This window comes from Clarias gariepinus, chromosome 7 (assembly GCF_024256425.1).
Source record: "Clarias gariepinus isolate MV-2021 ecotype Netherlands chromosome 7, CGAR_prim_01v2, whole genome shotgun sequence".
Taxonomy (NCBI): domain Eukaryota; kingdom Metazoa; phylum Chordata; class Actinopteri; order Siluriformes; family Clariidae; genus Clarias; species Clarias gariepinus.
Genome location: NC_071106.1, coordinates 16,398,904 through 16,539,232, shown reverse-complemented (window position 1 = coordinate 16,539,232; position 140,329 = coordinate 16,398,904). Strand labels below are relative to the sequence as shown.

Here is a 140,329-nt window from a genome sequence, read left to right as displayed (position 1 = left end):
AGGGCTTCTGGGAAACACTGTACATGTGTGCTGCTTGAACACTTTTACTGTTTCAAAATCATATGCTTGTATGCTTGTTTTTTGTTCAAACTTGATTTAACCTTGATCTGTATCTGCACGGTCCTTCATAATGCTTTGATCGCACAAAACTGGCTGTATTACATATAACATATTACATATTGGCCATATTACAACATCCTTTTTCAGGTTGTAGTCTCTGATAAGCTATATGTCACCATAAAGCATTGAAAAGCTGAAGTTACGATTCTAATGAATCCATAACGCTCAGGGAGCAACTGGCTTGGAAGTTGACACCCCACCACCATCACCGCACATCTTGTGCAGTTTTTACATATTGGTCCTTTGATGTAATATTTTTCTGGCACCACACCATGTTGGTGGTTCCTGGGAGCCTTTTATTTTTAATAATTGATACATACTGTACATTTGCAAAATATTGCTTTGTTGCAAAAGAAATCTTAATGATGAGAAAGCTTCATCAACTGAATGCACATTATAAACCTCAAGAAGCACGATTCTGTTCCTGAGCTTTCTGACATTGCTCCAAGATTTTTTAGACATGTTATTGTGAACCTCGTACAGATTAAGCTGTACCATTTTTAAGAAGCTAATTATTTGAACTAACAGCCAAAATAGTTTGCTGTTAGGCTAGTAAGGTTTGGTTTGATAGAAACAGTTTAGAAAAAAATATATTTTAAGTATTAATGGTGACATATATAAAAACACCTGTTTAAAAAAAGATATACAGTACAAAATTGTAAGAGTCTAATAGCCTTACTTTATGTTTTTTGTTTAATTCAGTGTACTGACATACCAAGGTTTTAATCTGATAAAAAGATAATGCAGCGTGACTGCAGTTTATCATTGTTTTCTGTAACAGCTTTATCAGTATTTTATTAAATACATTGTGCAAACTATTGTAATTGAACCACCTAGACTAGTATTTAAAGGTCCTATTCCATTTCCACTGTAAGGCCACATGGCCACTGTGTGGTGGCATTCTACTGCATTGTCAAGGAGAACAGATATGACTGCTTGTCTCTTTCCATTAGACTTTTTTATTCATTGACAGTGAAAATATCAACGAACAACTTTGCTTTAACCTGCGACGCAGTATTTATTGGAATATGGAGGCTTGCTTTGATGACCAGTGAAGGTTTGGTTTGGTCAGTTGGGGCCTTAAGCACAGGACAGCTGTTCTCTCGAATCACGCGAACAAACAGTAAGCTGTGACAGATGTGCCATACATGAGCGGCAAAAAAAGTAACTCTTCTTTGAGTTGCTGTTTTTAGTAGTATCTATGTACTGTATGTATCACCCCCTAGCATAGGGTTACTGTCTTTCGGTGTGAATTTGTGCTGTTTGTACTGGCACTAAGCAAAAAAAAAAAAAAAAAAAGGGAGCACGGTATTTAATTTAGAACAATAGCCGTTACACCTTTTACTATTTCAGTCCACTAGTTTGAATTATAGTAAACTAGCCTGCATAGAAATATGCTCGATATATGTTGCTGGTCTGCTAGTTGTATTCATGCATGCTGGCCTTTTTGTGTAATTGTTCAGTTGTTGTTGTTTTTTTTTTAACTTTTTTTCATCTTGGATAAAGGTAATATTTGGCCTTACGTACCCATGTACTCAAAAGTTTGTCATTTTAATGTTTTCCCCTTATTTGTGTCTTGTAAAATGGTGATTAGTTCACTGAAGACTGTTCCACTGGGGACACATGTAGTTCTTCCAGTTCCTCCTTCCATGAAATGCTTGGCAGCAGAATGTGGTTGAACATTGGATATGCGTCACTGCGTCTCTGTACAAGCATCTGAAAAAGTCACCAAGAAGCTGTTGTGATGGAAAAGGATTTCATCGATAACGCGTTCAAATCATTGTCTTTTTCTGCCCTTGTTTTCTAAGACACTTGAGTGTTTTGATGCCATGGCTGCTGCTGTGAACAGGCCTGGTTCTTGACAGAGAACGTGTCTCTATCGAGGCTGTCCTGTACAAAATGACTCTTAAATAAATATTAGTTTAATTTATGTTTGAATCATTTTTCCCATGGAATTCATTTATTACTTCATTTATTCATCTACTATACCGCTTATCCTGTATAGAGAGTCACAGGGGGCCTGCTGGAGTCTGTCCCAGGAGACTTGGAGTGCAAGGCAGGGTACACCTTGGACAGGGTAACAATCTACTGTATCTGTCAGGACACTTTAACTAATACACATTCACTATAGGCACCTATAGTACCAGTCATAAGTTTGGACACACCTTCTGAATCAATGTTTTTCTGATTAGTGATTTATTCCCTACATTCTGGAACGAAACTGGAGATTTCAAAACTATATGACACATATGGTATTAGGTCATTTAATTGGGTAAGAACAACAACAATATAACAGGCAGGTATTATTTTAAGGCATGTACGTCAGCTGTTCTGGAATAGTTCTTGCACAAACAGTACTATCCAGTGCATTTGCAAAACCCGTCAAACACCATGATGCAACTGGCTCTCATAAAGACCTTCCCAGGAAAGTGAGATCACAATTTACCTCTGCTGCAGAGGAGAAGTTCCTTTAGAGTCACCAGCCTTAAAAATCAGCAATTTATAAACAGCACCTCAGATTAGAGCCGTTATGAAGCTTTATAAGGGAAAGGTTGAATGCACATTTCAATATCAGCTGTTCAAATGAGATTGTTGCATATTTGGACGCCTTCAGCATTGCTTTGAAATGTAGAAAGAAAATTAAAAAAAAATCAGGACCATGCAAATAGCAGGTGTATCCAAACTTTTTACTGGTCATATAGATCAGTAAGTGCACGATCAATTCAATTACTAAAGTGGTTTTGGACATTTAAAAAAAAAAAACTGCAGATCCCAGAGAAAATCTACACTGTCATGATGAGAACAAAATACTCTACATGGACAGTTACATGTATTTAGGACTGAGCTAGAAACACTAAAGATTTGAAGCAGCACTGTATTTTGAAATGCATTTTTCTTTTTGTGTCACCTGCCTGTTAAGCACATGCGGGATCATTATGCATGTCGTGACACTTTTCCACTATCTGCATCTCCTCCTACACGATTCAGAGGAATTTAAACTGTAATTAAGAAGCAGAGATTACTATTAATAGCATAGTAGTATTTTCAGCGGCCAGGCAACACATCTTTCTCGAACGAATTGTGCATCTTGTTTTTATATTTCTCATTTTACGTATTTTATTTCAGGTTAAATCCTTTCTGGAAATCAGTTGAAAAATTTAGTCTTGCACAGGTTCGAGTAAATTGGTTGAAGATTGTCAGAAAAATGCTGTCTGGTTAAATTACATACTACTGTACCTCAGATTAAAAAACATTTGACTCATGTATATACTGTACATAAAATGAGATATATAGTTCTATTTATTGGACCTAAATGCCACAAAGCTGTTCGTTTATGATGAGATGAAGACATGGTTTGCCAATTATTGAGTGTTATAGCTTAGGACTAGTCCTTCTAGTCCCAACAGCACTTACACTGCTGTGGCCGAATGGGGGAAGATCTAGAAAGAGTAAATGTGATCATCAGAAAAACAAACAATCAGAACTAGATTAGTGTGATAAGAACAAAATACTCTACGTCCATTTATCCATCTATCCATCTAGAAACCTCTGTAGTCCAACTAGGTACCATGGAGGCCAAGAAGGACCATTGTGTTTATTCCCATTTGTACAACTGTGGTAGGATTTCCAGTTAACACACTCACTCATTCACACATTATGGGCAATTTGGAAACTCCAATTAGTCTAATCTGCATTGGTCTGCACAGTCTTTGAACTGTGGGAGGAAACTGAAGAAACCCAGAGAAAACCCATCATGCAAACTCCATTCACACAGACCCAAGGCAGAAATTGAACCCAGGACCTGAAGGTGCAATGCTAACCACTAAACCACCATGCTGCCAATTCTGCCCATACATATGATAAATCCCCAAGATAAATGGTAAACACTAATATTTATCATAACCTTATGAATTATTTCTTAATGTAGTTCTGGAAAGGTGTTGAGGTAAGTGTCACTACTTTAACACCCCACAGTCCAATCACAGTTTACATGCCCTTAAATAGAGCTGCTTTTGAGGTAATTACATTTAAGTGCCCCCCAACCTGCTTGTGCCCTCTGCTAAGAGATTACTTATGCCTTATTTCATGAGTGCAGGAGGGCAGAGTGATTAAGCTTGAGAGACGTAAGCTGGGCTTTGGTATATAAACAAGTTTGTGGTTGAGGTAGCTGATAGTGGAGCACAATCCAAAATGGGACAGGCGGCGACTTTACCCTGCAGAAGTGGAGGCACCTATGCAACAGAACTTTATGAGTGGTTTAGGTGAGGCTGAGATTTTATCAGATGCTGACATTGTAGATTTACAGTATACGAAACCATAGGGTGGGGATTTGAAGCTACTCTCTAACACACAGTTATTTGGTATTAATTCATAAGAAGTCTTAATTGAGCCTATTGACAGAAATTTCAGGATGCTAAAAATATTAAATAAATTTTTTTCATTTTGAGCAAAGTAAACTACAGCCACAAATTTGTACTATCATGTTGTTTTGTCTGACAGGAAGTTTTTAATCGAGTGTCCGAGTGGCCTGATCACCCTGCATGAGTTCAGACGCCACTTCTGCGATGGAACTGTGGGAACGGAGTCTGCCGAATATGCTGAGCAGATCTTCCGTACAATAGACAACAACGGGGTATGACAACAGACGCATCCTCATATTGACTTGGATCTGAGTGGCTTAATAGTTAGCATTCTCATCTCGCATCTCCAGGGTTGGGGCTTTGAAACTTCCCAGTGCTCTGCATCGATGTCCAAAAACATGTTGTAAAGTTTGAGACAATGCATGGGATAAGTACTGTAGTATAGGTGCTGGGTAGACAGCAATACAAGAATTATTTACTTAACTGTATATATATTATATATAAAAATATATATAATATATATATATATATATATATATATATATATATATTATAAATATATATTAAATATTTATTGTGGTATTTTTTAAATGATTTTCCATTTAAATTTAGTCATTTGAGAGACACCCTTCTCCAGAGCAACTTACATTTTTATCTCATTATACATCAGAGCAGTCAAGGGTTAAAGGCCTTGCTCAAGGGCCCAACAGGGACAACTTGGTGGTCAAGGGATATGAACCCATGACCTTTTAAACTGTAGTCCAACGCCTTAACCACTGAGCTACACCTGACACCAGTCTCTCTTGCCTTCTCTTGAAAATAACAAGACAAAGTAAAGAAGCTATATCATTGGCCTTAGATTATATGTAGCTTCTGCCCTACAAGTCCCTTGAAAAGCTATAATGAAAACATGCTCTAGATTTTGGATCAAGGTTGTGGTGATTTCTCTCCATTCAGCCATAAGGGCTTTACTAAGGTCAGGTACAGTACTGATATCCCCCCTGAGAGGTCAGGGCTTTAATTCATCCCAAATATGTTCGGAGGAGTTGAAATCCCCACTGGGCAAACCATGTCCTCATGGACTGATTTTGTGTTTTCAACTTGCGAAAGTCTTAGAAAAGATTACATATAGGTATAGCGGTCAAGTGTCCACAAACTTTATACCCAAAACAACCCCCATTTCTTTTCAATTCAAATTCATTTATGTAACAGGATGGATTCATTGACTTCCGGGAATATGTGCTGGCCATTAGCATGCTGTTAGAAGGCTCATCAGTGGAGAAGCTTCGGTGGTCATTTAAACTTTATGACAAGGACAAGGATGGAGCCATTACACGGTCAGAGATGCTAGACATCATGCAGGTGGGTTCCCTAGATGGTTTTGCGTCCCTACAGTACAGAGATTGGCCTTGATAAGATAAACATCACTTAATGAATGACAAGTATTAAATAATAAAATCAAACCTAGTTCTGACTCAGCATGATGATTTCTTTTTGTGAAAAGGATGTCAGGATTACTATTCTATTCTGTTAGAGGGCAATAGTGACTTTGTGAGCATTTCTTGATCGTTGGCAGGCTGTGTATAAGATGAGTGTTGCAGCATCTCTGACCGAACCTAATCCGCTGACTGCTGAGGAATGCACCAACAGGATATTCATTCAGCTTGACAAAGACAACAATGGTAAGATGGTAAAGACTGCTTTCTTGAAGCAAAACTGAATATCTTGTTTTTTTAATCTTTGGCATTAAAATGCAATGTTCAAGAGCATCCCAAATTTTTGTAATGTATAAAGGGCTCAAATTTTTGCAAATGAAGATATAAAATTGACATTTACCGTAGACTTAAAGCACAGAATACTGATGAGACATCTGAATGATGCAAACATTTTAAAGAAATCCCTACATCCATGAATGACTATCCCGGCTCGGAGCCCACTGCAATTCACAAATAACTTGTGGAAGAGATGGGAACTGTACACACAATCCTTTACAAACACCATTTGCTCATTACAGGCCCTCAGCTGGCAGTTTGTGCCATATCCCCCGAACAGTCCCGTCCTCACTCCAACCAATTTTCACATGTTTGGGCTATTATAGGAGTTCCTGGGAGGCCAGTGTTTCAGACATGAAGCCGGCATTCTGATCATGGCTCCAGGATACTAGGAAAACGTTCTACCTCGATGGTATCCAAGCATTAGTAAAAGGCTGGGATAAGTGTATTAGTGTAACAGAAGAACATATAGAGGGATTAAGGGACTTTTTAAAACTCATAACTGTGTTCTGTTATTCTGCAAAATCAAAAGTCCAGCTTTCAACTTGAATGCACCTTTGCAAATTTTAACCTTCCTTTCGTGACATGTTGGTCTCAGTTTCCTACATTATCTAATATGTTGTTTGACAACCTGTTGATAGCTGCACCAAAAAAAAAAAAAAAAAACTTACCTAATGAGAGTGATACACCAGCTATTTAGTGTTTTGGTCTGTTCATTCCTCTTATATAGTTTCTGTAATCTTTAGATGCTTCCTTAAACAACTGTCACATGAGTCCAGTGTGTTTCATTTCCATTCTATGATTCTACCAGAATCGAGCTAATTTCCTGAAATTTGTTTTAACTTATTTATTATTTTGTGAATAAAATCCATATATTCCTCTTACTTAACTTTATGTCAAGTCATCCAGTGTCAGCATGTAATGTAACAGGGATACTTTTCCTTTTCACAGCCATCATCACTCTGGAGGAATTCATTGAGGGGGCAATGGATGATGACTGGATAAGACAGATGTTGGCATGTGACCCCAACACTGTAAAAGTAGAGCGACCTTTTAAAGTTTCCTCTGGATCTAACGTACTGGGTTCATCCGAACCTTCAGAATAAAGGTTGTCTTATATTCTGGAACAGTAGAATAGTATTTTCTGACAGTCCAACTACACCACAAATCTATGTTGTTCCTCATGTAGTTTACTTAGGGCATGTTTAAAAAATAATAATAATAAATACAGCAAAGGCAGCATTTTCCCAGATGTGTAATGTGCAATTTAAAGTAAAAGTATTGCATTGTTAAATGTGTACGACTCTGTCAAAGTGCTCAGTGAAACCTTTGTGATGCATCATAAAGTTCAATTATTGATATTTAATATTTGATATAAAACAATGTAGAAACATCAAGACAATTCAGCCTTAAAATAAGAGTGATCATTGGGAATAAATATCAAAAAAGCATTTTTACTTGTTTCATGCATGTCAATATGAACATTAAAAAAAATGACGAAATTTGCTGCCTAGACAAAAAGTCACCATTTAAGAAGGATCAAATTGTTGGGCTGCATCAAACAAAGAAAACAACTAAGGAGATTTGTAATTAAAGGATGCACATGAAGCGATGCACGCATCATTGATAGTGGCCGTGTTAATGTTATGATCCAGAAGGAATTAATTTTTTTTTTTTTTGACAGTGTATGTTTAATGTGATCATTTCATACAGGCATTTAAAATTACTACATGCCATCTGTAGCTCTCACAAGAATCTAGCACAAAAATCTGTCTCTCGCTGCTTAAAATTTGTTACAACACTTCCCATGAATAATGAGTTGTACATTAAGAAGATATCCCTTTTTTCTATAATAATTCTTTTTATAATAATGTTTTCTGCATCAAAGGTGATCAACACGGCAAATTAGTTAAAGTTTCATCAAACACCTTTATTTTAATAGCTTCCCTGTTACAGACAAGACATGTCTCCTTTAGAAGGTCCTATTCAGCAAGCTTGCTTCTAAAGCCTGAAAGCCTGTCTCTGTCTTTGAGTAAGTGCTTTGGTTTTTTAAGGGTTGTGGTGATGCTGGAGCCAGTTCCAGGAACAATGGTTGCGAAGCAGAAACACTCTTCGAATGGGAGACCAGTTGACTGCAAGGCACGCTTACACATGTAGGTTTGCCAGATTAAATTCCAGGATTTTTTAGGGAGGTAGGACGAAGCCAAAGAACCTGGAGGACAACCATGTGGACATGAGGAGAACATGTGAAACTCCACATGTGTATTAACTTGAATTTAGAATTGAATTGGGAATGTTGGAGCTGTGAGACAGGAAATAAATCATGATCTGGAAAACAAGATCACAGAACGAAGACCACAAGCTCACAGAACCAAGATCACAAGATCAGAGGCAGATATGTTGTAAACTTGTGGGAAAGAGTGAAGGCCTCTGTAGATTTCTGTATTAATGCGAGCTGTGTTTTAATTTAAAAATTAGACCCTTTGTTGCCTCTTTTTTGCTATGGTGTCAGATAGTTTTACAGTGATAAGCTGAATTGTACACAGACACACAATAAATAAATAAATTCTCCGAGATTTGTGATAAAATGTATGCATGAACATTTTTGAGCAAATATGTTATAGCTGTTAAATTATTAATACTTTGCTGACTTTCTTTTTCAAGAACAACATCTAGCCTATGCATAAAATAAGAGGCTCTTCCCAACAGATTTTCAAAACAGCACGAAGATGTCTTTCAGCAGGCTCAGGTCAACCAGGTCAAGATGTTGTTAATGTTTTACCTTTTTTGAAGTATAATTCTGTTAATGGTAGAAAGGGGAAGATCAGTTTTAGATTCCAAACTCTTTGTCTCTGTGACAGTCTATACTAAGACTGACTAACAGCCCAGGATCTTTAGGAATCAGAAATTTCTTTGGAATTTTAACTTCTATGCATGATTATTGACAAGTGTATTCCAGTATGAAATGGAGAGGCATATGAAAAATTAGTCATAATATTAATTCATCCTATCCTGTGAGCAGGGTTGCAGGGGGGCTGGAGCCTATCCTAGGAGAGCTAGGCGTCCTTTATTAATCCCAACGGGAAATTGCATAGGGTGCAACCTGAACAGGATGCCAATCGCAGGATACACTCACACACTACAGGCAATGTGGGAACGCCAATTAGCCTAATCTTTGCATTGCGGCAGGAAACTGGAGTACCTGAAGGAAACCCACCAAGCATATGGAGAACATGCACAAAGACCTAAGTTGGGAATCGAACCCTCATTCCTAGAGCTGCTAGGTCACTGTGCTGGCTGGGGTGGGAATTGAACCGTAAGTTAGAACCTATATGGGCAGCCACCAATTTCCCATGCACAAAAGTTAAGATAAAATAGGATAAGATAAGATATACCTTTACTAGTCCCACACTGAGGAAATTTCTATGTTACAGTGACAAAATGTGCAAATTAAAAAAGTCAGCCAGTACAGTATATGAATACAAAAGAAAAGAACCATACAATACAATAGTTACACTTTCAAACAAATTGCCCTAGGTAATATTGCAAAGTTGAAGTTGATGTTATTGCACAAAAATTTAAGTTCGTTCCCTTAAACCACCTGTGTGAAGCTATGAACTATGGAATCACTTGAGTCGAATCCGTCTCATCATACTCTAAAGAGGAGTTCGAAAGAATCGATTCGTTTAATAAGTGAATCGTTTTTCCTCGCTCGCGCTCCGGGGCGGGATGAGTCCTGGTCGTGACGTCACCGCCTTCCCGATTCATTGTCGACATGGCGCAGGCGGAGCGGCAGCGCGGACGCAGCACGGCGCAGCGAAGCTCGTGAAATAAACGACAACAGCCAGGACGACGCAGAAAGTTCCAGTCTCACGGGATAATTTCGCTTCATACGGTTTAAACTTCAGTGCGGCTTTCGGTAAGTCGTCCCGACTCTCAGCTGAACGCCGTGTACAGATTCCTTCTCTCCGAAAACTTGTTGAGTCTGAGATGCGAACTGCAGACTAACATCGGATGTCGCGCGGGTTTGTTTGTACAAGATGGCAGAGTTAAAGTTTGGCCTAATTGATCGAATTATTTGTTACAGTATAAAAAAGAAGAACGAGTTAAAGTTGTGAGATATTCAAGCTGCTTGGCTCGGAGTTATTTCCGTAGCCCGAGGGGACTGAATACAGAAAACACACCAATTCACACCCAAACTCGACATTAATCCCATGATCCTGAGATCTGACTCAGTGTTCTCTCTCTCTCTCTCTCTCTCTCTCTATAGCATGTTCATGTTTATAACGGTGTAATACTCCAGGATTTACTGGCTCTCTGCTGGCTGAGCTGGGCTGTGATTCACTTCCACGTAATCAGAGGAACAAGGCACGCTTTCTGCAGCTTTTCCATCATTTACAGAGGAAAAAGTGTGTAAAGTGTGTGTAACAGCTGTGCACAGGGCTGAACACGACTTACTAGACTCTAGACTCTGTGAAACTTTTACTTAGATATGTGCCTTCATCATTAATACAGATGAAAGACATGAGGGTAGATCTGTGCATCTAAACATACAGATGTTTTTATGCAAAAGGACTCTTTCAGTACAGATTTCTTTCATAAATGTTATCCAACTATTGCAATTTGTTTGCAATAAGTTAATTAAAAATGACCTGAACTTTTCACAAATAAAATACATTTATAAAACGTTTATAAACTTTTTTATATGTAAAAGGTTTTTTTTTTTGTAATAGTAATTAATGTGTGTATAAAGCCAATTCAGTTTAAACAGGTTAACAACTATAAGAAGCCAATAATATATATAATACATGGTGTGAGCTCCATCATTGTAACATAAATACCACTTTGAGAGCCACTGATTTGAACACATTTAGATAGATAGAACTTTGTCATTGTATAGCACAAGCACCCGGCAAAGAAAAGCAGTTTAACATCTGCCAATGCAAATAGTAGTGTGTGTGTGTGTGTGTGTGTGTGTGTTTGAAATTACAGAAATATGTCAACTTTTCAATGATATTCCAATTAGATGAAAATGATGATATTTCAATTAAAAGTTGACTTATTTCGGTAATCCAGTTCAAAAAGTGAAACACGTATATGCATTCTTTACATACAACCAATATATTTCAAGTGTTTATTTCTTGTAATTTTGATGAGTATGGCTTACAGCTAAGGAAAACCCAAAAAGTAGAATATTGTGAAAAAGTTGAAAGAGACACCTGGTTTCACACTATAATCAGCTAATTAACTGCAAAGGTTTCCTGGGCCTGGTTCAGTCGGCTGGCTGCTTACATTTTCTTTATATAATGCAACCTAAAGGTGCAGGTTAAATAATTATATTTACATATATACAATGAATGCAGTAGATATTATATCATACAGCTATGCAGTAAATTTGTGCCATAGCTATATAATAAATAATGTGGAAAACGGATATGAACGAGAATATAAGCAGGCAATATCCATAAAATTGAGGATATGTGTGTATGTTTTATATATAAACACATGGTGGCGTAGTGGTAAGTACTGTGGCCTTGCGTTTCCAGGGTCCAGGGTTTGATTCCTGCCTTGGGTCTGTGTGTGTTTGGAGTTTGCATGTTCTTTCTGTACAGTGTATATAAAGGTAACATGTATATATTAAGGGAGTCTAGGGATATATCTACAGTTATGTACACACAAACAAATGTATTTGTGTGGTGTGTGTGTAAAATAGGAAGAAAGAAAATAAATTTTGCCTGCAGATTTAAGTCTAAAGTCTCTGAATGATTACATTTTTAGCAACAGTCACATCTGTCATCAAAACATCTGTATCTGTCTTCACTTTGTATTTCATAGGACTTTATGTATAGATTATATAATATCAGCCTTCAGTAGTTGTTGCAGTTCTGCTCTCTCGTGGTGATGGTAGTCCTGCTTCATGCCTGTGTTTCTGTAAAGAATTTAATGAGTTTTATTTTGCAGTGTGCTATAGATAGAAAAGCAGTCCATCTTCCTACAGTTGCAGTTCTGTGAGGCTGAAATAACTCGTATTCCTCTGTCTGGAAACACGATAGGCTACTGATTTACTGCTTTTTAAATAACAGCAATAGTATCGAGTAATTGAGTAACAGTAAATGATATAGTGCAATCATAGAGTCTTAAGAAATATATTTTACATAGATATTATTAGTTTTTCAAAATATTTTCCACTCTTTTTCACCTCAGCAGCATAAATCTTGAAATCCTATAAATATAGTATAGTGGTGGAAACAGCATTGCTTAAGTACTGGCGTTTGCTGCTTTTGATAGAACAAATAGTCATGGATGATTGGTCTTTGGTTTACTTTGCAAGTCCCGTCAGAGGAAACTCTGCCAAGGATCAAAACCGGAAATCACACCAGTTTATGTTTCACCCCCCGTAAAGTGTGGCGCCAGGTCCAAACCAAAATAACACTGTGGGTTATAATTAAAAACTACACATGTAAGCACAGATCACATGACACATTTGGGAATATGGTGATCAAGATTCCTTCATACTTAAATGTTTCTGAAATCTACTAAAACAAACAGAGTTAGCAATGCTGCTGTTCTGATATTTGATTTTTACAATGGTATGAAACAGCATTTCTGCTCTGGCATGCGTGACTTATGAAACCTGCCTGCAATTTTGTGTTTGCGTGTGTGTGTGTTTTTTATCCTTTTTCTTTTTTTCCGGTCACCGAGTCTGATAGCTTCCGAGGAGGAGGAGTTTATACAGTATGTACAAAGTGTAGTGTAGCCTAGAGCTGCTTGGATTGATGCAGCTCCAAAACCATTAAGATTTTAAGGAAAATATTTTCTCATAGGAAATTTTTGGAGGAGACAGAGAAGATGATGCAAGGAACGTTTCCTGCTGATTTGTCATGATACAACTACAATAATATTAAAACTGATGTGTCAAGAAAACTCCACCTTTGAAACATGTTAAATATGCCGGTGCTAATTTGTTGGTTGGTACTGGATTTTTGGGATTCCACTGAGAGTTTTTTTTATTTTTGTTTTTCAAACATAAGTGAAAAGGGTCCGGTCTTACACATTTTTGCAAGAAATCAGCACACTGACTCCAAAATCAATTTTTAAAAATGATTATTTTTTAATTTGTAGTTATTCACGTTAAAGATGGTAGTAATCTAAGCGGAAATCGAACCCGGACCCGGGGAGGTCAAGGCCACAGTGCTAACCTCTAGCCTACTGTGCCGCCTTAAATTACTATTATTATTATTATTTCCCCCGGTTTTCTTCCTAATGTGTTTCCTCCGAACCACGTAAATCCGGCCGACTGCATCTTTTCAAACTGCTTGCTTACGCACTGTTGGGGGCGGAGTAACATCTTCAAAGAACAGCGTTATCCACTCCTTCTGCTTGCGTGGCGCACAGAGGCCCCTGATTGGCTGTAGAGCTGTGATTAATGTGGGACCGCCAAGTACCTCTCATCCCTCCCCTCTGAGAAAGCTTGGCCAATCAGCTTCCTCTAGGCCTCCGGCTGCAAAAGGTTACAGTATCACCCGGGAATCGAACAATCTTCGGATAGAACAAAAAAAATTAACAAAACCTATAAAAATAAAAATAATACTAACAGAATCGCACTACAAATCGAGTCAGCATCTTGGTATCACCTTAATATCGTATTGGGTGGTCCCTGATGATTCCCATCCCTAACGAGCAGGTACATGATTAGCAATGTGGTAAGCATTTAACTGAAATGAAAAACAGACCAACATTATAGAAACTTTTTTTTTTCATGAAAAAATAAATCTTTGAAGTATTGAGATTATTATTCAGGGTGAATTGTAGCTTCAAAGAGCAGAATAATTTTTGTGATTATTTTTAACACCCCAGTGCCCACAGAACCCACAAGAACACTGTGGTATGTAGAGTGTTTGTTTGCATACAGACTGGTATTGTAGTAAACATAGCCGAAGTAATGTGTAGCTGTAGCGGTGTGTGACTTTAAATTTTTGTCTGATGTTTATATTGGAAAGAAGTACAGAGAAAATCATGATTATTAAATTAAATTCTCTTTGAGAATTAAAAATAAACCAAAGTATATATTTGAATGCTTTCTGATTAGTAGGGAGCTCTTGTTCTTCACATCAAATTTCTTTTTTTTCAATCAGTTTTCTTCTTTTCTGTTGTTCCTGCGGGTTCGTTTTTTTGATGTAAAATTCCTGTGACCACATGAAGCTGGAATGCACAATATCCCTGCATGCTGTGGTCCAAGAATCTGATAGAGTACTATGCAGTGCCATGTGATCGTGATGGCCAACACAAAGAACTTGTTATTATCATTGTGTTATCGCCATCCATGCCTTGGAACCATTGTGTTCCTGCCACGAGAGGAAATTCCACCCAAGAAAGAATCTGCAATGCAAAGTGATAGTAGAAGTCTGAATGTGTGTTTGTGAAACAGAAAACTCATAAAACATCTCTCTAAGCAGTGAAGTTCAGAGAGCACCTCATCTTTGGACAGAAACAAAACTAGCCTGCTTGGCACAAAGGAATGCAGGCAGTGTTTGCATGTTGACACGCGTAGCTAAGCTGTGAGCTTCACTTGTAGGGTCGTTCAAAGACGTCTTTTACATGATCTACTTGTGAGGCTAGAGGAACACTGTTGTTCTTTCATATACTACACAAGTCTTATTTGTCATGCATTTCTTTTTCAGTTAACGTAAATTTATACGTGTGTATTTCTTCTTAATCATGCAAGCAAAGGGAGGCAATGCTTATTTTCCTGCTTCACTGACCTTGTAGACAGCAGTTTAGTATCTCATATAGTTTTTCACCGAGAAACAACTAATCTTTTAACCAGTTTTTGACCTGGCCTTGAAGTTTTCCCATCCGCTGAACACTATATTTTCAAGAGCAGCTCACAGTTTGCTGAGAACACACATCATCATCAAACACCATCTTTTCGCTGGAGTTGATTTTATTTATCAAAATGATGAGCGTTTTGGGTGTAACACTGCCGTAGCAATGCAATCTAATCTATTTCCTGTGTTATGAAATGGCTGAATATACAGTACTCATGCTTAAATTCTTGTTGGCATGCTGCACTTGCTTACGGCGAGTGATGTTGAATTCTCAGTTCTGATTGGTCAAAAGGACTTGTTGAGTTTTCTGTAACAGAAGCTCTGACAGTAGTTCTATTCACTCATTTCTATTAATGCATTCCTTCTAATATTGTTCCTATAGCAATAGCCTATTCACAGGGAACCTCAGTGGTGAACACTCCATATAGTAGAAAACTAATAATAAATTGATTAAAGAACATTTTGTTATTTAGCAAAGTTAAATTAGTTGGTTATTTGCTGTTCAGTGACAGTGCATCATTCTGTGCAACAAACATTTATTAATCTTATTAACTTTAACGGAAGATAAGGGGGACTTGCATTGTATGAGCGGAGGTAGGGGAGATCAACTGACTCCATTAATTTTTGTTTTCATTTAGGAGATAAGATGTTACCCTTTCTTTATAATCCTGCAGGTGACATGCTCTAAACTACATTTATCAGATACCTTTATCCAGAGTGGTTACATTTTTATCTTATTATACATTTGGAGGTTAAGGGCCTTGCAACCTGGTGATTATGGGGTTTGAACCTGGGACCTTCTGAACTGTAGTCCAATGGCTTAACCACTCAGTTACCCCTCACTAATCACACAATGCGAACTAATTACATGCTATGATTGTGAAGATTGTTAAAAATCTGAAAAAATATTACTTTAAATCACAATATTTATAAAATCATGATGCGTCGCTATACAAATCCAATCGGCACCTCTGTATGGTCATAATATCTTTTTGGGTGATCACTGGTGATTCTCATCCTACTTTTTTATAAGGGTAGCAGTAGCTCAGTGATTAAGGCATTGGCCTATGGTACGAAAAGTCCCAGGATCAAACCCCACCACCACTCATCGTCAAGTAGTGCTGGGTAAGGGTAGCCAACCTAATTTAAGAGATAAGTTGTTTCATGGATATTCTATCACATTCAATATAACTACAAAGAGTTAAATAGTGCAACAGCTTGTTTTTTTGGTTCATTTCTTACTTAGAAGTTATTTAGAACATGACCATGTAATTGGGATTAATCGACTGAGGTAGCAAAAATTGTCTTAAATCACTGGGAAAACTCCTAATGTCAAGCCTACAAACTTACCACCCACCGTACCCCAACAAAACGTCTAATCATACCTAATGATGCATGTTTTATAAATTAAAGTTGTGATCTATGTCAGACTGCTATGGTATAAGAGGAATAAAACATGTGATCAGTTTTGGTGTGGTAACATTAACTCCACTTAGTGTCATTATTTATGCCTCACATAATCATTGCTTGTGTTTATTATATACCTTTTGAGCAAATTACAGTGAATACGTTCACAGTATAGATTTAATTTTGTCTCCATGACAACATAAAATCTTTAAAGGAAAGAATTTTTCAGAAGCTGGGATTTTCTTATCATTATCTCTTTTTAAATGTTTCTCTGAGTTGCTGGATGACAGACTTGAAAGTCTCCACATTCAGGGACAGAGTGCACGAACCTCACTTTAACACCTCACCAGATGTGGTATATTTTTGTATTCTGGTTCAAGACTTTTCGAGGTAAATTCTGATATTGATAGTTTCTTGAGTTCCACATGAAGAGCTGTATTTATGGGATTTTGCTGTAATAAAGTACAGTAAAGGGACTGCGGGTCATTGTTGTATTTTCTAGTCGTTAAAGATGAGTATGTATTTAAGAGTTAAGTAATAAACAATGTTAAAACTTTTCCCCCAGAAAGTAATAAACAAGCAAGACCAATACATCTTTAGATTCATTTTCAGTACATTGCTTTGGATTGCTCCTGTTACTTTGCCCCTTATTACCGGACAGATTTTATTAGAACATTTGCTTAGCTATAACATTTAGCTATGTACTGTATGTAGCTCTCTTTTTGACTACATGATGCAGTTTATAAAATTCTAAACACAGATTCGGAATCATTGACTGTTAAAAGGTTTTACATCTCGAGGCGTGTACCATTTTATTTGTGGTCCAGACAGACGTCTGGACGTCTCCTTTTTGTTACAGGCAGGCAGTTTAAAAACTTTCAAGATCTTGCTGTGACTTTTTTTTTTTCTCTTATTTGAAGATGTTTTCAAGTTTAATATAAACAACGATTTCTGAGGAACCCTCTAGACCAGATAGGCTACCAGGCCTGACAGAATTTTGCCTCAGCTTAACTTTTCTTTGTTTTGAAGAATGTCAGTAAAATACCAGTTTACTCCACACAGTGTTTCCTGTGTAATTTTGAGAGGTGCATAAAGACTGCACTCTGAGCGCTCGTGAAGCCATTTCAGTGCTTTTACTTAAAGAATTACCTCAGTCTCAAAAAGCGCTGATCTGTTTGGGCATTTTGAGCCACTGGAATGAGCAAAACTAGTAGGTTAAAGTGGGGGGTTAGGTTGGATACTCTTTACGTGGATTTATTTCCGTTTGATGTGGTGCGTGTTTGTGGGTGGTTTCTATGAAACATCAAAAGTGAAAACCATGAGCTGAATGCTGGGTGTCACCAGTGTGTTGGAGTGTGTTGGACCAGCTGTTTAAATACTGGGTGGCAGAATATTTCCCCCCTAACCTGGAAAATCACAAGCTGTCCTGTGAGGAATAATATTTCTTATGCACACAGGAAAATGAGCATGAATATTGCAGCTGTCCAACACTTGGTAAATAAGCAAACTCTCTTGCCTTTAATTTGAGCTAGTTTGCTATAGGGTGTGTGTACCGTGCAGGGCATCGGCTAACTCTCCTGTCTTCAAAACGGACTTATGTTTTTGCTAGCCAGCACACAGTTCAGCTCACAGAGCCAGAAGTAGTAAGCTTGACTGTTAACATTAGCAAGCAGGCTAAACACACACACACACTGCTGAGGTTTGTTTTTCCTGAAAGATTTAAATGTTCCCTGATATTTATACTGACTGTTGACCAACTGTTAGGATCATGAAGGTTGGCGGTTTGCATCCACTACCTAATTTCTGCCTCGACTTTCTTCCTGTTGCTATAAAATTAAACAGAATTCTTGGAAAGTTTAGAAAAAGCTCTATCTCAACCCTGCATTTTAACTTATAATTATATTTTATGCCTTTTCCCCCTGAAGCAGCACATATTTAAACCCAGAATGCAGTGGTGGAGGAATGTGGAGCTCTCAAGAATTTTGGCACCCATCAATAAGAAGAAAAACAAAAGATTGCATAAAATGAACATTACACACAATGATTTCCCAGGGGCGTTTGAATCAAATCAAGATTTTTTGATGACGCTTCTTGTAAATGAAGGTGACAACTTCAAGCACAGTACGATGATGAGACTTTCTGTCCGCAGTAAAACATTTGAATGGTGCAAACATTTTAAAGAAACCTATACGTGTGTGAATGATGGTCGGGTCGCTCAAAGTCCACTGCAGTCATTCAAACATTCAGAATGTTTGATCTTTAAAAATCGCCAGATTACTTGTCACAGAAGAGACATATCTGTTTGTGGCAACTGTACACACAATCATTCACAAAACACCCCTGTACAGACCTGACCTCGCTTCAAGCCATTTTTACATGTTTGGGCTATTAAAGGAATTTTAGGCAGGCCAGCATTTCAGGCGTGAAGCTGGAGGTTTGATCATGGCTCTGGCGTACCTTGCTGGTATCCAAGCACCAGTGAAATGTTGGGATAAGGGCATTGGTGTATAGTGCATTAGTGTATAATTGTGTTCTGTTTTTCTGCATGATTAAAAGTTCGACTTGAATATATCATGGTTAATCATGCTGTTACTGCTTCTTAAATGTGTTCCTGCTTGCTTCATGTACAGAAATTTGCCACAGAAGTTGAATGAATCCAATAAATCCCATCTTGTTACTGAATGTGACTGCACATATTACTGAGCGCTGGGGAAGGAAACCCATCGCTCTCGCGTTTGACCGAAAGCGCACCGGCTTTGCTTTGAATATAGCGATTTGCACTGTTTATTGTGCAACTGGCAACCCGTGTTGTGTAAAAAAGTGCTGCATTCCGATCTGTAAGTAGTTCCTGAGAAGTAGACTGTACAGGGTGCAGGAAGGGCACACTTTAAAGTATACTGTGGATCAGAACTCACAATTGGCAATCCATTGCTTTTCCTGTTGATATCCCGAATGTGAAGACCTGAAATTTTTTCTACCTGAATCTTGTCAACCTGAATTTGTGAGGTTGAAAAATATTGTATTTGTAACACTTTAAAATATTTTTGAACAGCAATTTAGTAACTTGAAATTTTTACATTTTCATTTCAAATATACAACCACAATAAACTGCAGTGCCAAGCATTGTAAATTCTGTAAGTATTTTTTCAATTTAGATGAAAATAATTTTTTACTGCAACAATGTTTTGGGGAATTTTGCCACTGTTATACTATATACTGTTTATATTATTCCATATGATTACTCCTCTTTATGAGAACCTTATAAAAAACTATTTAGGTCATAACAAAAAAGTATTTTCATAGAATAATAGGTATAAATAAATCATATTTTCCTTAAGTATAGATACAGATGATTGTTGATTTGTAGGAATCAGTTCATGGATATAAAAGTCAAAAAGCAGTTAATAATAATATTATTAAGGACGTTTAGGGATGCAAGAAAATTTTTAAAACAGTTTAAAAAATTTGTTATAAATAGTTTTAAAATAAACTGTTAAATGCTACTTTAACAGCTCCCCCAAAAAAACATCAAGCATGTGTTAACATGTGTTAATATAGCAGATTAGCCCAAAGTCCAACTTTTTGCATAGACCTTCATGAGTTTTGGCAACAAAAGTGAACTGTATGCAAGTATAAGCACCTGATACCCTGCTATACATCATGGCGGTGCATTACGTATGCCCTGGGGCTGTTTTTGTGACAGGCGGTTTTAGGACAATTCTGCTAGTGTGAATTCTGCTCAAAGGCTATTTGGGGCTAACACCTGGTTGCCTCTGACAGGAGGTTTCAAAAAATATGATGAGCTAAACATACTACATCAAAGCCAATAGAAATAGTTACAGATACACAAAATCATTATTTTTGCATTGACTTGTGTCGTGTCCAGATTAGAACCCTACTGAGATCCAAAGAAAGGAGCCAGCATGCACGAATGTAATGAAATAAAGGAGGCGTAAATGTTTAGCGGAGTGGAACAAGCTTGCTTTATAAGTCTCTGCCATCTTATTAGACAGGAAGGGACTCAGTGGTGTTATTCTCTCCAGGACAAGGGCACTACCTGTCGTTAAAAAGAAAAATTAAATCTTTAGAGAATGGTACTTCTGTGTTCTTGGGCTATGTGCCAAAAGAACCTCCCAGACTGCACCCAGTAGTCTTTCAACAGAGTGCCCTGTGTCCCGGTGCAGCAGCCTGAATGCTGTGCCAATAATTTAGGTAAATGACCCAATTATTCTTTACAATCCCTGGCCAATAGTCGTGTCCTGACTCCGTAGCCTAGGGAACAGCGGACGAGTGAAGAATCATCCCACTTCCCCCTCTCCAAAGATTGCCTGTGTTCCTGGGCACTAGAAAAGTCTCTCAGTAAGCCTGTGTGGGCCACTATAAACATTTTATTGAGCAAGGTTAGGTTTAAGAGCTGTTTTAGAAGATAATGCTAACCTCATGATACCCAGCCTTTTATTTTTGTCAACTTGATGATGGCAAATGCCACTCTGTACTGTCACATCATGGTTTAAAAGAAATTTTATACACTGCTTGGCCAAAAAAAGAGTCGCCACTTAAGAGCGGTCAAGAAATTAATTAAGGGGATTTGAAATTGAGTTAAGAAGCCTACATCACATTATTAAAACCTGTAAGCATAGTGGTGAAATGTCAACTTTGCATAAGAAATGTGGTCGCACATGAAAAAAAAATATGAATGGAGATCATTTAAACATTTGGTTAAGTTGCATTATAAAAAAAACAGTCAGTCAATAAACACAACAATGTTAAATAATTGAACTAAGAACATTAAAACATGCACAGTACTACAAGAATATTCAGGACTTGGACTAAAAATCTGTGTGGCCATCAGAAAATCACTCTTTTCCAGAAAAAAAATTCAGTTCACTAGGGAGCTTTAAGATTTACTTCAGAGCATTAGAAAAAGATCATGCAGTCTGATGAGTACTGGCGGACCCTATTCTAAAGTGATTGGTGACTTCAGGTAAGATCGGAAGCACAGGAAGCGATCTACCCATCATGCATCTGGATGCAGTGTTATGATGTAGGGTTGTTTCAGTTGGTCAGGTCTAGGTTCAGCAATGTTGGGTGGCAAAAATGAAGTCAGCTGTTATCACATCTAGGGATTTTTTTCTGACAGCAGGGACATTATTCCTGGGCTTTGACTGTGCAAGAGCACATGAGGAATCATTGACTCATGAATTGGCAATCACATTGCAAGCTATAATCACAGCTAAAGGCTGTCATGCAAAGTATTAGTATATGTGACTTTTTTTATTGTTTTTTTGACCAGGCAGTGTAGGTGTACAAAATCATGTCAATTTGTAAGTACATAATAGGCATCCATTCATTTTAGAGGAAAAAAAACAAAATTGTTTTCCAAATTACTTTTGCATTTAATTAGGAATTTTAAGATGAACTCATATATTTGAACATGCTGGGGGTTTTTGTCGCCACAAGCTGGCCAAATTTGTAGGAAAGAGAGAAAGCCCTCAGGAGCAGAGAATTTCGCTGAGGCAGCTTTTGGCAGGTGAGAAAGATCCAAATATAGTCTGTGGCTGTCATGTAAGGCCAGATGTGATCTCTAATGTGAATACACGTCTGGACGCTGAAAAGGTGCAAACAGGGCTACACCCACAGGCTTTCCCTATAAAACCAACCTCAGTTTCCTGTAGTTTATGCACTTTTAATGGCTGCTGGACAAATGCATCATTCTTCAGCATGGATGCTTAACTTGGGCTTGGCTTTCAACAAGATTATGAGCTTGATATACTTTCAAACAAACAAAAAATATATAAATGATTTTTTTTCCAAACAACTTTTAATAACTCGAATGTAAACATTACAGGTATTATAAAGTAACTCTCTTTGACTAATATGTTAATTAATTATGTTTCAGTAAAATCACAGTACAATTACTCTGATACTGTTCTAACTAAATTGCTGATTAAGTTAGGGCTTTGCAATTAATCAAATTTCGATTTCGGGTCTCAACGATCACAAAAATGGTGTAATTGAAAAAAAATAACGATTATTCACTTTTTTAAAAAGTTTTTTTGACCTGTGTTCTGACGTGCGCACATCCGCACTTTCCCCCTTCCAGAAGCCCGAACTCTCTCACTCTATACTGTCAGCGAAGAAGTTGCGTATGTGGTATCTGATCGCATTTAAAAATCAGCGCGAGTGAAAATGGTAGAATATGAGCAGCCACAGAAGTCTTTGGTCAACAAAAGAGGTAGAAGCAATTCTGTTGTTTGGGAACAGTTTGGATTCGAAGAAGCGGACGTGGATCAAAAACATTGGGTGCAAGACTTGCTACGCGGTTGTGTCGGCCCCGGTTAGTAACACCAGAAATCTTTTTAGCTATTTAAAATTTAAACACAGACCGACATATGACCAACTAATAAAGAAACAGAAAGAACGACGAACAACCCCCACAACATCCTCGGCAACACAGTCATCCATTAAAGACACGCTCTTCAGTGCAACTCCGTTTCCATCCAGCTCAGAAAGGCACTACATTGTTGACCTTGTTTGCCTTTACCTGCTTTATCTGTCTTAATCTGTTTTAAGGAGAATTCACTGTTCTGTTCAATAAATGCAACATATTTCCAAAGTCAATAAGTAATCGTATTAAATAATCGTGATTTCAATCATGACCAAAATAATCGTGATTATGATTTTTTCCATAATCGAGCAGCCCTAGATTAAGTGGTTAAATACTGTATATTCATTCTAAGGACGGGAATCACTGGAGCAGTACCTTTGTACCGATTTAATTTGTATTGAGATTCTGTAAGTATTATGATTTTATAAAATATTCATATATATATATATATATATATATATATATATATATACACAAAGGAATCGCAATACAATACATCTCTCATACATTCTCACAGTCGGTTTTAGCTGATTTTCTTTGATTTTTCTTTTTATGGAAAAAAAACATGTATGTGTAGACTTTAACAAAAATATTATGGCAGCTATAGCTCACAGTTTTATTTCCTGTTGTTTGCTAGCAAGTATTATAGAAAATATTTTGCCCTAGAGTGAACCCGTATGTGGAAGTCCATGTCATGTAAAGAGGTTGCTTCAGATGAAGTCATCACTGATTTATATACGGCAGAGACAGAGCAAAAGCAAGAGCTGCCTTCTAACACCCACTTCTACACTCGTTTCTGTCCAGGACTGGCTCCACATAAACAAACCCATGGTCCATTTTTCTAGTCGATGTTTAGTTTGTAAGCATGTATCAAGGAACTCCAAGCCATCAGGGCTTAACATGTTAGTTCTTGCAAGTGAAAATGTTACAGTGCTGTACTTTGAGGTTTACTAAAAGTCAACATCTTTATTTATACTAAAGCACATGGTATAAAATCATAAACTATTTTGCCAGTTGGGGGCAGCGCCAGAGATGATCTCAGACAGCTACGGCAGTTTATAACTTTTGGATGCCATGCTGGCTGAAGTCTTTGAAGGACATGGCACACTACATGTGTTTACATGGTCCTAATTGTCCACTAATAATAGAAGTAATAGCCCAGTTTGATCATGTAGACGCCTCAGTTGGACCCAATTTGGTGCGATCGGATTACATTTTCAATCTGAATGAGAGAGGAGGTGTAAACCTTCGATAATCAATTCAATAAGTAAATATTAGCCATGCGAACACTTGATCCAAGTAATTTTTCTCTTGATGAAATAAGTATTTTTTCTCTGCATTTTTGCTATATGTGAGAGTAACATAAAGAAGGAAATTCCTCAGTAAATTCTGAGAGAACAACTCTCTCTCTCACATGAACCTTTTCTTCTGTTTTCTATCCACTTGGTCTCTTGCTCTCTGGAGGAACAATAACTGGCTTACCTTTTTATATGTAATGAAGCATATCACCAGTAACAGATGAGACAGATTTCTTGTAATCAATAAGCTAACTTTAAAGTTGGGAAAGGACTTAGGTTCTAAAATTCCTTAATATAATGCTTTGTGCATGTAAATGCATATCAGAATAGCATCCATTCCAACTGTTAAGGTGGAAAGTCAGACGTATTTCAGGCAGATTGAGGACATATTCTATATGTAAATGTAGCTACTGATGGAAAATTAGCTGTCATGAGCTTGCAGTAACCAAACCAAATGGTTGAGCAACAAACTAGTAGCTATAGCTTTCACTGTCTATAAACCTATAAACTATAGTGTACTGTAGTTTGTTTTTCTCTTATGACAGATCATCATACGACAATATACAATCATATAACATATCAATATAACAGTAGTGAAAAAATGTATGTGATTTATTTTTAATGATCTTTTTCTTTCCATGGTTCCAGGGTTAACTAAACAGACTAAAGATGATGTCTGATGCCAGCGATATGTTGGCAGCTGCTTTGGAGCAAATGGATGGCATCATAGCAGGTAATATTTACTGTATATACACACACTTAAAGACGACACCTTGTGTGGACACCTGGACCTCACATGCATATGCTTTACTGTTTTAATGACCTCCACTTTTCTTAGAAGGCTTTCCACTAAATTTTAAAGCATGGCTGTGGGGATTTGGGCTCATTCAGTCACCAGAGCATTAGTGAGGTTAGACTCCTGCATTAGTGATGTCTGAAACGAAGACCTGGGGTGCAGTCGGCATTCCAGTTTATCCCAAAGGTTTTCAGGGCTCTGTGTAGGCTACTTGAGTTCTTCTACACTAACTTTGACAAATCACGTCTTTGGACTTTGCAGCATATACAGTGGTGTGAAAAACTATTTGCCCCCTTCCTGATTTCTTATTCTTTTGCATGTTTGTCACACTTAAATGTTTCTGATCATCAAAAACCGTTAACTATTAGTCAAAGATAACATAATTGAACACAAAATGCAGTTTTTAAATGAAGATTATGTTATTAAGGGAGAAAAAAAACTCCAAATCTACATGGCCCTGTGTGAAAAAGTAATTGCCCTCCCTTGTTAAAAAATAACTTAACTGTGGTTTATCACAGTTAAAAGTTCAATTTCTGTAGTCACCCCCAGGCCTGATTACTGCCACACCTGTTTCAATCAAAAAATCACTTAAATAGGAGCTACCTGACACAGAGAAGTAGACCAAAAGCACCTCAAAAGCTAGACATTATGCCAAGATCCAAAGAAATTCAGAAAAAAATGAGAACAAAAGTAATTGAGATCTATCAGGCTGGTAAAGGTTATAAAGCCATTTCCAAAGCCTTGGGACTCCAGCGAACCACAGTGAGAGCCATCATCCACAAATGGCAAAAACATGGAACAGTGGTGAACCTTCCCAGGAGTGGCCGACCGACCAAAATTACCCCAAGAGCACAGAGACAACTCATCCGAGACGCCACAAAAGACCCCAGGACAACAACTAAAGAACTGCAGGCCTCACTTGCCTCAATTAAGGTCAGTGTTCACGACTCCACCAAAAGAAAGAGACTGGGCAAAAACGGCCTGCATGGCAGATTTCCAAGGCGCAAACCACTTAAGCAAAAAGAACATCAAGGCTCGTCTCAATTTTGCTAAAAAAACATCTCAATGATTGCCAAGACTTTTGGGAAAATACCTTGTGGACCGACGAGACAAAAGTTTAACTTTTTGGAAGGTGCGTGTCCCGTTACATCTGGCGTAAAAGTAACACAGCATTTCAGAAAAAGAACACCATACCAACAGTAAAATATGGGGGTGGTAGTGTGATGGTCTGGGGTTGTTTTGCTGCTTCAGGACCTGGAAGGCTTGCTGTGATAGATGGAACCATGAATTCTACTGTCTACCAAAAAATCCTGAAGGAGAATGTCCGGCCATCTGTTCGTCAACTCAAGCTGAAGCGATCTTGGGTGCTGCAGCAGGACAATGACCCAAAACACACCAGCAAATCCACCTCTGAATGGCTGAAGAAAAACAAAATGAAGACTTTGGAGTGGCCCAGTCAAAGTCCTGACCTGAATCCTATTGAGATGTTGTGGCATGACCTTAAAAAGGCGGTTCATGCTAGAAAACTCTCAAATAAAGCTGAATTACAACAATTCTGCAAAGATGAGTGGGCCAAAATTCCTCCAGAGCTCTGTAAAAGACTCGTTGCAAGTTATCGCAAACACTTGATTGCAGTTATTGCTGCTAAGGGTGGCCCAATCAGTTATTAGGTTCAGGGGGCAATTACTTTTTCACACAGGGCCATGTAAGTTTGGATTTTTTTTCTCCCTAAATAATAAAAACCATCATTTAAAAACTGCATTTTGTGTTTACTTGTGTTATCTTTGACTAATAGTTAAATGTGTTTGATGATCAGAAACATTTAAGTGTGACAAACATGCAAAAGAATAAGAAATCAGGAAGGGGGCAAATAGTTTTTCACACCACTGTATATTGTGTGCTTGGAACATTGTGGCAGTTTGGTCAGGTGTCCACAAACTTTTGGCATCAGAGTGTATAAGTTTTATTATTACGGTTGACGTACATTGCATTACTTACAGTCAAGTTCAAATATAGTTCAACAAAACTAACAAAAAGATTTCAGTTCTCTCCAAGAATTTTTTCTTCCCCTAAACCCTTAGTTTTGTTTATGTGAACAACTGTAGTACAGTATCCACACTGGATTTAAAAAAAAACAACTTTAACTATCATTATAGTGACATTTGCGAGTCCTTGATGAGTGTGAACCGGCGTATGAAGTAATGTAGGTTTTTATCCCAAGTTAATTATATGGTTGGTGTTTCAGGTCAAAGCCTGTTATATTATATGACGCCCTGAGGCCATCGTAACTGTAACCTTTATCTGACCTGGACCAGAAATATAGTCTTTATATCCCAGTGGATGGATGGGCATGTCGTTTTCGTTTCAGTTTTAGACAATTGTACCTGACTGATATCCTAACAAGGCGGCACGGTGGCACTGCAGGTAGTGTTGCTAGGTAGTCATGGCTCCAGGGTCCACAGTTTAATCGAGCTCAGGTTACTGTTTGTGTGGAGTTTCACATGCTCTTCCTGTGCCTGCATGAGTTACCTTCCATTTCCCGAAGCATGCTTGTTGATAGCGTGGCCACAATTTAATTGCCCCTAGTTGCCTCTATGTGCGTTGTGTACTTGCCTTGCACCTAGTGTTTGCCTGTATAGCTTCATTAAAGATCAACAAAGTGTGGACATGATAACAGTATAATGCCTGACCTGACCATTCATGTTTCATGATTCATATTGAAAATATTAAACTTTGCAAATGAACTTATGAACACATGTTGGGAATTTTTATTGACAAACTATCATCTTGTAGTGAGTGACGCTGTCATATTTGTTAATTGTCTCACAGGCTCCAAATCGATTGACTATTCCAATGGGATCTTTGACTGCCAGTCTCCGACCTCACCGTTCATGGGAAACCTGCGGGCGCTGCACCTAATCGAGGATCTGAGGGGAGTTCTGGACCTCATGGACACGGAGGAGAGAGAGGGACTGCGCTGCCAGATACCCGACTCGACAGCACAGAGTCTGGTGGAGTGGCTACAGGGACACCTAGTATGTGTTCTGATTTCATAACAGTATCACATTACTGCTGTTTCCTTTCGCATGTAGCAGAGTAATAATAATAGCACAATGTTGCCGTGTCGTAAATGGCATTACTCTTTTGTTATTTATACGTATGAAACATACTTTTGAATTATGTAGCAATGTTTATAGATTTACCACCAATAGATAAACATGTATTAGGTTGATTAGAACAGCGAAGGCAACATTTTTTATGATATTACGTCTCCGTGTATGATGATGCTTATTATATGTTTATCCAGAAACTGGTTTTTAGTACTGTATGTTGAGAAAGAGGTTGGTAGACTTCCAAACAAATGCCAGAGTCAGCGTGTAATACCACAGCTCTGTTTACGCTTGTGTTAGTCTATTCACCATTTAAGGTGGTGCTAGATGAACAAAGAGTTCATGAGAAGTACTTGTCTTGCAAACTCAGTTTCAAATGCTATATATATATATATATCCCTTTTTCTTTACATTTCATTTTCCTAATTTTTGGTTAGGACTAGTTCATCATGAACTGCTAAAGTTTTTGTACATTAATTAAACATGTTTGTTTGTTACAGTCAAATGGGCACATTTCAGTGACTGGTGATATTTACCAAGACAGACTTAACCGCCTTGAAACTGACAAGGAATCCCTCGTGCTTCAGGTATATATAATAATCTATAACATAATCTGTGTACATACTCATTGTTGATAAATTTATTGCATCTTTTTTATAATCATCTTTTATGTTCTAACATATTATACAGCTCAGTTTTATGTCTGGTCTTTAAGCAGAGTCATTAATAGAGAGAGAGGGTGCAGAACAGTATCAGCGAGCAGGGACAATAAATGAGTGCACGGTATCTTGAACTGCATCTTGTCTTGCGTAGACCCTGGAGCTAAACTTGTCTCAGTGCTCATCGCTCACAGGACTAAAGTGCTATCTCTCTCATATCTGACTGGTTCTCTGCATGGCAACATACACACAAATACCTTTGTGTATTTGCAAGGGCTGGAAGACTTGATCAAAATCATATTTGTAAAAATATTAATGTGTCATTTTGTAGAGATGCGGAAAAATTGACATCACGTTCATGCCATACAAATTCATGAATTCATAATTGATCCACAATTCATTTTTTTAATTTTTTTTTTTTATGTATATGTTTGGGTTGAGGTGGTAAAATATTGCCGGTTCTCTATAATTGTATTGATGGTGCACACTAAACTATTCACACATCTGCAGGAAGCACAATATTATAGGAGCTAATAATTTACTTATTTTGTAATTTAAATAATTTATTTATGTACTAATTATTATCTATTTACTGTAAGTTTGTTTAAAAAAATTATATTGAATCAGGATATTTATAAAATCATTAAACTAACAGGAAAACACGGTGGTGTAATGGTTAGCACTGTGGCCGGGGTCATGGGTTCGATTCCTGCCTCATGTACATGGAGTGCTTGGTGGGTTTTCCTCCGGGTACACTGGTTTCCTCCTACAGTCCGAAGACATGCAGATTAGGCGTTCCCATATTGCCTGTAGTGTGTGCCCTGCGATGTATTGGCACCCAGTCCTGGGCATACCCAGCTTATGCCCTAAAGTTTCCTAGGATAGGCTCCAGAAGACCTTGCTCCCCCAAAATGAATGATATTAACAGAATCTGCAGCTAGGTATCTCGGAGTTGTGTATCGGGTGGTCCCTGGTGATTCTCATCCCTATTATTTAATATTCAGTTGTATTTACTGTATCTTGGAACATAATGGCACAAAATCATCACATTTGCGAGGATGTTTGTCAGTATTTATTTACCCCTTCAAAATGTTTTCGTTATTATTGTTATTATTATTGATTCTAAGCTTACACCACGTAACATAATTATTTAATGTTGAATGGAAGTACAACTAAACAGGCATGCTCTTTCAGACCAGAGTCCGCTTTTAACAGTTAAAATGATTTCTTGCAGGTGAGTGTCTTGACAGACCAGGTGGAAGTCCAAGGTGAAAAGATCAGAGATTTAGACCTGTGCCTTGAGGAACACCGTGAAAAACTCAACTCCACAGAGGAAATGCTACAACAGGTGCGTTGCTAGATGGTTGTTCACATTTATGCAGCCTGCCCCGTGACCATATCAAGAGGCACATTTTGTGATGAAACAGGAATTGGGACATCACAATGCTGGAATATATTTGACATAATTAAGTCCAGTTTCATCAGCCGTATATATCACAGCCAAGTGTTGCCACAAAGAAATGTTAAGAAATACATTTGCATGCTATGGCATTACAGTTTAAATTTTACTGGAACTAAAAGACCCAAACCTGTTCCAGCACAACATTAGTCCTGTGTACAAAACAAGCTCCATGACGACATGGTTTGGCAAGGTTGGAGTTGAAGAAGTTAAGCGGGCTGAAAAGTGCTCTGATCTCAACCTTACAGAACACCTTTTGACTGAGCTGGAATGCTGAACATCTTATTTAAAGCCTTCTGAGATTAGGGAATGGGTTATGACAGCGAATTTGAAAAAAAGAAATCTGGAACTGAATAATTCAAATCATTTTATGGTTCTTAAGTGCCTTTTAAAAAATATTGGGTTCATTTGCACAGCCTCAAGGCTGACAACATCTTACTACAGAACCCGATGCCTTATCAGCTTTAATATATATCCATTAATCCTGTATTTTCACTGGTTCTCTTTTGTACTTCAGGAGCTTATCTGTAGATCAACGCTTGAGACCCAGAAGATGGAGCTGATGGCAGAGATTTCCAATTTAAAGCTCAAGCTGACTGCCATGGAGAAGGAGAAAATAAACTTCGATGAACAATTTAGAGATAGTGAGGTTGTATATTACACATTTAATTTATAATGCCAATTACAGCTACATTACCAGTGAAAAGTTTGGACACACCTTCTAATTGCATGGACCCTCCTGAGTTTTGCTGAAGACATCCAAAATATGCAAAAATCTATTTAAAACAGTTGATATTGAGATGTGTCTGCTACTTAGGCTCTGTAAAGCCTTCATAATCTGGAGTTCATTAATCAGTCATTTCCGAGGCTGGTAACGATAAATGATTAAGTTTTGGTCTTGCCTTTTTTGAGATAGTTTTTACGAGAGCCAGTTTCATCATGGCGCTTGATGGATTTTGCAAAAGCACTTGACAAAACTGTTCCAGAACAGCTGATCATCGTGTCTGAAAATAACAACTGACTGTTGTTGATGATGTGTTACTTAATTATCTAATGTCATGTGTGTTGTTTCATAATTTGGACAAAATAAAGTGGTGTTCTGTAAAATGTAAAAAGAAATAATTCAGAACTTTTACTGACACCATAAATTACTTTAATCAAATTCAAATTCATTTAGATTTAATGTGTCACATACACAGAACAATATGCAGTGAAATGCTTATACGACCACCCGTGACTTTAATAAAGATTATCAATAAAAATAAATATGGAATAAAATAAGTAATTAAATTTAGAAAAACTTTAGCTATAATATAAAATATATACATAGCTATAGAGGATAAGAACAAGCTATAAAATATAAGAAAAACGTAGATGTACAAATAGAATTTCTTTTGCTGTACAAATATAGAAAATATGAAAATCTTAAGTTGTGAAGTGATAAAGAATTTAAGTAGAAATGTATACATTAATTATAAAATTATATACAATATTATACAATATATGCATTTAATTTGTTAAATGCTAAAAACGATGCAAAGACTAATGCGGTTTTCTCTCTAAAAGGTGGCTTTGCGTTTCGCTGGTAAATAGTTTGTACCACAGGAACTCCGTTCCGTCTATGGACATGCATGTCTTAGAATGAGTGTGGGTGTCAAGCAGAGGTCTATGTGAAGGTTTTGTGCTAGTGTTGTGTAGAGACACATGTGGTAGCTTTTTTGTATCAAGAACGATTTGCTGGAAACAGATGGATGCCTCATGTTCCCTGTATGGGGGTGGAAGGAAAAGAGGTTATCCAAAATCACACACATGCTGAGTTTATCTTTCCAGGGTGTTTTTCCTTTTTGTTTTGTTTCCTGTCTGTGGATTTGTTTACTGTCTCTGACTACAGTACAAAGTAAAGGTGTAAGAAGCAGACAGAAATTATTGAACAGGATATGATCCCATCAACTCATATGAACCAGATCAGACAGAATCAGTCTATTCCCTTTTCTGAATTTTGCAAGAAACCGTGACAGAATTTTGAGTGTGTTTGGTCTAGGATGGTCAGCGATGTGTTTTAGGGAAAAGGAGATCAGGCATTTTTTCCCTTCATCATTCTTTTAGCTCCTCAAGTTTATTACCGTACCAAACCTGTTCATTTTGATGACAGTGTTGAGCTCTCTGCTCACTAGAAGATTCAAATGCAATTGTGTTAAAGCTTAAGGGCCCATAAAACTGTTGACGGACAGATAACGCGTACGTTTTTTTTGTAAAGAAAGCCTATATTTCTTTAACTGTTTATTTAATTGTATATGTTTACTTTCACACTGTTGAATCTTTTCAGTGGTCCAATCTGTTTACGACCTCAGGCTGTTCGCTTGTATTATTGAATCATAAATTTCTCACTAAAGGCTGCTTGACACCCATACAAAGAGCTTATCACCCCACGGCCCCAGTGCTGAATGGAGGTATCCGTCACTGGATTCTTGTTTCTGGACAATGGTGAAGATTGACTATCTGGACATTTCTATCGAGCTTTTATGATACTTGAGCATATTGTATGGAGAATTGCATTCAATTAATCACCATGGAATAATAGTTGAACGAGAATTCCTTGAATTTGTGTGGGATTGTTGTTAATAGGGGCTTCTTTCTTCTTTTCAGGGTTTGATCCTGGAGATTAACGAGCTGAGGTATCGCATTACTGAGATGGAGAACGAACGGTTGCAGTATGAGAAGAAACTGAAGTCGACCAAGGTGAGCCCGATGACGGACAGTTATCTCAGTCTTTTACTATTTTCACTGCTTTATCCTTTTCCTCACTTTTTCCTCGAATATATTCATTCTTGACTTTCTTGACTGGGTCGACTTGAAACTATATTATTCCTTCTTCAAGTGTCTGTTTTTTCCTTTCTGCTCAGTTTCTTTCTCTCTTCTTTCCTGGCTAACATGTGCACTGCTAGTCGCTAATGGCAAGGCTGTCTAGCCTGAAAATCAAAATGGGCCAGATGCAGTATGAAAAACAGAGGACGGAGCACAAAATCCAGGCACTCGAGGTTGGCCTAGCTTGCTGCTGTTGTCATTTTATTATCTGCTTGCCTTTAAGCATGTTTTTTATAGATTAGGAATGTTCAAATATTCATCCCTTTTCCAGTTAATATTATATAATCTAATATTATAGTCAACAATTAGTATAAAATTAGACATATTCACATATGTGTTTTGCATTTTCAGATAATCGTCCTGTGTTCCCTTGTTGTAAAAAAACAAAAACAAAAAACCCAAAACAAAAAAAAAATGCTTGGTTTTAATGCATAACTTACTTTTCATTACCATTCATGTGTCAGGAAGTCTGCAGCAAAGCTGTTGTATATTAACTTAGGGTTTCACCTGGAATTAATGACTCAAAGTAAGCTTCTGCAAAGTTAATTTCTTCCATAACCCTGGCTTATTGATGCAGCAGATGGGTTCATTAAAGACAGAAACCTGGCAGGACTTTTTAACTAGAACAACCCACATTTGGGTGTGTGTGGAAGAGTGCATTGTTTCATAAAACACAGTCCACAGGATGCATCCAGATCAGATTTATTACTTGAAGGGGTGTAGTGTCAAATCAAAAACGTTCCTTTAAACATGGTTTATTGCTCTGCTCACTTACTGAAACTTTCCTACTTGTTTTTTATTTTATTTTTGAAGAAAAGTCATCTAATTGGAAATTATTACGCCTGAATTTTCCTTTGGCGATATATAGTTTAATATGGTGACGACAGTGTTATTTATTAACCATGCCGTGTTTTTTCATGGTAGTGTTTGAGCCACAATGAAAGACTTCAGTATGCTTTGCTAACCACAGCTATGCTCTAATTTAAGACACAATAGCGTTGGGAAGCTTTTGGGTGAGGCAGCTAATTGCTAAATGCTCCATAGTTGCACCTTTTCAAAACATCTGTCGTCTGTGCAATGAAACAGAAAAGAAAAGAAGCATGTTTTGTTGCTAGTCTGATACTCGTCATGGTGGTGTTTCACACTCTTAGCACTCCTTTCATGATCGGTGTTTTGCGTGTGTGGATTTTTTTAGGATGAGCTGGCTATTCTAAGAAGGCAGCTGGATGGTAAAGATGGAGAACTAAGAAGACTACAGGATGAGACAGGGTCGAGATCGCCCACACCTGCAGGCTTAGAAACCACCGAGAGAGGTGAGTCAATATCAACCTGCTCCGACACGCTGTGATAAATTACCCTAATGCAGAGCCGGGTCCTGACATGTCACTGTGACATGTCAGGACCCGGTCCTGTGGATTGATTAAAGAAACCGCTCTGTAATAGAATTTATTTATTTTCTTCCTTTAAATACTTACTGCATATCCAATTAACCAGAAGTGTAACGACAGATATTGTATTTCATGACTCTGTCTCCCATGCAGAGGATACTTTTAAGCAGAGGCTGAAAGAGAAACGTAAGAGAGGTTTTTACCTTCTCTGTAATCATTCACGCCTGTTGTCTTGCTCACTTCCGTTCTTCCTTCACAGTCTGCATGTATGTACTCATTGTGCTCGCATTTCTATCAAATGACAAATTGGAACACAATTATTATAGGGTTGTCGGTAAAGGAGGGAAATACTAAGCAGAATACACCAGTGTTTTTGTCCAGCCTAGTCACAATCCACCACATCTGTAATCTTTCACCTTGTATTTGAACACGTTTCCCTGTATTGAGAAAAGAACCGAAAAACCTGTTTATGCAAAACTTGGACATAATGGAAATCTAAGGGCAGGTGTCGGGGAAGTTTACAACAATTGCGATCACGTATTTATGTTCAGTGTATTCATAAATTCTTAAGTCAGGGTTATTTGTACAGTAAATCTTTGTACATCCATCCACTCCAAGATGGTACTACTGTTCTGTAGTGCCGGTTTCTCCGTCCTCTGGATTGAGACACATGGGATCTAGAGTGTGTTCCTGCCTGCAGCCAAAGTTCCTGGAATAGTCTCCGAGCTCATCGCAACCCAGACAGGGATAACGCGGTTGCTAAACGTGAATAAGTCAATGCAAAGTTTGTTAGATCTTCTCACTTCTTTTTCCTCTGATGTCTTTTATCTTTAGAGTGTGACAGTTGTAGTTTTCCCCTTTAAACCTTCATTATAATTGATAATGAACTTCAAAGAAATGGGTTCACCTTCTTTTCTCAGCCCAAGGAAACTTGTCTAATTACTTGTTTGTGCTGATTACAGACACGTTAGCTTGGATTAGATTAGATTAGAAAAATCAATTGCAGTCTTCTTTATTTTAAATGAACACTAAAAGGATCTCAACCCGCTTTGCAAGCACCAGGCCAGTATTTAGCAGCCGTTCAGCATGTCGTATGTGTCCTTGTTTACACAACAAGCTCTCTGTTTGTTCTCGCCTGTGTCCATTAACAGTAACACCTCTTCTACACTCCAGCTCCTGTCAACGCGTTTGTCAGCCCTTTCCATCCTTTCTTTTCCTCCTTTCCCTACATCATTCTTCCTAGGACGTTTCTGATGCTGGAGGTCTCTGCACCCCACTCACACAGTACACTGTATGGAGCTCATCTACTGTATATGCGACTCCGTCACTGCCGGACCTTAGCAGCCTTTGTAACACTGGAACTGACGTGCCGTTGTCCGCTTTGCAATCGTGTCGCTGTCATTCTTTATCTCTCGTTTTACATCCTGGCCTGTGTGTTGCAGATTTGGAAGTGCAAAGAATGAAGAAGGCAGTTGAGTCACTTCTGGCAGCCAATGAAGAAAAGGTACTGTCTCCGATATTCCTGACTTTTTCTTTATTTGTGTGTGTTTTTTTGTGTGTATGGATGATTTTTACACCCTGATCATTTTTCATGCCTCTGCCATAGGATCGCAAGATCGAGGAGCTTCGACAGTCACTCACACGTTACAAAAAGGTGCAAGACATGGTCATGTCTGTGCAGGGAAGGAAAGGTGAGCAAACTTCACATGTGCGCCAAACGATAAACACGATTATGAAACCAGTTGTTTCATACACGTTTATTTCTTCCAGATAAATTGGAAGAAGAAAGCGACGAGAGCCACAGCGACAGCTCTCTCTCCATGTCGACGGCAATGTCGGTTTCCATGGATCCTGACAAGTCCGTCCTGTCATGTACTGAGGACGTAAAGAGTCAAGATGAGGTACGGCATCTAAATCCGACAGTAGCTCAATGCCAGACAGTCTTGCGTGCAGTTGTAGGATTCTGGAGCGTTTGTTAGTTTTGGTTTCTCTTCTTTGGCATCGGATTTTCTATTGTTTCTGTTTTAGCATGCTGATTTAATTTCTAAGACCCTTGAAATGAGTTTATTTTTGAACTTTGCAAGACTTCAGCCGACACGAGCACATGACATTCCAAGCCCTGCTCTGAGTCTACAGATGATACGTATTAGAGTTTGCACAGAATGCAGAACCGATTTCAGTTGCAGCATTGACGGCTTTCATTTTAATGGATAACAAACCAGAAGTAAGCAGCCCTTTCGGCCAAGTTTATCTAAATCAACTCAAACTCAAAGAAATTTGAGGATCTAATTGATAGCAGTTTCTGAGCTCAGTACTTTATTTCTCGTCATCCTGTTTACATTTAAATACACATGGCCCATGTGTGCAACTTTTACTTCTTGCCTTTTGTGGAATCCCGGTCCTGTTGCACAGTTTGAACCTTGCAACGCTCCCCGTCCCCTCTGGCCAATCTGTCCTCTAAGCTCCCGCCTGTAAAATCAAACTCCAAATTTCTGAATTTTAGGATGAATGCATTTATGTTACATTACTTGCCATGTTTGTCCTCATGGTCCTTTGAAAGGGTGTTGGGAATAAGCTATTTATAACACGTGACGTCCTTCTAATCTACGTTTCTCCTTTCTGTTTATTGTTTCTGTGCTTAGTCGAAGACCTTTGTCAGCATGCTGCAGGTGTCTTCACTTTCATCCACATCACAACCCAAACTAGACACTGATGTAGATCTGGAGCCAGTCCAGTCACACAGGTGAGCGCCTCCTTACTGGCAATATACATATTTCAGCGCCTGACAGATGTGCAGGCTGGCGTGACTGCATCAAAGCAATAGAGGAATAATCTGACAACCTGATAAACTTATCACTAGATACTTCCTTAACCCTTTCATTGCATTTAGGCTCCAATCTAATTCATTTTGTATTGCCTTTAACTCTGTTTGCATCCCCTCTATAAATATGTTAGTCTAATACCTTTTAATATTAGCTGCTCTTGCTTGTCAATACATATTATAACCCCCCAAGATTAATCCTACCCAGCATCTCCATGCTTTTTTTTCTTTTTCTTATTTACTTTTCATTCCATTGTATACTTTTTCAACACTGACTATGTTTACATCTCCACCTTGCTTGTCCATCACCCCTTTCCCTCCATGCTTGCATTCCAATACATGTGTGTTTATCCTGTGTAGTGATGCAGTGCATCAGGAGCCAAGTCAGTCACAGGAGCCGGTGATTAGTACCAGTCTGGAGTGAGTATGTTCGAATTGCAAAAAGAGGAGGTTTCAGTGGTTTATCAGAAATCATCCCCTGGTTTGCAACCTGTCCGGAGTTTTTGTTTTAATATAAGAAATTATGGTCTGCTGATAAGCAAAAGGTGTTTTTGCTTGACCATAATGTAAAAGAGATGAATCTGTTTTGTTTTCGTTTTTGGTTCGTGTTAAGTAGCTCATCTTGTCAGGAATGGAAAAATAAATACAAATGACTATTTTCTGACGAATTGCTTAAATATGTAATGCCCTTGCCGTTTGGTGATAGGGAGCACTTACACCTCCAGGGTCTGGGTTCGATTCCCACCTCTTTGTACATGGAGGTTGCATGTGAGCCCTGTGCTTGGTGGGTTTCCTCTGGGTACTAAGGTTTCCTTCCACAGTCCAAAGACGTGCAGAGTAGGCTAACTGGCTAACTGTCCAGGGTGTACCCCGCCTTGTGCGGATACGGGATAGGCTCCAGGCCCCTGTGACGTATACACGGTTAAGCGGTAAAGACGATAAGTGAGAAATTTGGCGATAACTTGTTGATTTCAAAGACCAGTCAACAGTAGGCAAGTTTTCATGTAATTGACCTCTTTGATGTTTCCTGTTTCAATGTACAGTATGTTCCCAGGATCACGTGCATTAGATGAAAAAAAAGAAATGGTAGCTTGTCTGTTTTTATAGCTGTAACAGTTGTAACTCTGGTGTGGTTATAAGTAAACTCGGTAAGGCCATGTTGTCGAGAGTTACACTGTACGTACATCCTTTCTTTAATTTTTCAGTCTGTGGTAATTTGGACATTTTGCGATCATACTTAAAAAAAAAAAACTTTTGGCTGTGAGACACTGATTCAAATGGACTTTTTCTTGCAGAAATGTGGACGTCCCTAAATCTAGCAGCCTGAGCAAACTTGACAGCAGCACAAGTGAAAAGGTGGTGTTTGGTTCATTTTTCTAAAGATTTTAATTTTAGCTTTACAGTTAGGACTATATATTCATTAAACTGTATGTGTCTCAGTAAAGCGTAATAGTTAAATATCAATATTTATTAAATCCTTTTTTTTTTTGTTAATTTCCAGAGGCCTTTGGCAGTTGGAAAGAGTCCAGCAGAAGTGGGTTTTGCTCATCACCATTTTCTCACCTTTAATAACTGTTATTTTGTAAGACCCTTCTGAAATAATGTGTCTTGTCACTGTAGAGTCGTGCTTTTGATGAGTTCAACAAGATCACAACCTTACCCCCCAAGTCCACAAGCGGCACCCGTGCTGTCGAATATGACGCTTTTGGCACAAAGAAGGCGAGATCGTCATTTGGTCGAGGTTTCTTTAAGCTCAGAGGAGGCAAGAGGACAGCCAGTGCTCCAAATCTTGGTAAGCCTGCCGAGTTTTTGAGGAATACAGTGTAACCTCGGATTACGAGCTTAATTCGTTCCGGAAGCTCGTATTCCAAAACACTCGTAAACCAAATTTAATTTTCCCATAGGAAATAATGGAAACTTAAATTATTTGTTCTACAGCCCAAAAAAAAACCACATAAATATAATGAATACAAAATATAAAGTAAAAATAAAACAAATTAACCTGTACTTTACCTTAAAAAAATGTAAAAATAAATCCCGACAGATAAGGGATTTCATTTGTGCATGCAGGGTGTATGTGTGTAAAATGTGCGCGCGCACACACACACACATTAACGGATAGACCGTTTTTAAAACCGTTTAAAAATTAGCAAGGAACATTCCTAGTCACACTCACGTGAGCGCATAGTAACAGGATCACTGCTGTAAGTAAAACAACAACCGCTGTGTGTGCGTGTGTGTGTGTGTGTGTGTGTGTATTCACCCAGCAGGAGAGACGATTACCTACAATTCCGCTGCAAGAGAGAGAAAAACCGTTGTCTCACTTGTGATGACGTAATGCTCGTTGTTAAAACAAGAAGCGCATGCGTGAAACATGATACTCGGTGCTCGTAAACTAAGACAATGCTCGTTTTTCAAGTCTTGCGAAACACTCCGCGTTACTCGTAATCCGAGGTTCCACTGTATTGTGTACCTGAGAAATTCCTCATCAGCAACACTTTCAAAGGTCCTAAGGCACTGAGTTACTGATCGGAAGATTGGCGGTTTGATCCCCAGCTCCACAAAGGTTTCCACTGTTGGGCCCTGGTGCAAGGCCGTTAACCCTAACTGCTCCAGGGGCGCCGTATCATGGCTGACCCTGCGTTCTGACCCCAGTTACGCTGGGATATGCGAAGAAGGAATTTCACTGTGCTATGATGTATATTTGACAAATAAAGGCTTAACTTAACTATACTTAATTGCCTACCTTTGCCCGTTTCTCCCTTTATTTTGCTGATGTGTTGTGTGAAAGCTATAGTCGCTCTAGCGCTAGATACAGTAAAGCCCCGGCACTGGGCATGATGCTCTGCTCGAGGCACACAGCAAATTCCAACCTCAAGGAAAACTGAAACACAATAAATGTGTTTGTATTGTAATGTTTCTGTTGTTGTTTTTTAATTTGTTGATTGTTTGTTATAGTTGCATATATTTACATACCTGCGAGAAACTAGTGATGGTGTGTCGCTCTGACACCACTGAGAGACATTGCAACTCCTAGTGTTTGTAATAAGGGAAGAATTGTAACCATCTCAGACATCAGTGACAGCAGTTAACTGTTAACTGTTAACTGTTAATTTTGATGTACAGTTTTTTCATGCTGGTATTTGCATGTCTTTATGATTTGTCAAAATGCAACACAAAGATGCATGCAGTTAAAGTATCATACACATCTTAATATAGCACATTATTGAAATCACCCAAACTTTGTATCTTACAATCCATCTCGTCATGCATGCTTTTTCTTCCACAATTCTGAGCAAACACAGCAGAGGAATACTGGTAAATTAAGTTCTCTGCTCAATTTTCTGACGTTTTTGGTGTATTTAATCATTCCACTCATGCTAATCCACCAGAAGGACCCAGCGGCATTCCTGGACTTATCCAGTCTCACCACATTTGCGCAACTGTGATCCCATGCATGTGAACCCGACCAGGGCTGGTTTATGCAGCAGAACTGGCTTTGAAGTCGAACTATCACCTAATAAATATGTGCTTTTTAAAAAAAAAAACTTTCCTTATGTGTTCATCCTTTTCAAATCATATCCGTCAGCTTTTATTGTTCTTTATTTCTGGCCAGATGTTATTTCCATTCACTGCCCTGTAGCAGTGTTTCTAGTATTTCCCTATTGTTGATTTTTCACTTGGCTTTGTGAATGCATTTGCGTTTTCACTCTGAATTAGCATCAAGTTTGGAAATATGTTTGTTAGTTTGCAGCACAACGTGACTTGGTTATGTGTGTGTTTGAACAGCTGAGACAGAGCGTGACGGTATGGATCACCTGGATCTTGCAGGGATGCCACAGAAATCTAGCACCAGTGACAGCACAAATACTCTCTCCAGCTGTTTAGAGGGCAAGAAGAAGTCTAAGGGAATCAAAGCCTTCATAGGAAAGTGAGTAGACATGTTTTTATATATATATATATATATATATATATATATATATATATATATTTATATATATATATTTATACACACATTTATATACTTCTGCTATATTTAGCAGAATAATTCCCTAACTGTAACCAAACCACTGTACACTACTTATCACTATCAGGCTTACAAGAAGTCAGTCAACCACATTCACCTTGGATGACAACATATCAGAGAACGAGTTCAAGCGGGGAGGAGTCAGAGCCACAGCTGGTCCAAGGCTGGGATGGTCACGTGATCTACACAATACTAGCAGGTCAGTCAGGGTTCATATGCACGAGTGGGCTGCACTTGTAGATGGAGTAAACATTGTTACAGTAACCTATGTGAAAAGCGCACCCCCTGGTGGTGATCCAAAGCTTTCACATGACAACCACAAACTTGCTGAGGGTTTTAGATTAATGTGTAGTTGCCCAAGTTTTGGCATGGATGAAAAAGTTGAGTTTTCTGTCAGTAATATACTTTGACACCTGAACATTGCTTCCTTACTATCAAAGCTCATTTGGGTAGAACACCAGTTTAATAAACACAGTGGTAATAAAAAAACAACCTAATGTTTTCCAAAACCTTGCTAGCTTGCATGATTTCCTCACAGCAGTTGGATACAGCCATAGCTAAACTCATTTGACTTTATGGGATGGTGAAAGCTCAGAAGGTTAATGCGCTAAGGTACCGATCAAAAGGTCAGTGGTTCAAGCCCCAGCTCCACCAGGTTGCCATTATTGGGTTTTTGAGCAAGGCACTGGGACATGTGAAGAAAAAAGAATCACTGTGCAGTAATGTAAAGGGTGGGCCATAGGTTTCCATACATAGGAAAAAATTAAATAAAAAATTGTAAGAAACAACTTTTTCATATAATATGCTTTACATGGTTACCATTGTTTTAAAAACGCGTTGTAATACGTTTCACCCACTGTTGATGAACAGGCATCAGCACATCTGGAGATACGTGTGCAATGGTGGTGTTGGTGATCATCAGTATCATTTTAATTTGTTGTTCATTTGTCAAACACATTTTTTTCAAGGTATATGAAACATAAAAAAACTATTTTAAATTATTTTATTTTTAAATGTTTTTTTTCCTATGTATGAAAACTTTTGGCCCCACCCTGTATATGTTAGAAATAAAGACTTAACCAGTTCAGTTTGTAATCAGAAACTGGCTGTGAAAATGTGCATAATACTCCCGTGCTGCACTCCAGATGGAAACTGATATTGTCTTACCTTTTTCTCTTGTGTGTTTTAAAAATGCTATAATTGTACTTGTGATTGAGTTGCATACAAAAGAGCAGCTTTTATGCATTTAATTTTCAGAGCTTAGTGAGATGAAAAATCCCCTAAAGGGGGGGGGGGGGGGGGGGGCATTTATTTTTTATTAAAGAGGGAAAAGAATAAAAATGTTGGTTCAGTTGCTCGACACCAAAGTGTTAAATCTAACAAAAAACTGAGGAAAATGTCAGCTATGTGTCACAGTTTCTACAACTGATGTTAGACTAATAATTGTGTAAGACAGCTCTATGTGTGTTGTTTATCCTTTTTAATTTTTTTCCTGTTTATCGCATTTTTACTTTTACATCTGTTAGAGGTTGGCAGTTCTGGAAAGACATTTCAGGTCAGGAGAGTCTGCATAACTGTCTGTACAATATAATAGAAATATCACACTGTTAAAGTGTTTTCGCAGACCAACACACCACACAACGGGCTTCAGTATTCAAATTTCAGACTTTGCTTAGACTTGCCTGACTTGGATGAAATTGTGTGCGGTTCTGTGTGTCAGTGAGGTGGATGCTCCGTTTGCACGCTGGTCCCGGGAGCAGGTGTGTGACTGGATGCAGGAACAAGGACTGGGTCTGTACGTAAATCATGCCAAACAGTGGATTTCCTCAGGACAGACTCTCTTGCAGGCTTCTCCACAGAACTTAGAAAAGGTAGGTATTACTATAGAGCACCAACTAATGATGATTTCAATAACAAAATAATCATATTATGAATTGTGCAATTACTTAATAGCTCTTACTTGGCTTAAATTTTTTTAGCTTTTAAAATGAGCTTTAGTTCGATATGTACTAACATACTAACTAACATCAAAGACAATTAAGATGAATGCTTCATTCAAAAATGTGTTTTAAAGAAACGTCTTGCTGATGCAAAAGATAAAATTATGCAAAAGTTCCAACAGAGTAATCTGATTGGATGAGAGACATTCCACGCGTGGTGATATAGAGCATAACAGCACTGGGACATTTAACTATAGGTGTCACTCCACATTCAAGGTGTTGTAACAGTCATTACTTACACTAACTGTTGGTCTGTAAATAAAAAAAAAATGATGAAAGAATTATTGAAAAAGTGCAGTCGGATACACTTAGCCAAAAAAACAAAATGCACACCACATGCATAAAGCACACAGAAACACACAGCAAAAGCCAAATTCTTATATCTTTGGCCAAACGCCTAAACATTTGTTAGATCAAAGAACATAAACCATTTTAACATGTCTTGATGAGTTCCAAGAGATCAAAGAGTGGATGTTGTATAGATGTCTGTCCGGAGACGAACCAGGAAGTGCTAGCTCAAAGAAGGGGATTGTTTTATAGACATATGACAGAGAACAAAGAGATAGGCAAGGGATAGAGGCAGAGGAAAGTTTGCAAGTCAGAATAATACAGGAAAAGTTAATCCGATCAAAGCGGTACTAAAAAGAGGAGAGAGCAGCTGCCTGCCAAAACCCACGTATTAGTTTTCTATTTAATGCTATTTGAGATTCAACCCCAGAACCATGGCAGTTAGCTCATATTTTAAAGCAGTCTTTTTGTCTGGAAATATAAAGAGAAACTTGTGATGTTTATGAGACTCTCCACCCCCTCTATTGTTTATTCTCCTAATGCTTATTACCAGTAAGAATTTAAAACTACTTTTACCCCTGTTAAGTGCCAGTTGCAGATAGTTAGTTCCACCAGGTGCGGAAGGATATGTGTAACTGTGTAAAATAACTGGATAAAGAAAAAAAAACAAATCATATGTTTATAATAAATGTTTTTTTGTGAACCTGGTATATAAAAGCAATATTACACACAGGATTGTGCTGTTGTGCTGGATATCAGCACAGCTGTGCACAACTTTTGCGGATGCACTGAGTAAAATGTAGTCAGGATTCTTCTTGCAGACAAAACGTTCTCCATACATTCTTGGGCTGCGCCCTCGTGCCTACAACTGCATCACAGCCATGCTGATATCCAGCATAACAGTACTCCAACTAGTGTGATATTGCTTGAATACAACCAGTGTTCAATCCTTAATTTTCAATTCAATTTTATTTGTATAGCGCTTTTAGCAATTTTCATTGCCGCAAAGCAGCTTTACATAGTCAAAAGAATTATTTAAGTTTGTATGAAATGTGAATTTGTATGAATCAAAATGGTCAGTTTGTCCCTGGTGAGCAAGCCGAGGGCGACAGTGGCAAGGAAAAACTCCCTGAGATTGTAATAGGAAGAAACCTTGAGAGGAACCAGACTCAACAGGGAACCCATCCTCATTTGGGTGAAACAGAAAGAGTAAATGATCTGCATTATTACAGTGTGTAGGGTGGGAGGCAGTTCAGCTATAATAGCTGATGTTAATTGATGTTAATATGGAGTCCAGGTAGTTATTGAAGACCCAGGTAGACTTGTAAGAAGTTCCAGTCATGAACTATCGAACTGTCAAGTCCCCAGAGAAACAGTTGCCAACACCAGTCAAGGCCAGAACCATTTTCTAGGTGGAGAGAATCATTCCCAGACACCAGACGCATCCCAGAGAGACACACGGGGCATCCATGTGACGAGATCTTCAGCCAGAAGCGGGGCACCAGGATGGGTCAGACAGGTCCGGAGGGTGTAGCTCGACAGAGAGAGAGAGAAAGAGTGAAAGGGGGGGACAGGAGGAGAGAGGAAAAAGAAAGAGGGGGGGAAAGAGAAGAAGAGGAGAGATGGCAGTTAGGTATGGTCACAGTCACACAATGTATAATGTGAATGTATATTAACTGTAGAGTGCAAGCAGAGACTCCGGCAGGACTAACTATGACAGCATAACTAAAAGGGAGAGCCAGAAGGAAACACAAACATGAGGGCTTCCTGACATGTAAAGCAAACAATCACCTCACCGTCAGCAAACCTGAGTGATCAATGAGAGTGAGGAAGACAGCATCCAAACATACCAGTTCACCATAATACTCTACGTCCATGAGTCCCCCAGATCTGCTCCTTTACCTATGGCAAATCTATTTATAAAAATGCTTGGCTAAATAAATAGGTTTTTAGCCTGGACTTAAACACTGAGACTGTGTCTGAGTCCCGAACACTATTTGGAAGACTATTCCATAACTTTGGGGCTTTATAAGAAAAAGCTCTGCCCCCAGCTGTATTTTTCATAATACGCGGTACTGACAAGCAGCCTGCATCCTTTGATCGAAGTAGGCGTGGCGGATCGTAAGACACTAGCATTTCGCTCAGGTACTGCGGCGCGAGACCATTTAATGCTTTATATGTCAAGAGTAGTATTTTAAAATCAATGCGAAATTTCACAGGGAGCCAATGGAGTGAAGATAAGATAGGGGTGATGTGCTCATATCTTCTGGTTCTGGTGAGGACTCTCGCTGCTGCATTCTGGACTAGCTGAAGCTTATTTATGCATCTAGCTGAACAACCAGACAGTAAGGCATTACAATAGTCCAACCTAGAGGTGATAAAAGCATGAACTAGTTTTTCTGCGTCGTTTGGCGACAATAAATTTCTTATTCTGGCAATATTTCTGAGGTGAAAGAATGCTATCCTGGTAATATTATCTACATGTGCTTCAAATGAAAGGCTGGAATCAATAATCACACCAAGGTCTTTCACTGTTGCATTTGATGGAACAGAAAGGCCATCTAAAGTTACGGTGTGATCTAAAATTTTACTCCTAGCTGTATGCGGTCCTATGACTAGAACTTCTGTCTTATCCGGATTTAGCAGAAGGAAGTTAATTAGCATCCAATTTCTTATGTCCTGCACACATTGCTCAATTTTAGTAAGCTGTTTTTTCTCATCAGGTTTTGCTGAGACATATAACTGTGTATCGTCAGCATAACAATGAAAACTAATACCATGCTTACGGATTATGTTGCCCAGAGGAAGCATGTAAAGGGAAAAAAGCAGTGGACCTAAAACTGAACCCTGCGGAACGCCAAACTCCACTAGAGAACATGCAGAATAATCACCATTTAAGTCTACATACTGATAACGATGGGTCAGATAGGATCTGAGCCAGGAGAGGGCTGTACCCTTAATTCCCACTACATTTTCTAATCTGTGAAGAAGAATAGCGTGATCAACAGTGTCAAAAGTGAGGTCAAGTAATACAAGCATAGTTACACAACCCTGATCAGAGGCCAATAGAATGTCATTTACTACTTTAACGAGCGCTGTCTCTGTACTGTGATGAGGCCTAAATCCTGACTGATACAGTTCATGTATGCCATTTCTATGTATATATGAGCGTAGCTGCTCCGCTACTATCTTTTCCAGGATCTTAGAGATAAAGGGGAGGTTTGATATTGGTCTGTAACTGGACAGCTGACAGGGGTCGAGGTCAGGTTTCTTAATTATTGGTTTGATAACTGCTAATTTAAAAGATTTTGGAACATATCCAATGCTGAGTGAAGAATTAATTATTCTCAACAGGGGTTCTATTATTGCTGGTACTATCTGTTTAAGAAAATGTGTCGGTACAGGATCTAATATACAGGTTGATGAATTTGAAGAAGAGATGAGTGAAATTAGTTCATTCTCTTCAAGGGGAGTAAAGTATTCTAGGTTCTGGTCTGACATGGCTAGATTAACATCTGCATCAATTACATTGTTCGGTTTCAAAACCTCAATTTTATGCCTAATATTTACAATTTTATTATTAAAAAAGTTCATGAAGTCCTCACTATTGCATGATGTTGTTGTGGAGATTTCTGCAAATTAATGGAATGCCTAACTTTTAAAACTATCAGCATTAACGGTAAAAGGTTTGCTTTACTGTATAAAGTTGTTAACATTCTGTGATCTTCACATAACCTTTGTGGTTTTGAAATTAAACGCTGTGATGTATTTTATATTTTAAACAGCACATTAAGATGTGATAGTATTTAAAGTGTGTGTGTGTGTGTGTGTGTGTGTGTGTGTGTGTGTGTGTGTGTGTGTGTGTGTGAAGGAGCTGGGTATCAAGCATCCTCTCCACAGGAAGAAACTGCAACTGGCTCTACAAGCACTGGGATCTGAGGAGGATGACAACAAGGGCAAGCTCGACTACCAGTGGGTGACAAGTAAGAAATGGCTTTTCTAATTTCTTTTATACAGTTTTACTGATTTTTTTTTTTAAAGCTTTATTAGGTAATTTTACGTTTTTTCATATTTATTTCCGGTCACTTTGCCTAGGATGGCTTGATGATATTGGACTTCCTCAGTACAAAACTCAGTTTGATGAGGCAAGAGTGGACGGGCGAATGCTACACTACATGACCGTGGTGAGTTTTCTGTCTGTCACAGCTTTTACACCTGTTGTGCTTTGTAAATGTGCACATTTCCTGCACGGATGTTACCATAAATATACATTACAAAGTTGACAAACCCAGTAGCCTGAATGCACCTCACAAGTAGATTTCATGTTTGGGATTTTAAAAATCAGAAAAATAAAAATGCAGGGATCTTTATTGCCTTACAGCTCAAGCTTCTTGTTCTCAAGTCCATTCTCTATTGCTCTACGCATGTGAGTTAAGGTGTTCTTTTCATAATCTTAGAATTCTGTTGCATACTACATGCAGTTAAACCTCCAGAGCGAAAATGAAAATGCTAGCCAGACTTGAATTCTTGCAAAGATGGAATTCTGCATTTATAGCGCAAATGTTGATTGACGACTTACTGACTTCTTGTCAAGGGCACAAAAAACAGCATGCTTAAAAAATTATGTAGGGAGGTATATGTTAATTATAAACTTTCCTCAGTCAGTGTTCATGCATTTGTCTATTATTTTAATTAGAATACACCTAGTTTATAAATAATAGCAAATTATACTGCCTGGCCAAAAAAAAAAAGGAATGTAGCACACTCTAAGGTTTCATTCATTCACACAGTGCGTTGAGGGGGGGGGGGGGGGGTGTTCATGTGAGAAAATGATTTCTCGTGCTTCCAAAACCACTCTTTCACAATTTGAATCCTGTAATATGCCCATGTCCTCAGGGAAGAAAAACGTCCATTGATGTGATAACCTGGTCATTCAGTACATTCAGGTCATCAACTGATTTAATTTTACTGCTAAATAACGGTGTTGAGCCGGGACCTGACCAACCGAAGCAAACCATCTGAACAAACCACCTGAAGCAGATCATAACACTGTCTCCAGGGGCTTGTACAGTGGACAATATGCATGATGTCTGCATGGCTTTATTGCCTTCTTACCCTTCATCATTCTGGAATCGAGTCAATCTGGATTAAACAGACCACATGACCATTTTTCCATTGCTCAAAACTTATTCGTTTTTTTTTTCTTGATTATTTTCACTAACAAATGATTTTCTTATGGCTACATCACTCTTGAGTTCTCATCACATTGTGTTTATATGGAAATGGCCTTACTTTCACTCTTTAATATACTCTTTAATGACTTCCAGTTAAAGTTTTTTACCATGCAATTCTTTTTACAAACTTGATGGTTCAGCACTATACTTACTGGTTTTAAAGTGCTGGATGGTTAATAGATTTCAGATATTCTTAACTGTTTTCAGTAATCGATTTCAATCCTTTTAATACTGACCTCTGTTGTACTGGTCAGGATGATCTGCTGTCCCTGAAAGTGGGCAGTGTGCTGCATCACCTCAGCATTAAGCGAGCAATCCAAGTGCTCCGTCTCAGCAATTACGAGCCCAACTGTCTCCGCCGTAGACCTTCAGATGAGGTATGTGTACTGCCAAAACTTCCCATACAATTATATCCCATTACTGCTTCATAAGTATAAGTAGTGACATTCTTATCGTCTGTCTGTCGTGATAGAACAACATCACTCCGGCTGAGATCTCTCAATGGACCAATCACCGTGTGATGGAGTGGCTGCGTTCTGTAGATCTGGCAGAATATGCGCCCAATCTAAGGGGCAGTGGTGTCCATGGAGGACTGATGGTAAGCTATACGGACAAGGACAACTGTCCCACATGTGTTTGAGATTTGAGCCTTAAATGGACGTGCATCTGTGTGTTTAGGTTCTGGAGCCTCGCTTTAATGTGGAGACAATGGCACTCCTTCTGAACATTCCTCCCAACAAGACCTTGCTCCGAAGACACCTGGCTACACATTTTAACCTGCTGGTGGGTTCAGAGGCCCAGCAGACAAAGCAGGAGTGTATGGAGAATCCTGACTACACTTTACTCACTGCAACTGCAAAAGTCAAGGTACAGCAAAGTACAACATCCATACTACAAGACTTAATAAGGTTTAAGCATTGTCTTTCATTTTTCTCTTGGTATGTTTAATCGGACTTGACTCTCATTTTGTGTTGCATTTAGCCAAGAAAGCTGGCATTCGGAAGCTTTGGGACTTTGAAGAAGAAGAGGCAGGAGGAAAACGAGGAGTATGTGTGTCCCATGGATGTGGAAATGCCAAAAGGTCACAGTTTCCAGAAGAACTTCCGGGGCATGGAGCTGCACATTTATGAGGACGACCTGGACCGACTAGAACAGGTGGAGTTATTAGAACCCAAGGACACCACAAGGCAACATTGTCCTTGACTATTTCCATTTTCTTTTTTTTCTCATTTGTACTTTTGGCTCGCATGTTTTGCTTCTATTATTTACAATTGTTTGAACCTGTTGGCCGAATTTGTTTGTTTTTTGCATGTTGTGGAGAAGCTTCAGACCCAAATCCAGGATTTCTCCTAGACTTCTATGGTCTACGGCATCAGTTTGATTGCTCATATTGCTCTGGTTATGTTTGAGGCAGCTCGGCCCGCTGTGCCAAAATGTGCCCGTGCTTTTGTTGTGCAGTGTTGGTGCATTGAGATCAGTAGTGCCAGCCTTGGCAGCCACCATGAGTGGGACTGTGCCATTGAAACGGGCCATTGAAAGTTTTTGGATGTAATGTTTTGTTCCTTTTTGTACTTTTCATGAGATTGTAACTTGTCCCTGAGTGTGAGAAACGTTTTATTACATTTCATTTCTTATCTAATTTAGATGTTTTTATTGATTTCTTTTTGTGTGTGTGTGTGTTTTCACAGATGGAGGACTCTGAGGGAACTGTGCGACAAATCGGAGCTTTCTCAGAGGGCATCAACAACTTGACGGTAAAAAAAAAAATAAAATACAACAGTTTCATTAAAACATTTTTATTAAACATTTTAGAATGTGTAATGAGTGTGAATACTGTGTGATTCAGAGTATGCTGAAAGATGACGAGTTCTTTAAGGAGATTGTAACATCGTCCCCGAACCCCAGCGTGACTGATGACGACTCCAATATTTGAGGATGTTTTTTATGGGCGTAACTGCCCATAGTGGTGCTGCTGTGATCAGAACTGACTGTGCCAACCTCTCTGCACATCTCTCTCTCTGTCTCAGTCTGTCAGTGATCGCTACACTTTTAGTGTATTCACTTACCTTACATAAACTCTATATAACAGTGTTTGCCACAGTACAGTGCAGAGTAGGTGTCACTTTTTAAGCTAAAGTATCTCAAGTATGTCAAGGTTGTAATTACGTCTCCCTGGAGCAGATGTAAGTGCATATTGAATACCCGGTCTCGTTTTTGCTTGGACATGTATGATTATAACGTAGTTACACTTTAGTGATGTATTTTTAAAGAGAGTTTTTAAGGGAAAAAAATGGCAGCCCTACTGTAGTTTGCCTCCCAACTGGGGACTGGAGATTTCATGCACAGTTTATTTGTCGACTGGCCTTCCACTCCCATCTGTTGTGTCCATTATGGCAAACAGAGCACAATGACACTTTTAGCCTCAAAATAATAGAATTTATTTTAGGAAGTGATGGCCATTTTTTACAGTGATTAAAAAAAAAAAAAAAAAAAAAAAAAAGGACAGTCCTGTTACACACTCCTAGTAAGAATTGCCAAATTCCACAATGACCACAAGAATTCTGCCATATTTACATTTTTCTTAAGAACTTTTCAGTATTTGATATATTTATATGAGGTCAATTTGACCCTGAACTCTGTGTATGCTAATTGATGCCTGTGTTTGCATGCAATACCCTTAACACTCATGAAACTCAGTGTGTGCCTTGTTTTCCTTCCTACCTTGTGTCCACCGTTTTAACCAGGATAAAGAGATTATTGAAGATGAAATGCAATAAATACTCAGTACAGTGTATTGGATTCCCTATTTGTACAGTTGCATGTTATTTAAGCTTTTCTCATTTTTTATTATTGTGCATCAATTAACATATCGAAACTGTTTGTATTACTTATCAAAGCAGTGATCTTCTGGCAGCCATACTTGTGTGTCATTTTATTATTATGCTCATTTGTAAAAGATTAATAAATTGTAAAAGTGTACCACATACTCCTTTATTGATACCTTGTAGTGTTTTTTTTTCACAAGTTCACATAGAGAATTATTTTAATTTTCTACTACTTTACGACTTTTTTTTTTTTTAGGTACTGCTTCTTTCTCAGATCTATCATTGATTGACTTGGATTAAGCCATAGTTTAATCCAAATCAGAGTAAAGCAGAAAATATTCTCTAAAAAGGATTAAACATCAATTTATTCTAATCTGTGCCCAGGTTTGCTTCTTTAATTTTGGTAAAGTAACATTAACATGCACTCAAAAAGAAGCTCTAACACTGAAATAGGCCACAAGTTGCATACACACTACCTGGCTGAAACAGTTATCACAAACTTTAAGATTTCATTTAGCCACCTTTAGCTTTGATTACAGTACACTATGTGGTGGGCAGTTCATGTGTGAAAATGATTCCTCATGCTCCCAGAACCACCATTTGCCATCAGGGTTATAAAACTCCATTGATGTGATAACCTGGTCATTCAGTACATTAGCTTACTTTTTTTTTTTTTTTTTTTAACTGCCATATAACGATGCTGAGCCTAGAAGCAACCCCAGATTATAACACTGCCTCCAGAGGCTTGTACAGTGGGCACTATGCATGATGGGTGGCTTCGCTTCATTTGCTTCCCTTCTACCCTGATGCACCCATCACTCTGGAATAGACTCAATCTGGACTCATCAGACCACATGACCTTTTTACATGACCTTTTTCCAATTTTTATGATCACTACCAAATTGAGGACTTTTCTAAATATTCTCACCAACAAGTAATTTTATCATGGACAGCTGTTCCAATCCTGTGTGTTCTGATCACCTAGTGTAAAATTAAAATAGCGTGCAAAAGTTCATTTATTTTAGTAATGCAACTTAAAAGGTAAATCTAATATATGAGATAGACTCATTACATGCAAAGCAAGATAGTTTAAGCTGTGATTTGTCATAATTTAGATGTTTATGGCTTACAGCTCATGAAAATCCCAAATCCACCATCTCTGAAAATTAGAATATTGTGAAAAGGTTAAATATTCTAGGCTCAAAGTGTCCCACTCTAATCAGCTAGTTAAGCCATAACACCTGCAAAGGGTTCCTGAACCTTTAAATGGTCTCTCAGTTTGGTTCAGTAGGAAGAACAATAATGGGAAAGGCTGCTGACCTGACAGTTGTGCAGAAAACCATCATTGACATCCTCCATAAGGAGGGAAAGCCTCAAAAGGTAATTGCAAAAGAAGTTGGATGTTCCCAAAGTGCTGTATTAAAGAACATTAATAGAAAGGTATGTGGAAAGAAAAAGTGTGGAAGAAAAAGGTGCACAAGCAGTAGGGATGACCAGAGCCTGGAGAGGATTCTAAGAAAAAGGACATTTAAAAGTATTGGGGACTTTCACAAGGACTGAAGCTGGAGTCAGTGCATCAAGAGCCACCACACACAGACAGATCCTGGACATGGACTTCCAATGTCATATTCCTCTTGTCAAGCCACTTCTAAACAACAAACAACATTAGAAGCGCCTTACCTGGGCTGAAGAAAAAAATAACTGGTCTGTTGCTCAGTGGTCGAAAGTCCTCTTTTCTGATGAGAGCAGCTTTTACATCTCATTTGGAAACAAAGGACCCAGATTCTGGAGGAAGAATTGAGAGGCACACACTGCAAGATGCAATATGCAGTGTGATGTTTCCACAGTCTGTGTTGATTTGGAGAGCCATGCCATCTGCTGGTATTGGTCCACTGTGCTTCATTAAGTCCAGGGGCAACGTAGCCGTCTACCAGAAGATTTGGAGCACTACATGCTTCCTTCTGCAGATGAAATTTATGGGGATGCTGACTTCATTTTTCAGCAGGACTTGGCACCTGCCCACACTGCCAAAAGCATCAAAACCTGGTTCGATGACCGTGGGATTACTGTGCTTGATTTGCCAGCAAACTTGCCTGACTTGCACCCCATAGAGAATCTATCATTGCCAAGAGAAACATGATAGACATGAGGCCGAACAGTGCAGAAGAGCTGAAGGCTGCTATTGAAGCATCCTGGTCTTATCAGCAGTGCCACAGGCTGATAGCTTCCATGCCATGCCACATTGAGGGGCAAAAGGGGCCCAAATGTGTGTGTGTGTAAAGCTAAAGTAATAGGAGACTCTTACTTTCAGGAGACTCCCATCTCCACCTTTCTCATCTTACACAGTAAACCTTTCTCCTCTCTTATTTGAATTTCACACTAACACGCACACATACATTAACGGAAAAATTAGCAAGGAACATCGCTAATAACAATCGTGTGTTCCATACTAATGGAATCACTGCTGTAAGGTAAAACAAACAAATGAACCTGCACAAGAATCGCGACAGAGCAGTGTTTGTGTAGAGAGCAGAGTGTGTGTGTGTGTGTGTGTGAAGCAGAGAGGGGGTGCTTCACACACACACAAACACACACTAATAAAGGCAAGAGAGAGTGTGTGTGTGTGTATGAACCAGCACGGTGTCAAATTACGTGCGACAGGCTGAGGGAGAAAATGGATTTTTAATGGATTTTCACACACGTGTTTTAAGAAACAGTACATGCGCGCTGTACACACATGCTTGCAAACAAAATAAAATTTGTTTTACACACACATAGGCACAGAGTTATAGTAAACAGTACATGCATGCACGAATGTTGATTATACCAGTAAGAGACGAGCACTAAGACCTAGCAGGGGAGACGATTACCCACAATTCCGCAGTACAAGAGAGAGAAAAACTGTTGGCTCAGTTGTAATAATGTGACTCTCAGTGCCAAAACAAGAAGCGCATGCATGGTACATGATACTCAGTACTCGTAAACCAAGACCTGCTCGTTTTTCAAGCCAAAATTTATTTTAAAAAATCTTTGCTCGTCTTAGGGGACACTCGCAAACCGTGTTACTCGCAATCCGAGGTTTCACTGTAGTTCTATTACTACTAGTTATATTACTGTCATTTTTAAGTGATCTATATTCATGATTTTTTTTTCCACCACATTTCCTCCACAAAGTTGCCATGTGTTGAAATGTTATTTACACAGTTCCAGTAATTTCAAGTATCCTTGGTTGTTTTCTTTGGCCCTTCTGAAATGTTACCTTGTTTTTTGATAGTCAATGTATATATAAATAGGTACATTGTCATCCTTTAATACATCCAGGCATGTCTCAGTGTGGACTTATCTCATGATAGATGCCTGCTTAGGAAGAAGAGATCACCATAGGCATCTCTTGCTTGCTGGAGAACAGTGTGCATACATAGAGGCACAGCGACCATGTGGAGTGCTGCCATGAGACTAGTATATCTAAATGGTCAAAAATACCTCTATACCAAATGTGTAGTACTGTATGTGTACCGTATATGTCAGAGATTGTAGTGGTTCGCGATGGCATCTTGCTTGGAGATTATAAACTTGTAATTGTCTCACTTAAGACTGTGGCTTCTACTGGATTTAAGGCCACTAGGGTTAGTAACATCACTATAACTAATTGTAAAATTCTAACTGTTCATTTCAGTGTAAACAGGCAGCTACATTTATAAGGATATAAATAAGTACTAGTCAGGTTTATGGTTAACGTCACCATTAAATAATTAGACTTCCGTGTTTAGCTACCTTAACATACCTTTATATATTACTGTACATAGAGCAAATAGGAAATTTACTGGCTATTTAATTTAATATAATGCTACAGGTATACATATTCAAATTATATTTGGACAAGACCCACCTACCAGATAGTAGGATATACAGTATATTTACCTTATATACCCTTTAGATTTACCCTACTAGAACTGGACAGAATTTTTAATCATTCGAACATAAAAAACATCAAACTTCAGTCATGAAACAGTGATAAGTATACAGTCGTGGAGATGATGAATGCTGATTGGTTGGAACTAATGAGAGAAGAAATAAGGGTGTTACTGAAGATGTTCCAAAAAAAAAAATGTCACAGTAAAACATTTGTTCCCTTTTTAATTTAATCCAGATACTTTAATTTAATATGAAGAAATGAGGTGTTTCTCAAGACTTTTGCAGTACTATGCATCTGTGGTCCCTTAAGTGAAAAATAGTTCAAAAACTATTTTTCACTTGGGAACAGGATGAATGCAAGAGCTATACACACACATGTACATGTGTATTCCCTGGCCATTATACACTGTTCGCAGTTATATTGTTATTTCTCTGTTAAGTTAAACACAAAAACATAAAACTAGTGCTTATAATAGAAAAAGCAAGAGGTAATTAAACAAAATGAAAGTGGAAATTAGGGAGTGATACTGCTCTTGATTTAGGTTCATATAACTTTGCTAAAAATCTGCACTACTGCATTGCAATATGGTGTTTGTCCAACATCCAAACTGCTTAATGACTCTTAACAAATCAATGCTAAGCTTTTTCCTTTTCCATCCATCCATTCATCTAGAAACTTCTTTAGTATAAACAGGGACTGTGGATGCCAATGGTGACCATGTGAGCCCAACAGTGATTATTGTATTAATTCCCACTGGCATGATTGCAATTTGGCAATTTGGAAACGCCAATTAGATAAATGATTATTAGATTAATCATGCATGTCTTCAGACTGTTGGAGGAACCTGGAGGAAAGCCACCAAGCACTGGGAAAACATGCAAACTCCATGCACACAGACCCAACGTGGGAAACAAACCCATACCCTCGAGCTGCAAGGCGACAGTGCTAACCACTAAGCCATCTGTTGTTTAGTATTTTGGATTTAAAGGAGTTATTTGTGGTGCACACCATTTGCAAAAGCAATACATATACATTTACTGTACTAGCATCAGGAACACCTGTGGATAGTGCTCAGCTCTCTTATTGGAAAGACCAGTGTTCCAGACATCTTTCTGGAACTAGTGCAGAAAGAAAAAAAAACTACCAATACTTATATAACCATTTTAAGGACATGTTTCAATCAAGGCATAAACATAATTTCTATTTATGAATGGTGTTTTGAAGTCATATTTGTAGCATTTTGGTCAGGTCATTTGTTCATTGTTGTATCATTATTCACCAAAATAGATTTAAACTTTTAAAAGCAATCTAATACCAAGGTACACAACATTGCCTTATAAACATTGTAGTTTACTGTTTAGACATCGACAGTAATCCACATTAATGCTCTTGTACTAAGTTCTAAAAGAAGGACAATCCATATTGTGCTTTTCAGTCAGCTGACTTGCTCTCTTAAATGAGTCATTCTACAAAAAAAAAAAAAAAACCTTACCCACCCTTTTTGGATTTGGGGCGTATTATGTAAGTAAGTGCTGTGGGTGTTTAGATTGTGAGCAGCAGTCTGTGTTTCAGCCGAGGAAGAGAAACTGTAACTTCATTTCTGCTGCACAGGGAAACAAAGAGCAATGTCTATCCGGTAAGATACAGTATGTATGCTTTTTTTATTCTGTTCATCATTCTTGTCTATAACTGATTTATGTTGATACACTACTGTATAAGCTATGTGCTTGGAATTCTTTCATAGGCACTGGAGCAGGACTGTATCTCGAATAGACAGCAAAGAAGTTTAATAGTGTTGCTCATACATTATACTGTATGTGTCTATTTATTTGCATCCACTTTCAGGCAACTACAGGGATGTCTTGTGGTCTTGGCCATCTTTGGACATTTTAATGAAGCAGCGTAAGATTATCTTTTTCTCTAAATACTTGTTTCACATAGTATATAAAATTTTAATAAACACGTTGCTGAAATTCTTTTAAATTCCACAGGAAAACTGTAAACGAGGAGCTGTCTAACATAATCGGTGAGCTCTGGAAGTTGGACAACAATCGCTTAAATCCAGGGACAGACTACAAGATCTCACTGCAGGTATGGTGTCATATTTGTTTGTTGTTGTTTTTTTTTTAAATATATGAAAAATGATGACAGAGATGAGACATTAGAGATAAGCATTTTCTTCACTGTCAGAGATTTCTCTTATTTTATTGCTGTTTTATAGTGCCCTAAGAAATAATATATAAAAGTCTATTTTCTATGAATTTTATAGTATTATAAACCTTCAGTCATTGTCTACATGCTTTTTTTTTTTTAAACAAACAATAAAGGGTCGAGCCGGGTTCATACCTAAAGGAAGCAAAGTTGCAGTCGATTATGCTTCATCTCCTCTCTTCTCCCATGTGAACGAGGACAAACTGAAATCCATCACTACATATGCAAGTAAGAGAAAAGCCAATTTGGAATAGGTTTGGAATTTGTCAGCTGTGTTTCTCAAAAATGTTCTACTTCCTAAAATGCATGGTGTAAAAATCTGCTTAGGTTGCACAAAAGCTTACATTTTCCCAGGAACGGATCTGGACATGCCTTTCTCACAGGGCGTGCCAGGAATCTTTGTCCAACTGTAAAGCTTCCATTTTACATGCTTGGCTCCAAAAACCCTTAATGCAGTGTGAAGGATTTACTTACTGCAGCAACTGCACCGGAATAGAAACATAAATGCAATGAGAGTTTTTTTTTTTTTTTCATTTCTGTTCTAAAATCATGATACAATGCTATAAATTATGCTATAATCACATAATCAGATGTCTTCAGATCAAATTATTTGTTCGAAAAGCATTAATTTCATTAATTGTTTGGTCAACATACTGTAAGACTTACTTTCTTCTAGGGTTCATGAAGCTGCTGGATAACTATGAAAGGTCCACTGGTGTAGCTGAGAAGGTGACTACTGATGAGATAGCTGAGAATAATGCTTTTCTGGATGCCATCCTAGAGACAGCTGTAATGAAGGTATAAGCACCACTGTGCAATGTGTATAATTGTTCTAATTGTTAAAAAATTCATCAGTCAATTGCAATTTTTTGTACACCATAACAATAAAACTACACATGTAGTTTAGCGTGTATGTTTTGTCAGATGTTTCTCCATTATAAACAGTGTATGTTAATATGATAATATGGAGAGCCAAATCTTTTTTTTTCCAATATACATTTACAGTCACATAAATAATCGCCAAAATAATCATGTGGGCCCATTCTTCTTTACATTACTTTACTTCATAGAGATTTTCGGGTGTTTACTTATGAACAGTTCTGTTAAGAGCAATAGGCCATTCCAAAATCTTGATTAATTTACTTCTTAGCCATTCTCATGTAGATTCACTTGTGTGCTTTGGTTCATTGTTCTGTTGCATAACCCAATTTCGACCAAGCTTTATCTGTCGGACAGATGGCCTCACATTTGCCTCTAGAATACTTTTATAGTTTAATAGTACTATACTAGTTTCCTAGTATAGTTAACTAGGTTTACAGAGGAGTTCATCGCTCATTCACTCCAAGGTGCCCAGGTTGTGTGGTTGCAAAATAAGCCTAAATCATCACTCCTCCACCACATGCTTGACAGTGAGCATAAGGTATTTCTGCAGAGATTCTTTTTTTTTTTTTTTTTCAAAGCATGGCACTGAGCTTTAAGGTTAAACAACTTTATTTTGGTTCCATCTGTCCATAGGACATGATTTGTTCAGATGTAGTTTTACGAACCTCACTCGTGCTTCAATATTCTTTTTAGACAAAGGAGGCTTTCTCCTGGCAAACTGTACTTGTTTAGTCTTCTTCTAGTTGTGCTATCATGAACTTTAGCAATTAACATGCTCAATGAACTCCGTAGGGTCCAGAATATAGGTCTTGGGGCTTCTTTAGCCATTGCACAGTCTGACTTTGGGGTGAAATTGTTTGTAAAAGCTCCAAATTGTTTGGAAATGATTTTATAATCCTTCCTAGATTTATATGCAGCAACAATTGCTTCTCTAAGACCTTTGCCTATGTTTTTCCCTCTTGGCATTGTGTTAACACATACCTGAATGCTCCAAACCAGCAAACCATCTGCACACCTGATAATGATTAATTAATCAAGGGCTGATTATTATCAGCACCTGGATGCAACTTACCCTCTTAAATCCAGTGGAAGCAGTAAGAGGGTATTTAGCATTCTCTGCAAGTTATTTTATTTTTTTCTTTGACTTAATTTTTGTTAAATAAATAATGGCACAGGTTTTCTATATTGAGGTTCATGTAACGACGTATGTTTGTAACGACGCGGGTCGCGTGCGGGGCAGAAGTATAATCTGTTCAGAAGTGGCAGATCGCCAGGCTGCTACCACACGTTCTGAACCGGCAAAGGCTCGGCCATTTATACACGCGGTTGCCAGGCAACCCCGCTGTCAGGCAATCAGCCTGAACGAGCCGCACCTGGCGGGGTGTTTACATAAGGGTCCCGATACCTCGGCCACTTCGTGTCATTATTTAGGTAGCACAAAGGTAAAGGTATCAGGACCACAAACAAACAAACAAACAAATAAATAAAGAAATAAAGAAATAAAAGATATAGGGGTGTAAAGCACAAATTAAGAAACTTTTTCTCTCTCCAATAAATCCTTTGGTAAGATCATAGGCCCCAAGAGGATATAAGTTTTTGTTTCAGTTTTCAGAATCCCGTCCGTTCTCGCGTAGCTGGCGAACCTCTGTTTATTTTGTGTTTTCAGTTTCCTTCTATTTCATTTTAAGTTTCTTAATTAATAATCCCACGCCATCTCCAAACGGAAATGTCTTCCCGTGCCTGTCATAAGCTCTGTCACAAACTCCTATTTCACTGACCTCCTCTCAAGCCCTGCGTCAGGGCTCTTATAATCAGTTAAAACATCTCCTGGTGCGGCTCTTCATACTATGACTTGATTTACTGTGATATGAGTTTTTTTGTTTGTTGTTATTATTGTCAGTTTCCCCGTCACTGGGATTTAAGTCCTTTAAACAGAGAAAATTAAAGGGCATGTCATGTTGTTAACAGTCATATAATATAATGTACAATTCAACATGTAATGGCTAATGTACTGTGAAGTGCACAACCCTGACATCTGCCCAATTCATTTGCAGAAAGCTCACCAGTATTTGGTAAAAAAGGGAAAATCGAACTCGGAACTGAGACTGTTTAAGACTCAGCTTTATAACATGTGGTTCCGACTTTACCACAGAGAGAGAAAAGGAGGGTGAGTCTCTCTCTTTATATTGTCTGTAAGCATTTATGTTGAAATATAGACCCATATCTAACAAGTCCAGTGGGGTACAAGTGAATTTGTGACTTGCACATCTAGTAATAGGATGCATTTAGTTTTTTCCTTTCTTTCTTTTTTATGTATTTATGTATTTATTTGGCGGCACGGTGGTGTAATGTTCGCCTTGCACCTCCAGGGTCCAGATTCAATGACCTCATCGGGGCCTGTGGGCATAGAGTTTGCATGTTTTCTGCCTATATTCTGCTTGGTGGCATTCCTCTGGGTACTCCGCTTTCCTCCTGCATAGACATGCAGATTTGGCGGCTAATTGGCCTTTCCAAATTGCCTGTAGTGTGTGAAAATTTGTGAATGTTGACTGAAGGTCCCACCACAGTCATAAAATGGGAATAAATACAATGGTAATCCCCTCTAATTGGACTATAGAGGTTCCTACATTGATGGATGGAGATGTATTTATTTACAGCGGCAACACAGTGGTTAGCAATGTGGCCTCATGTCTCCTGGGTCAGGGGTTCAATTCCCATCCCAGGTCTGTTTATGTGGAGGTTGCATGTTGTCCCTGGTGGGTTTCCTCCAGATATTCCAGTTTCCTTCCACAATCCAAAGACATGCAGATTAATCTATCTGGCATTTCCAAATTGTGCATGCTTGTGATGAATAGAGATGGAAGTTCCCAGGGATAGGCTTCATACCTCTGACGGCCCTTTACAGAATAAGCTATATAGAGAATGAGTTGGGAGTAAGATGTATCATTGTATTTAAGTATTTTTTTTTTGTATTCACCTGACCAGAGAGGACTCCAGTGGATTTGAACATGTCTTTGTTGGTGAAACAAAATCTGGCAGTGATATTATGGGTCTCCACAACTGGGTCCAGTTTTACCTCCAGGAAAAGCAGAACCATCTTGATTATAAGGGCTACAAAGCAACAAGAAATGATCTGGTTTGTCCATCACATTTACTGTACACCGTACATTGAAAGATATTGGCGACCAGTTACACATATTTAGAGTAAATGTAGATTTTATTAAAACAAAAATGTTCAACGTTAATTTGTGCAAAAAAATATGAATGTTTCATTAAGTACAAAAAAAGTCAGCAAAATAACACCAAATTGGAAATAAGACTGAAATAATTGTTTATTGTTGAACCTGACTTCAAACATTAATTAGTATTATAAAGGGTAAACTTGCTGCAGCACACACAGAAAAAGGTTAATTTTTTTTATTTTCTAATTTATTGTTAAGGGAACTAAAACAGCAGTTATTTAGAATATTATTATTAAACTCATTAATATAGTAAAAAACAAATAATGCAAAGTGGAATTACTGTAACCTTAAAGTTGATTAGTTTCCCATAACAGCATGTGCTGAAGTGTTTTATTCCTCTTATAACACAGCAAATTGTCATAAAAAAATGTTAATCTGAAAATAAAGAACGTACAACTTTTAACAAATCTTCTTGTTCTCTTTCCATTAGCCGGATGCAGACGATCACGTCTTGAACGTGCAGTTCAGCTGGCATGGTCTGGTCAAGCCAGTGGGCAGTGCTTTCATTGGTGTCAGTCCTGAGTTTGAGATGGCCGTGTTTACCATCTTCTTCCTGTCATCCAACGAGAAAACCAGCACCGCCGTGGTGAATATGGACCAGTACCAACTGGAGCTTGTTGTCAGCAGACACGGATATTCCATCGGCACTTCCTACCCCAAGCTCCTGAGCAGCAACAACAGGCACAAACAGAGCAACTAAGCTTTGTTTTAATGGCTGTTTTGTCTTCTAGTGTTTAACATTCAGCCTTTTTTATAGCTATAAAATAGTCATTAAGTAGATGTAACTTTACATTTTAGAATGAGCTGGCATTATTTAAAGACCAGTTCATGTACCAAGTGTCTAAGCAATAAAAAAGCGTTTGTATTTGACATTTAACTAAACTTTTAAAAGTTTGTCCTTGCATTTAAGCTGGTTAAAAAAATCCAAAAAAAATATATATATATATTTTAATTGAAGAGCACGTAGTTTAAAAAGATATTGCATAACCTGGACTTAATCTGAAATTTTCTGTTAAAAACCATTTGTTTAATAAATGAATTGCAAATCAAAATGTTGTCTTTATTAATTAATAATTCCAGCACAGTTTTCACCCACCGTATAGTCGTACATATTTTTCCCTTTGCAGAAGCACAACTGCTGTTTGCAGTAACCTGACTGTTATTATGCACAAGCTACCAGTCATCATCTACCACATCCATTAGTAGAAAGATACTGCCACTATGCAGATGAATCATATCACCATAGACTAAAGTAACTTATTCCTATGAAGTGACCTAAAATTATAAAAATGAACTTACTTCAGATGTATTGAAAGGCCTTTATCTGCCATTTTTAGTTCTTTCTGTGAAAAGGTTTTTAATTTCAGCAAAATAGATGTTTGGTTAAGGTGATTAAGCAATTTGTGCTTCTGCTGAATATACTGTAACTTTATCTGCATCATTCATAAAGACAAAAAATAATCACTGGAATCTTTTATTAATTTACTAATTTTTTTATGTACATAAATGACAAAACTGTTATACAAAGATTATAATTATTGTTTTCCCCTTATTTTTCCCCACACTTACATAAGGCTTTATGCAACATTGTCAGAATTTTATCAACTAACCTTATAGTAATGTGTATCATTAAAGTATTTAATGCCTTTTAAAGTATCTTGCTGTCATGTAATAAGTAATCAGGCATAATCAGCATAATCAAAACAGTAATCTGTTGTTTTATGTTTGCTGTGTGAACATTTATTTAAGGATTTTCTGGTGTGTGTGTGTGTGTGTGTGTGTGTGATATAACACACACACACCACCGTACCACCTACCATTATCTATTATTTATTTCAATATTAAAAATTTTCCTGCTTGGGCGTTTATTGTACTTTTATAGTTCTGCCTAAAAAGTTGACAATTCACATCAAATGTTGATCTGTTTGAGGAGGTTCGTTTTGTGGGTGGAACTAATGACTTTGTCGCTTTTTTTTACCCGGTCCTATTTTTTCGCTGCACCGCATTATTGTTTTAGCCGGTAACATTTCTTCGCTGCAGTGCACCATTCACGCGTGTATTCAACTTCCGGTTGAATAGTGATCAAGTTTGTGATATGATTTGTTAAGCGCAGTTTGTTTTTATCAGTAGTGAAGAACATGGAGTTGATGGAGGAGGATTTTGGGGGATTGTCCCCCCAGCAGCTCGCTGCTCCTGTACACACAGTGGAGGTAAGCGAGCGTTAAAGCCAGCACGAGCTCCACTGCTGCATGCTTAAACACGTTAGCCAGGTGGCTAACCTGAGGTGAATCCTCTCACTGCCTGTTTACATGCAGTCTATAGGGTATAAAGAAATGGAGATTATTGCCTGTGTGGTCTTCTGCATATCTTGTTGTATGTGTGCTAATATTGTTTTTACTGTTTTATTTAAGGAAAAATGGAAGTTGCTTCCAGCTTTTTTAAAGGTAAGCACCATGTCCAGTTAGTGACATTAAATAAAATAAATGAAGTTTCTGCAATAATGCTACCATTTTATTAGCTGTTCCTTGTTGGAGACTTTCATTTTTTATTCATATACAGATTAAAGGCTTGGTAAAGCAGCACATCGACTCTTTTAACTACTTCATCAACGTGGAAGTAAGTGCATTTATATGCATCTTGTTTATATCAAAAAGTTTGTGTCAGTATTTTTTAATGTACAGAGCTGTCTCATCATCTGTGGCCTATTCGTTCAGATAAAAAAGATCATGAAAGCAAATGAGAAGATAACAAGTGATGCAGATCCCATGTGGTATCTAAAGTAAGGCTGCAGTTTCTATATTGCTAATGATGTATTCAGGTTTATTTTCTTTACTTATACTGTTATGTTTCCTCAATAGATACCTCAATATTTATGTCGGGATGCCCGATGTCGAGGAGAGCTTTAATGTCACCAGACCAGTGTCTCCACATGAGGTAATGAATGGATAAATTTCACTGTAATCTCTTGCTAGTCTCTTAATATCATATTGATTCTTTTAAATTAAAAGTGGGGCAGGAGTATCTTTTTATTTGAGGTCACAATAGGGGAACAATCTAATCAGCCTGTTTAAACCCCAGAGGTGTAGTTGTATTTGTGATGCGATGTGACATGACCCCAGCTGTTTAGACAGTATAAGGAGAATTTTAAATATTTGACTTGATTTTTTCTTCTTCTTCCGCCTATACAATAACATAAAAAAAGGATATATATATATATATATATATATATAAAACTTATCATGATTTCTTCACTTCATCCTTAAAGTGTGCAAGTTTGCACTCAATATTGATGGTTAATTTGTGAAAAAATGTACAGTAACTTTTATTTGTAGTTACTCGAACCTAGGGCTGATCACCAGGAATAATGATTTTAAGGCTTATTTCTCTTTGTCATCTAGTGTCGACTGAGAGACATGACGTATTCCGCCCCTATTACAGTGGACATCGAGTACACCAGAGGCAGTCAGAGGATCATCCGTAATGCTTTACCTATAGGAAGGTACTCGGATCTATTCAGCATTCATAGTATGTCCAACCCAAAGTCAGGATTTTAAACTGCCAGGGGGGTTCAGACTTTGGGTTGTGCAGAAAAAAAAGAAAACAGTTATGAGCATTTAAAAGTACAGTGTCTTAAACATGCTGCCTTCTTCATGTCTGAAATCCTGGCCACCGAGTAACTCCTTTAATGGTCCAAACATGTGGAAATAGCTTGTGCTAGTGGTGCATTGGGCAGCATGATATTGGGCATTGTCCTGCAAAAACAGATCATGTTTTTAACATGCCTTAAATCTGTTCATACGTAGCCCTTCCACACAAATAGTTACTATACAAAAGATTACCCATTCGACCTGGCTCAATAATATGAGCTGTGATGTGCCTTACAGCCAGAATTACAGTCCGAGCTGGTTACAGGCAGAGTTCTGTTAGGAAAAAGTTATTTAGCAGCTGCCGACCAATCAGAATCGAGACTTCAAGACACTCATTAAGAAGTGTTGCTTTTTTCTTTTTCAGAATGCCAATTATGTTGCGTAGTTCCAACTGTGTGCTGACGGGCAAGACCCCAATGGAGTTCTCTAAACTGAACGAGTGTCCTTTAGATCCAGGTCGGTTCTCTAATACACCCAGATTTAAATCCATTTTTAATTAAAGGAAGTAAAGTTTTTTACTTTTTTCTTGGAGTCCTTTTTCATAAGTTTCTATTTCTGTGCACAGGTGGATATTTCATTGTGAAAGGTCAGGAGAAAGTCATTCTCATCCAGGAGCAGCTGTCCAAGAACCGCATCATTGTGGAGCAGGACCGCAAGGGTGCGGTGGGAGCCTCTGTGACCAGGTACTGCATCATGTGACCATGTTTTCCACCGTTCTGTTTGTGATTAACACAATTTTTTTCCAATCTTATTTGAATGACTTTCGTCCTTTTCCTTTGACTATAGCTCCACCCACGAGAAGAAGAGTAGAACCAACATGATTGTGAAGCAGGGACGATTTTACTTGAAACACAACACGCTTTCTGAGGACGCACCCATCGGCATCATCTTCAAAGTAAGAGAGCGCATTATTTTAAAATTAATAGATGTACCCAGTCTGTTGCTGGAAATGAGCAGTCTGTAAATAATGCTTGTTTGTGACTGGACAGTGTATTATGAGAGACATCCGGAAAGTTGGTGTTTTGTGAAACCAGCAGATGGCGCAGTATAACTAACAAAAAAAGAAATCCAGTTGTTCTGGGTGATGATGATGAAGTGGCGTTTATAATTGAGTTGTCTTATTGGACAGTGCTGAAGATATATTTTATTTACCGTAGTCCTAAATAGTGGAGGAGCATTAAAAATCTAAATTGGAGAAATTTAAATGCACTTATTTATAGACCCCGAAAAACATAGGGATTTAGATAGTGCTGGCCGACATGACATCAAATTCATTACGGTTAATTATTTCACCTCGATTATGATTTGGAAAACTTTTTTGCGTAAAAATTTATTGATATATTTATATAATTTGCTGACCGGCGGCTTGGCTAGTGTGGTGGTTCGCACTGTCGATCTTGCACATCCAGGATCCTAGTTCAAATCACACCTTGGGTCTGTGTGCATGTTCTTCCCTGTGCTTGATGGGTTTTCTCCGGGTATTCCGGTCTCCTCCCACAGTCCAAAGACATGCACAATAGGCTGACTGATGTTCATAAAGTGTGTGTGTGCGTGTAAGATACTAGTACGTTTTAACCACCACTGTATGTTAACACACAGTGGAAAAATGTTAACATAATTAGGTAATAATAACTGACGTGAGCAAGATCACATTGATTAGAGATCCTGAATTTTTGGTTTTGATTAATTTCCTATTATTTGCCCAGCCCTAAATTTAGGTATGTATTTGGGACAAATGTCATTTTTAGCACAAACCCAGCTTTCTCACCCTAGATGCCTGATGCTGTTAACCTTTTATTAGGAAAATGAACATGAATTGTCTGGAACTTTTTTAGTTGTTAGTCTTTTAGTCATAAAAAATAAATTTTTTTCCTTGCAGAATAATGGCAAGAAACTTGTTAGTTTTTTTTTTTTTGTGTGTGTGTGTAACACACTATAGGAATACCTGCTATATTAATGTAAAATGTGAATAGGGGTCAGTCCTTCTAGTAAATGAATGTGTGTATAAGACCAGCAGATTAAAGAAGGCCAGTGGTTGAAATAATTCTGCCTATTTTCATGAAAAAAAAAAATTAAAAAGAGAAACTGTGTTGGTAGTAGGAGATTTTTTTTTTCTTAATGTTTCTTTCCCATTTACAATTAGAGTAAATGATTTAATTCTACATTACAGAAACAGAAACATTATGGTTTTTATTAAACTTTTTTCTTGCATTTAAGAATGTAGGAGATGGCACAATAATACCACCAGCTACCTAGTCAGGAGCTGCTTGTTGGTGGTGAAATATGAAAAATCTGCTTTATTATTGTGCTAGCAAATTATCATTATTAAGACTTTATAGTAATGTGCAGGAGGCTAAAGTTCAATTTAGTTTTATATAGCACTTTTAACAATGGTCATTGTGTTAAAGCAACTTCACAAAATAAAAAAATTTGAGGAAGTGTGTATGAGTGAGAAAAAATGTGTTTAGATAATAATGAGATGAGCAAGCCAAGGGTATCGGTGACGGTGGTAAGGAAAAATCCTTTGAGATGGCAATTGAAGGAAACCTTGAGAGGAACCGGACTCAACAGGGAACCCATCTTCATTTGGGTGATTAACTGATAACAAAAATTATATAACAACCCGTGTGTGTGTTGGGCTGTTGGAAGTTCAACATAACAGAAGTTGTCCAAGTTATAATGGAGGCCAGTTCAGCACAGGGATGAGTCAGCAGGTGCAGAGGGCAGATAGGGTCTGAATTACTGGGAGCTCAGGAACTGCATGTGTAGATCCAAACCATCATAAAGCACAACCCAGATCCTTGCAAGGTTGTGCCTTGTCTATTGGAACTCTCCAGTTGCCTCGGGATGGGTAGAAAAATAAAGAACAGGTGGAAAGAAAATGGCATAAATCAGGATATTAACAGCACTAGATAGGAGTCTGCCTTTAGATGTACAGGAGTACGAGATTATGGGATAAATTATGCGTATGCCAGATCAGAGATGCATCTTTAGTCTACTTTTAAACTGGTATACGGTGTCTGAGCCCTGAACACTGTCTGGAAGGCTATTCCGAAGCATAGGAGCTAAATATGAAAACACTACCTGCTTTTGTAGATTTTGATATTCTGGGAACTACCAGACGTCCAGAGTTTTGTGATCTTAAGGAGCGTGGTGGATTGTAGCGTATCAGAAGACTGGCTAGATATGTAGGAGCTAAACCATTTAGAGCCTTATACGTAAGTAATGCTAGTTTGTAATTAAATCTAAACTGAACAGGCAGCCAGTGCAGGGATGATGGTATTGGGGTTATATGATCATATTTTCTTGATCTGGTGAAGCAGACATGTATATTATTCTTGTATCCAAGTGCCTCTCGCAGTGCTGTACAGAAATCTCTTTGCTGCAGGTTACCTCAAAACACACAAACAACTGCAGAATTGCACCGTTTAAAGAGCTGTTAAGCATATTTGCACTGCACTTGTGCATCCCGAGTAAATTCCTAAAGGCTTTTTTTTTTTGCTCCTCAGTGACTTTGGTAAACGATAGAGACCTGAACACAGTGTGTGTAAGCCCAGTCCTGTTCCCACAGTAGTGTATTAGCATAAGTAAATGTCAGAGAGGCCTGACCTTTACTCCACACCTTTTGAAATATCGCTCTTGTTTCAATTACAGATGTTTGTGATGTGATTTGATGTGATGTGATCATATTTGCTTAGCATGTTTAAGTTACAGGTATTACTTGCATACGCTCATTTTACCCACTGCTGCGCTTACCTGTGTGTTTTCAGGCCATGGGCGTGGAGAGCGATCAGGAGATCGTGCAGATGATTGGTACAGAGGAGCATGTCATGGCTGCTTTCGCCCCCAGTTTGGAGGAGTGCCAGAAGGCACAGATTTTCACCCAGACACAGGTACACAACAGCAACTCGTACTATAGCACCAGAGACACGTGTTAAAGAGAAATATCATAATTTCACCAAAGGTTTTACTTCCGCTGAAAAGAAGAAGGATTTGATCCTTAAGTCTGTGTTCTAAAATACAGTGAGTTGTACCAGACTGGACACACACCTATAAAGTAAATTGGCTAAGTTTACCCAGTGTTCCACTTAAAGCAACATGTCTCCATGGTGTTAGTAGTGGACTTTTCATCCAGTCCACACTTCTTCCACTGCATACACACTACCTGTACATTGGAATAATTCTTCCTAAAGAAATTCAGGACCAGATAATGTGCTTTGGTTTGCACAAAAAAAAGTAGACTTAAAAAAAATTGGGCTCCGGTTTTAGTCTCCACCTGAGAAGGATTGCTGTTCTCTTCTGACCAAAAGAACCCACTCGCACTCAGGCGGTCGACTCAGCCGGGCTCAGGTTCATATGCGAAGGCACAGCTGTTAATATAACATGAACAAATTTGGACCGACTGTGTTTATATCTCTGTTCACTTGAAGACACCCGGTTAGTGAATTAGCAGCATATTTGATTTTCATGTGTCGGTGTGTTTAGAAAACGCTTTGCTCTACAGCTTCACATCACACAATCAGATTATATACACAGATGTGCTGCTTACGTTTCTCACATCTGGTGTAAATTTAGAATTCCGACTAATTGAATAACCATGCACCATATTTAATATAACTTGGCATTAATTAATTCACTTGTTTTGATTGCAGTATTTCACAATATTAAATCACTATCTGTTTGTCACAGCTTACGTTGTCCATTGGGGAAACAACACTAAATGGGTCTGATGTACATTATCGAGTACCGAAACCCATTTTGCTCAGGCAGACGTCTTTCACAAAGCCCTTAACAATAGGTTGGTAAGAAGCATATCAGCATCCTAGCAACCTGCGTCTGAGCATGCCCACACGCCTGTTTGTGCACCGGTGCTATTCTGTGTGTCGCATCAGGACTCTAATGAGCTTTACGTGCATGCTACAATTGTCCCAGGCAGACTCCAGATAAGACCTATTAGAGCAAAAATCATTAAAGGTTTCTAATAGGAGGGGCGGGAACATGTTTTAGTGCTGATTGACCACTAGAGGCAACATCTGTCAGTAAGTGCTGGATGCCTGTCATGTTCTCATGTTTATAATAGAAAATTTGGGCTTTTCTCACCATAAAATATAAAATGTTGTACCCAATGGTGCATTAAGTATAAAAAGTGGTGTACAACTACAAAAGTAAATGGAGTGCACATTATTATTTTTTTTAATTACATAATTTTTTTTTAGAAATAGTTTACAAATTGACTATATACAATACCAGTCACAAGTTTGGACACACCTTCTAATTCAGTATTGCTTTTTTTTATTATTATTTTTTTATAAATATATATTTTTTAATATTACATAGTGATTTCAAAACTATGAAATAACGCACGTGGAATTGAGTAATTAAGTAACAACAGCAGTCAATTATTATTTTAAGACATGTAGGTCAGCTGTTTAGAAACAGTTCTTGCAAGAACAGTATTGTCGAGAGCATTTGCAAAATCTTTATTAAGCACAAAGATGATACTGGCTCTCAGGAAAGCAAGACTGAATCTGACCTTTACTGCAAAGGAGAAGTTCATTTTGAGTTACCAGCCTCAGAATTTAACAAACAGCACCTCAAATTAAAACCGTTATGAAGAACTTAAAAAGTATAATCAGAAGGCACTTCTTAATATCAACTGTTCAAAGGAGATTATGGCATATTTTAGATGCCTTCATTTATTTTATTTTTTTGATGTGGGAAGAAATAAAAATCAAACAAGTTCATGGAATTAGAACGTGTGTCGAAGATTTTTAACTCGTAATGTATATACTTAAGGAGCAACAGTGTTTCGAAATAGACTGTGGATGTGAGATTTTCAAGAAAAAAAAAGGTTATTTTTGTTTTTTAAATGGTTTAAGTGCCTTGCGACAAAAAACATGTTGCTTTGAGCTTCAACTGTGCAATTTGCTTAAGTTCCCAAACATTTTTTTCCCCATGTTTAATTCTTTCTTTATTTAAAGTTAAACAGCCATGATGGTGGCTATGATGGTCAGAGTGGGTGGTCTAGAAAAAAATCCCCCTCTCTGTGACCTTTAACCTTTGTGTTCAAGTAAGCAGCCATGAACTCAGGTGTGTGTGCATCAAACAAGGGACTGGGTGTCCAATCTCTCCCGGACACACCTTTAGTGAGTTGTTGGACCTTGAAGTCCATCTTATTCACTGATTTGAAATGTTCTTTTTACTGTGGTGTGTGTGTGTTGGTCATATGGCCCCTGCTGAAACAGCATCCTCGGCTGCTGTAATTGTTTTAATTTTTTTGTTTGTTTGTTTATCTCAGGCTCTGAAGTACATTGGAAACAAAGTACGGCGTCAGCGCATGTGGGGTGGACCGAAGAAAACCAAGATGGAGGAAGCCAGAGAGCTGCTCGCTTCCACCATTCTCACCCACGTACCCGTGAGTGTGTCTTTGTTGTGGGCTTTTTATGTGAACTCCTTCTGTATCACATTTTTTTACTTTTATTTTCCTCCTTTTTTCTCTGACTTTTCAGTGATCATGATATTGTTACGTTCTTTTTAATTTTGCGATTAACAACCATTTGTTTACGCAGTATAATGTGATGTTATTTAATGGCCTTTTTTGTTTGTTTGTTTCCTAGGTGAAGGAGTTTAACTTCAGAGCAAAATGCATCTACCTGGCCGTAATGGTGCGCAGGGTGATTCTCGCTCAAGGCAACAACAAAGTGGACGATCGCGATTACTATGGAAACAAGCGTCTCGAGCTGGCTGGGCAGGTATGGCTGATAGATGAAATGCACCAATGCGCGGACACATGCATTGAGTGAGGGGAAACACAATGACTACAGATTCCACAAATAGCTTGTGTGTGTGTTTGTGTGGGTTCGATTCTCCTATAAGCTGCCCTTGCTCCCTGATCGCCGCTTGTTCACATCGCCTCTATTTAAATTAAGAATGACTGGCAGCCTTTTAATTCAGGATCGTGGTTGTGCTGTGTTTTTTTTTTTTTAGATTTTGGGAAAATACTGTCAGCGCTAATGCTTCTAACTCTTGATAGTCTGAAAGCTGCTCTACTCGGTGTGCCATCTCACTTCTTGTTCCCTAATAGGGCCTTTTTATGGATCACGGTGTTTTTCCGGATCTTTCAGATTTTCAGCCTTTGACTCTGGCTCCTCTGTCTCTCCCTTACACACATCGCCGCTTCTGTGTGAAACCGAACTCAGAGCTGCATGCCTGGCTTCCTCCCAATCCTTCATCTTCCTCTTTGTGTCTGCCCTCCTTGTCTTTTATTAATACCTTTATTATTTGCCCCGACGCTTTGTTTGTCTCCTCTGTGTTTTGCCCTCCCCGTTTCCCAGCTCGCCTGCTTTTGTTGACGGGCGAGATATGCAGCAGAGCAGAGGCAGCACCCAAATCCCAACCCAGCCGAGCTCAGGCCTTTCTGGCTTTTATTATTATTTAGCACAGCCATGACAAATGAATGGCTGCCTTGACGGGAGCGATTGAGCTAATCCACAAGCCCGGCTCTGATAATGTAATTACCGCAGTCTTAAGTCCTTTAATTTCCCCCCACCCAACCCTCTCTAGGGGTGAACTGTGTGTGTGTGTGTGTGTGTGTGTGTGTGTGTGTGTGTGTGTGTGTGTGTGTGTGCGCGCGCACATATGTGTGTTTGTTAGAAATAGAGGGAGACTAGTGAGCAAAGCAAGCCCTTTCAACACAGCTTACACACACACACTCCCAACACTGTCAATCTCCTCACTCCTCAATTATGATTCATTGACATTCAACTAATTGGCCCCGCTGTGCTGCAGAAGCTTAATTTCTTTATTAATTTCAGTGCGGCCTCCTTGTTTTGATGTATGCTAATATGGCTGAATGAAGGCAAGCTGCTATTGGAGAGTCTCAGTGAGGATGAGAGAGGCCCGGGCGAAAGGCCAGGTCAGCCTTATCTGAACACGAGCACACCTGGTTATTACATGCTGCGGAGCCCAGAGGGGTGATGACACAGAACGAGATATTGAAGAAGCCAGCTGGAGTTAATAAAGTTGGTTGTTGTTGGGGTTTTTTTTTTTTTTTTTTGGAAATGCCAGTGGGAATTAGAGCAACAAAGAAAGAAACGTGAAGTAGAGAAGAGTTGTTGGAATTGATGAATGAATAGAAAAGGCTTTTGAATGCTCAAAGCACACCAACTTGGTTGATCACACTTACAAACAACAAACTACAGCTCCGTGCAGCGAAGTTGTGTTTTACTACACTTGGCTTTACTTTGATATGCTGAAATCATGCGTCTGCTCATTTGTTCCTTCCTCCCAGCTTCTGTCGCTGCTGTTTGAGGATCTCTTTAAAAAGTTTAACTCCGAGCTGAAAAAGATCGCCGACCAGATCATCCCCAAGCAGAGGGCGGCCCAGTTCGACGTGGTGAAACACATGCGGCAGGACCAGATTACAAATGGCATGGTTAATGCCATCTCTACAGTGAGTGTCTGCACGCTGTTTTTTTTTTTTTTTGTTCTGTTTACATCAGGCAGATTGTAATCATGCAGGTGAACTCCAGTTTGTAGTCCTAAAACATCAACCGTGGTGGCATTTTACTTGCGATGTTAATAAATAATAAATAATGCTCCTCAATAAAATAACAGCGCAGCTGCTCTGATGGTGTCGCTCTTTCTGCAGGCCTTGATGGTGTTTTTTCTTTCATCGTTTCGAGACACGTGAAACAAAATATCTGCATCATACGAATAAGTTGTTAATATGGAAGCGTGCTTGCAGAAACACTACTGCTTGGTTTTTCTTCCATGTCCACATAAATGAATTCACACACGCAATACATGCCTCTTTTTACATGATAACAGCCTTTATCTCCTCATGTCTTGATATCGTTAATTGTTTACAGTTTTAACTTCAAGCTGTTTTGCAGCATGCATTAGATTTCACACCTCTGTCTCTGTGCATGTGTGTGTTGTCCTTAGGGGAACTGGTCTCTGAAGAGGTTTAAGATGGACAGGCAGGGTGTGACGCAGGTGCTGTCGCGTCTCTCCTTCATCTCTGCCTTGGGTATGATGACACGTATTTCCTCTCAGTTTGAGAAGACCAGGAAGGTGAGCGGGCCGCGATCTCTGCAGCCCTCGCAGTGGGGAATGCTCTGTCCCTCGGACACTCCTGAAGGAGAGGTCAGTACCACTTGTCCACTGAAAGTGAAGAGTAACACTTTTTTTATTTAATTGACAAGATCTTAAAACAGTAATGGATCCGCAGTTGACACTTGGCCATCATGATCAGTGCTTAATGATCATGAGATGTTTTCATCTTTTTATTAAAGATGACATTTTTGCCATTGTATCTTACACTGTGTTCACACTGCAGTCTGAAGTGGCCCAATCTGATTAGTTTTTTGCTTTGATTTTTTTTTTTTTTCATGTAAGTGTGAACTCAACATGACCTCAGGACATGTCCACGCATATCTGGGTATTTTATTTTATTTTTTTACTTCAAATAATTCTGTCCACACAACTTATTATTAATTTTTTTAAATATCTTTGGAAATGCAAAACACCCTGTTAATTGCTGTTAGGAGCATCCCTAATTAACAGGGGGCCAATCAGAAGCCTAGACAAAACGTCGTCATGGGTGACCAAACTGACATCAAATCAAGGAGACTAGCACACAAGGTGACGTTACAACAAGCCAAAATCTGTTTCCCCTGTCCACACAGGAAAGGGGAAGGCCAAAACTGCAGATAAAAATCTTAGATTTCAAAAAATAGCTACCCAGCTATGTGTGGACATGACCTCAGTCTAAACAGTCAAATTGGACTTTTACGTCAATAAATGCCCCTCACACACAATTCTACACACAACACCCCATCATAACAACATGAAAAAGTTTACTTGAGATTTTTGCACATTTTATTTAAAAAAAAAAATAATTGAGAAAGCACATGTACATAAGTATTCACAGCGTTTGCAAACTTGAGCTCAGGCATATCCTGTTTCCCCTGATTATCCTTGATGTTTCCGCAGCTTAATTCAGTTGATTGGACATAATGATAATTGATAATTCAGTTGATTGGACATGATTTGATTTGGGCCAGGGGTAGTGGTTAAGGCATTGGACTCCGGTTCGGAAGATCCCAGGTTCACCACCAACTAACGATCACCAAGTTGCCACTGTTAGGCCCTTGAGCAAGGCCCTTAACCCTCAACTGCTCAGATGTGTAATGAGATAAATATGTCGATCTGGATAAGAGTGTCTGCCAAATGCCTAAATGTAAATGATTTGGAAAGGCACACACCTGTCTATATAAGGTCCCACAGTTGACAGTTCATGTCAGAGCACAAACCAAGCATGAAGTCAAAGGAATTGTCTGTAGACCACCGAGACAGAATTGTCTCGAGGCACAAATGTGGGGAAGGTTACAGAAAGGTTCTGCAGCTTTGAAGGTCCCAATGAGCACAGTGGCCTCCATCACCCGTAAGTGGAAGAAGTTCGAAACCACCAGGACTCTTTCTAGAGCTGGCCAGCCATCTAAACTGAGCGATCAGGGGAAAAGAGCCTTAGTCAAGGAAGTGACCAAGAACCCGATGGTCACTCTTTGTTTCTCATGGTCTGAGAGTCCTTTAGGTGTCTTTTGGCAAACTCCAGACGGGCTGCCATGTGCCTTTTACTAAGGAGTGGCTTCCATCTGGCCACTCGACCATATAGGCCTGATTTCCTTTGACTTCATGTTTGGTTTGTGCTCTGGCATGAATTGTCAACTGTGGGACCTTATAAAGACAGGCCTTTCCAAATCATGTCCAATCAACTGAATTTACCACAGTTGGACTCCAGTTAAGCTGCAGAAACATCTCAAGGATGATCAGGGGAAACGGGATGCGTCTGATTAAAAAATTTGCAAAAATCTCAAGTAAAAGTTTTTCATTTTGTCATTATTGAGTGTTGTGTGTAGAATTCTGAGAAAAAAAAAATATTTAATTCATTTTGGAATAGTGATGCACTGTGAATACTTTCCAGATGCACTGTATGTATATAAAAATCATTTATTTGTATTTTTTGTATAAACTCATCCAAGTATTGCCTCCAAAAAAACTAATCCACATGTCGGACTCGAAAATCCTTGGTCAGTCACTTAATTCTTTCATTGTGTCATCGCTACAGAACTGGCTGATTTTGCTCAATAATGTAGATATTTAGACAAAATGTGTTTCTAATATAGCGATCAGTGTGTGTGTATCTCCATTCTTTTGAATCTAATTAACATTTCTACTTGCAAATGTACTGTACACAATTGTCGTGAGTTCGATTTCCGGGTGATGCTGTTCCGGTATGAAGGTAAAACAGTAGCAAAACCCGAGAGCTTGCAAATTCGAATGTGAGAACTTGTAAAATGAATATTTGTATTTGTAAGTTGAAATTTGTACTCACAGCTCTGATGTGAAAAGCTGCATCTATCGATTTGCACACCTGTGTTTTGAATTCGAAGTTGCAGATTAACAGGCACAATTGTGTACTACACATTTATCTTTGCGCTTTACTTCAGTTTCGCTGTACAACCACAAGTCGGCGCTCACAACCTCTCAGATCTGGCAGTACAACCTCAAATCTCGGCGCTCTGACTTTTGCTACTCATTTTGCGATATTCCTGTAGCAAAACTGACTTGTGCACTTGTAAACGCGGGGGCGAGGCTGGGGTGGGAATGAAGTCATTTTATTGGTCAATGCCTCACCAATGAACATTTAATTGGTTGGAGCCAGCCAATGAAGTGGGACGTTTTGTGCGCGATGACGTCACAGACTACACAGAGCAGCTCGCGCCGTTTCGGTGGTGGTGGGTCGTCTATGCCAACCAATTAAACGACATTGCTGTGCTTTTACTGGTATATAAAATCCAGTAAAACTAATGATAGTTAATAAAAAAAAATTTCCAAGCGTTTAAAAACAAAATAGCTGATACATATGCATACAGATGTTTGCATTGTGGCTGGCGTTGTTCATTAGTGAGGCATTGACCAATAAAATGACTTCATTCCCACCCCAGCCCCGCCCCCGCGTTTACAAGTGCACAAGTCAGTTTTGCTACAGGAATATCGCAAAATGAGTAGCAAAAGTCAGAGCGCCGGGATTTGAGGTTGTACTGCCAGATCTGAGAGGTTGTGAGCGCTGACTTGTGGTTGTACAGCGAAACTGAAGTAAAGCGCAAAGATAAATGTGTAGTACACAATTGTGCCTGTTAATCTGCAACTTCGAATTTAAAACACAGGTGTGCAAATCGATAGATGCAGCTTTTCACATCAGAGCTGTGAGTACAAATTTCAACTTACAAATACAAATATTCATTTTACAAGTTCTCACATTCGAATTTGCAAGCTCTCGGGTTTTGCTACTGTTTTACCTTCATATTCCGGGTAAGGTCTAGAGAGAGCTGATTGGCCAAGCTCTCTCAGAGGGGAGGGATGAGGGGTACTTGGTGCTCCCACATTAATTATGGCTCTACAGCCAATCAGGGACGTCTGTGAGCTCAAGCAAGCGGAAGAAGTGGATAGCAGTTTGAAAAGAATCGGGTCGGCTGACGTCACGTGGTTTGGAGGAAACACGTGATGGTCTTTGGCCCTCCCGAAGGAGTGGAAGCAGTAGCCTTGATGTGGGAGCCCCCTAGTGATGGGGAGGAATTAGACATGACTAAATAAATATTAAATAAATAAATTATAATAAGGTGGCAAAGTAAAAATGCTTGTTTCACCCAAAGAGTACACAGATTTTAATAGCCTGTACTTTTAATATTTTTTTTCAGATTAGGCACAGTGGTATAGTTATTAGCACTTTGGCCTCACACCACCAGGGTTGAGGGTTTGATTCCCACCTTGAGTCTGCGTGCGTGGAGGTTTTCTCCCACAGTCCAAAGATATGCAGATTAAGCTAATTTGCATTCCTAAATGCCCTTAGTGTATGAATGGGTGTGTGAGTGTGCCTGTGTGCCCTGAGATGAATTGGCACACTGTCCAAGCCTCCTGGGATAGACTCCAGTGTGACGCTAGAGTGTGAAGTGGTGAATGAATGCCCCAGACTAGTGACTAGGTATTAAATGCATATGTTCAATATTTGTGTCTCAGGCTTGTGGTCTGGTAAAGAATCTTGCTCTGATGACGCACATCACCACCGACATGGAGGATGGCCCCATTATTAAGCTGGCTTTTAACCTGGGGGTAGAGGACGTCAATCTGCTCTGTGGAGAGGAACTGTCCTACCCCAGTGTCTTCCTCGTCTTTCTGAATGGTAACACCCACTCTTCCACATGCAGCCGTGTCTTTTTAATACTTTTTTAAATATTTGTAAAAGCTAAAATGTCTATTTAAAGGGGTCATCCAGACACATTTTTCATTAAATGTTAATATGATCTTTACAGTCCTAATGAAAAGGACGTGGGGTATAGCCACGTAGTCCAGTGCGGGCAATGCTTTGTGGGTAATGCAGTCCAAACTAGAAAACGCTGGAATATAGAGCCTAAGCCTGTTTTCTTAAGTAGTTTTTGGTTTAATTTAAGTACGGAACCTATGCGGAAGTTTGTAATATCGCCTGACAACGCAAAAATTTAAAGAATGGACATGCATCGACTCGATTTGTCTTTCTCATCACTGCATGGGCATGAATTAATGGGCTGTTACACTGCCGCAAGCAACAACAACAAAAGCGGAGAAGCTTACTGAGAGAGATACAAACGCAATGTGTTTACATCACTTCTTAATCTTCGACAGACATCGTTATAAACCATCTAACGTAACAAAGGTAAGCTTAATATAGTTTTCCGACTACCCACACAGTTTGCAACTAGACAATCACCATTATGCATTGTTTATTATAAACGGGCGATTGGGGATTATATAGAGACGGATGTACATAGAGAAAAAGCCATAACCATGTTCTATGAGGGTGTAAGTTAACTTACACTTCATCGTGATTATTAAAAAGGCAATCTGCAAAGATTCATAGAAAAAGGAATTACACTCACCAAGCCTGGTGAAGATGAAGCAGGAACACGAAGTTAGTACAGATCCATTTTTCAGGAGCAGCTTCGTAGCAAAACCTGCTTTATAATGACCCGCGTTTATAAAGCAGTCTGGTAAAAAAATGATTAGCGCAAACATGAACGCATTTAGGTAGATCGGCAGGGACGTTAGCTTCGATGTCGGTAGTGAATGATGACTGCTGTGTTCGCTATTACACCCAACAACTGTACACCACACTCGCTTAGGCGACATTTTGCTCCAGCGGCGAAAAACAATGGCCGACAGCTTCTTCTCACTCGGGGCGGGTCTTTGCTAAAACACCAGTGTCAATCAACTATAGTAGGAGCGGCCTCTTGCGGTGTGGCATCACATCAACAGGCATTTGCGATTGGCCTGATTTCAGAAGGGGCATGTTATTGTAATAAATGAAAAGAAAATCACTGGGGGCTCTTTATCATCGTAGAGTGGTTGTGTACGCACTCTCCTAACACACAGTTCAGTCCAAACAGCTTTAAAAAGTGCATGTAGGCCTGTATGACCCCTTTAAAAAAATGGGGTTATTTCTTAATTTCAAGATATAAGCATAGTTTTGGTTATGTACACTATTGAGACATGTGTAATTGCGCAGGTAACATCTTGGGAGTGATTCGAGACCATTACAAGCTCATCAACACATTCAGGCTGATGAGGAGAGCTGGGTTCATTAACGAGTTTGTGTCCATCTCCACCAATGTCACGGACCGCTGCGTGTACATTTCCTCCGATGGAGGACGTCTCTGCAGGTACAGGGCCCCGTGTGCTCTCTGAACACATGTTAACACTGTGTCACTCTCTGTATGAGTAACTGTTTAGTAGTCTGCATTCTGAAAGTTGAATCAAAAGTGGTCATGGTCCGTGCCAACGGGGTTTTGTTGTTTCATCTTACAGTGGAACCTTGGATTGGGAGCATTATTAGATCCGGAAGCAAGCATGCTTGTGTATATCAAAGTGAATTTCTCCCATAAGAAATTATAGAAGCTCAGGTTGTACAACCCAAAACATTTCATCTAAAAATAATTAATGCAAAATATAAAGTAAAAATAAAACAAATTAACCTTTGAAAGAAAACGAAGAGAATTGTGGCTGTCGTGATTAAGACCAGAGGAAGGAGAGGAGGAAGGCGGCGTGTGTGTATGTATGTGTGTGTGTGTGTGTGTGTGTGTGTGTGTGTGTGTGTGTGTGTGTGTGTGTGTGTGTGAGTCATCCTAGTCATGAGGATGGGTCTCCTGTTAAGTCTGGTTCCACTCAAGGTTTCCTTGTCGCCGTCGTCCTCAGGGACAAAATCTTATTTTGTTTCGTACACGTTGAATCAAAATTTTAAAAATTCTTTTGATTGTATAAAGCTCTGCTTTGCGGAACACAAAATGACTCGCACATACGGGGTCAGTGTTATAGTAAACAGTACACAAGCGCATGGATGTTAAATATACGAGTGACGCGCACACACTGGGACCGAGCAGGGGAGACGACTACCCACAATTTCACAGCTCGAGAAAGAGAATAACTATTGGCTCAATTGTGATCATGTGATATCAAAACAAGAAGCGCACGTGTGCTACATGATATTTGGAAAATCAAGACTCGCTTCTTCATCACGTCAGAATTTATTAAAATTTTTGCTCATCTGGCGGAACGCTCTCAATCCAAGCTCTATTGTATTTTATTTTATTTACACAGAGATATTTTAATCCCAACTGAAAATTTACTTTTTGTCTGTAGCTGCCTCTGACACTAATGAATACAGTTAATTCTGTACTATACTATATCGTCTAACTTGCCCACCTTCAGGTCGTGTGATTTTCAACAGTGAATATTGTACAGTGAGTCTTCTGTTTGTGTCGGGCAGGTTGAACAATATAGATAATCACAAGAAGTCATAGTCTTGTTGTGTCCTGGTTTTCAAGAGAAGGAAAAAAAAATTCTGGTATTTGCATTCTGATCTTAAATATTGCTATAATTTTCGAAATCATGGTACATTTGTGGCTTTTCTGCATTTCTTTATTTATGTATATATTTTATTCTGTATTTAGCCTTGTTTTTTAGATAATGGTGAATGCTTCATTCAGTGCAGATTGTGTTGTGCTTTGCCAGACCCTACATCATTGTGAAGAACGGGCAGCCGGCTGTGAAGAACAAACACATCGAGGAGCTGTCTCAGGGCTACAGGTGCACTTCAGTGGGATCAATAGTTGAAACACTCATTGATTCTCAAAAGAGGCTCAAACAAGCCTTCTTTCTATTCTTTTTTTTTCTTTCTTTTTTGCCATTTTAAAAAAGGAGCATACAGAAAACTTTTGTATATTCGGATTGCTTTTATCCACCACGTTATTTCTTGTTTAAACAAATGAACCTCTTAATTTCCATGCAGGAGCTTTGAAGACTTTCTACACGAAAGTCTGGTGGAGTATCTGGATGTCAATGAGGAGAATGACTGCAGCATTGCTCTATATGAACACATGATCACCAAGTGAGTCTCTCAACATACTGTATATGGCTTGCTTTCTAATATGATTTTGTAGGATGGTGGATAATTATATAAAATGTGTTGGATAAAATAAATGCATGTATTTTAGCAGTGATGCGGTAGTAGCATCAACATTTCAATCCAGAATCTTGACAGTGTTTTTAATTAACCAATTAGGGGTTAGACAGTCTCGCTTTGTATGGTTGCATTTTATTTGCATCTAAGGAAGTCCTTCCTCTGTCTGTCTCTGTTTTGTTCCAAAGACTGTACAAGCGCTTCAAATACAAGATTTTTCAGTACCTGTGCAAATACACAAAAACAAAACGGATCAAATTAACAGTATATATGTACTGAATACATGATTAATTATATTTATTATTGTCCTAAATACATGACCATTTGGATAATCTGGCTAGTAAAAAAAAAAAAAAGAAGGCAGACAACAGATGTCACGTACACTCTAAAAATTCCACGTTATGTCTAATGGTGTGTTTCAGGGACACCACTCATTTGGAGATTGAGCCGTTCACCCTGCTGGGGGTTTGTGCCGGGTTGATTCCTTATCCCCATCATAACCAGTCCCCCAGGAACACTTACCAGTGTGCTATGGGCAAGCAGGCGATGGGTAAGAGCTACGTGTCCAACCTTATTGTTTTTCACAAGCAAATATCTGTGTATCTTATACACACAGACTGACATGCACCCATTCTGAAGCATATTCATGTTCATATTAGCATTCACTCAGTTAGAAACACTAAAGTAAGTGTAAATGTTTTGTATGTACATCAAACATCCCGTGTGTGTGTGTGGCAGGGAAAAGGGCTGCTACACATGGTCTCCCCAAGTGTCATTAGCCATTCATTGTGACTTACTCAGTGTGTGTAGAGGGTTAGTGTGCTCAGCTGCACCAGAGAGCGAGAGAGAATACACACCGCTCCCTGGTTACCAGAACTACTCCGGCGCACCCTCCAAACCCCCCCCCCCCCACCAGTCTTTACAAAACCAACGAGACTGCAGCTACGTTTGGCCTGATATCCTCGCTCTTGTCTCTTGTGTTTTTTTTTTTTTTTTTTTTTTTGCGGACGGCCCCATACATGTGCAAATCTCTGTGTGGCCCCGAACCTATTTTCACACTTTGTGTGCTTGTACCCTGATTGTGAAGTAATAGCATCTGACAAATGTCAAGGCCTCAAGGGACGGCTGCTATTCTTTCATAACTTTGCCCGGCTGGATTAGGGAGACAGACGTTTGTCAGACTGCTTCATGCCGGAACACTGCGAGCTAAAGATACTGTCACTTTAAATCGCCCACATTCACCGGCCTGAAGTTAGTTAAGCAAGAGTTTTTTTTTTTTAGGGGAGGTTTTGGGAAATGCATTATAATTAAGATTCATCTGGTTCAGAGTAAATTCGAGGTGTGTGCAATTTAATTGAATTTCTAAGTTGTAGTAATTCAAACTTATTATACTTTAGTTTTATAGTAATTTTACTGCTCGTATGTAGGGCCATATAAGGAGATCATACTCACTCGCTTGTATGAGATATTTGTGCAAATCGAAACAAATATTTCCCACCATACATAAACAGTTGAACTTTCTTGAACTTTCACTTTTTCCTCTCATTTACCTGTTTTTTTGCAAATGTGATTATTTTTCCACAGGCACAATTGGTTATAACCAGAGGAATCGTATCGACACTCTGATGTACTTGTTGGCTTATCCACAAAGACCCATGGTTAAGACCAAGACCATTGAATTGATCGACTTTGAGAAGCTCCCCGCAGGTCAGAACGCTACTGTGGCGGTGATGAGCTACAGCGGTTACGATATAGAGGATGCGCTGGTACTCAATAAGGCGTCACTGGACAGAGGTAAGAGTGCAAATCTGAATATGATGCAACTTTTTAACGCGTAAAATTATAATACGGGGTGTCCCAAAAAATGTGACATCATTTGAAATAAGAATATCTAAGTAACTGTGTCCTAAGCAAACAAATTTAAAAAGGATATATTTATCAAAATTCCAACAGTGTATTTAAACAGACTCAAATTAAACACTGTATTAAAACAGTGTATTTTATAACCAATTTCACAAAGCTACACAAATGTTCAGCAAACGTCAAGTAGTCCACACATTCATTTTGTGCGAGTCTCTCATTATGCTTTCTTACTTTGCGATTAGTACGAAATGTGGCCTCATCACCAAAAAAAGAGTGAGAAAGAGACGTTTTTTTATCTTAAGTTTCTGTTGCATAGCAACTTAGACTTGGTTAGCTTTTACACATCTCGTTAAAATTTGAGATAATTTGTGCGAGAATTGGCTGTGTTGTTGGACTACAAAATTTCTTGGGACACTGTTGTACTAATTTAAGTTAAATGCTATTAAATGAGAGTTACTCTAGATAATAAGAATTTTACCTTTTTTGTTTCTAAAGCAATTTATCCAGATGCTTTAAATACCAAACAGCTATTGTATTAGAGAATAAGTTTCTCCATTATCTACAATACTCCCTGTGCTTATTCCTGTGCTTTACTCTTCCTTCACCTCAGGTTTTGGCAGGTGTCTGGTATACAAGAACGCAAAGTGCACACTTAGACGTTACACTAATCAGACCTTCGACAAGGTCATGGGTCCCATGTTAGATGCAGAAACACGGAAGCCCATTTGGAGACACAGCATCTTGGATGCTGATGGCATTTGCTCTCCTGGTGAGTAATGCATAGATTTACTTCAATAGAAGCACCGCACAGAGGAGGGGGGGGCGGTGACAAAGCCAGTGCCTTGCATTATTGTGTTCAATATTATACATACACTGCCTGTCGTTGTTTTTCCGTGTTTAAAGATTACTGTATCTATTTCGGAGGACTGGGAACTAGGATAGGGTTGTATTCCGGGTGAGATTGTTGGCCATGTGGATTGATATGTTTTGTGTGTGTGCTCTGTACCAGGAGAGAGAGTGGAGAATAAACAAGTTCTGGTGAATAAATCCATGCCCACAGTCACTCAGACACCACTGGAGGGCAGTACCCAGCCAGGCCAGCCACAGTACAGAGACGTGCCAATCACGTGAGTTTGTGTGTGTCTTATCAGGCAGCGTCACACTTTACGCCACAGACTACAAGAAAAATATGTTTACAGTATAGGAATTGTAATGGTTAGATTAACCTCATTAGAAACATTAACATTGTAATAAGAATAATAAATCTTAGGCTCTGATACAGAAATCCCACCTGGAATAAATGCAAGCAGGTTTTCTAGTAATTTACCCACCAGCAACACATTTCTGGCATCAATTATTAACTGGATGTGCCTGCAACTTAGTTCGCATGGAATTTAGTTGGACACTCGCCGCGTTTATGATTTTGGAATGACCTAAAATTTTTATGTTTTATCGTGAAGTGAGCGGAATGAAGAAGTGATCTTGCGTTTATTAAGTAAATTTCAATTGGTCACTCATAGGCGTGCGTTATGTAAAATGTACAGCACCATCTATTAAATTTTAAGATAAAAATGTTTGACTTTTTATTTATTATTTTTTTTCAAGGTTAATTTATCTATTTATTTATTATCTTATCTTCTCCTTCCATGGACTGATTTTGATGAACAGAAGGTTATGTTATCTTAAGCTCGGCCAAATACACCTGTGAAAACCGCATTAAGCTTCGTTTGGTAGTTTTCACGTGATGCGTGCACAAGTGCCCCAAATTATTTTTTCCGCAAATATTTTCAGTGTCCTGAAAGACGCTGCAACCTTGAATCAAAAGCGAGACATGCAAAACACTAAAACTATGGAAGAATGAAAATATTGCCTTTTTTTGTTTGTTGGTTTGTTTGTTTGTTTTTGTTGTTTTTTTTATTAGTGGTCTTATGTAATTTTGTAATGAGAAACCTAAATTAGAAATGCATGCACAATAGACATTTTTACTAGTATGCCCTTAAACTGTGTTTTTGTTGTGGGGCTTCCACTTCCTAATTGAAGTGAATTCCTAAATGATTTGCCCCCAGTGCATATTTGTGCAAAATATCGGTACCTGATGTGGACTGGCGTTCCATCCAGGATCTGTTCCTACCTCACATTCGGTGTTCCTGTTATAGGCTCTGGATCCTCCTCGATTATGATAGTGTTTACTGAAGAACATGAGCATGACCTGTAATGCCTGTGCATAACTTTTATACTTATAATACGCTCATTGTTATGAAGACTTCTGCTTTATTTATGCAGTCACATAAATCCGACTACATTGTTTTAAGGTCGTGACTTTGCCTTTCCTGTACGCACAGATACAAGGGTTCAACGGACTCGTACATTGAGAAAGTGATGATATCTTCAAATGCAGAAGATGCATTTCTGGTCAAGATCCTTCTCCGGCAGACACGTCGTCCTGAGATCGGAGACAAATTCAGTAGCAGGCACGGCCAGAAAGGTACACAGGCATTCGAGACTCTGTTCCATCACTTGCTTTAAATAGATGATGATGATAATGATGATGATGATTATGATAAAACCTTTATTTGTTTAAGGCAAAACATCACTTCCACTTATTCACATGCAATAAAATGTGTGTTATGCATGTTCATTTACACACATGAACGTACAAGTGTCTCCCCCTTTTTTTTCTTCTTCTTCTTCTTCTCCTGTTCTCCTTCTCTGCCTGTTCCCAACATGTATTCAGATTCAGGATCCTGCTCTCCACTTTTTTTTCTTCTTTTTTTTTTTTTTTGAGAGCTGCTTTTCAATTAATTAGCCCTTTGTCCCGAAGCAGCGTATGCAAATTTATCACAGCCGTGCTGCTCCTGGGAAAAACTGTTTACAGGCGCTATTGTTTCTGCGCACCTCTGCTGAGAGCCCAGGCCACGATGATGGTTTAATCAGCACGCTAACTGGCGCCATGCATAATTCACTCATTTCATTAACCGAGGTTGTCCTTGGGCACTCATCGCAGCCCATGAGAGTGAGCAGAGGTCAGGGAGGGGTTAGCTGCAAACAGCCCGAGATGCTATTTACTGCTCTTTTTACCCGGCCTTTGGTATTTAAAGGAGTGGCACAAAGCTGCTAGACTGGGCTAACACCAGGACAGTTATTGTTTGAGAGGGTCAGTGTAGTTCTCTCTCGTAAACGCCTTTATTTCTCTGGTGGTTTTGGATTCTAGTCGCTTATTTGGTGTAATTCTATGTGGTTTAGGGATGCAGTTAAGCATATTTCCATGCTATGTGCTGCTGAAAGGCTTTGAGGCTGTAAACTTTGCATGCTCAGATTTTCATTTAATATATTTAAATAGTGTAACTGCATAGAAGCAAAGCCGAGGTAAAAATCTAATTCAAGACCGGCTCTTTTCTTTGTTTTACGTAAAATAACTGTGAGCAGTAGAGGGTGCATGTACAGATTGAGAATCTTGTTTATTTATTTATTTATTTAGATATTTTTGGGTGGTAGGTAGCAAAGTAAACTCAAACACAGGAAATTTCAAGACATGGGGGCGAGGCTTTAATGTCCAAAGTTGTTTTTTTGTTTTTGTTTTTTTACAAAAAAATGTAAATCTTTTAACATACCAGAAAATTAAATAATGGTATCGAGGAGTTGAGTTAAAAAAAAAAGCAACAGATGAATTTATAATTACTTTTTACACTACTTTCTTTTCTTTGTACTTTTTTGTTCTTAATGATCGGGGAATAAGAGCATTTTAGGGGGCCGGGGGGGATAACCAGTTATAGGAAGACAGTTACATGTTACAGTTACAGTTCAACGCAAATTATTGTATGTATGTCGGGGGAAAAAAAGGAATTGGCAGCTTTATTGGTACCGAGAGCCAACTGAGGATATCCCACAGTGCACTGGTGCCAGTTATAGTACGGCAAGTTTGACTGGGGTTTTGTGTGGTGCTGTTTACTTACATCCCCCTTTACAGATCCTGCTTACTCTGACTCGTCTCATAAGCTCTGGTCAACAGAGCAAAATTGGTTAATTATTCACCGGTGACCCAAACACACAGACATAAACACACACACACATTGGCTGAGCTGTGTTGGTGGGGCTCATTGTGTGAGCTGCCAGTGCGAGGCTGTATGGGGTGTGATGGAGGGCCGTGGACTCTTAATGCTGTTCCCCTTTTCTCTGCTGATTTCATGCCTCTTTTATCATTCACTCACACACAGCAAATAAATAACGGGGAATGTGTTGAGAATTATCTTTCTCTGTCACTTTTAAAAAATATATATATATATTTTCTTTATGCATTACTTGTCTACTCTACTGGTCCCTTAGTTTACTCTCTGCCTTTTCAGTATGAAGTTAAGCCTCTGTGTTGTACTTTATCTTTACAAATCTATTACTTGTTTGAACTACAGTTCGTAAACAGTTTTTATGCTGTATTATATAGCGAGTGTACAATACATAAGGAATAAAACGAGCTGTGCTGTTATGAGAAAATACAATAATTGACAGCAGGGTGTGATCCATTTACCACCCTAAAATTGATTAGTTTCCTTTAACGGAATTTTCCGAAGTGTCACACTAGTCATCCTTAAACAAATAAAACAACTTTCCTATTCTATGTGTAGTTCATTTTAATGTTGTGGAACATCCGTGAAACAAATTCACATGATATATTTTCTTGCTCAGTTTTCCCTCTCATAGTCAATACCCACAAAAATGCACATGCATGAGCCCCTAAAATTTAACTGGTACTATAGAAACAACAACTTATTTGAGAAAGCACATTAATAACCTGTGATTTGACCTACAGCGAGGGCTACCATTACTCATGTTGTGGTAAAAATAGAAAACAATACTTTTTAAAGTATTTATTACAATACAACAACACTGACGTGTATATATAAAATATAAAGCTCATGACGTCAACATTTTGTATGTAGTCACTTGATCCTTTCATTCCTCACTTTACACATGGACGTATTCCATTCCTCTCACGGACTGATCCTGTCTTTGTGTGTGGCACGACCAGGGGAAGTTACAGAAGTCTAATCCCTCTCTCACTGTCCGGCTGAGCACCTCTCTTCACTTCCTGCTCCTGCCCACTCTCTTTTTACAACTTGCAAATGGCCCAATAATGTGTTTGCTCTAACAGACGGAAGAGTGTGGAGCAAACATTTGCGCTCACACTCGGAGTTGTGCACTGCTTCCCTGGCCCACCGTGTGACTGGATAATGCCAGTGCCTCTTTTCTTTGAAGCCAGCAGACCTGATCACCGTAGTATATGTATATCCATACAGCATGTCAAATAATAAAGCGGTAATTTAAGTTATGGGACAGACATGTTATTAAAAAAGTTTTTTAATACGTTTGAGTACGAGACTGCACTTAAGAAAAAAACTAAATTATGGTAGGTTATTCCATATGTACAACCAAATTGCACATCCTATTAGTTTATAGTATTTACATTTGTGAAGCACTTTGGCATTTGTATTAAACGTTGTCTTTATTTACCTTTTTTTTTTCTTTCCCCATTGAATTAAAAAAATGCATTTTGTAATTTAACCAAGAATCAACAAAGCCTTCCATGATGAATTTCCCATGTCAAATGCAGCTTTCCCTTTTACTGTTACAAGTAAGACATTAAAAATTGCTACGTAAACATCTAACAAAAAACTTCTCCTATATCAAAAGTTCTACTTTTATAATATGTAAAGGTTTATGTGGAGCAGCCATCATAAAATTACCTGTAAATAAACATCAACACCAATGATGGCACTAATATACTGTGATTTTTCTTTTCATCGGTTACTGTCCTGAGTTGTGCTGTTATAGAATACTAATCATCTGATGATCACGTTTGGGAATACTATAATTTTATCATGCAGGACCATTTGTACCTAAAATGCTTCTGTATTTGTCATGTTTTTTTTTTTTGTAAGATTTTGTCATAACAAACCAAGCTGATAAAATGCTTTGCTTATATGAAAAATACTATATGTAGCGCTCAGAAACAAACATGATGACAAAAGTGAGCTCCCAGATACAATCCACATAAAATTCGGCTTCAATCATTGTTTAACCAACTCTCACAATTTATGTTTGACGTTTTTTGATGCCTTCAATAATGTACGTTTCTCCTACTACAGGTGTGTGTGGACTGATCGTTCCTCAGGAGGACATGCCCTTCTGCGACTCAGGGATCTGCCCGGACATCATCATGAACCCTCATGGATACCCCTCCAGAATGACTGTAAGCCCCTCCCCAGTGAAAAAGAATCATTTTATTTTACTGGTTATCCACTTTCAGTGGAGTTAAAGCATAATTACGTTCATATCTGTTTGTTTGTAAGAGAGAATACAGTCGAGCAGTTAAAATTTTGATATTCATCCAAAAACCCAACCAGTAGCAGCTCGGCAGTATTTGACTGACTGTGCAAGTCACCACTCCGTGTTACACATCACCTAGGAGACGTATATTACAAAATATTTGGACAATGCACTAATGGTGCTTGCACAGAATTATAAAAAAAAAAAAAAAAAAGTATTGTTGGGTATTGTGTTTAGACTAAGTTATTTATTGCTGTTTACAGAAACCAATTTACCTTAGACATTTCATAAACTGAAACGTATTTAGGCGGGAGGGGGAAAAATCTGTTTAATGATGCATCTTATACTTTATGTGGCAATACAAAATATAAGATGTGTAAAATTTTATATTATCAATAAAAATCTTTTGTGTGGCAATACATAAATGCCACACTGAATCCAAAATCAAATTTAAAGAAATTTATTAATTTTAACATTTTTAATTAATGTTTGCTTTGAGGGGGTTAAATGTTGCTGATTCTGTTTAATTCTGCAGGTGGTGCACTGTAAACTATTCACACTTTACAGGATCCTATGTGAGGATATAATTATTTGCCACGATTGTTAAGACTGAACTAAGACTAAAAATCATTACAATGTACAAATTGAATGATATTGCATTGACTGGTACCTGGTGATTCCCATACTTGTTAGTGCTAGAGTGTGAATTGTCTAGGGATAAATTTACCTTTACTCCTTTGCATGTCTAAAGTTTTTATTTAGTTTTTTTATTTGCTGAAAGTTGTATGATTTTGTTTTTGTGAAGTGTGTTTTGGTCCTATATCCAATCTGAAGTGTGTGTTTGGGTGCACCCAGCAGGCTCTCTGATGGAAACCAGTGTAAATAGAATAAAAGGATTCACCCTTTCAGTATCGCGAGGTCAAAGGCCATTCAGCCCTTTTTGTGCAAATCCACTGTGGTGCAGCGGTCCGCGACCGTATCCATGATGTCACATTCTCCAGCTGCAAAAGCACTGACGTCATATGTTTTGCATTTAGCATGTTTATACTCGGATCATAACTGGAACAGACTAATAATCACCGGCATGTGTAGAAATGCTGTTTAAGAGTGAGCTGCTTGAAACATGGCAGCATGAGGGTACTTACACTGTCTGCATCATGTTTATTGTGCTAGGTCGGGAAGCTAATTGAGCTCTTAGCTGGAAAAGCAGGCGTGCTGGACGGGCGTTTTCACTATGGCACGGCTTTCGGAGGCAGTAAAGTGAAGGATGTGTGTGAAGATCTTATTCGCTATGGGTACAACTACCAGGGCAAAGATTTCGTCACATCAGGCATCACAGGGTAATAAAGTCATTTAGATTTCAAATTGCTTTGCTTGCTTTTTTTTTTTTTTTAAATCAGTTACCCATTATAAGAGCGTAGACAAATACAATATGCATTTATTGATATTAAAAAAATTTAATCTTGGTGTTGTGCTTTTCTTTTCCATCCCTCAAGTAGTTCAATATTTATGTTTTAGTGTTTTTGTTTATTATGTTTTTAAAACTGTCCTGCTAATATGTCTAGTCCTGTGTTCTTTGTGTTTAAACAGGGAACCCCTGGAAGCTTATATCTACTTTGGCCCAGTGTACTACCAGAAACTGAAGCACATGGTGTTGGATAAGATGCACGCAAGAGCACGTGGCCCTCGAGCGGTCCTTACAAGGTATGACATAATTAGTGATGGCTTTCTTTCATTCCATATATGAAAGAATAATAAAAGATTAAAACCCAATGGTGATAATGTCGTAATGAACATGTCATATTTCTTTGAGTGAGAAATTAGATTAGATTAGAGTCACCTTTTGTCATAGTTCAAAGTGCATATTCAAACCCTGAGAAATGCAGTTAGTTCATCATCAGAAGTGCATTAGTCAATACACATCTCAACACGATGTGTATACACTATTGCCAAAAGTATTTGCTTGTCTGCGTTCGCATATGAACTTAAATACCATCAAGTGTGTTTATGGGAATTATTTGACTAATGCTCCAGAAGCGCATTTGTGGGGTCAGATACTGATGTTGGACATAAATCCCTGGCTTACAGTCTCTGCTTTATTTTATACCAAAGGTGTCGTTCAAGTTCTTCCACACAAAACTCGCCTATCCATCTCTTTATAGACCTTGCTTTGTGCACTGGTGCGCAGTCATGTTGGAACAGGAAGGGGCCATTCCCTTAACTGTTAACACAATGTTGAGAGCATGAAATTGTGCAAAATGTCTTGGTGTACTGAAGCATAAAGAGTTCCTTTCACTAAAAATAAAGGGGCTGAGACCAACTACTGAAAAATAACCCCACAGCTTCTGAAAGAATATACAAAAGTTCCCATAAACTCAGTCCTGAACCTTGTGGAAAGCCTTCTCAGAAGAGTTAAAGCTGTTATAACTGCGAAGGGTGGGCCAAGATCATATGAAACCCTATGGATCAAGATTTGGATGTAACTTAAGTTCATAGGAATGTAAAGGCATGCGACCAAATACTTTTGACAATATATCTGTAAAGATTCTCAGTCATCCAGGTGAGATTAATTGGAAGTTGAGTCATGTCAACCAGACTTCTTTTTTTTTTTTTTTGTTAAGTAGAAACGTTTGACTACACATCCAAGTAGCTTCTTCAGTGTCAAAAAAGCTACTTGGATAAGTAGTGAAATGTTTCTATTTACAATAAATAAACCAAGTTGACATGACTCAACTTGCAGATTTTTTGGAAATATAGTGTCTGCCTGAAGTTGTGACATGTTTGTCGGCTTCAACCTGAAATATCATCGCTAATTACTTTAAAGCTGCTCAGCTTATTTTTTAACTTTTTCTACAAATTGTTTACCTGTCAATGATTGGTGATTATGCTAGTACAGAATAATTAGGGTGGAATATACAGTAGTGCGTTGATGAACATAAATTATGTGGAAAATATAGACTGAAAGTGATGGTGCAGTAGTGCTTTTGTTAACATCAGCTGTGAGGGGTATCTTTTGATAATGCCTTTCATTTTGCAAACAGCATTTATAGTTATAAGCATTAGTGCACATGAGTTCTAATTGGGAATAATTATTACTGTTCTATAATAGCTGTCGTATGTCTTACATTAGTCACAACTTTTACAATCGCATGTGTGTGCATGGTTACGCAGGCAGCCTACAGAAGGTCGTTCCCGGGACGGAGGTCTGCGTCTGGGGGAGATGGAGAGGGACTGCCTGATTGGCTACGGGGCCAGCATGCTGCTGCTAGAGCGTCTTATGATCTCCAGTGATGCTTTTGAAGTGGATGTGTGCGGCCAGTGTGGCCTGCTCGGATATTCTGGATGGTCAGTACTAAATTAAACCGCTTTGTGTGTAAAGAATATCCTGATAATATGTTTTGTTTTTTCAATCCTGCTGTTTGTGTGCTGCAGGTGCCACTACTGCAAGTCCTCATGCCATGTGTCCTCTCTCCGCATTCCCTACGCCTGCAAGCTGCTCTTCCAGGAGCTGCAGTCCATGAACATCGTGCCGCGTCTGAAACTGGCTCGGTACAATGAGTGAGCTGACTCGGACACTGCTAACACTCAAGCCAAGAAAAGGCTGTATTCGAAAAACTGCAGAGTCATGTCTCAGTCTGCACATCCATGACGTGCTGTCGCAGTGGTTTCTGTGCATGTCAGTTTGTTGTATAAACCATTAGTGGTTACATTGAGCCTAAACTAGAGGATTCAAACATCATGTGAAAATCTCTACATTAGAATATTCAGGTTGTAATTTAAATAGGATATCATGATATTGCCAAATGTTGGCAAAATTTTGTTTGCATGTACAAAAAAAGTGCCTACTTAAAGATTTTTTTTTCAGTGAAAAAAAATAATAATTTGCTGCTTGCCTATTTTTTTTCCCTTGTTTGTTTTTTTGAAAATTGATATTTTCTGTATGTATATGTAAGTAATAAATCCTTCTATAAATTATTTACTAATGTATTGATGTTGCATAAATTTTGTCACTGCTTTATTGATAAACCAGTGAACAGAGCGTAATTGGGGAAATATATCCTAAATTCATGTAACATGACCATCATAACACTGATATAATGGTAGTGTATTTACACAAGAAGTTACCAAAATAATAATAAAGCTCAGTACAATTTGGTTGCCAGATGGTTTGTTTTGAGAATTCCTTGTTAGTCTAATTTAGCATTTCTATTTAATCAAAATTATTTTCATGCTCAGTGCAGATACTTGCAGAATGAGTACATTTTGTTTTAACAATTAAAAGCTTCAGACATTACCATTTCTTTAGCAACTTAACATGGGTCTTAGATCTCCCCCAAAGTGTTTCACAAACATAATACAAATCTGGATCTTTTAATGTAAAAATCCCACTACTCTTTCCACAAATGTAATGAATCCTTGCAAATTAATTAGCTATAACGTTTGCAGGGCTATTTCGTTTGTGAGAAATTTTGTGGGATTATTACATTAATTAATTACATTTGTATTATGTTATTACTATCTTCTTAAATAATGTCACAATAGGAGGAACATTTTACTGGCTTATATTAAGCCTGGTCAATATATTTCTTCTTTTTGCATTTTTTTTTTCAAATTTATTAATTCATTCATTTGTAAACTTAAATCTCTAAATCAACTGAATGTTCAAAAAAACTAAAAAGTGTATTTTGCATAATAGGTATTCTTTACATAAACGATAAATAAATAGCAGTATAAACGATCACACCCCTTAATGCCTTGCTATTATTCACATTTTTATTACAGCACCAGAGATCAGATCCGCTTGCTGTTTCTTAAACCAAGGGTCCCAGAGCGGTGCTGCCCTGCACACCCACCCAATTTAACCTCTGCCAGTGATTAAGGGTCAATGAAAAAGGAAGTGTTTATCCCAACTGGCCTGATGGTGGGGACGGAGCTGAAAGTATTGTGTGTCCTTGATTAAGTGCTAATGTGACAACACTGACAGGGGAAAAGTGCTTGTTTTGTTGGCCACCTTCCTTCTCAGGTGCTTTTTACACTAATAAAATGTCCACCATTCAAAGCTTGCCGCCACCCACTAAGCCGTTCTGGAAGCTTTTGATTGGGAGAATGCTGGAGAAAGGGCACTGACAGTGACTCGCTGATAAAAGCTGGAGGGAGGTGGAGTGTGCTGTTGTCTCTTTTAGGCGACTGCACCTGTCCTAACTAATGAGGGCCTAATGAGAGGCCGAGAGTAATAAAACAGGAAAAGGATGTCTCTTGAGGATGGGAACAGAAGCTCTTCCTAACATCTTACTATCTTTACACCTTGAATTAATCAGCCAATCACAAGTCCCGATCCTCAATGATGTTAGCTCATATTCAATCCTTGATCTGCAAGTTATTTTAAGATCTGCCAACATGTAAAAAACTTAAAGGATTTAGATATTGTTTAAAAGTTCTATACCTGTCCTACACACTTTCTCTTGCGTTTTTTTTAAAGAAGCAACAGTTATAAGGCAACGCCAGTAAACTATACTTGGGCGCACTGAGTGCTGAAGAGTCTTCCTCCTCTGTCCACCATGTGGGGAGCAGTTCAGCCATAATCCCCCTTTCTCTTGCTCCTTCTCCTCTCTCCTTCTATCTCTCCCCTGTGGTTCCATTCATATTCTAATCACAGCTTTCCCCTCTGCAGTTCGCAGGCACTCCATCAGAGCCTCCCTGCCTCAGGCTCTACACTTTTACTTCCCCCTTTTGTGACCAAAAAAAAAAAGCTCTCCTCCCAGCACACTAAAATAAGGTTGGTACAAGGAGAGAGTGAGAGAGACAGAAGGGGAGGGATGGGGTGGTGGTGTCAGCCAGTGCTGTTTGCGCAAGAGCAGATTTGACCAAATTCTTAAACTTTCTCTTTTTTCCCATTTCAAGATTTGGTGCTGTTCTATATTTTTTTTAATAGAGTGACATAAGCAATGCTAGATTAAAACAAAAAAAGGAGCAAAAATAATTCCAACTTGAATACATTTTTAAATGATGTATCAATAAAATGTTACAACTTTGTCTTCGCTCCATGCAGTTTGTTTGCTTGTTTCACGAAATGCCATTGGGGTTTTCGAATGGAGAAAATTCTGTAACTGGCCAAAAAGTGGCCCTTGGATCAAGAACTTTAAAACGGAGGCAGTGGGGGCAGTGTGTGTATGTGTGTGTAGGGAGGGGGGTATGAAAACGTATTAAATGCTATAATGGGAGACGGGGAGGCCACAGTGCTGGGATTGCGTAGATCTAAGCCTCTTTTTTTCTGGGGAGGGAGCTTTTCTTATTCAAAACAGCCCCACAAAAGACTTCCAGTGAGCCTTGCCACATCCCCATCTGACTCGAAGCCATTCATCAGCCTGCCGAGCCTATCAATGACATGTCCCCCATCAGGGCTCCTATAAAATCAGCCCCTTTCCCATGAAACATCAGCAAACATTTTGACGGCTCTGGCTTTTCCCCCCTCTGGATTTCTGGAGTCTCTGACCCTCGCACCCCCCCACCGCTTCAACCCTCACCCCCGCCACCTCTCCTCCACTATCACCACCTCCACCACCACCATCTTCTCTCTCTCTCTCTCTCTTGCACTTTCTCTGTTAAGCCAGCACATCGAATGCGTCTCAGTGACAGGCAGTGCTCTCGGAGAGTCGGAGGGAGCTGAGGAGGGGGAATCCTGCTCGGAGCCATTTTCTCAGAGGAGCCCTGGGGACATTGGATGGGAAGAGGATGCACTGTGGGCTGCTCGAAGAGCCTGATATGGAATCCACAGGTTGGTTCTATGCTGCGCCGCCCTGGCTTTCGGGATGCTTGGGGAGCCTGGGCGGTTTTTGGGACGCAGGACTTGGAAGTGTGTGACCTCAACCTTACTTTAGAGATTTTTTTTTTTTTTAAGCAAAAAAAAAAAGAAAAAAAAAAAACATTTAGTACTTTTATCCTTCAGCAGGACAGCTTGGTGGCCTTAACTTACATAGACATGAACAGCTGATGGGCTATTTTCACCTTTCTTGTTGCTTCAAAGGATGCATGCTCTTCTCGTGCATACAAATTAATTCTCAACTTTTGCGCCTTTTAATTCATTTTGCAACTTTTGCGTCAACTTTTGAGTGGCTTTTGGAATTGAAATTCGAGGTGTCTAACTTCGTGAAGCGCTTCTGGAGAGATTTTTCTGCTGAATGTGTAAAAGTCGCGCTGCTTTCTCGAGGCCCTGAGCTGCACCTGCCTCAGCCACCGAGCTGCGTGTGTTCTGGGCGCCGCTTAAAAGTAGCCTGAGGAGAAACGTATTTTCTACAGAGCCCGTTATATGTCTTACTATAATAGAAATCGAATTACTGTCGAATCAAATCGGACCACGTTTTAGTTCTTTAATTTAAATACAGATCAGGTCTGGTCCGGATATATCTCGTCTAAGGTTAGGCCTAATTATTTTACACAAAATGCACCAGGAATCTTTTTAGCTCAGTATTAAGTGTATATTTATGTTAAATAATATATAGAATTCTAACAAAAACGAATACATCATCGTACCATGCAGTTTTGTAGATGTTCTCCCTGATATTTAGTGCCACACAAGAAACGATCTCTGATCCGTCCCGCATTTAGATTGGATTTAATCCAATTATTGTGACCTACTCAAGCTGCGCACTAAACAAACCATTCAATTACAGCCACCTGGCTCGAGGATAACTTTTAACTTCATTTTAAACTTTTAACTTTTACTGTTTAAAAACGAACACAGTTTTTTTTTTAAAGAGAGAAACGGAATACATTTCTGAGAAGTCGTGTTTTATTGTGTTTTAATTAAGAACCCATTAGGCTCAACTGCTTGTCGGCACCGTCGCAAATATCTTACAGGGATTTATCTTTATTAGTGCTTGTTTTGCTTGATTATTATTATTATTTTTTTTTTTTACTCGGCTACTTACCGAAATTTCCAGTAAGATAACCAAATAAATTTAAATATATGTTTACAGTCATTTATTTAGCTGTTTCTATTAAGTTCATATTTCCACATGCTATTTTTTTTTTAAATTAAATGTAAACCAATAGTATCTCAATATCACTAACACCACCCCATACGCCTCCTCGTCATTGTGCATCCATGTTAAACAATTGCACTTCCATTGAACGTTCTGGAGAAAGTTTCTCAGCTTTAAACCCTTCTCATCAGTCGGAACTGAAGTCCTTGCCGACGCGCATCCTTGGCAACCGCTGCTATGGTGATGGTAGTCACGACCCGTGCCGGAAACGGTGCAGGCCCTGCGCTGTCTGTCCTAAAGACAGCCCTGAAAAGCGTACAGGCAAAATTATCCGACATAAACGTATGTATATATATATATATGTGGGGCGCGTGCTTAAACACATTATTCAAGTCCAGCGCGATGACGCCGAGCGCGCGCGGACTCAGTCGAGGTGACAACGCGCGAGTTTAACATAAACAGCTGCCCCTAAAAAATTTTTTTTTTTAATTCGCAGTTGCTGCGCATGCGCACATTATTGCGGTCCATTAAGTCATATTTCTTTATGGATTTTGGAGATATGTTCTGAGCATAAAATAACCTGTCAGAATGTAGTTTTAATAGTTTTATAATGGTGGGGTTTTCTCATCAGATGATTTAGCTCACACCTTCAATCTATTTCCTGCTGGAGTTAGACTATTAAAAATTCTTATGGCATTGACATACAAATATGTATAAATGCGTATTTACTTTAATAAATAAGCAAGACAAATCACTTACATGACAAGCAGTGTCCATGGAAGAAACCCATGCCTCTCTCAGAGTGATCCCGACTTTGCTGTTGTTGTTGCTCTTGATGATAAAAAAATAAAAATAATAATTTCTCTTGTATTTCCAATGAATCATCCAGGGTTATTTTTCTACAGAATTTCAAAAAGTTTGCAGACTAAAAAAAAGTAACTTATTTTTTGTATTCAACCTGTTGCTTTATGCATTTTAAAAGTGGAAAAAAGGCAGATAATTTTTTTCTTTGATGAAAACTAGTTGTATATAAAGAGTGAAAAGAACATTTTTACTTTTACAGAGAGCTGGATTGAAAGGTGTCTTAATGAAAGTGAGAGCAAACCCTATTCCAGCCACACGTCCCTGGGGAACATGTCCACGGATGAAAGTAAGCCATGGCATTTCAATCCACAACCTGTTGATAACCTGGTTTTAGGATTATCTCTTCTTACAAGAAAAGATTTTTAAAGTGGCATGAAGACATTTTATGATTTATATTCATAGGCTTTTAATTGTGATTTTAAGCATGTTTATTATTTAAATGATGATCATATTTTTATTTTCTTAATTATTTGGTTTTTATATTTTGTCGAAGATGAAGAAAAGGAAAATAACCGGGCGTCTAAACGGCATTCAACCCCGGCGACTTTACAATGGTGAGTTTGCATCTTACTCAACCTTATTCACCCTTAAGACTGTTCATTTCCATTATATCAATTTCATGTTATGGATTAATAAAACGTGTCTGGTTCAATTTTAATTATGACACTTAATAAGGCAGAGCGAGTTTCATTCACAGCCAAAAGCCCAGTGTTGATTTCATAAACACAGCTGGACATAACTGGACCCTGTAACAGTTTCTGCAGTACTGTAGCTCTTAATTTGACCCTGGGGATTTTGCTGTGTACACAGGATTTATGATGTTTACATTCTGGTCCAAAGGCTGACATAGCTGTGCCAGTGACAACTAATATCATATAAATCCATACAATAGTCATTGCTTTTCTGCTCAGAATTGGACATCAGTAAGAGTGTTGGCTTTCAAAAGCGCATTTGATATAAAAAAAAAAGTAATAGAAAAAATGGAGGAGCTCTGGGTGTACTGTACATCTACTAAGCTTTCTTCATCCTTTGCTGTTTGTATTATTGTCTGTTATTGAAAAGTGTATGAGTGCTGTACAAACTCCGTTAGTCGTAAATGGGATCAATGTTTCATAGAAATTTAAAACTAAACTACAGAATATAAGTGAAATTTTAATTATTTTAATCATTTTTATGTAAATAATGTAATGCTTATTGGATGTTATATGTTATACTTGTTGTTATATATTTATTAAATAACAATAAAATATAATGCTTATTCGGCATTGGATGTCATGTTATATTGGATGTTATAAATTTGTTATAAAAAAACCCACAAATTCAATAAAAGCATTTATAATATGACCCTTTTGTGGTCTGAATCAAAAAGGAAAAAAGATTATATTGGAAAAAGATTAATGTGATTGATTATTATTTAGATGCCGCAACCTTATTCGTAACATATTAATAAATAAACTAATAATAATAATAATAATGATAATAATAATAAAGTAGGATAATTAAACATGTCAATGTGGATTTGAAGAGTTCTGTATTTTCTGCACCATTTTGATACAACTTAAAATAAACTTAATTTTTAAGTTTTAAATAAAATTAAGTTATTTTATTTTGAACTTTCGTACATATCTCACTATGAGCACAGATTTGCTATCATGTTAAATTGATGGCATAATAATAATAATAATAATAATAATAATAATAATATATTATCCATTATTTTTTTCATTGTTTTGATTTGTTGCATTTTTTAACACATTTATTACCTGTATACTCAGTGATGTTTTACTGTACAAACTCTGGCTGGAACAACCTTCATTGCAGCCGCTTCATTACTTACTGAAGCGGCCATGAATTACGCCAAAATGATTCAAAACATAGCTATAGTGTTATTACCTACCTCGGTTTATACAAACTTAGCCTTTATTGCTTCAATACAATGTCATTACATTTTTCCTCAGAAATGTTCTGCAGCAAAATGTTTGAACCTCTGTGTTGATAAGATGGTTTTCACCAGGTTGGAGGAGAACTACGAGATTGCTGAGGGAGTGTGTGTCCCTCGCAGTGCACTGTACATGCACTATCTAGACTTTTGTGAGAAGCATGGCACTCAGCCTGTCAATGCTGCCAGTTTTGGGAAGGTAAGCTTTCACAAACCAGCTATTCTGAGCATTACAACTGATTTGTGTCATTGCATTATTTCTTAGATGCATGCAATACTTGCACCAGAATCAGGTGATAAATGCATTTAGATCGCTTTAACGCATTCCTAATGGTAAAAGTGTATTACAAGGTGAAGTTGGGGCATATGATATGCCTGTAGCTGAACAGGTGAGAGTTAAAGGACTTGCTCTAGATATTTGAACGAAACCACTTTCCTTAAGGTAGAATGGAAAAATGTCACCGTCACCATTTTTTCAGCAAAATAACGATCTAAACCTATAGTCATGCTTTCTCTTGTTCCCACATTCTATGCGAGTGCCTCCTTACGTCGATACCACCTGACATCCCTGCCCCATTCCCCAGCTCCTGTCTGAGGATATTGAAAAAGAGAGGGGGCCTGGATTAATGTGTAATTAAAGGAAATTTGGAAGGGTGAGATGTTGCGGAATGTTAGATCAGTGGCTAAAGCAGCGTGGGGTGTCCTTTAGGAAGGCTTCATTGATTCAGGACAAAAAAGAGAGAGAGAGTTGGGGCTGCCTCCCTGTCTGCTCATTTATCAAGCCGAGCCTGACAGAAACTTCACAGCTTGGCCCCTTTTTTCATCCCACACAATGGAGAGCTCCACTGTTTGCTAAAGTTTCTGCACCGGGAGCTGGACCAAGGAGCCAATCTCATGGACAAAAACAGAACAGAGAGAGAGACAGACACTCAGACAGAGACATAGGAAAAGGGGAAAAGAAAAAGGATGGAAAGAAGAGCTGTTGGATATGAATTTTGTGAATGTGACAACTGGCAAGAACTTCAGTGGTCAAACGGAGAGCGGTCTTTCATGCACTGCAGAAGTTCTCCTCCTTTTATGTTGCACATGTCCAGTAGATTTAAGTAAACTGTCTAGCTTGTAAGCATCTAGATTGTAAATGTGAAGGAAGGACAATGTGTGATCTTCAGCAAATGCCCTTTTGTGTCCTGTCCTTTATAGATAATAAGACAACAGTTCCCTCAATTAACAACACGAAGGCTGGGAACCAGGGGCCAATCAAAGTAAGTCTTACCAGACTGACACTGTCTGTGCATTTTTTTTCTCTTCTCTTCTTATGTGCCTCATATAATTCTCATAACAGTGACGATAATTCCACTGATGTTTGTTTATTATTAGCAACTTCAGATATACCTTCATTTTATTTACTTAACCTGCATCTTCCTTGGTCCTCTCTTGGTCGCTCTTTTCCTCAGGTACCACTACTATGGCCTAGCAGTGAAGGAGAGCTCCCAGTACTACGATGTGATGTACTCCAAGAAGGGTGGCGCCTGGGTAAACGAGACAGGCAAGAAAGAGGTTACCAAGCAGACAGTGGCGTATTCACCCCGCTCCAAACTGGGCACTCTGCTGCCAGAATTTCCAAATGTCAAAGACCTAAATCTGCCTGCCATTCTGCCAGAACAGAAGGTAAATAGAGCACTAAAAAACCTGGTGACTATCTTCTTCTTTAGCCAGCCTACCCCAACCCCCCCCCAACACCACCACCCATCTCTTCTCATACATCCACCCCTCCTGCTTCCCCTTTCATCTGCCCCCTGCACCTTCTCCGGGTTGGGATTTAAACAAGGGCCCTGAGGATTTATATGCTGGGTCCTAGCGAACTCTTAATCTTTCAAGTAGATAATAAGATCTCACACACAATAAAGTACAGACTCTAGCTGTCCTGCTTTAAAAAGCGGCTTTAATTTGAAATAGTTTACGGCTTGCTGATCTCCAAAGCCACTTTTTATACAACGCGTTTGACTAAGATTTGCGGCCAGGGTTATTAACGCAAGTATTTTAATGTGTCATTTATTTTGTTATAACGCAGGAGGTATGAGAGGTCGTATTGATGTGTGAATGATTATTTCGATAAGTCTTAGTAAAACGATCTCTTTCATTTTCAGGTTTCAACGTTTATCATGATGTACAGAACACACTGCCAGAGAATACTTGACACCGTCATACGAGCTAATTTCGATGAGGTTTGTTTTTTTTGTTTTTTTTTTCTTTTTCTTTGGATGAACGGAATATGTCTGGCTTTTACAACTTTTTGACGCCTGTAATCTTTTACCAAAACTTAGTACAGTCTTTAAGATGTGTCCACACAGTGTAGACCCGGTGTTAATCATTCCCTTACTGTTGTGTGTGTGTGTAGGTCCAGAGCTTCCTGTTGCATTTTTGGCAAGGGATGCCACCACACATGCTGCCTGTCTTGGGCTCATCCACTGTGGTAAACATTGTAGGGGTGTGTGATTCCATCTTATACAAAGCCATTTCTGGAGTCCTCATGCCCACGGTCCTACAGGCCCTACCTGATAGGTGAGTGCTGTCCCTAATGTCCCTAATGTGCCTAATGTCCCTAATGCTAATAGAAAAAAAGAGACACAGACAGACAGACATTAGGTCATATAACTATTCTTCTTTGTTAGCTCTGAATGGAAAATGTCGACTTATGAGCAACTCTAACCTCTGGTTTATTATGTTTATTTATTTTTATTAATAACCATTATTTAGCACTGTGGTCTTGTGCGTGAGGGTTGTGCATGGAGTTTGCATGTTCTTGGTGGGTTTCCTTCAGATGCTCTGGTTTCCTCCCACAGTTCAAAGACATGAACAGATTAGGCTAATTGGCATTCCCAAATTGCCCGTAGTTTGTGTGTGTGCGTGCATGCATTTACCTTATCCAAGGTGTATCCGCCATATGCCCTACAAGGTTAGGGTTGGGGTTAGGCTCCAGGCCCCTGTGACCCTGTATACAGGATAAAGCAGTATAAAAGATGAATAAATGAATGAGTTATTCAGATGATGCTGATTATCAAACGCCTTTTGTGCTGTAACTTTATAATTCTTTTAGTAAATGTATCAGTTTAATTGTTTATAATAAATTCACTAGATCATAAAACGTAGAGGTAAGCTGTGCATTGTTGTAATGAAAACTTTAAATGTTGGAAGGAAAGGATTTTAAGTATAAAAGGAAACTAATTTTACTTTACATTTTACTTCACTTGATACTGTACAGCAGAAACAGTATGTTTCTTCAGACCACTTCCATTTTCTCTCTATTAATATTTTCTATTACTGAATTTCCACAAAAATGCCGTCACCATATTTATTCACATCATATCTTCTTTATAATGAATTGGTTTTTTTTTAATCATCGTTTGAATGATCCACGCAGCCTGACTCAGGTCATCAGGAAATTTGCCAAGCAGCTTGATGAGTGGTTGAGAGTGGCTCTGCACGATCTGCCCGAGAACCTGCGCAACATCAAGTTTGAGTGTAAGTCCTGTGTCCCTACATTGACTATGTACTGTTCAGTCCATTATGTGTCTTGAAGCATTATGAAAGAAATGTGCAACTTTACATTTTTCAGTGTCAAGAAGGTTCTCCCAGATCCTCAAGCGGCAAACGTCATTAAATCATCTTTGTCAGGTGAGAAACAATTAAAATTGGATACAGAAATAATATCCATCTTTTTTTCTTTTTTTTTTATGTGTGTTTTCTCATGTAAAAAAATTTTGTGTTTTCCAATATGATACAGTTAGTAATAAAAGCAGATGGATGGGGAATATTTACATCACGTTCAGATAAAACACAGCATGTTAAATGACACGTTTGGTATGAATATTATTTTTGTGCTTTTTATTTTGCAAGTTCTTACACTCCTTTAAACTGATTGTTTTTCATACTTTTGTACCTGTAGGCATCACGGACTGTGATCCACAGTGCAGATATCACCTTTCAGATGCTGGAGGACTGGAGGAATGTAGATCTGAACAGCATCACCAAGCAGACACTTTACACAATGGAGGACTCCAGGGAAGACCAGAGACGACTCATAATCCAATGTGAGTGACTGACCAAACGACTCATAGATAAATAAAAGCTGTTAGAGACGTGAGGAAAAGGGGGGACGTTTGGCTTTAATTTAGGTAACTTGAAGGTTATTTTCTTCAGTCTTTTGAACGGTTAGCTGCACTGGCCTATGACTTCGCGCCAAACATCAATGCTGTAAGGGAAAGTTAGACTGTCGAGGATCTCAACCTCTTGATACCCCGAGCACACACACACTCACACACTATGGGCAGTTAGGAAACGGCGATCAGGCTATGAGGCACGTCCTTGGACTGTGAGTGCAAGGTGCCGGCTCTTACCACTAAGCCGAAGTGCTGCCGTTTTAAAAATACAGTATGCGCTGTAAAAGATCAGTGCGGCAATATAAATCTAAATACAAAGCCTCACTGCTTTAAACCTAATGTAAGTAGAATTTTGGCTTTTTGCAGCTGCTTTGACTTAATTAATGAGTCATCTCAGCTTCACGTCTAACACTCTGCTAGAAACCCAAGTTAATGTGAATTTATTAGTAGTGAGTAAGAGTGAGTAGCGCGTCCCTGTATAGCAAGTATTGTACTCCGTGGCAAGATTTACATTTCGAATTTTGATGTAACTCTAGTTACCGAGAGCTGAATCATTCCCACGGTCGTGAGAGGCAGTCTTTAATTACAGCCACTGTGAGGTTAACTGAGCTTACCCTCAACACCCAGGGAGAATTTCAGACTCATTTCAGTGGCGAGCCACAAATGACAGAAAAGTTCAAAGTTCAGAAAGTAGCTCCTGCCACTGCATAAGTGATCAGAAGTGTAGTAAGGGGGGCATTTTCATATCGTAGACATAATAGCACAGTACAGTACAGTATGTATATATATATATATATATATATATATATATATATATATATAAATATATATATATATACCTGATCATCAGGTTTTGTTGTGATTATTATTATTATTATTATTATTATTATTATTATTTAGACATAAATAACAGTTTCTGTGATTGAATTAAAGCACAGTGTAACTATATTACCATTAAATTTTCTGCTATAATTGTGGAAACTCTGCTTTAATGATTCAAGCATTAATTACTGCTGCTAGATCATTAGTATTAGAACAGTGCATGTAACTCAGACATTTTAATCTACCTTACATTTGGTCGGTCTCATCCTGTTTCTCCTCGCCCAGTGTACCAGGAGTTTGACCGGCTTCTGGAGGATCAGTCCCCCATTGAAGCGTACATCGAGTGGCTGGACTCTATGGTGGACAGATGTGTTGTGCGGGTCAGTTCAGCTTTTTATGTTTTTAGTTCTTTGCAAATCACACAGAGATAAACAATTATCCTGCATGCTTAATAATTTATTGAGTAAAATCGAATCAACATATTATTTAAATGTCAGGATTCTTTTCTCAGTTTTCTCTGTAGACGTACTTTTACATGGTGACCATATTAACAGCAGTCCTGAAATGTAAAGCATCCATCCAAATGCCAACCCCATTATGACATGCTTATGCTGAGCCATTTGTGCCGCAATTCCCCAACTTAATGATGTCTTCATGGCCCCTTTTGCACCCATTCTATTGCAGATATAGGGTTGTAAAAATTTGGTCTCCTTGGGAACGTGGACTATCCAGCAGACAATAGTTGAATGGGAAGGCGTGTCCCCGGGGGAAAATCAAATAGTTGACTTGTTGACATGTTTTTCGTTCCTGTGGGGTTAGACCTCAGCATGGACACTAAGGTTAAGGCCCTTGTGTTCCTCCCCCAAAGCCTTTCTCATGGTAATATTCCTTTAGGTGGCGGGGAAGAGACCCGGATCCCTGAAGAAGGTTGCTCAGCAGTTTCTTCTCATGTGGTCTTGTTTTGGGACAAGAGTGATCCGGGACATGACGCTGCACAGCGCCCCTAGCTTCGGTGAGTCTGCAAGAGCCATGTGACCCCCATGTTATACACTGCAGAATATGACATTGTCTTGAGTCTAGTTGCATTTATCTACAATTTCTAAATATATAGAAATATATATATATATATATATATATATATATATATATATATATATATACAGCACATCTAGAATATTTCTAGAATATATCAAGACATAAATTTGTTGTTTAATTGGTAGACAATTTTGTTTATTTTTTGGCATTAATTTGAAAAATATTAAAAAATATTAAAATATCTGCTAACAGGACAAAAATAAATGTAAAAAAAAGATAATAAAATAAATAAGTTAAATATTTTTATATTTGGCTTATTGTAATATTATACTAATAAGTTATAGATACATTTGCCTGGATTAAAAATATTTTCATTTGCTACAGGTTTATACTTCATCTCGTATAATGCAGAATAAAATAGCTATTTTATATGTTTAAAAATCTTTTTTCTTTTTGATTTTACTTGTCACTGTCTCCTCTGGCGTGTTTCTTAAAAATTTAGGTCTAAAATTAAAATCTAAATCTTCATTTACGTTTGTGTAAAGCTGTTTTGTGATAATGTCTCATGTTAAAACTGAAATTCATATTTGAAAATAGACTTTATTACAAATTATAAATATATATGTATATTTTTTCATGTGGTTTTCACCTGTTGGTTCATGATCTTGCTTTGCGCTCCTTTCTAGTCTAGTACGACCTGAGTTGTATTTCTCCGTATTTATTCTTAGGAAATTTCTTACAATCATAAATGCAAAAGCATCACGTCAACATGGCTGCCGTGCCTACTCAAAGAGTAGCAGAACGAAGCACTATAAGACGAGGGTGAAGACCCCCCCCCCCCCTCTTCAGCTCTGTCTGTGAATATCAAAGACACAGCTGGTTGCAGTGTTTTGATAATGCAGCTCTCCATACAAAACAGCTAATTAACAAAGGCTAACCCCCTCCGCAAGTGTTTCCTCCTGCTTCCCATTTTATGAGTGGGCAGTATTTGCGCCTGGTGCTCTGAATAGCGGTTTATAAAGCACACACTGACCGGACTTACTTGTACAATGTGACGATTGTGTCATGCTCTTTTAAAATTTCTCCCCCTTTTGTTATTGAGTCAGGGCGTTTGCATTATTTTCACTCCAACAACTCTTAAAAGTGTGTGATTTATGTCTAATCTGTAATCATAGTGTGTAATCTGTGTTCATTAGCGGGTTTAACAAAAGCCCGGCCCAGTGTACAGTTCCTTACAGCTTAAAAATATGTTTTGGGTATGAGCAGAGAGTGAGGTACACCATGATTAAGTGTGTATATCTTCGTCCTGTGTGCGCAGGTTCGTTCCATCTGATTCACCTGATGTTTGATGACTATGTGCTGTACCTGCTGGAGTCACTACACTGCCAGGAAAGAGCCAATGAGCTGATAAGGGCCATGAAGGGAGAAGGAACTACAGGTGGGTCAAAGGACGTGGACTGTCGGTTATCACGCTTTATATTCTAATATAAATGAGATATACAGCATGAACATAACATATGGTAGAGTATATAATGGCCACACCATCTAATAAGTATATTTTATGTAGATATGCAAAGCTGAAACAATGTCAATTATTCAAAACAGGTGTAGACGTGACAGTATGATATAATACATATAAGACCATTGTGCTCGTCGTTATAAGGTGGCAGTGGCACTGGGTGGTAGGACAGCTCCCTGTGCTTGGAGGGTTTCCTCTAGGTACTCCGGTTTCCTCCACAGTCCAAAGACATGCAAATTAGGCTAATTGGCGTTTCCAGATTGCCCGGAGTGTGTGCATGTGCCAATCCTTGTGCCGAAAGTCGCCTGGATTGGCTTGAGATGAATGAATGAATGAATGATTGAAATTAATGCAGTGGGCAAAGTTTCTTCCTCTTGCTAATATTTGACCTGCTTTGCTGTCACATGATCGTCTTAATGGATAATTGCATGACCGTCCAGGTATTCCTACTACACCGGTGGGTGAGTGTACGTTACATATTGACGTTTCCATTGTTGTCTTCCTGCAGCGGACAGTAGTGAGGATATGTTGGCAAGTGAGAGCACCTCCGTGTCCCCTGAACCCTACTCTCCTGCAAAGTCAGTGCCCTCAGTAGGAGCAGTTGCCACCAGCACTCCGACTTCAGCCCAGTCCCCAGAATACAGCAGTGTGTCTGTTACCTCAGGTATGAAGGCGTTTAAAAAAAACCCATCCACTTAATAATTCATCATGGCAATGTAAAAGGTTACCTCTATAATTTATGTAATTTAAACGAGGCCCAAGGGAGAAACGTGTGTTTTGTATATGTGTGTATTATACTAGGAGCGCTTCAGTCATATACATGGTCCCTTACATACACAGTGACCACGTCAGGAGGCAACCCCCCCGACGGAGGATCCCAGCTGTCTTGCATGCGTACCAGCGCCCCTGTGCACCCTACCTCGTCCGCACACCGGATGCAAGTCTACCCCTACAGAGACGAGCACGGGTGAGTCTATAATAAGAGACACAGGAGAACAGTTCCAATAGTCTCGATTTTATCAGCTAATTGTTTGTTTTTTTAATGCTCTTTCCCTTTCTCTTAGATACACGGGCAGCTACAACTACAGCAGCTACACGAACCAGCATCATCATGCTATCCAGAGCCAGTATCCGAGTCTGCCCCATGAAGCAGGCCTCCCAACCCCACTGCACTATTCCTCCTACCACCGTTCCTCCGCACAGGTCAGCCGTCCACCAGGACACACTCGTTTTTACTCGGAATCAGCTCTAATACGCCAGCAATGTTAAAGTTCTTTAAAATAATAAAGGCAGTGTCTTAACATCTGTTGGGTTTGTGTTTCGTTTAGTCCAATATACATCCTTATGCAACTGTAATGACTTCCACTGTTTCATAACAGTTGCATAATAGTAGTGTATTCCCCTTCATTGAAATGGAAATGGTAATGGAAGTGTATTCCACTCCTGCCTGTTTAATAGCATCTTACAAGGTCTGTAACTCAGACAGGAATGCTAATATGAATAAGAATGGTGAATGACACACTGTGGTCATTAGCATGTGAAATGCAGAAAAGGTCTGTAGTAATGGACCACTTAGCCTGCGGGTGAACTCTCTGCCATCTCATGAAATTAAGTATTAATTTGGTTGTACGACGGAGAATTCTATTCCTTCTTCACCACCCTTAAACAGAACACGTGCATCCAAAGGAAATAAATGTATTGGTAAGAAATTACAGAGGATCTGTAGAAATTGCGCTTTTCCTTTTTTCTGCTATTAAAGTAGATAACTGGTTTATATTTAAGCTCTCACGGAAGTAGGCCTGCGAGCTTGGTGGCATCATACTGTATATTGTAAGCCAAAGCAGCAGACATAATAGTAATAGTAATTTCCTGTAAAGAGATCTTTGACCCAGCCTCAGTTCTGCCGAAGCAGCCGGGGGTGAATCGCGCTCTCTACAGCGGATGCAGACACTGACAGGTGGCCTGGTCACAGCTTTGACAGCCCCCTCCACTCGACACCCCTCCACCCAACGCTCAATAGCCGCCTCAGAGCCTCAGCCAGCGAGCGGCAAACCAGACCGAGCACGCCTTTATTAAAATATTGTTATTCAATGGTCTCTTTTCTCTGCACGAACAAGAGGTCACTAAGCCTCATATCTTGGTCCCTGACCCCGGCTGACTTTTATTTTCCACTCCGCAGCACTCCATAATGGTATTGACTGTGGACCAGTTTCTATTTAGAGAGGAGAGAGATTTTTATTTCCACTTTTCCTCCGTGTGTTAAAAACAGGCACAATGTCTGATCTTTGTCTGAGTGGATGCACCCAGTAGGAAGTGATTTAGATGACTCAAATGGAACACTATGCTGGTTTCCTATTTGAAGACAGAAAGGGTGTTTGAGAAGCACACGTGTTGACATGTATGATTTGATTAGGTTTATGATCACTTGAGTTATCCATGGCAACAACAAATAAAAAATAGCTGTAGAGCCCCTAATTAGTGTGCCTGCTTACACATTATTTTATATTTAAACTCAGTTCACAAAAAATGTGTAAAAGTGACATGTTATATGTCAGGAATAAAACATTTCAGCATGTGCTGGTTTGGCAAAAATATTCAAACAACTTGATTTTTTTTCATAACAGTAAATCCTGAAGTTTTTATTTATTTTTTTAATACAAAAACATGTATAACAATAAAAAAAAAACCTTGCAGCGAGGAACACTGTCTAAGCTAGTGTTATAAAAAGAACAATATTTTTGACGAATCATAAGCAAGCATTTGATTTGAAGTAACTGTTTTATTACATTAAAAAAAAAAAATTAATATCCTTTTTTTATTTTTATTTTTTAATAGTTTTATTTTTAAAACTGATATACCATTTTGTGAGTGACTTAATAAGACATTATATATAAAATATGACTTTATCTAACTTGTTGTCTTGCAAAACGCAAAATGCTTGCATGATGGTTAGACAGTAATCATGTCTTTGTCTTTACTTCTTCAGTACTCGCTGAACAGCCCGATGTCCCGCATGGAGCCATGTCTGATGGGTGGTACTCCCCGGCTGCATGCGACCCCAGTGACCCCCCGCTGGCCAGATGTTCCCTCAGCCAACAGCTACTCCAGCACTCCTATGCACTCGACACGCTATGCCTCTACAGGAGACATGTACTCTTCTTTAACACCACGCAGGAACTCTGAATATGAGCATGCACAACACTTTCCTGGCTTTGCCTATATTAGTGGAGAAGCTACTACAGGCTGGGCCAAATAGCTCAATCTTTATCCTTTTAGAAATATCCCCAGAGATGTGCATCAACATGAAGAACTCCAGCAAGGCCAGGAAACATTCAGTGTCATCCTTACAACATGGAGAGGTTTCCAGAAAACGAGCTGGTATCAGACGGGTGTCTACAGTGACAGCTGTCAGACTGACTCTTTCTCACCAAGCAGAATCATTGTGACGTGATGATGTTGCAGGTCTTGCCTAAGTGTGCCTTTTAATTATCTTTCAGTTTGTTATGTTTCATTCCTTCTCTGAACAGTCTTGGATTACGGCCTAATTCGATTCTGAAAGTACGCATCTAACATGCTTCTGTCCTGCTGCTTGACGTCAACGCAGCTCTTTAACAACACTAAAGAATTCATTACGTCCCTCCGTAGAGCGTTCACCCTTGTGTTTTCTGTGTTTTCTCTCTTGCGCTTTGCGGTAACTGATCCAGGAAGCATAAAACCTTTTGGCGCTCTGCCATCATACGCGCGTAAAAGGAAGGGAGTTTACTGTTGATTTGAATTACATCTAATGTATGACTGCTGACTGTATGCGTGACAGTGGGGCATTTAACATGCTGAGACGGCAGTTTTAGTAACATGATGTCCTTTGGCTTTGTTTATATGTGTTTGTATTGTAAATTTCATTTTTTTTTTTTTTTTTTAGAAAAGTGTTAACTTAGATTTGTGTGTTTTTAAATGCACTCAAAGGTACAGTGGACCTATTACCCTATGGGTAGAAATAAAAAAGGAAAGAATATCAAAATGTAACATTTATCATTAGCCACTTTCTCTTGTAAATAAAAGCACTCAATAACGTCTGTGGTGACAGCTGTTACCGTGTAAATGATATATGTGGAATTATTTGTTGCCACATAAACATTTTTTAAAACCCAATATCAAGCGTGATTATTTGCCTGTTTAAATGATGCGTGTTATTCCAACTTGTTTCCAGCAGAAAAAAAGGAAGTGATTTAATTCTAATTCTAAGTGATCTAACTGATTTAACCTCTTATAACCTCAAGTAGTCTGTGTTTCTCCCCAGTGTGTAGAAGGATTCAGGTCTATCTTGTCATGAGTCAAGCTGGTGCGTCATTTCCAGACCTCACGCCTCTTCTATTGCATGTTTCTGATGAGAAAAGTTCCAGCCTTTTTCTAAATCGTGTCAACAGCCACTCCCTCAGAAATAAGTTCAAACACAGAACCAGTCCAGCCACATTGTGTAACAGGAGGAGATTTATAAGAAGCTTACTTATTTGTTTATAGGATAACATAATTTATGCAGATGAACATTATTTCAATATATATAGCAAAATATATTCTTGGGCATGCTGGTGGTATAAATGAGCGCTATGTTTAATGTTCTTTGGATTCGAAACCCCCTACTGTTAAGTTCTACAAAAAGGATTCTTCTGCAAGTACAAACTGAAGAACCCTCTATTCCTATCCTTAACGCCACACAAAGTAAACATGGACATTTTACTGCAGCCCTTCAGCTATTTATTTTAATTGTATTAAGATTTTAATCAATAATACAACATATTTTGGGCAAGATAAGCATTAATGTTCTGTTTGCATTTTACGGTAGTAATCTCTAATTAATAGTTTAAAAATAATAGGATGATGATATAGTGTGTATGTTGAAAGTCAGTGTCTTGTTACTCTTGTCTTTGCTTTATGCATTAACACATAGGTCAAGACATTCAGATCAATGTAAGTGCAATAAATATCACATGGATCAAAATAAATCACAATTCATGTGTGAATGGGCAGAAGGGAAAACTGACGCAAATAAAAAGATTCAATAATCGTTGGTGACAGTTTGCCTTACTTCAACACTCTCACTTTCAGAGACTATAAAGTATAATTACCCTGTTAATGCAATAATTTGTACTTACTATATCTTCCACACTGCTAGCAATTTCGCTAAGCATGTACACCCACTGTCCACTTTATTAGGAACTGCACATTCATTTGAAACGATACGGCTATTATGTGACAATTAGGCTGTCAAAAATAAAAATCATGCTGGCATTATGTTAAGTCTGTGACTTTGCATGGACAGGCTTGTTCGTGTATTGCAGGACCTGTGGCTCTTCGGTGATTTTTATGCATAAAATATCTCCCATGGTTACCCAAAATCGTGCTAAAAATCTGTTAAGGAGAGAGGTCACAGGAGAACTGGTTTAAGCTGACAGGGAGCCTATGGTAACCCAAATAATCACCATAAATTTAAAGCAACTCCGAACATGCAACACGTCACATCTTGAGGCGGATGGTCTACATCGGATGGTACTTTGAGTTCCACTCTGTGCGCACTGTAGCCTGCGTGACTTCATGTATTGCACTGCTGCCAGATTGCATGAACGAGAAGGTTTACTTGCTTTCCTATTAAACTTCTAACCTAATGTGTAAACTTCTAATGGGAAGTACTCCTCAGGTGCTCGAAACCCCAGTGGCCCCCATCCGCTGGCCAGATATTCTCTCAGCCAACTGCTACTCCAGCACTCCTATGCACTCGACACGCTATGCGTCTACAGGAGACATGTACTCTTCTTTAACACCACGCAGGAACTCTGAATATGAGCATGCATAACACTTTCCTGGCTTTGCCTATATTAGTGGAGAAGCTACTACAGGCTTCAAAAGCTACTACATAGCCCAATCTTTATCCTTTTAGAAATATCCCCAGAGATGTGCATCAACATGAAACAAGTATAAAAAATGGAAGAACTCCAGCAAGGCCAAGAAACATTCAGCGTCATCCTTACAGCATATGTGTTAGTGGAGGACTGAGAGGGGTTTCGGAAAATGAGTTCGTATTAGAGGGTGTCTACCACTGTCAGATCTTGCCTAAGTGTGCCTTTTAATTATCTTTACATTCATTATTTTTATTCCTTCTCTCTTGGATCGTGGCCTACACTACGTTCCAAGTTATTACGCAAATGATATCTTTCTCTGATTTTCATAATTAGTCAATGCAAATGACAGGCAGTATAATTTTCTAGTTATCAACCATTAGTGTATAATTTGAATTTTATTGAACAAACGTCCTATTGATAACAATATTTATTTCAAAAATAAAAAACTGAAAATGCACTGTTCCAAATTATTATGCAGAACAGAGTTAAAACATTTTATAGGCTGTAAAGAACTGAAAATGGGCTTTTGTTGAATTTGCAGCTTTAGGGGTCATATTTACTGATATTAAAAGCTATTTTAATCAAAAACATCCTAACAGGGCATGTTGCATCTTAACATCCTTCTTTAATATTACCTTCACAATCCTTGCATCCATTGAACTTGTGAATTTTTGGACAGTTTCAGCTTGAATTTCTTTGCAGGATGTCAGATTAGCCTCCCAGAGCTGCTGTTTTGATGCGAACCACCTCCCACCCTCATAGATCTTTTGCTTGAGGATGCTCCAAAGGTTTTGGGGTTGAGGTCAGGGGAGGATGGTGGCCACACCATGATCTTTTATGCCCATAGCAGCCAATGACACAGAGGCATTCTTTGCAGCATTAGATGGTGCATTGTTGTGCATGAAGATAATTTTGTTACGGAAGGCACGGTTCTTCTTTTATTACCATGGAAGAAAGTGGTCAGTCAATATACTTTGCACCTTCAGGGACCCTACAGGGGCCCACCAGCTCTCTCCCCATGATTCCAGCCCAAAACATGACTCTGGCACCTCCTTGCTGATGTCGCAGCCTTGTTGGGACATGGTGGCCAGCCACCAACCATCCACTACTCCATCCATCTGGACCATCCAGGGTTGCACAACACTCATCAGTAACCAAGACTGTTTAAAAATTTGTCTTCATGTATGCCTGGGCCCACTGCAACCGTTTCTGCTTGTGAGCATTGGTTAGGGGTGGCTGAATAGTAGGTTTATGCACAACTGCAAGCCTCTGAAGGATCCTACACCTTGAGTTTCGTGGGACTCCTGAGGCACCAGTAGCTTCAAATACCTGTTTGCTGCTTTGTAATGGCATTTTAGCAGCTGCTCTCTTAATTCAATGAATTTGTCTGGCAGAAACCTTCCTCATTCTGCCTTCATCTGCACGAACCTGTCTGTACACTGAATCAGCCACAAATGTCTTCACAGTACGATGATCACGCTTAAGTTTTCTTGAAATATCCAATGTTTTTAAACCTCGTCCAAGGCATTGCACTATTTGACGCTTTTCGGCAGCAAAGAGATCCTTTTTCTTTTCCATATTGCTTGAAACCTGTGGCCTGCTTAATAATGTGGAACAACCTTCTTCAGTACTTTTCCTTTGATTGGGTTTATCTGGCAAACTAATTATCACACGTGTCTGAGATTTATTTCAGTGATCCAAAGAGCCCCAAGACACAACACCATCCATAAGTTAAATTTAAAAACTAAACATTTAATGTTTATGACACTTACATCCAATTTGCATAATAATTTGGAACGTAGTGTATTTTATTCTGAAAGTAAACATCTTTGACGCTTCTCTCCTGCTGCTTGACGTCAAAGAAGCTCTTTAACCACATTAAAGATAGCATTATGCCACTATGTAGGGCACTCGCTGTTGTGTTGACTGGCTTGTGTTTTGCAGTAAACAATTTAGTAAGCATAATACTCCGTCAAAGGCCCTTTGGCTCCTTGCCATCATACGCACGTAAATGGAAGGGAATTTACTGTCGCTTCGAATTACATCTCATATACCATTGCTGACTGTATATGTGAAGATGTGGGTCCTGCCGATTTCACAGTGAAGTGTTATAAATAAAAACTTGCATAAATGAAAACCTTTTTTTTTTTGTAACATGGTGTCCTTTGGCTTTGTTTACATACATTTGTATTTTTTAAGTTAACTAGTTAACATAGTTTTTGTGTTTTTAAACACACTCAACTATGGATAGAAATAAAAAAGGAAGTGTGATTATTTTTATTAACTTCCATTTTTCCAGCATAGTGGCTGAGTCTACTATTCCAGGTGATGTAACTGATAACTCTTTTAACAGGGCTGCCAACTTTTCAGGGAAGCTTGGAGCATGATCCTGAAAATAAGGCTATTGCTTTGCACATGCTTGCACACACACACACGCACACACGCGCACACACACACACACAATGCCTCCATTGCATACTGTATACCCAGTCTTTTTTTTTCAAACACTAATTATACACCTGGCCCTGCATGACTCAGGTTTTAGCATTGCAGTGTTAAAGTGAAACAACAGATGCATGTGACTGTATACTACAGTTGGTACAACTAACATAAAAAAAAGACAAAAAAAGGGATCTTATCCTCCAGTCAAATCATCCAAATACTCTATGTAGGGTAGCAGAGGCGTGGCAGAGAACTCTGGCCAAAATACATAAGCTATCTCATTTTGTTGCCCCCTTCCTTTTTTGATCTATATCTCTCTCCTAATTTACGTCATTGTTGCCCTAGGCGGTTAGTGCCACCACTCCCTCCCCCCATGATGCCCCAGAGGGCAGTAAAATTAATTACACACAGGAAAAAGAGAAACTTACAATGTTTGAGTGTAAGCACACACAAAACAATGTCTGACTATTTGTATTCATAACATTCAGGGATTAACAAATTTCATAAAGAGAGAATACAACAAAACACACGCAATATGTCAAAGACAATGTAAGAAAGCAGAGAGAAAACTTTGACCAAGCAGAAGCAGAAAGAAAGAATTAAAGATTCAAATGGCGCTTTATTGGCATGACAAATATGGATTTTATGACATTTGTATTGCCAAATCTCAGAATCAAGTCACAAAATAACAACATAAATAATCATGTGACAGCCATCGGGAACATTAATGCAATATAATATGCATATAACATTTCTTTTCGGGTACATTTATTTTGCAGGGATTTGTCACATAATACAAATTGTTAAACTAAATATTAAAAAAAATACATGTATTTTTTACAATATGATGTTGGGCCAACCTAAGGAGCTATAACAGCTTCGACTCTTCTGGGAAGGCTTTCCACAATGCTTAGGAGTGTGTTAATGGGAACTTTTGACTATTCTTCCAGAAGCACATTTGTGAGGTCAGACACTGATGTTGGACGAGATGTAGGCCTAACTTATCCCGAAGGAGTTCTATCAGGTTGAGGTCAGGACTGGCAGGCCAGTCAAGTTCTTCCACACCAAACTCGCTCATTCAAGTCTTTATGGACCTTGCTGTGTGCACTGGTATGCAGTCATGTTAGAACTGGTGTGGGGTTGTTTTTAAAAAGTTGGACTTACTTCCAGTGAAAGGAACTCTTAATGTTTTAACACACCACCACATTTTGGACATTTTTCCGTTTCCCCTTTTTTTGTGGGAACACTTCAGGGATGACCCCTTTCTGATCCTCCAACATGACTTCGCACCAGTAGCCCACAGCAAGGTCCTGACCTCAACCCTAAGAAACACCTTTAAGATGAATTAGAGCGGAGATTGTGAGCCAGGCCTTTACATCCAACACCAGTGTCTAACCTTACAAATGCGTTTCTGGAAGAATGGTCATAAATTCCCCAAAACACACTTCTGAACCTTGTGGAAAGCCTTCCCAGAAAAGTTGAGGCTGTTCTAGCTGCAAGGGGTAAGACAACATCATATTAAACCCTATGGATTAAGAATTGGATGTTATTCAAGTTCATAAAGTCAAATACTTTTGGCAATATAGTGTAAACAAAAAAAAAAGTTTATGCCAAATTTTTATTAATGTTCAGAAAGTCTGTCACATGACTAGGGCTCATAGGAGTTTAATATTTGATTATAATAAAACTATACAATTATATTATATTATATAGTAATAGAGTATTTAATAGACATTATGTGAATGTTGGGGGGGCAATTCCCGCAATATTTGTTAAATCAACTCCAACATATAAGCCGTTTATTGCTGACTTGTCAGAAAGAGCCTAGAGCTCTGGGATTTTGCTTGCATCTTCCACAAACAATTGTTTTGGATGCGCAAGCGTGAGAAATTGGAAAAGTGGCGTGAGAGTGTGTGCAGATGAGTGTTTGCGCGAGTCTCACGCTTAGTACATGAGATTTGGCAGCTCTGCTTTTAACCTCAATTGGTCTGTGTTTCTCCCTAGTGTGTAACAGGACTCAGGTCTGTTTTGTCATGGGTCATGCTGCTGCGTCATTTTCAGATCTCCTGCCTGCCTCTTCTGTTGCATGTTTCTCATGAGAAAAGTTCCTGACCTTTTTAAATTATATCAACAGCCACTCCCTGTCCTTTTGACCAGAGTTCTACAAAGAGGGTTCTCCCAAAAATCCCTAACGCCACACATTTTTACCATGGACATTTTATTGCAGCTATACAATTATTTATTTTAATTGCATTACATTTTTCGAAATAATTTAACATATTTTTGACAAAATAAGCATTACTGGTCTGTTTGCATTTTGCATTTTACAGTAAGTCTACACATGATAGTTAGTGGGATGACCACATACTAAGCAATGAGTTGAAAGTTACTGTCTTGTCAATCTTTGCTTTATTAACACATAGGTCAAGACATTAAAAACAATAGATAATAAAAGTGCAATAGATAAAAACTTGGTTTGTCTATGTGCCATCTGGCGACGGATACTCCCTACATTGGAGATATCTACACTCATACCATTTCCCTTTGGGATTAATGGGCAATTTGGGAACACCAATTAACTTAACCTGCATGTCTTTGGACTGTGGGATGAAAACAGAGTAGCCGGAGGAAACCCACCAACCCCGAGGAGAACATATAAACTCCATGCACGCAGACCCGAGAAAGGAATCAAACCTGGACCTTGGAGATGCGAGGCAACAGTGCAAACCACTATATTACTATGCAGGCGCAATAGATGACACATGGTTCAAAATAAATCACAATTTACTGAACGTTTAGAAGGGAAAACTGAAACAAATAAAAAAATAATAATAATCTTTGTCATTAGAGATCATAACATATAATTACTCTGTTAAATCTGTAAAGTCACTCATTGTAACAATTCTAGATAAGCATTTACACTCCTGTCCACTTTATTAGGAACACCTGTCCATACTGAAACAAATTTAAAATTTTTTAATAATCTTTGTCATCAGAGATCATAACATATAATTACTCTGTTAAATCTGCAAAGTCACTAATTGTAACAATTCTCGATAAGCATATACACCCCTGTCCACATGCATATTCTTGCAGTTATTAATTTAACAAGAGATATTTGACAAAAGATATCACAGAAGAACGTTCGGATTAGTTGGTATTGTTTAGATTAGATTACTTAGTTAGATTACTAGTTAGATTAATAGATGAAGCCTATGGTCATTCAAATAACGATTTGTTATACATTTGTGAAGTGGAAGAGCAACCACTCACATCTTTAGGTGGATGGGCTACACAAGAGACACTTTGAGTTCCATTCCTGTCAGCAAGGACAAGAATCTAAAGCTACAGGTCCACCTGGATGAGAAACAAGAATTTCACCAGTTGTTAAATTTGTGCTCACTGTAGCCTTCATGGCTTTGTGTATTGCATTGCTCCAAAATATGTGCATGCATGGAATGAGCAGCTGTACAGGCATTCCTATTAAACTTTTTAACATCATGACAAATATTTTTAAATGACGTAATTAATATAATTATACAATTGATTCCAAATGACAGTATTAAATACAGTAGTGACAACACTGACAGTGAGAAAACCTGTTGCTGAAAAGTCCAGCTTGGTCTGACAATCCACAAGCTGCAAAAACACAAGGCAAGCTAGTCAGACCGGTAAATCACTGTGGTTTCATTAAATTAGTCACAAGTCTCTGGAAGAACTAGCTACATGGTTTAACCAGTATTTATACACTTTTTAGCAGAATGTCTTCCAACCTTTTTTTTTATAATCAAATTGTAAATTCAGGTTATATATAGATTTTTGGGATACAGTGTTGTATGTATGGCGGCATATGTAGTGGTTTAGTGGGTAGCACTGTCGCTTGCACCTTCAGGGTCCAGGTACAATTCACAGCTCAGGGCCTGTATGCATGGAGTTTGCTTCTTTCCCCCGTGCTTTGTGGGTTTCGTCCGGAGTGTCCAGTGTCCTCCTACAGTCCAAAGGCAAGAAGATTAGGCGCCTAAATGGCGTTTTCAAATTGCCCGTAGTGTGTAAATGAGCATGTGGATGTGTGAATGTGTGTGCCAGGCAATGGATTGACACCCTGTCCAGGGTGTACATTGTTTTGTGCCCTAAGTCTCTTGGGATATAGGCTACTCCGGGAAAAAGCGGTAAAGACGATGATTGAGTGTTCCAACCTTTTTCATAATTAAACTGATAACAGTGGGTATGTAGACTTTAGGGACACCCTGTAGTATGTATGGAGACATGGTGGCCTTGCACCTTCAGGGTCCAGGTTCAACTCCCACTTCAGGGTCTGTGTGTTTGGAGTTTGCATATTCTCCCGGGTTTCCTCCTACAGTCCAAACACATGAAGATTACAATAAATGACGTTCCCAAATTGGCCGTAGTGTGTGAATGCACTTGTGAATGTCCTATCATGGTTGTAAAATGGAAATAAATACAGTGGTCACCACTGGCCTCCTCAGTCCCTAGTTGGACTACAGAAACTCATGGATGGATATGTATAGTCAGATATCATGCTAGCTATCATTTAAAGAATATTTCAACTTAAATGCGTTCACATTTGACCTTACCCTCATTTATTTATTTTAATTTATTTGCCCATATCAAAATAATATGCCATAATAATCTGGCATACTATATAGCAAGGTTGCTTAGCACGCTAGTGTGTGCAGTCATTGTTCGAACCCGGAAGTAACGTGACTCTCCACGAGATGACGTTTCTCAATGAAAAGTTGAAAAGAGAGGTTTGTGGAGGCTGAACCAAAACAATCAGCTGCTGCTTGTGTGTAAGACTTCAGTTGATGATTTGTTGATCGGTTGTAGCCGAGGTACTTCCAGCTATGGATCTGAGCGGAATTCTGATGCAGATTGAAAACGGGAACGATGAGGAAGTCGAAAAGCGTTTGCAGAAATATAACGCAGAGGTAGGCTTCTGGAACATGCTAGTAGCTTGCTAGCTAACTGAGTGACAGCACTGACTAGCTGTGTTACTGGACACTGTAGTCACCTGTGCAGACTTAGTATTTTAACTAAAACACAACATTCGTTTTTAAAGAATATAAAGCGAGCCTTAGTCTATTCTTGACGTCCTAGTTTTATCCAGTTAGCCTGGTAGGCTGCTATCAGTCTGTATGTGCATTAGCTGTTTGCTATCTAGCTCTCTAATTCTATTTACATCATCACAGTCCTGTTTAAATCTTTTTAAAACTATATAACATTTAGAAATAAAACGCTATATGCCTCTCATAAAGAGACTAATGTTCATGAAATAAACCTGTACTGACGTTTATATCATGGGTATTGTGATAGAGAGTTGTTGAGCCGCTGAGCTTGCTATACACCTGATTTAACTAAACTGTATTTGCACTACAGACAGAAAATAAGTGACATGTTGTAAAGACATGTGTGCATTTAAATGGTATATGTTTACTTCAGGCAGCTTGCATCCTTCTTTGGTATTTTATTCGGTTTAAGGCTAATCTTAATTAAAAAAGGACAGGCCATGATTTTATCTTCAACTTTTTCCAGGTAGCTTGATGTCATTAAAGGATTGATGTGTCAGAGTGTGTACAAGTAAAACAAATGAATCATCATTTATTTATCGTTCAGCCTAAAGAGATACGTCATTAAAAACCCGGTAATGCTGTGCCACCTGATACAATCATGGGCGTACCATACATATGATTTCTGTGCCAGCACCTGTAGAATAGCAGGTCAGCAGTGATCCAGTGGTGGTCTCTGTACAGTGACGGAGAAAACTTGGGTGAAACTGTATATGGCAGATGTAAATAACTGCTGTAGAGCAAGGATGTCATAAAGTTTTTACATAGAAAGAAAAATATTGTAAAAACAGCAATTAATGAAACAGAATCAATAACTGTTGTGATGATCCTTTGGTTAAAATGTAGTCTCTTATTACAAGCAACTTGCAGAACCAGCCACAGTCATTCTGAGGACCGCATGCATGCAAAAATCAATCATTGTTTTTGTTTTGTTTCGTAAGTTTATTTATTTAGTTTCCTTCTGGAATACCATTGTTTGGAAATCAGAAATGTGTTTGAGTACTGTTTTAATAACAGTCGTGAAATAAATATGTAAACCAACGTGTTGGTGTGTGTGAAAATATATATACACACATACACACTACCACTCAAAAGTTTGGGATCACTTTCTAACTTCATTGTCTTTCTTGATTTTTTTTTTTTTTTTTTTTTTTCTACATTGTAAAGCATTGCTGAAGGCATCCAAAATATGCAATGATCTCTTTTGAACAGTTAATATTGAGATCTGTCCGCTACTTATTCTCTGTAAACGCTCCATAACGGATCTAATCCGAGGTGCTGTTAATTTCTGGGGCTGGTAATTTTAAATGAACTTCTCCTCTGCAGCAGACTTTACATTTTGCTCTTGCTTTTCTAGGAAGGTCTTCATGAGAGCCAGTTTCATCATAGTGCTTAATGAAGTTTTTTTGGTCAGAACAGCTGGCGTTCGTGTCTTAAAATAACAATTGAGGATTATTATTGTTATTACTTAATTACCCAATTCCATATGTGTAATGTCATAGTTTTGAAATCAATGTGTTCAAATTTTTGACTGGTACTATATTTTACATGATAATTTGTCCACGGAAGTAAATGTGAATGTAGACTTTTTTTATGCAATGATGTGTGTATTGAAGGTTGTGCCTTCTTTTTTTTTCCACTATTAAATTTTTGTACCCCAGTATTTCATTTAGATTTTCACTGTTTTTTTGTTTTTGTTTTTTTTTCTCCCCACAGAACTGTAAGACATTTGCCTTTGACAGCAAACAAGAGGAGGCTCGAAAAGTGAGTATAGAATTGATGTTTTGGCTTAAGGTAACCTGTTTAGTAAGAATGAAAATGAAAAAGGGCATTTTGAACAATATGTTAATTTTCCTGAGTGAAGTTTATTTGGTCTCACCTGATACTTTGAAGCAGGCCACAAACAGGAAACATTAAATGAGGTTTAGAAATATTTAAAAAAAATTGCCAACACCAATAAATGATAACTCAGAAAAAAACAATATTTGTGTTTGTGAGGGTGGTACAGCAGATAGTGTTGCTGCCTCACAGCTCCAGCTTCTCACGATTCTCTTGTTTCCTTCCTCCCCCTAAAAACACGCAGGACTTTTCTCTAGAGTTATTACACTGAAGCCTTAACAATAAGTAATGTGAATGTGTCACTAGTCCTCTGTTTTTGTGTGTTTCTTCCTGCAGAATCTGTGTCAGGGCATACTCTCAGTGCTTAACCAGCCTGTGCAGCCCCAATGTCAGAGCACCTGTCTGGAGACCATGCGCATCCTGTCTCGTGATAAGCGTGTCCTTGGGCCTGTGGGCACCCATGACGGCATCGTCACTCTTGCCCGTCTGGCGCGCATTCCGGTGCCTGATGTCGACGTGAAACCTCTGCAGAAAATATCGACGGCTGAGGAGCGGGTAGTGGTGGAGGCGCTCAAATGTCTGTGTAACGTGGTGTTTAACAGCGTGCCAGCACAGCAGATTGGTGCAGACGTGCAGCTGGCGCAGGGTTTGTGTAACTATCTGCGCTCACTGACTTCCATCCGTCATGATGTGGAGCTCTTCTCTTTGCGTTTGCTCTTCCTGCTCTCTGCCCTGAGGGTGGACATCCGGAGAGTCCTGCAGCAGGATTCAGACGCTGTGGAGCTGCTCACTGGTCTACTCGAGCGCGCGTTGGACGTGCGATGGGTGGGGCCGTACGAAGTCGCGTGTCCTGACCCACAGGCCCCACCCATTTCCCTGGAGAGGAACGATCGGGCAATGGAGTCACTCAAAGCTCTGTTTAACATCACCATGGGTGATTCAAGTGATGAGGTGAGAAGCGTGAGATTAGAAACACCTGTTTCTAATTAAAGTACTTTTAAACTAATTTGATTAAAATGTTTGTTTAAAAATAAGGAAGTAGAAAACAGTACCCAAGGTGTGTACCACTAGAATTTGAATAAAAAATTACACCAACATTAGGGAAGTCAGCAGATAAACTCTCTCTCTAAAGCCACACTATTTTGTAAGAAAATGTATCCACACAAAACCACACAGACAAGACACTAATTTACCTTGTGTCTTGTCTTGCTGATATGTCAAGGAAAAACTCCTTGAGATAGCAGTAGGAAGAAACTTTGGGAGGAACCAGACTCAACATGTAACCCATCCTCATTTAGGTGATAACTGATTATAGCAGAGATACACAAAAGATCCCAAGTAAAAAAAAAAGAAAAAAAAAAAAGAGCCATGGTAAACTGCCACAAAGTTCGTTTTGTGAATGGAATGTTTGCTCCCAGATGTGACCGACTCTCAGGACTCCCGAGTGGTGATGATGGGTACTGGCGGAATGGATATCATTGACGTCCTCATACTGTGTGTTAGGAGGCTGGAAGTTTAATATAACAAATGCATTGAACTTAACATGGAGTCCAGTTTTGTTATTGGAGGCTCAGGTAAAAACAAAACAAAAAAAACTTCAGTCGTGAACTATTGAGCGATCGTAGTCACAAGTCCTCAGGGAACAGCTGTCTGCATCAGCCTAGACCAGGACCGTCTTTATGATATATTTGACCTGTTCCCAGTCATCCCAAGCCTAACACATAGGCTCTCCATGCCACAAGATCTACAACCAAATGCTGGTGCCAGGATAAGTCAGATGGGTCCAAAAGGGCATGAGATGATGATAACAATATACAGGCTGAAATTGTGATTTCAGAGACTTTGACCCTGGCATTGTTGTGGGTGCAGACAGACTGATAAACTTGTATTACTTTTACCCAGTGTATTGTGATAAATGGAAAAACATCCAGTCAAAAGCAGTGCTGCAGGCAGAAGTGTCTTGTTGATGAGAGAGCGGCAAGTCTGGTGATGACAAAAAAGAGAATAGTATTTTAAATGACCATTGTTTACCACTGTGGAGAGCAGAAAACCTCTATTTTCCATATGTCAGGCCTTTTGTAGAGCATGGGCTACAACAGCAGAAGAGCGCACAAACATTAACTGAAGCTCGCGGTCTCTTTCTACATGACTGTATGCCTATAAAATGGATGTATGGACACAATTAGTATTTATAAATCTTTAGACCTGGCCTTTATACAAACAAATTTAATCATTATTCATTTATTCCTTGTTTTTAAGTATGACAAGTGAGAATATTTTGTACCTCAAAGCAAAGCATAGCACTTTGCCTGTCTGGTATTTTTTTGACTAACAAATGTACTGACCACGTTCTGCTCAAATTAGAGTTTCCTGTAAGGTATACGACAGTGATTCATTGGGGGGGCGGCATGACCTGGCATGACCTGGCATGAGGTCGGAAAGTAACATCTGATTGATTTATTTTGTAGTATGATATCGGAATAGGGTCATCGGATCGCACCTCTGGGATTAGGGGTTAAAATCTCGTCTCCGGTCTGTGTGTATAGAGTTTGCATGTTCTACTGCCTTGCTCAGTGGGTTCCTCTGGGCACTCTGTTTTTTTCTTACAGTCCAAAGACAAGCGATGTAGAATGATTGTTTGGTGTTTTCAAACTGCCTGTAGTATAGGATTTGGTGTGTGAGTGTGTGCTTGAGCACTGCGATGGCTGAGTGCACCCTGGAATGCACCCTGACTTTTCCTGGCATTGGCTCATTGTGACCGTGCACAGGATAAGCAGTATATTAATAATGTATGGAAAGGTGATCTCAGAATCTGGATCCAATCACTGTACAAATGTTAATCATTTTAGCCTATAAAGGTGAATTATATATTTAAAAAAATCTAGCACATGCTTCAGTTTCTCATTTTTATTCTTTTTCTGATAAATATATCTGTAAACATATGAATGTACTATAGTTATGTTCAAGGCAAGTTAGCTCACCCTGTTCTTGTGTCTTTGTTTCAACAGCATCATGATCACCAGCTGAGGCGTATAGTAGCCATACTGCGTCATTATCTAATGCTGAGGGTTCAGACTGAGGAGAAAACCGAGGAAGCTCACAGGTCAGTGTTCATGAAGTCCCAGACATCTAAGTTTCGCATGTCTAAGTGAATTATTGTCAGGGCTCGCAAAATTTCAAAATCCCTGGTAGCCTTCGGGCAGGCACTCTTCAGTTTTTGGTAGCCAAAAAATGCATTTAAGTAGCCCAAATAAAAAAAGAGATTATCTTTAATGTATAATATTGTAAAGGAAACAAAACATAAATCAAGAAAATTGTTAAAACACAAATTACAACAACTTTACAAAAATTTAAATCACCAACTCAAATATTTGGTTCTAACTGAACAGAAATTTCTATGAACTTGTAAGAAATGTATAGAACATGAATCAGTCTGTGGCAGATTTTGAATTTGAAATTCCCACTGAAGTCACGGATGAGTAAATGGCACTTGACTTTGCTTTTTGAAGTGTACAAAGATTGTTACATTTTGCCAATGGTAGTTTTTAGGCCCTCGTTGTGCTTGTTTTTTTTTATTATTATTATTATTTTTTTTTTTAGTATGTTTTTTGCAATTGGTGTTTGTTCTAGTGTTTGTTCTGTTGTTTGAACATTGTTATTTAGCTTGGCATATTTCAGCCACAGAAATTTTGTCCAAGAAAACCATTTTGCCACATAATCTGATTTGTCGGATTTGATAACTTTTCCGCTTTGTGGTAGGCTTTTCTTTGGCAGTCTCTTCTCCACCCTGCCCTGTCTTATTTGGCTCAGCAGAACTAAAATACCTGCATAAATTTTTACACATGCACACACATAACGGTCAGGACATAATGCAAAAGCTTTGACATATATTCTTCCTTCCCATGATAGCCTGACGGGCAGGTCTGAGAGAGATTTTGGTAGCCCGACTGTAAGACACAATAGCCCCGGGATGTCGGGTATACACACATGCTGTATACACACATGAATTTAAGCTCATTTAAAGAATATCGGTGAATATCAAGTGGTGCCATTTTTACGTGATAACTGGCACCCCTATTTGCCCTGCACCCAGAAGCCAGTGCATTCTACTAAATCCCCCTCACCCTGTTTGTGTGGGTTTGACTCATTGTGTGCCCCACAGCTCAGTCACCAGCCTTTTCACACCTCTGGAATGTCTTGCTTTTCTTAACACAAACACAATGCATTCTAGCACTTTCTGGCCTCGCTGACTATATTCTACGCCTTTTTAAAAACCGACTTGGGCACCAGTAGCTGGGCTTTTGTTATTCAAATAGGCTCGGGAGCTAATTTCTTTTCGTCATCCTTTTCTGGTTTTGCAAAATGCCCAGACATATACATATGAGACAGCAGTGTTAGCAAGACATGTGAGTGTCTGTCCCATGGCTCATGCATTGGGTAGACACTTTTTTTTAAAGAGGGTTGCAAATATTTACTGGATCTGTATATCAGGTGCAGTTTGCAGGAAGTCATTATGGCAGAGACAAATGTCAAACTTTTCTGTCCATTGTTATTCAAGGGTCAGGATGAATTACTTGCACTCATGCACAAAATATGAAGGAGACCCAACTTAAAACCCCTTATTAAAACCATAGTGTTTAAACCAGCTTAAGTGATTGCTTATTAAAATAAGTAATAATTTAAGCTGGTGTAAACACTATGGGCAGTACACAATTTTTTTTTTTTTTTTTTTTTTTTTTGACTGAAGACTGTCCGGTTTAATCCAGATCACATGCTTTCAATTAAACAAGTGTGCAGACTTGCAATCAGCAATCCATTTCTTCTGTGATTAGAGGTAGTTAGCATGGTTGTTTTTGGCTAATGTCTTAAAAGGGTTCCATTAGTTCTGGAAGCGACTGTAAATCACTATTACAATACTTTAATCTCTTCCAGTCATGCCATAAATCTTCTAAGCAACCTTCCCGTATCCTGCCTGGATGTACTGATCGATGTGCCTGCACATGGTGGACTTAAGGAATATGGTGGGAAGAACATGGACGTCCTGCAGGTGCTTCTGGACTTCATGGAGAAAAGAATAGACGGGGTACTGAAACACAAAGTTATTAATACATTTAAAGTTAGAAGTTTACACACACTTTGGATGAACTCATATAAAACTTAAAAAATATTTAAAAAATTATCCCACTCCACAAATTTCTTGTTAACACTCCGTAGTTTTGACAAGTTGGTTAGAACATCTGCTTTACACCTAAATAAGTAAATGTTTAAAGATTGGTTATTATTTAATCTTTAAAACGTATCTTCAAACTCCTTTTGACCTCATGAGAAAATCAAAAGAAATCAGCCAGGACCTCCACAAGTCTGGTTCATCATTGGAAACAATTTCCAAATGCATAAAGTTAATTGATCTGTACAAACAATGCTATGCAAGTATGAACACCATGGAACGTCCATAGGACACGTAGAGGAGCCAATGCCAATCCACTATATCCACAGTAAAACAAGACCAATATTTAAGTAACCTGAAAAACTGCTCAACAAAGAACTGTTCCAAAACCACCAAGAAAAAACAACATGATTTGCAATTGCACATGGCGACAAAGGTCTTTCTTTTTAAAGAATTGTTCTCTGGTCTTATAATGGCCATGAAGACCATTGTGTCTAAAGGAAAAAGGGAAAGTCTTGCTAACCGAAGAACACTATCTTGGCGGTGAAGCACGGGGATGGCAGCATCATGTTGTGGAGGTGATTAGCTCCAGGACTGGTGCACGTCACAAAATATGTGGCATCATGAGGACGTCACCAGCCAGGAAGGTTCAAGCTTGGTTGCAGATGGTTCTTTCAAAATTGTGGCAATAAGTCTTAAAGACAAGCTCGAGGTGTTTGAGTGGCCATCACAAAGTCCCGATGCCAAGAAAATTGCCGGGCAGAACTAGAAAAACAGTAAGGAAGCCTACAAAACTGACTCGGTTACATCAGTTCTGTCAGGAGTGGGCTACAATTCCGGCAAATCATTGTAAGAAGCTTGTGAAAGAGTGTCTTAAAACATTTCACTCAATTTAAAGGCATCATTACTAAATACTAACCCAGTGTATGTAAACCTCTGGCCCACTGAGAACGTAATAAAGGAAATAAAAGCTGAAATAAATCTTTCTACTACTAACATTATTCTGACATTTTACATTCTTAGAATAAAGCAGTGGTCCTTGCTGACCTAATTCAGGGATTGCTTCTTAGGATTAAATGCCAGGACTTGTGAAAAACTGTAAAATCTTGGCCAATAGATTTGGCTAAGGTGAACATCAGAAGTACTGAATAAAAAATTTTAGGAGGTCCGGTCAATGGAATTTACATCGAGCCAAGGTTCGAAGTTCATGTTAGTATGCAGATCTCTATATATGCAGTCATTGTAAGTCTATAATGTGGAAAATGTTTTCTTTCATGGCCTTGGATATTTCCTTGTATTTGTATGGAATACAAACAAGATGTAATCAGTCTTGGGTTGATCTTCATTTGCACGCTGCTGGGCTGTAAATGAATGTGAAGGGACTTTGGTCATTCTGTGCTCTCAGCTCGAGTATTTTACAAGCCCTTACTTCAAACTGCTGCGGATATGTTTGGCTCTAACGTCCAGTGGTTTTATTAATTATTATTATTATTACAATATAATTATTTACTTTCTGTTTTTTCTTTCTCTTTCTTTTTTTAGAGTGGTGCTTCACGTTATTTATGTTTTTATTTCCACCACAGGTTTAGAGCGTATGTGATAAACTGGTTTGATCTGTCCGTTCATCTTTGAAGGTTTAGTTTTTATAGTTTACTTTTCTTTTCTTGGAGTAAGCCATGCTCTGTCACACTTTCGTTTCTGCACAAACTATTGCGCCAATTGTCTCTGTTATAGCCGCGCCCACTTCGAGGGGAAAAAGGCGCTAGGTTACTGGTATGTTAATTATTGTCCTTTATTAAAAAAGCTTCAGGATCTGGATGGAAATTTGATCTGCCATTTAGTGATTTATATTAAGCTGACTCCATACTTTTTTCCAGAATTTACTGAGTGTATTTTTCTGCCTTTTCAGGGGTCAAACTACAGAGAAGGTCTGACTCCAGTGTTAAGCCTGATGACGGAAAGTTCCAGATACCACAGGGAGATTCGCAGATATTTCAAAGCTAAGGTGTAGTCTGCACACGTGTGTAAAACCCTTCTGTTTATTTAATAGTGGTCCACTAGATTAAATTCATACTTGATTGATTGCTTTTATTCATTTATTTTTGTCACCTAGCATGCCTGTACTAACAGAAACCGTTTAATGCTCAGGTTTTACCACCTCTTAAAGATGTGAAAGTGAGACCAGAAATTGGCAGCACAGTCCGCAACAAACTGGTGCGCCTCATGACTCACATAGACATGGGGGTAAAACAGGGGGCTGCGGAGTTCCTTTTTGTCCTCTGCAAGGAAAGTGGTAAGTGTTGTCGCACCTTTGAGGCAGATTTCAGAGTTCTGGTTCTAAGAATATTTGTACTTCCTGTTTCAAATCAGGTGCTGTTTGCTATGATGAATGTCCATGATCGCTTACTAGATATCCATTTTTTTGTGCAGATCTTTAAAAATAGTCCTTTTTAAAAAGTCTTTTAAATTATTTAAAATTGGAAGCATTTCCAATTATGTACTGCTTAATTACCCAAGTAAATCAAAGCTTTCTAGGAAGCAGGTGTATGATTCTTGCCATGGTTCTGTCTTTAGTCATGAGTCTTTGTTGCTCTTTGTTTTTGTTTTGTTTTTTCTCCTTTTTTTCTTCATCATTTTCTATATTTTTTCATACTATCCTACAGTGGACAATCTTTTAAAGTACACTGGATATGGCAACGCTGCAGGGCTGCTGGTGGCTCGGGGGCTGCTGGCAGGGGGCAGAGGAGACACTGAGTACTCTCCTGATGAGGATTCAGACACTGAGGAGTACAAATCAGCGAAACCATTGTAAGTTATTGAAACCTTTGTCTCATACTGATCGATTTGAAAAAGTGTTTAAATATCATTTATCGGACATGCTTTTATGCATCTAGCATTACAGTTTATTATTATTATTGTTTCCCAGAACAAAGTATGTATTGTCCTGCCAATAGCAAGACATTCAGTGCAGTAAATTTAGTTGTAGACATTATTATCTACAACTTGTCAAGTTATTTTAGAAACAAATTATATATATATAACATACTGTATGGCCAAAGGCCTGTGGACACCTTAACATCACACCCAGATATGGCCCCTCTCATGGCTTTGTATGCCATAACATTACAATTTCTTTCATTTGAACTAAGGGGTTTAAACCTGTGCCAGCATGCCAAACCCCCTGTGCATGAAGCAAGATCAATGTCTTGCTAAGGTTTGGAGTGGAAGAACTGCACAGAGCGCATAACACAATCCAAGACATCCCGATGATGTTCATTGAGAATGTTGACGCATCTAAAACAGCTTGTTGAAAAGGCACACATGGGTGTTTTTTTTTTTTTTTTAAGATGTCCTCAAATGTTTGGTCTTGTACTGTAGTATTTAAAGAAAACAATTGGATGTAGACTTATAGATCCTCCCGTTCTTGTATCTTTCAGCATTAACCCGATTACAGGACATATAGAGGAGCCGATGCCGAACCCTATTGAGGACATGACCGAGGAACAAAAGGAATACGAAGCTCAGAAACTTGTAAACATGATCGGCGAGTTGTCAAGGTGGGAATTATAAAGGAAAAGCCCCATAAGCGCTGATACAGATTTTAATGTACTGTAGTTGTAGCTGGTTTTCATTTTAATTAGTTCACACTTGCTCCATTGCATGCATGCCAGAAAGGTAGGTGACTGTGGGTGAGCCAGATAGAGAACTGGATGCAGCATTGCCCCTAAAACTCTCCTGCTATCGGCCTCATTTATCTCAAAGCAGTGAATGTTGGTGGAAAAAAGAGAACCATGAACCGTGAAAAAGTTGTTGAAAGCAAACTAATTTTTTGTGTCTACTTTAAATCATTACAAATGGCAAACTAAAATAATAATGCCTTTCTCAGTTCAGTCCAACAGTACCAAAATAGGTTAACAGAAATACCAGGCATAAATGTTATATGGTTATCCATTAAAAGCACTTAACTGTTGGGTGACCAGTCAGTTACTAGATCATGCTGATTTATCACATAAATGTGCTTTGCAAACCCTGATGAAGTTCATTATTTATTTAGATGTATTCTGCACGATCTGTCTATCCATTTTAAATTCTTGCAAGAGAGAGCACTTGTAACCCGAGCAAGTGCATCATATTTCTTTTCCTCGTACCCTCTCTCTCTCTCTCTCTCTCTCTCTCTCTCTCTCTCTCTCTCTCTCTCTCTCTCTCATTACAGACTTTGGTAAGATCCGACTGCCTCCATGTTGACCTTTTTTGGCAGCAAAGGCTAGTGCGGCTCCAGTATGAGGAGCTGTTGTGTTGCTCCGAGCGCGTTCCTTACCAACCGCTTCATTAAAGCAAGAATCTCTCGCTGTGTCCTTCTGCCTCATTTACAGCTGGCCTTCCTCTAGACTGCAGCATTCAGCAGAAGTCAATGCGAGATGCTGTCGCACCAGCCGCCACATCAGTCCTGCCGCGTTAATTACCAGCTAATTGGCACACGCGGAAAGCTTTTGGTCCTTTTGCGCTCCACATTCAGATTTTTTTGCTTGTAAATACATGTACGTGTCTCTTTTATACACGGCCCTCTGTATTCAACAGGCGTTTCAAATGTTAACGCAAAATAAGAAGTGAACAAGGGCATTCATTCCGTTTGGGGGCTTGCTCTGTGTGTACGTGTTTTTAAATGTTTGTGAGGACCAAAAAGGACAGAATGCTTAGAAATTGATAGGATGGTGTCAAATGTCCTCAGAAAAAAATTTCCAGATCCTTTTTTTATGCAAACTAAAGGTTTCAATCCAATGTTCCTAGTTACAGTTGGTTCGACTGTATACTCGCGTGTTCCTCGCGTCAGAGTACACGATCAAGATCCTCTTTTGATTTTCCAACTACAATTTAAAAAAATGTCCTGCTTACGTCTGTGAGTGTGGCTCGTGATCCAGGCTTGTGCAAAAAAAAAAAAAGGATTGTGGAATCCCAACATTCTTTTGGAGCTCCTTTAGCATGTTTTTTTTAATTTTATTGTCATTGCCAATATGTATTTATAGCTGTCCTGAAAGTTTCATGTATTCTACACCGTCCTCCTATCGGTGGCTTTTAAGCGAGTATTTCCTGTCATCGGCTGGTCTTAATGGGACTAATTCGCTCAGTTATTACATTTATTTCTTCTAAAAACATTATTTCCCACTTTTACCCAAAGCATTCTTTTAGGATTTGTCAAGAATTCTTAAAAGAGACAGAAAGTGACCTTCTGATCACTGAGGTTAAGGTCCCCACAAAGATAGAGAAACGTGAAAGGGAGTGAGCAAGAGAGAGTTTGCAAACACGAGAGGACATCATTGTTGCTGTCCATCTATAGGGTGGTTGAGCCATAATGAGCAGCGTGTGCCTGAGTGAAGCAGATTCCTTCCTCGAAAGGATCCTTCTTTCTTCTTTCTCCTCACCTATTCTCTTCATTGAGGAGAAAGGAGGTGATGTAGCGAGGGCAGAGGGACAGTCACCAGTCTCCCCCAGTACGGCTGCTCAGGAGACAGCGCAGCTCCCTGCAAGAATGTCTCCCCCACCCTCCTACTGCTTGACTCGCTCCAATTAGCACTGACTCAGGCCCACCCCCAACACACTCGCTCATACTCATACTTTTGCTCACTACTTCATCATCTGTGGAACTAATTAGTTGTGGTGGATTTTTTTTTATTATATTATATTTTAAATGGGCAGGGGAGGCAGCTTAGATTTTCTTAAGGTGCAGAAGCATTATCCAGCACATATATAACCTAAGCTTAAAAAAGATTTGCATTGCGTTTTAGAGAAATAATTGTGACAACATTGTGGGATTTTCACTAAGGAGTTTATTTTAAAAAGGTGTTCAAAACGAATTATTCAGTACATTTTAAAGCTGTTTTTGAAATGTTTATTTGCCTTGCACATGACTACAAATTAGTGAGTAACCTGGAAATTGAATACTCCATCATTTATTTGCTCCACATCCCAAAATGAAGGTAATTGACCCTTTTTTTTTCTTCCATAACTTATAACGTTGTGATAATCTTAGGTTTTGCTTTGATTGGATAATGCTCTGATGAATCATATTAGGCTGTGCTAGTGACACATAGTGCAGATATAATTGGATTAGCGTGAAGGAGCAGCCGCGGCTTTGAAGAGATTAGAATGAGTACTGATCCTGTAATTAAACTGCAAAGCGGGGGGAAGGTAGGGCGTGCACAGCTAAAGGGCTGGGTTCAGGGTGTGTGTTTGAAGGGCTGTCTTTGGGGCCATGATTCCAAGGGCTCTTGTGTAGCCGGATGTGAAGGAAAAGAAAGATGTCCTACACATCAACAGGCCTCTTTAGAGGAAAGACCTCAATGGTATTACAATGGCTGACACAATGGCTTGCTTTCAAAGAGCAGGTGGATTGTAGTGACAAATTGGCGGCTTGGAAAACCCACATTCATGAGATGCGAACGCAACAACTGCATCAAATGATTACCTCGAGCAACTGGTTGCTATTGTCTTAGCGATTGTGTGGTATACAATAATACACGAAGTAAAAGTTTATACAAGGAGTGCAGCTGGAAGATATACATCGATCAGCCATTATGTTTACTGACCGGTGAAGTGAGATGTTTTGGAGGTCAGAGAGGCCAGGTTGAGGTGGTTTGGACATTTTCTGAGGAGAGATTGTGAGCATATTGGTAGATGGATGCGGAGGTTGGAACTGCCAGGCAGGAGGTCTAAAGGAGACCAAAAGAGGAGATTTTACGATGTTACGGTGTCACCTGGAACTGGGTGGGATATATTGGGCAGCAATGGAACTATTTGTGCTGGAAGTAGTAGCAGGAATGGGCGAAGGATTTGAGTGACGGGGTCATGGGAGGTCAAGGCTCATTGACAACAATAGGAGAGTCGCTATAGCTCAAGTTGCTTAAAGTTAAAGCTGGGTTTGATAAAAAGGTGTCAGTCCTAGACACTAACAAACTGAGATGTAATGTGTCTTCTGTGATCAGATCAATACCTGCTATCCGTTTTTACCCAAATGAGGATGGTTCCCTGTTGAGTTTGGTTCCTCTTAAAGTTTCTTCCTATTACCATCTCAGGGAGTTTTTCTTTGCCACTTTCGCCGTCGTCCTCGGTTTGCTCATCAGGGGCTATCATATCATTTTGATTTATACACATTCATATCTTTATACAAACTTAAATAATTCTTTTGATTGTGTAAAGCTGCGACAATGTCAATTGTTAAAAGCGCTATACAAATTTAATTGTATCTTTCATATTTGTTTGTAAATGTTTGGCATTAACTCATGATTATTGTTCATTGATTTAAAGTAATTTATAAATGATGATTAACAATCCGTGCTCTGAGTAAATTTCTGACTACAGTCTCCTCTCCTCTTCCTACAGGCAACAACTGATCAGGCCAATGGGAGTGAGGAAGGATGGCACACTAGCTCCCCTAGAGGAAGCGATACACAAATGCAACATTCCAAAAAATAGTGATTCAGACTCTGATTAAGACCCAACTCACACACTCGCACGCTCACTCACTGAACTGCCACAAAGTCAGCACTCCATAAAAAAAGGAAAAAAATAGAACTAGATTGTGTTAGAAACAGTTTGCGTGTGCCTGTTTGATTTCTGAGTCTGTCAGACATGTCCGAATAAGAGTGGAGTCTCAGTTTAGTGAACATGTAAATCACACAGGCACAGACTTTATTTTTGGTGTTATCTACCACAAACATGACAGTGGTTTGATCTGAGATTTGGATTTCTGAGATTTGCTCTGAGACGTCACTCACAACCAGAAATTAATAACTACTAATGAAACCAATAGTAAGCCTCTTTTATTATCTCTAAAACCAAACCGGTACAAATGAATGTTTGTTCACATTTTCTTTTTGTGCTGCATTCACTGAGTTTCTCACTGATGCGCAGGACAAGGCTAGTAAAAGAATCAGATGGAATCCACATCACTTTCAGATCATAAGCAATATTGTCAGTTTGTAATTTTGCTTTACTTTTGGTAATCATTCCTGACCTTATTGCAGAAGATGCTGAATGTTAGACTGTTAAAATTATTTTGTAGGGGTAAATAGGATGACCACATTGGTGTATTTCTCTTTATTGAAGCTAGGTGAGAAGTAACATGCAGCAAGAAGCAGATTGTAGTTAAATGACTAAAGGAAATGTTTGGAAATTGTTTAATGTCTTATATCACTAGTATGGCTTTAATGATACAGGAACACGCACGTAAACACACAGTCTTTATAAGTCTAGCATGATGTCACTGCTTCAATATTACATTTGGACAATCGTATTAAGAAACTTTTTTTTTTTTCTTCCCCGTAGAAGATTAAGCTGTAAAGTGATTTTTTTTTCTTTTAATTTTATTTCAATGAATACTTACAGAAGCGACTATGACTTGAATAATACTCATTTTATATATTATTATTATTATTATTAACTAAAGTGGATTTGTTAATAATACTTAAAAGAATGCTAGAATCACATGCCTATTTTTTTTAAATCGATTTAATAAATTTAAATCGTGTCACTATTTACAGTTTAACGAATTTATAAGGCAATTCCTTGTGAGTCAGCCCCAACATTGTTTCAAACCATACTGATTCACTACTGCTTAAAGAAACTCCTCTCATACTGACTAAACATTTACAGTACGTATAAAATTAAGCAGTTAAGTCCAGGGCTGAGCATTGAAAACCACAAAGAGGCATGAAAGTGATGAAACTTAGAAAGAACAGAAAGAAGGAGATGAAGGGACCAGAAAAAAACATCAGAAGTTATTGATTATTTAATAATTTCCAGTTTTTTTTTTTCATAATTACCATTTGACTTGTGCTTCATGATAAAATTCAATATTCAGGCATGTTCTTTATATAGTTTGTAGAGGACTGATTTAGACTTGCTCTGTCCATAAATCATTATATTATTAAATCATCCAGTTTATCCTAAATTATTATTACAAACATTTTCCGTTCTAAACTTCCCAAATGTTCCTTTAGGTTCCTTCCATACTAAAAGTCGAATGTGTTCTGCAGTTTTTTCAGAATAGAATTGTAGACTCTCATAAATTTGTGGATTTAATTTTACATCCATAACACTGATAAAATGCGCTATGTTTTTCTGGATGTAAATAATCGCGTGAATTTTGAGAATTTGTTTGTTTTTAGATGAAGACATTACATTAAGAGATGTGCATATTAGTTCACTGATATTAAGCTTGTCCGGGCTCTGAGACTGTTTGTTTACCAATTTGACTCCAGCTGTCACATTCATAACCCTGGACCCGCCCTGTAGAATACTGCTGCACCAATAATCTGTAGTTCTGATTATAGACATTCAATGATGTTTATCGTCTCTTTTGATTAAAAGCCTTACTTATTAACAAGCCTTTTTTACTTGTGCTAAAAACAAGCTTCTTGCTCAAATTTATAAAAATAAAGGAGGAAAATTCCCCCCCATTTTTTTTCACAAAATTCCGCTCATCCAGCTCCCATAAAATAAAAGTTTTAGCAAAATTTAAGTTTCATAAAGGATTTTCTGCTTTTCTATTTTTCTGACTGTTTGCTAAACATTTATCTACTTGCACATCCACTTCCTTTATCTCCTTCCTCTCAAAAATATATGGACATGAACTTTCTGGTAATTTACTTAATATTAATAATTATGTAAACTGGGCAATCAGGGGTTGCGTGCTGGGAAAATAAATGCTAGAACTACAGATTCAGGTGACTCATACTGTATGTTAAAGGTTTGTTCACCTCAGGAATCATCAGTTTTATTTATTCCTTATAATAAAACAACCTGTATGGATGAAGAAGATAAATTGCATGTAAATTAAGCAAATTTTTACCCATTATTTAAAAATTAGCTTCCACACATTTTTCCCACTTTGTTTCTTCACACAGTTTAGCTTGTAGATCTAAAGTCTCTGACACTCTGCCACCACATTCAGGCCAAAAAAAATCCACACTTTTCTCCAATTCTAAACATAACAGGTTGGTATTTTGAATGTGTTCTTTTGTAAGGATCGATTATGCACCTGTATGATACACAATGTGTGTAATGTCTTTTTTTTTATACTGTAATAAACCAATGTTTAAAATCTGTAAAGTCAGTTTGTGTTTTGTTCAGGATCTTATTGCATTCCAGTTTAAGTGCTTATGTCTGAATGCTGAAATATGCACAGGGTTAGACTTCCAAAAAGTCCTCTGGGCTGTGGGGCTGGAAATCCCAGGAGACTTAGGGCATGAGGCGGATTATACCCTAAACAGGGTGCCAATCCATCGCAGGGCACATGCACTCATTCGCACACTACAGGCAATTTGGGAACACCAATAATCCTAATCTGCAGGTCTTTGCACTGTGGAAGGAAACCGAAGTACCTGGAGGAAACCCACCAAGAATGGGGAGAACATGCAAACTCCATACACACAGAGACGGGAATTAAGCCTGGTTGGGAATCGAACCCTTGAGGTGCAAGGTGATGGTGCTAACAACACCTACTATGTATCATCAAAAAAACAACTTGACATCACTGACCATAATAACAAGCAGTTACAACTTAAATACTTTTATTATCATCAACAGAAAGTGATAAAAAGATACAAAGCAAAAACACAGCAGCATCTGAGAATCCAGAATACAACTTCTGCTCTGATCTAGAGTTTTAATAGTTTTTAAAAAATGCAAATTTTAAAACTCAGTCTGAAATTGAACAAATCTGACAGGTTTTAAGACTGATTTCTTGTACGAGTACCTAGAAACAAGAACGCAAAACACAGACGTGAGTAGATACGTTTAGGATGACGTGATCAACTGTGCAAAATTTAATAATTGCTTTCTCTCAAATTACACACTAGTAAGCAAAATTACGTTCTCTCACACACACTACCCTACTGACAGCCGTTTACTCACAGTGACACAAAGAAGCAAACACACACGCACACACATACACACACAGCAGCAGGATATTGGTTCTTTGTTGCCAAGCAGAGACATTTAGTTTTGGAGGGAGGCCCCAGCTCCGAGACTGCAGTGCCTGTGAAAACACACACAGCGGGACAGTACACACTCAGGAGGTCACGCCTCCCATGCTAATTTAGCACTATCCTCTCTCAGAGCTGGACTCGCTCCAAGTTCCACAGAGTACACTTTGACCCATGCTTATGCCACGTCCATTACACTCCTACTTTCTGTCTTGTAATGGCATCAAGTTGAAAACAGATGGAAGGAAGAAAGGTTCTGCATATGTAGATAATTAAATACTTCATATTAACAATTAGTATTTTAATACCCTTAC

At 38.6% G+C, this 140,329-nt stretch overlaps 7 protein-coding genes across 14 annotated transcripts in view; 6 read left to right on the top strand and 1 right to left on the bottom strand.

The window, feature by feature from the left end:
• Window positions 1–4,239: 4,239 nt before the first annotated feature.
• Window positions 4,240–8,841, top strand: si:ch211-245j22.3 (uncharacterized protein LOC563798 homolog). Its single transcript, XM_053500399.1, has 5 exons — window positions 4,240–4,382; window positions 4,621–4,753; window positions 5,694–5,843; window positions 6,058–6,163; window positions 7,205–8,841. The coding sequence occupies exons 1-5, from the start codon at window positions 4,312–4,314 to the stop codon at window positions 7,357–7,359; spliced, it is 615 nt and encodes a 204-aa protein (XP_053356374.1). The 5' UTR covers window positions 4,240–4,311; the 3' UTR covers window positions 7,360–8,841.
• A 1,168-nt stretch (window positions 8,842–10,009) lies between these two features.
• On the top strand, window positions 10,010–51,807 carry ppfibp1b (PPFIA binding protein 1b). 5 transcript variants are annotated; one of them, XM_053500391.1, is made up of 29 exons: window positions 10,010–10,172; window positions 24,823–24,907; window positions 27,800–28,005; window positions 28,581–28,667; window positions 29,974–30,087; window positions 30,716–30,847; window positions 32,845–32,937; window positions 33,144–33,236; window positions 34,259–34,376; window positions 34,605–34,637; window positions 35,894–35,955; window positions 36,058–36,142; window positions 36,222–36,352; window positions 37,094–37,194; window positions 37,633–37,692; window positions 38,568–38,628; window positions 38,774–38,806; window positions 38,893–39,064; window positions 41,062–41,203; window positions 41,367–41,498; window positions 43,020–43,170; window positions 47,459–47,570; window positions 47,683–47,771; window positions 49,076–49,198; window positions 49,294–49,419; window positions 49,500–49,688; window positions 49,803–49,976; window positions 50,510–50,575; window positions 50,668–51,807. In XM_053500391.1, the coding sequence occupies exons 2-29, from the start codon at window positions 24,844–24,846 to the stop codon at window positions 50,752–50,754; spliced, it is 3,036 nt and encodes a 1,011-aa protein (XP_053356366.1). In that variant the 5' UTR covers window positions 10,010–10,172; window positions 24,823–24,843; the 3' UTR covers window positions 50,755–51,807. The 5 variants fall into 5 exon arrangements, with proteins under 5 accessions (XP_053356366.1, XP_053356369.1, XP_053356367.1 ...); XM_053500394.1 differs by lacking the exon at window positions 33,144–33,236; XM_053500392.1 differs by lacking the exon at window positions 34,605–34,637.
• Window positions 51,808–57,084: 5,277 nt separating this feature from the next.
• Window positions 57,085–62,949, top strand: endouc (endonuclease, polyU-specific C). The gene is made up of 8 exons (XM_053500398.1): window positions 57,085–57,198; window positions 57,408–57,464; window positions 57,554–57,653; window positions 57,890–58,001; window positions 58,450–58,571; window positions 60,710–60,822; window positions 61,641–61,791; window positions 62,328–62,949. Exons 1-8 carry the CDS (start codon window positions 57,188–57,190, stop codon window positions 62,595–62,597), a joined length of 936 nt encoding a protein of 311 aa, XP_053356373.1. The 5' UTR covers window positions 57,085–57,187; the 3' UTR covers window positions 62,598–62,949.
• Window positions 62,950–63,945: 996 nt separating this feature from the next.
• On the top strand, window positions 63,946–94,445 carry polr3b (polymerase (RNA) III (DNA directed) polypeptide B). The gene is made up of 28 exons (XM_053500390.1): window positions 63,946–64,107; window positions 64,309–64,341; window positions 64,457–64,513; window positions 64,612–64,676; window positions 64,756–64,831; window positions 65,296–65,396; window positions 65,909–66,000; window positions 66,110–66,227; window positions 66,331–66,439; window positions 69,315–69,437; window positions 71,843–71,959; window positions 72,162–72,296; window positions 73,835–73,996; window positions 74,491–74,691; window positions 78,628–78,790; window positions 80,150–80,303; window positions 81,652–81,726; window positions 81,929–82,027; window positions 82,522–82,649; window positions 83,684–83,893; window positions 84,573–84,731; window positions 84,972–85,089; window positions 86,305–86,447; window positions 90,103–90,206; window positions 91,457–91,623; window positions 91,874–91,987; window positions 93,455–93,628; window positions 93,716–94,445. Exons 1-28 carry the CDS (start codon window positions 64,036–64,038, stop codon window positions 93,843–93,845), a joined length of 3,399 nt encoding a protein of 1,132 aa, XP_053356365.1. The 5' UTR covers window positions 63,946–64,035; the 3' UTR covers window positions 93,846–94,445.
• A 2,414-nt stretch (window positions 94,446–96,859) lies between these two features.
• On the top strand, window positions 96,860–112,785 carry rfx4 (regulatory factor X, 4). 2 transcript variants are annotated; one of them, XM_053500678.1, is made up of 18 exons: window positions 96,860–97,058; window positions 99,329–99,415; window positions 99,623–99,683; window positions 101,144–101,267; window positions 102,269–102,330; window positions 102,523–102,736; window positions 103,216–103,293; window positions 103,467–103,630; window positions 104,490–104,590; window positions 104,685–104,743; window positions 105,015–105,159; window positions 106,336–106,430; window positions 106,945–107,062; window positions 108,404–108,523; window positions 109,113–109,268; window positions 109,445–109,571; window positions 109,669–109,807; window positions 111,591–112,785. In XM_053500678.1, exons 1-18 carry the CDS (start codon window positions 97,016–97,018, stop codon window positions 111,858–111,860), a joined length of 2,163 nt encoding a protein of 720 aa, XP_053356653.1. In that variant the 5' UTR covers window positions 96,860–97,015; the 3' UTR covers window positions 111,861–112,785. The 2 variants fall into 2 exon arrangements, with proteins under 2 accessions (XP_053356653.1, XP_053356652.1); XM_053500677.1 differs by having other exon boundaries at window positions 109,406–109,571.
• Window positions 112,786–121,690: 8,905 nt separating this feature from the next.
• ric8b (RIC8 guanine nucleotide exchange factor B) lies at window positions 121,691–137,765 on the top strand. The gene is made up of 10 exons (XM_053500558.1): window positions 121,691–121,889; window positions 123,744–123,791; window positions 124,203–124,817; window positions 126,875–126,969; window positions 128,799–128,949; window positions 130,943–131,038; window positions 131,182–131,326; window positions 131,697–131,841; window positions 132,471–132,590; window positions 136,411–137,765. The coding sequence occupies exons 1-10, from the start codon at window positions 121,806–121,808 to the stop codon at window positions 136,520–136,522; spliced, it is 1,611 nt and encodes a 536-aa protein (XP_053356533.1). The 5' UTR covers window positions 121,691–121,805; the 3' UTR covers window positions 136,523–137,765.
• A 1,905-nt stretch (window positions 137,766–139,670) lies between these two features.
• Window positions 139,671–140,329, bottom strand: part of si:dkey-103i16.6 (uncharacterized protein LOC557125 homolog) — a 17,189-nt gene continuing 16,530 nt past the window's right edge. For all 3 annotated transcript variants that reach the window (XM_053499705.1, XM_053499704.1, XM_053499706.1), the window contains one exon: window positions 139,671–140,329. This exon is cut by the window's right edge and continues 261 nt beyond it. The gene's annotated coding sequence lies outside the window, so the exon portion shown is untranslated.

Coding starts and splice junctions, on each gene's coding strand:
- si:ch211-245j22.3 (XM_053500399.1), top strand. CDS start 4,312: ATGGGACAGGCGGCGACTTTACCCTGCAGAAGTGGAGGCACCTATGCA. Junction 4,383..4,620: donor GAACTTTATGAGTGGTTTAG/GTGAGGCTGAGA, acceptor TTTGTCTGACAG/GAAGTTTTTAATCGAGTGTC. Junction 6,164..7,204: donor GCTTGACAAAGACAACAATG/GTAAGATGGTAA, acceptor TCCTTTTCACAG/CCATCATCACTCTGGAGGAA.
- ppfibp1b (XM_053500391.1), top strand. CDS start 24,844: ATGATGTCTGATGCCAGCGATATGTTGGCAGCTGCTTTGGAGCAAATG. Junction 30,848..32,844: donor AACAATTTAGAGATAGTGAG/GTTGTATATTAC, acceptor TCTTCTTTTCAG/GGTTTGATCCTGGAGATTAA. Junction 49,689..49,802: donor CTGCAACTGCAAAAGTCAAG/GTACAGCAAAGT, acceptor TGTTGCATTTAG/CCAAGAAAGCTGGCATTCGG.
- endouc (XM_053500398.1), top strand. Junction 57,465..57,553: donor GGACATTTTAATGAAGCAGC/GTAAGATTATCT, acceptor TAAATTCCACAG/GAAAACTGTAAACGAGGAGC. Junction 57,654..57,889: donor ACTACAAGATCTCACTGCAG/GTATGGTGTCAT, acceptor CAAACAATAAAG/GGTCGAGCCGGGTTCATACC.
- polr3b (XM_053500390.1), top strand. CDS start 64,036: ATGGAGTTGATGGAGGAGGATTTTGGGGGATTGTCCCCCCAGCAGCTC. Junction 66,228..66,330: donor GTGGGAGCCTCTGTGACCAG/GTACTGCATCAT, acceptor CTTTGACTATAG/CTCCACCCACGAGAAGAAGA. Junction 73,997..74,490: donor TGGTTAATGCCATCTCTACA/GTGAGTGTCTGC, acceptor TGTTGTCCTTAG/GGGAACTGGTCTCTGAAGAG.
- rfx4 (XM_053500677.1), top strand. CDS start 97,016: ATGCACTGTGGGCTGCTCGAAGAGCCTGATATGGAATCCACAG. Junction 104,744..105,014: donor CATTAAATCATCTTTGTCAG/GTGAGAAACAAT, acceptor TTGTACCTGTAG/GCATCACGGACTGTGATCCA. Junction 106,431..106,944: donor TGGACAGATGTGTTGTGCGG/GTCAGTTCAGCT, acceptor ATATTCCTTTAG/GTGGCGGGGAAGAGACCCGG.
- ric8b (XM_053500558.1), top strand. CDS start 121,806: ATGGATCTGAGCGGAATTCTGATGCAGATTGAAAACGGGAACGATGAG. Junction 123,792..124,202: donor AACAAGAGGAGGCTCGAAAA/GTGAGTATAGAA, acceptor TTCTTCCTGCAG/AATCTGTGTCAGGGCATACT. Junction 132,591..136,410: donor ATGATCGGCGAGTTGTCAAG/GTGGGAATTATA, acceptor CTCTTCCTACAG/GCAACAACTGATCAGGCCAA.